The sequence below is a fragment of the Neoarius graeffei genome, chromosome 16 (assembly GCF_027579695.1).
Source record: "Neoarius graeffei isolate fNeoGra1 chromosome 16, fNeoGra1.pri, whole genome shotgun sequence".
Taxonomy (NCBI): domain Eukaryota; kingdom Metazoa; phylum Chordata; class Actinopteri; order Siluriformes; family Ariidae; genus Neoarius; species Neoarius graeffei.
This window is the reverse complement of record NC_083584.1, coordinates 47,508,510-47,652,688: the sequence shown is the minus strand read 5'-3', so window position 1 is coordinate 47,652,688 and position 144,179 is coordinate 47,508,510. Positions and strand designations below refer to the sequence as shown.

The following is a 144,179-nucleotide window of genomic DNA, read 5'->3' as shown; positions in this document are numbered from 1 at the left end:
AGTGCATAAACAAGCTCTAGTTAGTTCAAAATGCAGCAGCAAGAGTCCTTACTAGAACTAGAAAATATGACCACATCACGCCTGTCTTATCCACACTGCATTGGCTCCCAGTCAAATTTCGTATTGATTATAAAATACTACTATTGACCTTTAAAGCACTGAATGGTCTCACGCCACAGTACCTGAGTGAACTTCTGCTCCTCTATGACCCGCCACGCCTACTTAGATCAAAAGGTGCAGGCTATCTGCTGGTACCTCGTATAGGGAAGGCTATGGTACAACAGGGGGCAGAGCCTTTTCTTACAAAGCCCCACAGTTATGGAACAGCCTTCCAAGTAGTGTTAGGGAATCAGACACAGTCTCAGTGTTTAAGTCTAGGCTGAAAACATATCTGTTTAGTCAAGCCTTGTGTTAATGGTGTTTATGAGGTAAAGGTGTAGATCTGGAGGGTCCTCAGACAGAGTGTTTTGGTAAACTGGGATGTATGGATGCTGTCAGTCCCCACTCACTTGCTCACTCGAGTTTGTTGACGGTGTAGTGGCTGGCTGCTTTATGTCCCGGGGCTCCCTCATGCCTGCGTTACCTTCTGGCTCTTCCCTTTTAGTTATGCTGTCATAGTTAGTTGCCGGAGTCCCTGCTTGTACTCAGTGCAATATGTATACTGTTCCTACTTATTCAGGTGACATTGAGCATACCTAACAACCTGTGTTTTCTCTCCCTCTCTCTCTCTCTCTCTCTCCCCCCCCCAAAAAAAATCTGTCCCTCTGAGTTACATGTTGGTCCTGGGATTGAGATGCTGGCCTCTTCTGCTCCTCGGACCTGCCTGATCCATGCTGGTGCCCTGTGTCTGGTTGGAGTCTCATTGCATCGCTCCTGTGGAGGACGGCCCCATGTGGACAGTTGAAAGTCACACCTGGAGGACGCTCTGGACTCTTACAGTAATGCTTTTATGGCTGAGGACTACAGTTGACTTGCTAACTTTAGGACTGCAGTTGTCATCAGTTTTGCACTCAAGTTTCCATCAATGAAGAGTTTATAACATCGACAAAACAGACTTCTTATTAAAACTGTTAATATTATAGTCATGCTGTCTGTTGTTGCCCAAATGAGGATGGGTTCCCTTTTGAGTCTGGTTCCTCTCAAGGTTTCTTCCTCGTGTCGTCTGAGGGAGTTTTTCCTTGCCACCGTCACCACAGGCTCGCTCATTGGGGATACATTAGGGGTAAAATTAGCTCATGTTTTAAGTCGTTCAAGTTGTATAAAGCTGCTTTGCAGCAATGTTTATTGTTAAAAGCGCTATACAAATAAATTTGACTTGACTTGACTGCATTCCAGCATAAGAACCTTATCCCATCTGTGAAACATGGTGGTGGTAGTATCACGGTTTGGGCTTATTTTGCTGCATCTGGGCCAGGATGGCTTGCCATCATTGATGGAACAATGAATTCTGAATTATACCAGCGAATTCTAAAGGAAAATGTCAGGACATCTGTCCATGAACTGAATCTCAAGAGAAGGTGGGTCATGCAGCAAGACAACGACCCTAAGCACACAAGTCGTTCTACCAAAGAATGGTTAAAAAAGAATAAAGTTAATGTTTTGGAATGGCCAAGTCAAAGTCCTGACCTTAATCCAATCGAAATGTTGTGGAAGGACCTGAAGCGAGCAGTTCATGTGAGGAAACCCACCAACATCCCAGAGCTGAAGCTGTTCTGTACGGAGGAATGGGCTAAAATTCCTCCAAGCCGGTGTGCAGGACTGATCAACAGTTACCGCAAACGTTTAGTTGCAGTTATTGCTGCACAAGGGGGTCACACCAGATACTGAAAGCAAAGGTTCACATACTTTTGCCACTCACAGATATGTAATATTGGCTCATTTTCCTCAATAAATAAATGACCAAGTATAACATTTTTGTCTCATTTGTTTTACTGGGTTCTCTTTATCTACTTTTAGGACTTGTGTGAAAATCTGATGATGTTTTAGGTCATATTTATGCAGAAATATAGAAAATTCTGAAGTTTTCACAAACTTTCAAGCACCACTGTATACAGTACCAGTCAAAAGTTTGGACATGCCTTCTAATTCAATTTTTTTTTTAGATGAATTAAGTCACTTCATGTCTTAAAGTAATGATGGATGTTGTTTCTCTTTACAAGCAGTTCTTGACATAATATGGATGACTATAGTTGTGGAATAGGGCTATTTACTGTATGTTTATTATTTACTATTTACTGTTTGATCCCAAACACATTAAGAAGGCAAGAAACTTGTCCACTAATTAACTTTTGACAAGGCACCTGTTAATTGAAAAGCATTCCAGGTGACGACCCCATGAAGCTGGTTAAGATATTGCCAATAGTGTGTAATGCATCATCAAGGGAAACGCTGAATACACTGAAGGATCTAAATATGAAATATATGTTTCATTTTTAACACTTTTTTATTTTCCACATAATTTCATCTATGGTCCATATGTTATTTCATCGTTTTGATATCTTCAGTATTGTTCTACAATGTAGAAAATAGTCAAGGAAAAGTCATGAAAGACTGTGAATACATATTAGAGTCACCTAAACTAAATAAGTGCCTGTAATTATTTTCTGGAAGACGTTAAATAGTTTTGTAGTCAACACCAAGGCACAGCATGAAAGACGAAGGAGGGAAAAAAGGATCACAAGCACGTTTACAAATGTAATCTTCACAGAGCACCTCTGTCAGAGAGGGCAGTCATTTTTCAACTGTCTCCATTGTGTTCGATTCGAGCATGTGGCAGCTTGTAGATATCCTGTGTCTCTCCAGCCAGTGAAACAGGATAGCTGACTGAGGTGCGGCCTTTGGTGAGATCATCATTCGTTTCCCCATCAGATAAGACACTTAACATTTGCTTTTTATTCACTCTGAATGTTTTACCCAAAACAAATCGTATTTTTCTACCTATCCAGCCAGGGGAGACATGATCATATTCACAATCACAATCATGATCATGATTAATACTGCAGCTTTGAATTTCAGTGTAATACATTTTGAATTACAGTGTAAATCCTCAGTATTGGTATACTTTACTCTGATGTCCATTTTAATTTGGTTTTAAAATAATAATAATAATAATAATAATAATAATAATAATAATAATAATAATAATCAGAGATAGACAGTAATAAAGTACATTTACTTGAGTACTGTACTTAAGTACACTTTTTGAGTATCTGTACTTTACTTGAGTATTTTTTTTTTGGAAACTTATGACTTTAACTTCACTACATTTGAAAGGCAAATATCGTACTTTTTACTCCACTACATTTCTATCAAGGTCCTCATTACTCGTTACTATGAAGCAGCTTTGAAAGTGGATGTTTTTTTCTTTTCTAAAACATGATTGTTTTTTCCGCAGGTGACACTTGCCCCTTTTCCACCAAAGCAGTTCTAGGGCTGGTTCGGGGCCAGTGCTTAGTTTGGAACCTGATTTTCTGTTTCAACTGAAAAAGAACTGGCTCTGGGGCCATAAAAACCGGTTCCAGGCTAGCACCAACTCTCTGCTGGGCCGGGGAAAGAACCGCTTACGTCGGGGGGGGGGGGGGGGGGGGGGTGTTGTTAAGATCAACAACAATAACAAGGCCACGAAAGATCGCCATTTTTAAGCGACGAGAAGCAGCAGCTGTACAAACGCGAAGTCATCCATTATTATTATTGTTGTTGTTGCTGCTGCTGCTGCTGCTTCCGTGTTGTTTTTGCTTCGATATTTGTGCCGAGGTTTATGCAAACGTAGCGACGTAACTGACGTATAGAGCGACGTAACGACGTATACAGCGACATAACTGACGTATACAGCGACATAATGACGTAGCTCCGCGAGCTATGGAAAAGCAAACTGGTTCTCAGCTGGCTCGCAAGTTGAACGAGTTGTGAACCAGCACCAGCACCGGCCCCGAACCAGCCCTGGAACTGATTTGGTGGAAAAGGCGTAACTGAGACAGTCTATCACTAATCACTGGGGTCACGTCATGTCCATAGACTGTATAAAATCAAGTTAAATGATTTCTCAGCAACGTTATTTGAACACGATCAGTTGATGGCAGAATGGAAGCAGGCGGTTCTTCTGGGGAATAATGCAAACACCCATGGCCCATGAACCCATGTTTCAGTTTTCTGAAAGGATTAAAGATTCGTTTAGTTTTAAATGTTTGCTTTGCTTGCCTAAAACGAACCACATCACAGCCTACAAAAACTCGCCATCTGACCTGCAGAAGCGTATTGAGGTATATAAACGTTTTATTCCAAGAGAAAGCTTGCAGTGAAGTTGTCTGTGCTTTTAGAGCTAGCGATAACATTGCATTAGCTATGCAGTCTGGTTAGTCAAATGACTTTCTATGGATTTGCCCGCCAAGTTGCCGTAGCCTTGTCCACGGCTAACGTTTACACATAGCTAGTTAACTTGGACACTGTTAGTTAGCATGTAAAAACGGAGTTACGCTAACATGAATAGCATTAAGTTATCTGAAGTCCTTTCAGAAATGAGCAAGCTGCATTTACAGTTATTCCACTGTCTTCATGATTAACATACACATGCATGTGTGTACACACTGCCAGAGCTGGGTCAAAGCATTACCATGCTGCTTTGTGGGGGTGGGTAGGAGTGTTTAAAATAAAAAAAAAAAAAAAAGTGACAGCCACTCTTTGTCAAGTCAGTTGTGTTTCATTTTGTAACGTTCTACCAGGTGTTTATTCTGCAGGTTCTACAAGCTGGTCAGGAAATCCATTCGGTTGCTTCAGAGGCGTTAGGTTTTGTAAGCGTTGTGGAAATAATACAACAATGCTTTGACAGAAAATTTACTTTTAACACTTAAGTATTTTTAAAAGCAAGTACTTCAGTACTTTAACTTAAGTAAAATTTGACTGGACAACTTTCACTTGTATCGGAGTAACATTTGACCAGCGGAATCTGTACTTTGACTTAAGTAATGAAGTTGGGTACTTTGTCCACCTCTGATAATAATAATAATAATAATCATCATCGTCATGGGCGGCACGGTGGTGTAGTGGTTAGCGCTGTCGCCTCACAGCAAGAAGGTCCTGGGTTTGAGCCCCGGGGCCGGCGAGGGCCTTTCTGTGCGGAGTTTGCATGTTCTCCCCGTGTCCACGTGGGGTTCCTCCGGGTGCCCCGGTTTCCCCCACAGTCCAAAGACATGCAGGTTAGGTTAACTGGTGACTCTAAATTGAGCGTAGGTGTGAATGTGAGTGTGAATGGTTGTCTGTGTCTATGTGTCAGCCCTGTGATGACCTGGCGACTTGTCCAGGGTGTACCCCGCCTTTCGCCCATAGTCAGCTGGGATAGGCTCCAGCTTGCCTGCGACCCTGTAGAACAGGATAAAGCGGCTAGAGATAATGAGATGAGATGAGATCATCGTCATGCTCGGAAAAATATAACGATCACCTCTCAAGGAATGAAATTTGAAATTAATATGATTACATCACAGTTTCAGATTAATACCTGAGTGATCTTTTTTTTGTACACATTTTTTTTTGGTTAAAGATTTTTATTTAATGATTTCTACATTATCAAGTCAGGACAAAAACATTTCTGATTCCAAACATTAGTTTTCCAGCAAAAAATGAAATGTTGCAGAAAAAAATTAATTTTTGTATGTCAGTAAAGAACGCAGCATATTACTGTACATAAGAGACACGTTTCAGCCAAAAACAAAACAAAAAGAAAACATAATGAAGGCTGCTGGGTTTTGGTGCAAAATGAAGAAGCGAGTGTGACAGTCAAAGCGTCCAGAAGAACTGTGGCTGGTTCTGTAAGATGCTCAGTAAAACCTACAGCTCATTTCCGTATCAAACTGCCCTCATTGTACCCGAGACTACTATTGATTTTTTTAACTAAAGGGTCATCATGTCAAATATTGAATTTGTTTCATTTATTTCTGTTTACTGCTCTTTGTAGTACCTTTTAAAAATGTAGAAATGTTTCATTTCATTATTTTATATCAAAGGCATCTTTTCTATATACATATATATCAGGGTAAAAAAAAAATAATGTATCGTATCATTCCCAACTTGTGTAATAATGAGGTCACAATAAATAAACTCACACCAGAGGAATTCAGATCTTCCCATATCACAGTGGACCTTCATCAGTCACTTTCGGACATGTGTGCTTTTAAGCACCACTTCCTATCGCCCTTGGCTGCAGTGCTGTGGATCTCAGCTTCATAATCCCTGGCCTTGGCCCTCAGTTTGGCAATGCTGCAGAAGCGGAGCTCCTCTGGACTGGTCTCTCGTGATCCTGCCTGCTGTCTGGCCCCATGCTGCTGTCTGTGTCCAGCGCTCTTGTCCTGTTTGCCATCCCAGCATGCCACCTGGATGATGTCTGACTCCGTAATCCTCCTGGAAGGTGTTGGTTTCCTAGCCTCGCTGTCTTTCCCAGCACACAGGTCTCCACTCTGTCCTTGAAGTTTCATCTGTCTGCGCATCTTCGCCCTGCGGTTCTGGAACCATACCTGTACCATACAGACACGTGATTGTGTGAGGTGCAGGAATCATCAGTTCATAATACTACTGATTGATATTTATTCATCCCACATGTATAAACTAGACATGACAGGATACCGTTTTTTTCTTTTCTGATACCGATACTCATCCCATATTCATTCATTGATTCTGTGTACCACTTAACCATTTTAGGTCATGGTGAGCTGGAGCCAATCCCAGCTGACTTCAGGAGAGAGGTGGGGTTCACCTTGGACAGGTTGCCAGTCTATCACAGGGCTATCACAGAGAGACAGACAGACAGACATTCACACTCACGGGCAAATTAGAGTAGCCAGTTGACCTAATCCGCATGTCTTTGGACTGCTGGAGGAAACCGGAGCGTCCGGAGGAAACCCATGCAAACACGGGGAGAACATACAAACTCCACACAGAAAGGCTCCAGTCAGCAAGCAGGTTTGAACCCAGAACCTTCTTGATGTGAGGTGACAGTGCTAATCACTGCACCATCACACCGCCTCATCCCTTACTGTTTTCTTTAAAAAATAATAAGCTTTTTTTTTTACAGAAAGGACATAAAATGATTTATTTACAAATTAATAAATTGTACTTATATAACACACACACACACACCGTCCACTTTAATAGGAACTTGTTCTTGATTCTAAGATTCCTGTTCTTGGTTGCAGGAATGGAACCCAATGTGGTCTTCTGCTGTTGCATTCTGAGATGCTTTTCTGCTTACCACGGTTGTAAAGAGTGATTATATGAGTTACTTGTTAGGACTGGGACTGTTTTGGCCTCTAGAGGCCGCTGTTATTTCCATCTTGTCATGTTTGTTTTTGGCCTCTAGAGGCCGCCACTGTGTTTTTGTGTTTGTCTTCATTGCCTGTTTCCTGCCCCGCCCTGTTCCTTAATTAGTGTGTGTATAAATACCCCTCTGTTTGTTCCCTTGTCATGGAGTCTTTTTCCTATGCTATGCCTGTTAGTGCTAGTTCCCTCTGTTCCATGGTCCTTGCCTGTGTCTTTGTGGTTTGCTTTCTTTTTGGACCTTTTTGAATTTTGTATTTACCATTTTTGAGATCTTCTGAGAGTTTGCATTTTTGCCTTTTCTTATTTTTGGACTTTGAACTTTTGGATATTTTTTATTTTCCCTGTATCTTCTGAGCTTTTGGATTACTTTTGTTTTTTGCCTTGGATTGTACATTTTGTGAATAAACTTTTTCTACTTCCGCCTCACGCCTCTGCACTTGAGTCATCCTAGTGGGGGTTTGCTGGATTATTACACCAGTGAACCAGGTTCGAATCCCAGCAAAAGCCTAACATTACTATATCCTTCCTGGCAGCTCAAACTAATCTAGTCATTTTCCTCTGACCTCTCTTATCAACAAGACGTTTCCACCCACAGAACTGTCACTCACTCAGTGTTTTTTGTTTTTCGCACCATTCTGTTGTGTGTGAAAATCCCAGGAGATCAGCACTTTCTGAAATACTCAAACCTGGCACCAACACCCATGCCACAGTGAAAGTCACACTTTGAGATCACAATTTTTCCCGGTCTAATGTTTGAAGTGAGCATTAACCGAAGCTCTTGATTTGTATCTGCGTGATTTGATGCATTATTGCTGCTGTCAAGGGATCGGCTGATTAGAGAACTGCATAAAACAGCAGGTGGATGTAGGGGTGTTTCTAATAAAGTGACCGGTGAGTGTATGTAAATATATATAGGATATAAATACCAATCCTAGCAAAAGAATAAACATAATATGATGTGATATTATATGACATATAAACATTTCCAGTTCCATAAATACAATTATTTTCCAAATCTAATTCCAATCTTTCCAATTTCCTACAGGATCTGATGTCTGATGTTTTCTTTTCTTTTATATCTGCCACCATTTTGAGCTGGCATCGTGCCACCTTTAGTATAAACAGATATCGATTCTCAGCTCTAGTCCTGAGGAGCCAGAACTGAGTGCACAGGTTTAAATCTTTTCTTCAAAAAGCTATCAGAATGATCAACTAATGAGCAAAACCCTTAATCTGCTGAACAAGAACAGGAGAAAGCACGAAACTGTGCAGGAGTATTATATACTGTAAGTGATGGTCTCCATAGTACACACTGTAGTCTGAAAAACCTGACATAAATATTTAAGAGTTAGTGATCAGCAATAACAAAGCCATTCGAAAGAGATTGTACCTGAACTCTAGCCTCGATTAAGTCCAGTCGGAGTGCCAGGGCCTCGCGCATGAACACATCAGGGTAGTGCGTGCTCTTGAAGGCCTTCTCCAGCTCTTCCAGCTGCCAGCTGCTGTAGTTGGCACGAGCGCGCCGCTGCTTGGCGGGCCGTGGCTCATCTGGAAGCATGTGGCCAATTAGGTGGACGCCAGCGACTGACGGGGGGAACTAACAGCTCTGGATTGGCTAATTAGCGCTGCATTCATTAAGCTCTCTCTGGCGGAGCCACGTAATTGATTGTTAGTTACAAGCTGTTAGCTGATCCTTTGTAAACATTCAAGTCCCATTAAATGCCAAGGATGGCTATTATCAGAGAATAGGCTATCATCCTCAAATTACCTCTCATACTGTGAAATACATGTACATTATTAAAATATATATTGCCTAAATAAGCAACACAAGACAATCTATTTTGCTGCTTCACTGGCCAAAAGACAACACATTGTCCTTTATTTAATGTATATTTTCTTACAGAAGGATGTGTTGGTTTTGTTGTTTAATTAAAAGACATTACAGTATCATCCCAATAATACTATGTAGGGATGTGGTACATATCTAATACAGTCCTGATAAACAAAACTGCAACTAAACTACAAATAGAGCATGAAACGCAGCAATTTTGACGGCTCTTACCGGTGTCACTGGAAAGTCGGACCATGGAAGATGCCTGTGATGCCAGCAGAAGAGCTTGTTTACAAGGCTCAGGCTGTAGGTAGGTGCGCAGCAACTCATAGCTGAGTAGTGGAGCAGGGATCAGGAGCTGAGGATGGCCCAGCCTGCTGGGAAAGGCAGGGAAGAACTGACTCGCTGAGGAGTGCAGAACGCCAGGGTTCAGAGAAGATAAGAGCTGCTCAGAGCTGAACATGATGATCCACTAGAGAAGATCCACACTTTGAGTGTACGGTTGTGAATCACAGTCCAGAACACACAGAAGAGCCAGAGCTGTAGATGTTTCGAGATGTGCCTCAATCGATGTGATGAGTTTACAGAATGATGGAATGAAAAAAATAACCATGAGATCTAAGTAGAAGGCTTCCAGTTGGATGGACAAAGAGATGATCTGTGCTCTTCTCCAAGGTAAGAAAAAGCACTCAAGTGAGATGTCAATTACTTTCATAGCCGTCCCACCTTCTTGCCTGGTCACATGACTCACCTGTGACCATTAAGGCATCTTAAACAGGGCTTGGTTTGAAAGAAAACATCCAGTCATGGAATTCATTGGAATTCACCCTATGCTTCATTTAAGACCAGACTCGGAGAAGATCACTCTTCATCAGTGGTTCATCATGACACCTAATTCCTTCATGTGTAATAGAGAGGGCCATCAATACTCCATTTGCAGGGAACTTGTTTTTATTATCTCGTCTTCAACAGACAAGTTCAGGCACTAGTCAGCTTCTGTGTTAGCTATTAACATGACAATCCAGAGACAAGAAGGTTAAAAAAAAGCGCAGTTCGTGCAATGTGAACTCTTAGATAGATGTGTATGAAGGTGAGTCAAATCAAAACTTTGACAATGAGACGCAAATTAGATCTGAATCAGAATTTTTTTTTTCTAGAGGACTCTGGACACTTATTAAGCACTGGAACGCTGAACAAAAACAATGAAAAAGCAACACAATTTTCATTTGATTCACCCTCGTGTAGGATTTTTGTCTGGTTCTACATATTGCGCTTTCTATTAGTCTTAAAATACACACTGCTAAAGCAACAAATTTAACCCAGAAAGAAAGGATCAGGGTTTGGCAGCTCAGAAGCTTCGGTAAGGACCCAGAGCATTAGATAAAATCTTCTGCAGAAGCACAAACAGCTTCTGTTTACACAGTAAACACATCATCCTAATTGGCCCACATAATTGACATTCATTTACTAGCCCATTTACAGCATATGGCTGTTTGCATCACACTCATTTGCTCCTCTACACAACTGGAAAAAAGGGAGACTGCCCTCGGGGAAAGTGCTGATGAGTTTCTATAATCGAATGTGACTCAAAAGATGAAATTTACAAAACGGCTCTGTCTGAAATGCAAGATTTGTCTGAGTGGCTGGGAATTCTGTCACTAAACGGAAATGATTTAAACCGACTGCTTCGATTCAGGAACTGTCTGAGATGGTGATCTTAATCAAAGAAAAGGAAAAAAGAAGAGAAAAGGATGGATGGATGGATCACCTATCCAAATTAGAGGAATGGTTCAGAGCTGGAAGAAAAGTGTCAGAGAAGAAAACAATCATTTTTACAGAAACTGTGAATTCATCACTTAGTTAACTTTATTATATGGAAATGAGTGTTTTACTGGGAAATACACCACTTGTATTTTTTTTAATACGAGCTCCATCCAGGACACGGAGATCCAAAACCGTGACATAAATCTCTATATGTCACTCATGAGGAAATCGATGAATTGTTTTGATAAATCTGTTTACTTTTTGCTTGTGAATGTGTCGATATAATAAAAAGAAAATCACATGTTGGCTTGAAGATATGAAGTTTATCTTCTCGTGTTGAAAAACTCAGATTTTTCATACGAAATGCATCGTGGATCTGAGTGACATATTTAAATAATATTGGCTGGCTTTGAGTGGTCTATCAGATATATTCCATTCAGCTAGCATGATACTGAACAAGTCGAAGACAAGTAGCTGAAAGGAATATATCTGATAGACCACAAAAAAGCCAGCCAATATTATTATTATTATTATCTCATCTCATTATCTCTAGCCGCTTTATCCTGTTCTCCAGGGTCGCAGGCAAGCTGGAGCCTACGGGCAAAAGGCGGGGTACACCCTGGACAAGTCGCCAGGTCATCACAGGGCTGACACATAGACACAGACAACCATTCACACCTACGGTCAATTTAGAGTCACCAGTTAACCTAACCTGCATGTCTTTGGACTGTGGGGGAAACCGGAGCACCTGGAGGAAACCCACGCGGACACGGGGAGAACATGCAAACTCCGCACAGAAAGGCCCTCGCCGGCCACGGGGCTCGAACCCGGACCTTCTTGCTGTGAGGCGACAGCGCTAACCACTACACCACCGTGCCGCCCATTATTATTATTATTATTATTATACATTCCTTTCAGGTGTTCAGCACCTCTTTCTCTTTCAAAATTCTCTCAAAATCTTCTGTATTTAATGAAGCAAACCTGGCGGCCATGTTTGTTTACAAATCATCACAGTGGCTCGCTAGCATAGAAGTTTTACGTCTCTGACATGTGACGTCATGTTGTCTTGACAACCATGCAATATCGTAAACCATATTCAACGCTCATTCTCCATTGGGTAGAATGACATAATACACATAAGATAAATGATATGCGAACAATATTGCATGCTATCAAACCAAATGAATGAAACCCACGAGAAGGGAATATGACATGTTTTTATTCCATCGAAAAAGTGTTCTGTATGTATAATAAATCCTGATGTTTCACTCCGATGATGTCACTCCCAGTGTTTTCCTGCTGACTAGATGCATGCTGTCAAAATGATGAACCGGTTCAAAATTAAAATTCCTTTGATTAACTTGAGTATGTTTTGTAGATGTGTCCATATAATATAAAGAACATTACATGGTGGCGCAAAGATATAAAGTTTATCTTCTTGTTTTGAAAAATGTTTTCACTCGTTCACTCATGAATAGATTCAACACTTGAAGACAAACTTCATATCTTCATGCCACCATGTAATATCCTTTATATAATTCCACATTCTTCCATTATTTCTTTTGTTATACGATTTCAATGAAATGCTTCAGAGTAAAATGGTGTAACGTTCTCTCGGAAATTATCATAATTTCTCAAATGTTGAAGGGCTTTTTAAATGAAATGCAAAATTTACCATGATCTTATTATATTATATACACACACGTCATGTCATAACTCAAGAGAAAAGCAGTTTTATTTCCCCAATGATAAAACAGCGTTTTTCGAAATGAAAATTAAAATGTGGGCTAATTTGTTTATTCGTTCTAAACCAATTCATTAGCTGTTAGCTCTTGACAGGAAGTCAGCTTTCCAGCTGCACCATCATCAATGAGATTATTAATAATAATAATAATAATAATCTGAGGGCGGCACGGTGGTGTAGTGGTTAGCGCTGTCGTCTCACAGCAAGAAGGTCTGGGTTCGAGCCCCGTGGCTGGCGAGGGCCTTTCTGTGTGGAGTTTGCATGTTCTCCCCGTGTCCGCGTGGGTTTCCTCCGGGTGCTCCGGTTTCCCCCACAGTCCAAAGACATGCAGGTTAGGTTAACTGGTGACTCTAAATTGACCGTAGGTGTGAATGTGAGTGTGAATGGTTGTCTGTGTCTATGTGTCAGCCCTGTGATGACCTGGCGACTTGTCCAGGGTGTACCCTGCCTTTCGCCCGTAGTCAGCTGGGATAGGCTCCAGCTTGCCTGCGACCCTGTAGAACAGGATAAAGCGGCTAGAGATAATGAGATGAGATGAGATAATAATCCAGTTGTACCTATGTGTTAGCTAATCAGGTAACATTCTGTATGCTTGGGTCATGTTTTAAACACTTTAAACTTAAAGTAATGCTAATATCGAGCAGCCATACCATTATGAGCACTGAGAGGTGAAGTGAATAACATTGATATCTCATTACAGTGGCACCTGTCAAGGGGTGGGATATATTAGTATTAGGCAGCAAGAGAACAGTCAGTCCTTGAAGTTGATGTGTTGGAAGCAGGAAAAATGGGCAAGCGTAAGGATCTGAGTGACTTTGACAAGGGCCAAATTGTGATGGCTAGATCAGCCTTTCTCAACCAGGGTGCCGTGGCACCCTGGGGTGCCGTCTGGCTTCGTTAGGGGTGCCGTCAAAAAATTATATATTCTAACATTGAAATAAATAAAATGAATTAAAATTCCAAAAAACGATAGTTACACTAATGCAGATCATCGCCGCAGATCATCAAAATTTGTCTCACGGCCCCCTTTCCCATGTCACAACGTCACTGCCGGGGTCAGCGTATGGTCAGCGTGACTGCGCATATTTTATATGGGGGTGCCTTGAGAATTTGCATACTTCTGAAGGGTACCGTGACTGAAAAAAGGTTGAGAAACGCTAAGCTAGATGATTGGGTCTGAGCATCTCCAAAATGGCACATCTTGTGGGGTGTTCCTGGTATGCAGTGGTTAGTACCTACCAAAAGTGGTCCAAGGAAGGACAACCGTTGAACTGGCGACAGGGTCATGGGTTTCGAAGGCTCATTGATTCGCATGAGGCACGAAGGCTAGCCCATATGGTCCAATCCTACAGAAGAGCTACTGTAGCACAAACTGCTGAAACAGAAAGGTGTCAGTTTTAACTTTTTCAGCACTGTTTTTTTTTCTTTTTTACAGTACAGTAAAACGTTAGCTTTTTTTCCCGTAGTTGAGCTATCAACCTCATATCTAGTGAGTGCTTAGCTAAGCTCAACACTAACACAGCTTTAACATTTTTAGGTTGACTTGGGTGCGTCAAAAATAAAGTGGTGAAAAATAAGTGAGTAACTTGGTGAGTAAAAGCAGGAAGTCTGTGCAGATATCTGAGGGTATACCTACTGTAGCTGTTATTCAAAAGGGGAACTGCAATCCATTGGACACAGCTGCATGGCAGGCGTTGATGGACAGCCGATGAGTGCACTGTGATAGCTTGTTGGGGAACCAAACACAGGTGTGTCAATTAATCCACTGAAAACGTATTACCTCACGCACACTTCGGCTGATCAGATCAGAGCTCGGAGAATACGAGGAGCTGTCAACGGCATCTGTGCTAACTACTAACTGCTATGGGCTTTGATCAGAGTACAGCTGGTCAGAACAAACAAAAGTCACTGGGACACAAACAGCAATGAGGGCAAGACAGCTTTCCACACCTGGCCGGGTGCAGAGTATTCTCTCCATGCTAGCATTAACAGCTGGAATTTAATAATGTTTTCAGTACTGTAGGATATCAGGATAATTCTTTGATCAGATGATTCAAGCGTACGTGGAGAATACAAATGTGAACTCTTCAGCATTTTTGAGTAATATCAGGAGGAATAAATGCTAAATGTGGCTAATACTAGTGTTGTAGTACTCGAGACCGGGCTCAAGACCACTTTTTGAAGGTCTTGGTTTCATCTCAAAATTGACCGCATTTTTACTCGGTCTCAGACATAGAGGACTCAGGATTTTATTTCAAAACCAGTCAAGACCACAGCTGCGGGGATTTTCCTAAATTGCCTGCGCATTGTCTGATCTATTTGTTAACATTGTTATTGTGATTGGATGTAAAATTTCCTGCTTCAAACACAACCAATAGCGTGAATCATTGCTAATTTGAAAATTTTCTTCTTGGTAACAACTGTCACCCCTCCCCCACCCCCACCCCCTTCACACACACACACTGTTCTGGTCCTGGTCTTGACTCGGTCTCACTCTGCCTTGGTCTTGATCTCAAGCCCTCAAAGTCTTGGTCCTGTCTTGGTCACAACTTGGTCTCAGTTTAGGTGGTCTTGACTACAATGCTAGCTAATATGTAGCATTGTGTATCAGGTTAAACTGTATCGTAGAAGCCTACTGGCTGTAAGGGAGGTTAAATAAACAGTGTGTGTGCGTGATAGAAGGATCAGTTATGTGTTCGTTCTCCATTCACAGGTGACTAGTGGGATTTCAAGACGGCTTACATCCAACGTTTGTTCTTCAGCTCTCACTCTAAACACCTACTGAAGTGTGAGTGAAAACCAAATTGACGTTTTGACCATTACTGGAAATGGAACCCATTTCCCAACAACAAAAAACAAACAAACCCCAATACCAGAAGTCCAAGTAAGGCTACATCCACACGACAACGGCAACGAGATGTTATTTAAAAAAATATCGCGTCCAAATGGGCAACGATCAGTAAAATATCAGGTCCATATGGCAACGCAACGCTTGCTGAAAACGATGCAATACACATGCCACACCTCTAGGGGCACTGTAAGACGGTCCCTTCGGAGACACCAGAACAATAGAAGAAGTAAGGACGCATGCACATAAACTATTATGCGCGAGACTTCATATTAGCCACAAAGTCAGAAAAATCTGTTCGTAAAATTACATTATAATGACCAAATACAATGAAAAGTATTTTTCCAGTCTCACCTGTGAAAGGTAATCCCATGTGATCTCGTTTGGACGGTAAACCTGTTGGTACAGTTAAACGCAGCACATGAATGAGGCATCTTTATTCTCCACTTTGACCCATCCAATATGGCGGCGAGGATGACGTATGATTCTACGCGGAAGGCGGCATCTTTAATGGTCCGGAATAAATTGAATGCTACACGTTGATGGATTAATTTGTTCTTCTACGCCCTTTTTGAGGAATGTATTGTAGGACTTAAACCAACATCTGAAGAGGTGAGATCGCTCCTTTTTTTCCCTATTTTTGCTGGCGGGATTGACTCTGCCCTAAGGGCTATTCTCTCTCTCTCTCTCTCTCTCTCTCACTTTGCACCATTGCACAATAAATATTCACAGTGAAAATATTTTGTAAGCGCGTTTCATGAACCAAGTTATAGGATTTGTTGACAACTCGCATCAAGTTCGTTACACTTCTACCCGGCGTGAAGCACTCACAGTCATGTGGTTGTGACGTCATCGTAAACAAATCCGTTCTACTCATCCAGACGACTTCGCAACGGCAACGTTGCCAGATCTTTCCACTCTGGAACCCGTTCTCAAAAGATTGCGTTTTGGGGCACCCAAAACGTCGGTGCCATGTGGACGCCAGGCCGAAACGATAAACAATTGTATCGGATTCACCTGAATCCGTTGCCGTGTGGACAGGGCCTAAAACTCTGAAGGTCTTCCTTAAACACACAGAGTAGTTTTGAGACAATTAGAATCGAGTGAAGCTTAAGAGCGATTTGTGTATCAAAGGCATGTTAAAACACACTGAGTAGCACCTTGTAGTGTTCTACAAGAACTTTAAGCTACTGTATGTGACGACTTGACCTCCTGAACCCTGCTTTGAAACCGAGAACAAGCACACACGTTTCATCTATATAAATTCCGCTCACTTGTTTGAATACAAAATTACAATTAAAGCAAATCGTGAAACTATAAGACGGTAAATAGTCTTCATAAATGGTTCAGCAACAGCAAACCACGCCACGCTATTTGTTATGCTCTTCCATTCATGGCACCATTAACTTAACTCGAATGAGCTCTCGCCTGCATCGTAGTGTGGCAAGGATTCTCTTGATTGATCCATTTGTGAAGCCGGATCGTAATTTCGAAGAGCTAATTGCTTTCTGCAGCACTAGGAAATGATTCATGCATTATCTCCTGACTGTTTCGTGCAGGCTCACACAGCGGGATGAAGATGCACTATGGAAGGAGCGAGTCCTCTCTGAAAGCCAGAAGAAGTGAGGAAATCTGCTGCTACTATGAAGCAAACAGAACACGGCTGCTTTTATTTCCATTGTTCACAAACTCTTCTGCTGAATCTGATCAAATTAAGTGCTTCATCATGATCTCCATGTTCTTCCAGGCTATGGAGCTATCAGATTCCAGACTAGATGTGCCAGCACAGGATAGAGATGACACAGGGTTTTAGCAATGCATAATGCCATTAATACTCATCTACGGTACATGAGTGACATCTAAGCAAACAGTAGGCCTACGCCTGTACAGGCAGAAGATGACATGACCCTTACTTTGAGTCATGGGAAAGCGTGTTTTAAATTGTTGCAAGCAAAAGTGAAAGCTTAGATAAAATCTAAGTTCAATGTGCGTGAGAAAGTATGATTTATCATTTCAAACCTTGATAAGATTTATAAATTTTACCACAGGTCACATGACTAATTTGGATTTAGCTAACCCTGGTGAAAAATAAATGTACTTTACTGTATTTAAAGTATATTCATATTTTCAATAGTATATTGAAAATGTACTGACACAAATTGTACTTTTTGTAAATATATAAAAAGTATACTAACCACGCTTTCACGCTAACACTTTTAACACACTTTAAAATAATTATACTATATTACACTTTATAGAAATATATTATAATGTGAGTGTGAATGGTTGTCTGTGTCTATGTGTCAGCCCTGTGATGACCTGGCGACTTGTCCAGGGTGAACCCCGCCTTTCGCCCGTAGTCAGCTGGGATAGGCTCCAGCTCGCCTGCAACCCTGTAGAACAGGATAAAGCGGCTAGAGATAATGAGATGAGATGAGAAATATATTATGGGCGGCACGGTGGTGTAGTGGTTAGCACTGTCGCCTCACAGCAAGAAGGTCCGGGTTCGAGCCCTGTGGCCGGCGAGGGCCTTTCTGTGTGGAGTTTGCATGTTCTCCCCGTGTCCGCGTGGGTTTCCTCCGGGTGCTCCGGTTTCCCCCACAGTCCAAAGACATGCAGGTTAGGTTAACTGGTGACTCTAATTTGACCGTAGGTGTGAATGTGAGTGTGAATGGTTGTCTGTGTCTATGTGTCAGCCCTGTGATGACCTGGCGACTTGTCCAGGGTGTACCCCGCCTTTCGCCCGTAGTCAGCTGGGATAGGCTCCAGCTTGCCTGCAACCCTGTAGAACAGGATAAAGCGGCTAGAGATAATGAGATGAGAAATATATTATACTAAAATATAAGTGAAAGTGATGTGTAATTTAGCACATAAAAGTACACTAAATACACTTCAAGTTGCACTTTTCTACAATTTAATTACAATTAAAATATATTTAGTGCAAAATTAGTTGTTCCAAAATAGCACGCCTCAAGTTAACTAATCATAAACACACTTGAAGTATATTGATGATTAGTGTGGCTTCAAGTACACAACAGTATGCTAAATTTTAGTACACTTAGCACATTTATTTTTCACCAGGGAAACTCTTGTTTACAAAGCTGTTTAACGTACACCCAATTGTTTTTCAATTACCATCGAGATAAAAACAGACTACAAAAAAACGAAAGCCGTAACACAACATTTAGCATCGAAACAATTGTGTTTAGCAGATTCCCAATGTCTTCACTCTCTCCCTGTGGTAATTGTATCTCCTTATAGTCAGCAGGGCTGATTGCTTTAGTCCCGGATCATTGGCGCTGGGCTAAACCAGAAAGCCCAGGCTGCTTTTTCATGTCAAAACCTTCAAGGAAAGCATTTGCAATCCAACGGCAATCACACTTTATACTTCAAAGCACCAGAGGAAAAGGGAAGAGGCAGTCGGCGTTCTCCTTTTTCCATGCTATAGCCAGGTACCAGTCATGCGTAAAGGAAGAGGAGATGATCTAAGGTGAAGGTGCTATTGAGAAGAAGACAGAGCCGACAGGTGTGCACCGGGCAGGTAGCAGCACATCATGGACTGTCCCAAAAAAGGTGAAGAAGATACAAGCACTTCAGACCTTTCATCCATTAAAATGAATGGTTTTGCAGTGGGAAACTTGTTTATGCACATTTTCTGTTTTCAACTAATGCAGAATTTTTTTAGTTTTAGACAGACACTTTGGTTTCAAATTTCATTACTTTGCCATTTTTTTAATTTATTGATAACAGACAGTCATTTACTGACTCGAAACGGGATGGAAAAGGGGTAATGCTGGTCAAATTGAGCCCTGGGTTTGGGAGAGAATTTCCTGTTAGAGCGGCTATGCTAGTCTTGTTAGTACAGTGCAAAAAAAAAAAAAAACTAACTACATAAATATAGAAATAAAAATAAAATAGCAGAATTTGGCCATTAAGTCCTGGTTGATTCATTGCGTGAAAAATATAAAAGAAGCAAAATATTCAAATATTTCCTCCAAACCCTGCTTTTTAATGATGGGACACACATTCCTAATCCCAGCAATCAGTGATACTCTGCATATTACAGACACGACATCCAGATATAAAGACAAAACAAACAAACAAACAAATGTAAGGCTTAGTTATCATTATGCTCTAAATCTCTTTGTGGCACTCCAAAGTCTGAGCAGCTGCTTTTACTGAGTAACCACAGATCTGTCAGGGGGAAAGCAATGTGTCAGTGAATCATCACAGACTCCTCAGTAACACCTCCCCGCTCCAACAGAACTGTCACTCAGCTCCGTTCCGCCCCAGTGCCAACCAGCCTGTGGAGAAAATGGCCCGGGCAAGAAAAGCCTTCTGGGCCAAGCTGCTGAAACCCAGCTACTAAAAGCTGTCATGGAAAGAGAGAGAGGAAAAAAAGACAGACTTTCTACACAACACCTTACAGGTGCAATTAATGAAGATCAAGCATTTCATCTGCTAGAAGCATGATTTAGAAGTATGAAAGCCATTATCTCTGAAGGAATTAGTCATTGGAGTGATTGAAAAGAGCCATTCAGATGGTCTGGAACAAATTATAATTAAAATTTCTGTGCAAATAAAGACGCACAAAATCTCACATGAGTGAACTGACAAGAGCAGCTCCAGGGCCCGCAGTTCAATCCTGAGCTCGGGTTACTGTTTGTCTGGAGTTTTGCCTGTTCTATCTGTGTATGTGTGGGTTTCCCTCCATGTTCTCCAGTTTCCTCCCACCTTCAAAAACATGCCGGTGCATGGACTGGCTATTCCAAATTGCCCCAGATGTGAATGTGTGTGGTGCCTTGTGTTGGACTGGTGTCCCATCCTGATTTCTTTCCCACCTCACTGTTTGTAGGTTCCTGGATCCAGGATTTATATCTGCCCAGCTTTCAGATGATCCCCATCCACATTAAACCAATCCCATTACTGACAAGTGCTCTCATGATGAACTTACAAAACCAAAAACAAGCTACAACAAAAGTGATCTAATTTGATGTACACAAGCAGCAATAAATTCATGATATCTCTAATGGCCCTTTTCCACTACCCTTTTTCAGCTCACTTCAGCTCGCTTCAGCTCACTTCAGCCCGACACGGCTCGCGTTTCGACTACCAAAAACCAGCACGACTCCGCTCGTTTCAGCCCTGCTTAGCCCCTAAAACTCGCACCGTTTTGGAGTGGGGCTGAAGCGAGCCAAACCGTGCCGAGTGAGGCTGGGGGCGTGAGCAGACACTCCCCTGTGCACTGATTGGTGAGGAGGAGTGTCCTCACATGCCCACACACGCCCCGCGAGCGCGCTGGGATCTGTAAACACCGCAAACCCGGAAGGAGAATAATTACGAATTACGAGAATTTCTGAAGCCTTATGCGCCTCGCCTCATCTATACACTCTTGCCAGTATCTGTCCGCGTTGTCGGTGACAACAAGCCACAGCACCAAGACCAGCAACACTAACGACTCCATGTCCTCCATGTTTATTGTTTACTATTCGGGTCGTGAGACTACCGCTTAAAAGATCACTGAATCAGTGACATACAGAGCATCGTGGACGAGTTCGCGGAGCACAAGGCTCGTCGTATGCCCTTCAAATAATGCGCGCAGTAGGCTATTGATGTTTTATTATGAGCCATGTACAGTATGTCGCCTAATGTTTTTTTGTTTCTGAGTTACATGTTTGTTTGAAGGACTTAATGTACAAAATAACATAGTTGCACCCCGTAGTGTTGAAATTGGTAAACACAGTGCATTCAGTGAGGTTTGCACCGCCCTCCTTTTATTTCTGACTCTTCCTGTCACCGTTGCAACCTCTGAGCGCTCATTCGTATGCCCTTCAAATAATGTGCGCAGTATAGGCTATTGATGTTTTATTATGAGCCATGTACAGTATCCTAATGTTTTTTGTTTCTGAGTTACATGTTCGTTTGAAGGACTTGATGTACTAAATAACATAGTTGCACCCGGTAGTGTTGAAATTGGTAAACACCGCAGTTGCGGACATTTTGTAGCCTAAAATGATGTTATGATAAGCTTTAATAAAGGGCCCGGTCATTTGCCCCGCCCCCGGCCCGGCTCTGACTTGTTCCGCCACTGTCACTGATGTCACTGTTTGCGCTGCTTAACGACATCACGTGACGTCCACCCACTTTCGCTAACTCCACCCAATGTGTCCACCCACTTCCAGCCAGCACGGTTCAGCGCGGTTGTAGTCGAAATGCAACTCCAACAGCCCCGCTCAGCCCGACTCAGCTCGACTCAGCACGGCACGGCTCAGCCGCGTTTGTAGTGGAAAAGCGGCATAAATGTTTATGGACATTTGACCATCACAGCCATATTTGGTTCTTCTCCAAACTACTGTCACAAACAATTCTTTATTTGCAATCACATGACTTTTTGCGGGCGGCACGGTGGTGTAGTGGTTAACGCTGTCGCCTCACAGCAAGAAGGTCCTGGGTTCGAGCCCCGGGGCCGGCGAGGGCCTTTCTGTGTGGAGTTTGCATGTTCTCCCCGTGTCCGCGTGGGTTTCCTCCGGGTGCTCCGGTTTCCCCCACAGTCCAAAGACATGCAGGTTAGGTTAACTGGTGACTCTAAATTGACCATAGGTGTGAATGGTTGTCTGTGTCTATGTGTCAGCCCTGTGATGACCTGGCGACTTGTCCAGGGTGTACCCCGCCTTTCGCCCGTAGTCAGCTGGGATAGGCTCCAGCTTGCCTGTGACCCTGTAGAACAGGATAAAGCGGCTAGAGGAGATGAGATGAGATGACTTTTTGCCTCCTGGTTCACTTCTGGTTTCCAAGTGACGAGCAACAATCAAAGATGGCGTCCAAGCCAAGTACACATCCACCATCATCTTGTGGAAAACATTCTACATCTAACTATGTTTGCTAACGGGCTAGAACCAAAAGCAAAATCAAGATATCAAGAAAATATATATTGATGCAATGGATTGGACCCTTAGAACTTAAAAAAAGATGGACTTTTCAAGTGATTTCAACAACTTTCCAAACATACAGTTTCCGGACATTTCCAGTTATCAGGTAGTCCAAACATCATTGTACATGAAGAATCAAATGAAAGCTTTCAATAGTCAGGAAGCCTATAATTTGTTCATTTTTGGCTGGGTTCATGACGTTGGAATAAGACTTCGAAAGGACAATAATCGACTTATTTTTGCGAGAGTAAGTAACGTAAGCCGAAGTATAGTATGTGATTCAGGTCAGAGCTGCTGTCGGCATTTTTGCAACAATAACTTTTGATTTTAGATACACAAATTTTGATTTTAGATACATAAAGTTGATGTATGTTCTTTTAACAAAATGATCGCTGCAAACACGAGCATGTGGACTCTCGATTCCTTTCGAACACAGTGAAAGGTTCGCAAGCCATTTTTCACGGTGTCTTTCTGAGATATTTTTTTCTTCTTTCACCCTTGTGCACGACTTCTTTTAGCATCCTGTAATACCTTTTGTCTTTTTCTTGGTTTGATCAGTTTGAACATCCGAATACAGAGCAACAATCTGGCATATTTGGAGGCGAAACACAAGAAACTACTGCAAAGTGACTGTAAACATATATGATGCCTGCCCATCAGCTGGAAACCTGAATACATAATGAGGCGGATCACTACCGGAAGTGACATCTACTGCAAACAAACAATTGTATCGAACATCTTTGTGTGCTGGAGCATTACAATTTCCCTTCACTGGAACTTCTGAAACTGTTCCAGCATGACAATGCTCCTGTGCACAAAGCAAGCTCCATGAAGATGTTAAGGTTGGAGTAGAAGAACTCGAGTGTCCTGCACCGAGCCCTGACTGACCTCAACCCCACTGAACATCTCCGGGATGAACTGGAACACCAACTATACCTCAGACCTCCTCACCCAACACCAGTGCCTGATCTCACTAATGCTCTTGATCATAAGAATGATCACAAATCCTTACAACTACGCACCAAAATCTAGTGGAAAGTCTTCCCAGATGAGTGGATGTTCTTATAACAGCAAAAAGTGGCGTAAATCTGGAATGGGACGTTCAACTAGGACGTATGGGTGTGACGGTCAGGTGTCCACATATTTTTTCTATTAAAAGAGTTTTATAAGTTTATCTATTACATTTCTAGCTTATCCATGTTCACTATTGACGTTCATCTGGGGGAATATTGTTGTGATTCCTGGTAATCACTATAGATGTGTCAGACGGAGATTTGGTTAATAATGAACAATACTCCACGAGAAGTTAACTCATATCTAAATGCGTTATTTGGCAAATATCACAGTTGGTTCACATTTTGTAAACAGGAATACAGAAAACACGATAAGTATCTTACTATCTAGCTAAAGATCTAGTGACTGATCTGGCTAATGATCGGATCCAGTAGCTGTTCCTGAAATCATAGAATTTTTATAATAATAATAATAATAATAAATGTATCTATGACCTAGTGCGAGATCTACTCAGGGTTGGATCATACCAAAGACCATCATAAAAATGGTGCCTACTGCCATCTGGCAAGGCACACTGCAATACAGATGTGAATAAGAAGTCAAGCTCTTGTGGTTCCCAGAGGACCAGCCCCCCACTGTAATAGGTGAGAGGCCGAGGGTTATAGAAACAGAGATTGGCAACACCCAATATGCCTCAAAAGACTGGTTAGTACTGGGATGAGAGACTGTCTGGGAAGACCAGGTCCTGGCACAGGAGGCACTTTGACTTGATGGCATAGTAGTCATCAAATAGTAGATTAGTAAGTATCTAGACATTGGACACTATTGAAATAATTCTACTTTCTAATTATTTTACTGCTCTCCTTTTACTTTTTCTTTTGGCTGTTCCTGTTAGGGGTCGCCACAGTGGATAATGTCCCTCCATCTCCTCCCATCCTCCATATCTTTTTCTGTCACACCAACCGTCCACAGGTCTGGCATGCATACATAGTCAGGGCAGCCATGGCCTGATGGTTAGAGAAGCAGCTTTGGGACCAAAAGGTCACCAGTTCGATTCCCTGGACCAGCAAGACCAGCTGAAGTACCCTTGAGCAAGGCACCTCACCCCCAACTGTTCCCCAGGCTGCTCTGGGCATGTTGTACATCGCTCTGGATACAGTATCTTACAAAAGTATTCATCCCCCTTGGTGTTTTGTCACATTACAGGCTGGAATTAAAATGGATTTGTGGAGGGTTAGCACCATTTGATTTACACAACATACCTACCACTTTAAAGGTGAAAATTGGTGTTCTATTGTGACACAAACAATAATTAAGATGAAAAAAACAGAAAGCTGTGTGCATAGGTATTCACCCCCTTTTGTATGAAACCCCTAAATAAGAGCTGGTCCAAACAATTCACTTCATAAGTTACATAATTAGTTGATTTAAGATCCAACTGTGTGCAATCAAAGTGTCACATGATCTGTTACATGATGTCTGTATAAATCAGACTGTTCTGGAAGGACCCTGACTCTGCTACACTACTAAGCAAGCAACATGAAAACCAAGGAGCCTCCAAACAGGTCAGAGACAAAGTTGTGAAGAAGCATAGATCAAGGTTGGATTATATATAAAAAAAAAAATCCCAGCGCACCATGAAATCCATTATAGCAAAATGGAAAGATGATGTCACCACTACAAACCTGACAAGAGAAGGCCGTCCACCAAAACTCACAGGCTGGGCAAAGAGGGCATTAATCAGAGATGCAACAAAGACACCAAAGATAACACTGAAGGAGCTGCAAAGATCCACAGTGGAGTATCTGTCCATAGGACCACTTTAAGACATGCATTCTACAGAACGGGGCTTTATGGAAGAGTGGCCAGAAAAAAGCCATTGCTTAAAAACAAAAATAAGAAAACATGTTTGGAGTTTGCCCAACAGCATGTGGCAGACTCCCCAAACACATGGAAGAAGAAGGTCATATGAGACTAAAGTTGATATTTTTGGCCACCATGGGAAATGCCATGTGTGGCGCAAACCCAACTCCCTGAGAACACCATTCGTACAGTGAAGCATGGTGGTGGCAGCATCATGCTGTGGGGATATTTTTCATCTGCAGGGACAGGAAAGCTGGTCAGGACTGAAGGAAATATGGATGGCACTAAATACAGGGCAATTCTGGAGGAAAACCTGTTTGAGTCGGCTAGAGGTTTGAAACTGGGACGAAGGTTCACGTTCCAGCAGGACAATGACCCTAAACATACTGCTAAAGCTACACTGGAGTGGTTTAAAGGGAAACATTTAAAGGTCTTGGAATGGCCTAATCAAAGCCCAGACCTCAATCCAGTTGAGAATCTGTGGCATAACTTGAAGATTGCTGTACACCAAAGCAACCCATCTAACTTGAAGGAGTTGGAGCAGTTTTACCTTGAGGAATGGGCAAAAATCCCAGTGGCTAGATGTGCTAAGCTGAAAGAGACATACCCCAAGAGACTTGCAGCTGTAATTGCAGCAAAAGGTGGCTCTAAAAAGTGTGAATACCTATGCACACTCCAGATTTCTGTTTTTTCATCTTGTGTCACAATAAAACAATTTTCACCTTTAAAATGGTAGACATGTTGTGTAAATCAAATGGTGCTAACTCCCCCCAAAAAATCCATTTTAATTTCAGCTTGTAATGCAACAAAAGAGGATAAACACAAAGGGGGATGAATACTTTTGCAAGACACTGTAAGAGCATCTGCTATGCCATTAATGTGACATAACGTAATATCCTCCTTCACCACATCCATAAATCTCATCTTTGGTCTTGCTCTTTTCCTTCTACCTGGCAACTCCATCTCCAGCATTCTTTCCCCAATATAGAGGTTTTCGACCTGACGTCATAGGGTCACGTGATACTGTTTACGCCGCCATTTTGGAGGTCAAACAAAGCCATGCTTATCAGCAAACAACGCTTGTAATATCCATCTTCTTCATCGCTTACTTTTATCGTAGAATGCCTGATACGTGTTGTGCAGTTAGCTGCCACAACAGAAGAGGGGATAAACCTGGATTAACATTCCATAGGTTCCCGGCCGATCGACAGCGTAGCGAAAAGTGGATCGCGGCGATCAGGCGAGAGAATTGGCAGCCCACCGAACACACGCGTTTGTGTGGCGAACATTTTGTCTCAGGTAACTTTTCCAAAAGTTTAAAGATATCGTATGCGAGATAAATGACAAATCATACATGTAGCCTAGCACCTAGCCTACACGTAAGCCCTGTTAGGCGGTGTTCAGGCTACCTGGCACCTAGCCCCACTAGTCAGGCTACGATGGTTTTATATACGTGAGACGGGGACCGCTCGGCCTCATCACTGGGGCTACCTGGCACCGGGCTTCTTACTAGTGTTTGGGCGGCTTACGTGTAGTCTAGGTTTAACATACACGGTGCCCTCAGGCGAGGCAGAGCCATGTTGTTGGGTGGGTTGTACTTTTTAGATGTGAATATGCAATGGACAAAACTAGAATTCGATACTAGACATATTAATTATTATGCGTTTTTCTATATGATTAATGTAACTCTCAACCTGGAGACTATTTTTCTAACTGCGATGAATTTACTTTTATTTGGTATCACGTTGAAGTAGACTGTTATGGAATTTTTTTGCCACAAAATGTTGTTGGAAGTCTTTGCATATGTTGTCATGGCAACCATTCAAACAATGCATGCTGTGAAAAGGGAAAAATATATATTTTTTGACAAATCTTTAAAGTAGGTTTTCCTATTTAAATATTAAAAGTAGTAGCCTACTTCTTAAAGTTATTCAATTTAGGTTTATTGACAGTGTAATGTCGCTCGATAACCCACATGTTGAGCTAACGGGAGTCGCCATTGTTGTGACCGCCAAAATGGCGCCATCTACTTGTCAACATGGCAATGGTCACGTGGGTCGAAAACCTCTATACCCTGGATCTCTCCTCTGTATGTGACCAAACCATCTCGCCTCTCTCACTTTGTCTCCAAGCCGTGCTACATGTCCTGTCCCTCTAAGGCCCTGTTTACATTATTTCGAATCAGCGGATCATCAGATTAACGTTTTTAAAACGATTCGCATACACACACAAATAGCAGGAAGTGAAGTCCGCGCCGTTTTTCAGCAGTCGCGTCACATGACCAACGTGGCATGACCAACGCCAGCGAATCAGGAAGGTGGATGTCACACCAGCGAATCAGGAAGGTGGATGTCACACCAGCGAATCAGGAAGGTGGATGTCACAGTGACGTTGTCCAATGACAACGTCAGCTAGAGCTCAGCACTGCGTATCCTCGTTCCTCAATGTTTACACAGCACCGGATCAGATACGTACTGGGTTGAATACGTGGGCCCTGGCGGATTCAAATTGTTGCGCCTGTGGAGTCGTTTCCCGGCGTTTTAATGTGCACGGACAGTGCATCCGCAACGAAAACGATACGGATACGGTCTAATGTAAACACCACCTAGTTAGGTTGACATGGGGCGGCCTTGGGCTGAGGTGCCCTTGAGCAAGGTACCTGACCCCTGACTGCTCCCCGGGCGCTTTGGTGTGGCTGCCCACTGCTCTGAGTGTGTGTGTGTGTTCACTGCTTCAGATGGGTTAAATGCAGAGGATGAATTTCACTGTGCTTGAAGTGTGCATGTGACGAATAAAGGTTTCTTCTTCTTCTTATATTCTCATTTCTAATCCTTTCCAATTTGGTCAATCCCAGTGAAAATCTCATGCTCAAATCTGTTACCTCCAGGTCAGCCTCCTGTCCTACTAATTATTCTACTGCAGATATTCTTCAGTGAATAATGCAGTGACATGGTAAGCAGATTGAGTTTCTTGCTCGTGAAAATACAGTATTTTGGTGTGCTGTAATAAAATAACTGAACGTGATACGATAAATGATGATTCGGATTAAAATCTGAAAAAGATCAAAAGAGACAACTAGGTGTAATGTTATATGCCTGAAATGTTTCATATTCCCCTACCAGGTAATCCAGGGTGCGTTCTGCTATTGAGAAAAAATACGTGATTCATTTCAGACATGATGTTTTCCTCAATTTCCTTACGACAAGCTAAAAGAATCTGTGCAAGATTTTAGGCGGCCAGTGAGGGAGAAGGCTCAGCTTTCATCAGTATCCGCAGTTGCTGGTATGGTACGGGCTTGCTGCACTTTATCATCCCATTCATGCTGCATTGCACATTAGAGTGCCCCATTGTAAACAAACACCACCTCAGCCACTCAGGCTTCCTCCTAAAAAGCCCCTATACGTTCCTCTCATTTGGTGAAGAGAGCATATGGAGTGTATAATCAATTACAAACATGGTTCACATATAGCTGCGGAGATCCTGAGTTCACCAGCATGATTTCATCCAGCTCCCTTCAAACAGACAAAGAGGGTTTTCAGATGAAGTGACACCAGTCGAAAACAACTCACACTTTCATGGCAAATTGGCTTCCATTAGAGCAGTGTAGCATAGCAGAAATTTCGTCAGGGATGCAAATATGGGGGGAAGCCAGGAAAATTTAGCGTGACTCATTTGTAAGCATTCAGTAGGAGTTCAATGCCCTGCTCTGCTGTTCCACAAACAATAGACTGAAATAAACTGTGATCCCATAAATGAGAAGCTGAAAATATGATCTCGAAAACCAAATGGCATGTCTGCAAACAAACAGAACACAAACTTTTTCAGACATCTTTTTTCATTTATTATTCAAATCTACAAATAAATGATGACAGCAAAAAAAAAAAAAAACACTTAATAATCATTGATAATATATAATAAGATGAAAATTTCAAATGTACTGATGTTAACCTGGCTTAAAAAAAAACAAAAACTGAGCATGACCTCCACATTTAAGGCAGCTAAAAAAAAAAAAAAAAAAAAAAAATCACACAAATCTCGAACCAGAACGCATTTAGAATAACAACGCAAATCTGGAGGCCTATGTTGTAGCCTCCATGTGCAGGACTTTCATGGACTCTGCGATCACAGAGCTGGTGTCTATCTGGCCATAGATCCCCACTACGAAGGCCTTATGGAGCAGAATATCAGCATGCTCTACAGAAAAAACACATCAGAACACCAAAAGGTTTAAATATCATATGTTATTGAAGGAACATGGAGAATTTTTTCATATAAACTCCAGCCAAGAAATCAAGAGGCATGCATATATACAGTTGTGCTCAAAATAATAGCAGTGTCTTTAAAAAGGCGAGTAAATGTCAAAATTCTTCAAATAAATTGTACTTTAATGAACACAAATGCATTGGGCATACTGCACATTCTATTTCAAAGCAAGAAAATTGGAAAAAGTAATTACATTTCATAATATTTCACAGAAAGTCAAGAAATGTAATGTTCAAAAAAATAGCAGTGTTGACATCTTTCTTTGGAAACTCAAAAATGTACCATACAAACTAAGAAATTCTTGAAAATTCAACTTTGCTGAGTATCCTAAACTAATATTTTGTTGCATAACCATGGTTTCTGATAACTGCTTCGCATCTGTGGTGCATGGAGTCGACCAACTTCTGGCAACGGTCAACAGGTATTGCAGCCCAGGTCAATTGTACTACCGTACGTTCCACAATTCCTCTGCATTTCTTGCTTTTGCCTCATGAACAGCATTTTTTATGTCAGCCCACAAGTTTTCTATGGGATTGAGGTCCGGGGATTGTGCTGGCCCCTCCATTAGTTGGATGCTGTTTGTCTGGAACCATGATTTTGCTCGCTTGCTGGTGTGTTTGGGGTCATTGTCTTGTTGAAACACCCACTTCAAAGGCATTTCCTCTTCAGCATATGGCAACATGACTTCTTCCAGTATCCTGATGTACTCAAACTGATCCATGATCCCTGGTATGCGGTAAATAGGACCAACACCGTAGTATGAAAAACATCCCCATATCATGATGCTTGCACCACCATGCTTAACAGTCTTCACTGTGTACTGTGGCTTGAATTCTGTGTTTGCAGGACGTCTGACAAACTGTCTGTGACCCTTAGACCCAAAAAGAACAATCTTACTTTCATCTGTCCACAAAATATTACGCCATTTCTTTTCAGGCCAGTCAATGTATTCTTTGGCAAATTGTAGCCGCTTCAGCACGTCTTTTCTTTAACAATGGGACTTTGCGGGGGCTTCTCGCTGGTAGATTGGCTCCACATAGACGTCGTCTGATTGTACCAGTACTCACAGGCAAGTTTAGATCTTCTTTGATCCTCCTGGAGCTGATCATTGGCTGAGCCTTTGCCAGTTTGGTTATTCTCCGATCCATTCGAGAAGTTGTTTTTCTTTTTCTTCCTCGTCTTTCTGGTTTTGGCTGCCATTTTAAAGCGTTTGATATCATTTTAGCTGAACAGCCTATACGTTTCTGCACTTCTTTGTAGGTTTTCCCCTCTTTTATCCATTTCTTGATTAAAAGCCGCTCTTCATCAGAACAGTGTCTTGAACGACCCATTTTACTTGGTTTTTCAGGACCAACGCAGGACAGCCAGCATATGCAATGTCAGTTGCCTTGATCCTTAAATAAGGACTACCTGTTAACACCTTTTTTTCACAAAATCAATGCCCTCCCTAATTGAACTCACCACTGCTATTTTTTTGAACACACCCCTTTCAGCTAATCATTCAATTTCACAGAATCAGTAGCATGCACGGCAGGCCTGTTGGGTCTGTTGGTTTTCTATACCTTTACTATACCCTCCAGAAACTTGCTTGCGGTGTAAAGGTCGAAATTTTAACAAAAACAGTGATTTATCTTGCTACTGTTGAGGGACTGCTATTATTTTGAACATAACTGTATATATATATATGCACACACAGGCCACTTTATTAGGAACACCCATCTGCCTGCTGTTTTATTGTGATCTCAAAGTGTGACTTTCTTTCACTGTGGCATGGGTGTTGGTCTGAGCCAGATGGACTGGTTTGAGTATTTCAGAAACTGCTGATCTCCTGGGGTTTTCACACACAACAGTCTCGAGAGTTTACACAGAATGGTGCGAAAAACAATAAAACACTAACTGAGCGACAGTTCTGTGGGTGGAAACAAACGCCTTGTTGATAAGAGAGGTCAGAGGAAAATGGCCAGATTGGTTCGAGCTGCCAGGAAGGATATAGTAACTCATATAATCACTCTTTACAACCGTGGTGAGCAGAAAAGCATCTCAGCATTAAACAGCAGAACAACACATTGGGTTCCACTCCTGCAGCCAAGAACAGGAATCTTAGAATCAAGAACAAGTTCCTATTAAAGTGGCCAGTGAGTGTGTTTTATTCTATTATACACACAGTGTCTTGTCAGTGTTTGTCCTGTTTTGTTGCATTACAAGCTGGAATTAAAATGGATTTTGGGGAGTTAGTACCATTTGATTTACACAACATGCCTACCACTTTAAAGGTGAAAATTGTTGTTTTATTGTGACACAAACAATAATTAAGATGAAAAACAAATCTGGAGTGTGCATAGGTATTCACCCCTCCCCCAAAGTCAATACTTTGTAGAGCCACCTTTTGCTGCAATTACAGCGGCAAGTCTCTTGGGGTATGTCTCTGTTAGCTTAGCACATCTAGCCACTGGTATTTTTGCCCATTCCTCAAGGTAAAACTGCTCCGACTCCTTCAAGTTAGATGGGTTGTATTGGTGTACAGCAATCTTCAAGTTATGCCACAGATTCTCAACTGGATTGAGGTCCGGCCTTTGACTAGGCCATTCCAAGACATTTAAATGTTTCCCTTTAAACCACTCCAATGTAGCTTTAGCAGTATGTTTAGGGTCATTGTCCTGCTGGAACGTGAACCTTCGTCCCAGTTTCAAACCTCTGGACGACTCAAACAGGTTTTCCTCCAGAATTGCCCTGTATTTAGTGCCATCCATCTGTCCTTCAGTCCTGACCAGCTTTCCTGGTGCCATATTCTTTCCATTTTGCTATAACAGATTTAATGGTGCTCCCTGGAATATTCAAAGTTTGGGATATTTTTTATAACCCAACCCTGATCTATACTTCTCCACAACTTTGTCTCTGACCTGTTTGGAGGGAAACGAGTCAGGGTCCTTCCAGAACAGGTTGATTTATACAGACATCATGTGACAGATCATGTGACACTTTGATTGCACACAGTTGGATCTTAAATCAAATAATTATGTGACTTATGAAGTGAATTGGTTGGACCAGCTCTTATTTAGGGGTTTCATATGAAAGGGGGCGAATACTTATGCACACTCCAGATTTCTGTTTTTTCATCTTAATTATTGTTTGTATCACGATAAAACAACAATTTTCACCTTTAAAGTTGTAAATCAAATGGTGCTAACCCCTCAAAAATCCATTTTAATTCCAGCTTGTAATGCGACAAAACAGGACAAACACCAAGGGGGATGAATATATATATATATAGTGTCTGGCAAATGTAATGTCCATAACTCTAAAGGACACGCACACAAAACTGTTCATTTCTCAAAGGTTTTTGAGAGAAAAATGTTGTATTACCTTGGCAGAGGAGCACATATTCTGGAAGGTTCCTCAGGGCGGTTTGGATAACGTCGAAGTTCCCACTGCCCATGCAGTACATGAAAGTGGGCAGGAAGTCTGACGCCAGACTACACGAAAACAAGGAACAAAACGCAGAGGATTATTATTTTTAGAGATTAGGTGTTGAGTTGTAACATAGTCACAGAGAGTCATGTTAATGTTGGCTTTTTAAAACTACTGATTTCCTGCATTCTGCTGCTCAGCGTGCGTCTTTTCCTCACAGCCTCTCTCTCTTTCAGCTTATAATGCCAATATGATCAACAAGGCCCACTGTCATTATTTATCAAACTGGATACGATTAGATTTATGTGTAAATCGCTATGAGCACTCGCACAAAGAATTTGGTCTTCATAAAAATCCAGGACATTTGGGAAAATGTTCATCTCTATTCCTGCTCCTGAGCGTGTGTACATTTACCCATCAGAAGACAAACTAATCTAAACCTCGCCTTGATCGACTTCAAATCATATCCAATCTGAATCATGGATTACTGCACTTTTATACCTGGAAGATACAAAAGTGGGTGGCATGGTGGTGTAGTGGTTAGCGCTGTCGCCTCACAGCAAGAAGGTCCGGGTTCGAGCCCCGGGGCCGGCGAGGGCCTTTCTGTGTGGAGTTTGCATGTTCTCCCCGTGTCCGCGTGGGTTTCCTCCGGGTGCTCCGGTTTCCCCCACAGTCCAAAGACATGCAGGTTAGGTTAACTGGCGACTCTAAATTGACCGTAGGTGTGAATGTGAGTGTGAATGGTTGTCTGTGTCTATGTGTCAGCCCTGTGATGACCTGGCGACTTGTCCAGGGTGTACCCCGCCTCTCGCCCGTAGTCAGCTGGGATAGGCTCCAGCTTGCCTGCTACCCTGTAGAACAGGATAAAGCGGCTACAGATAATGAGATGAGATGAGATACAAAAGTCTAAATTTTCTCGACTGAAAACAGCTCATTTGTTTTAAGTTTACAGCATTTAGCAGACGCCCTTATCCAGAGTAACTTATAGAAGAGCTTTGGAGTCTCTATACAAAACATATCCTCATGCTAGTTCATTAGGTCAGGGACTAAAAGTACCATCGAGAACATTTAGGAAACGAGTCATTTTATATTATCAGCATTAATGAAAGAAAATCAAACAATAAAGAAATCCAGCCAAAACAAACAAAAATTAAGACAAATAAAACAAATCTTTGAATTATGACAAATGAAACTATATTCTATAAGTGGCGGACGGGCCGGTCTGTATGTATGTATATATAACATTTTCAACAATATCTCAATGAACACAAACAATTTCCAAAATGCTGACAAGACAAAGTTTAATATAACATCTGTTTAACTTATAACGGGAAAGTAAGGTTAATAATATAACTTAGATTACACATTTTTTCAGTTTTACTCAAATTAGGGTGGTGCAAAAATGAGTACACCCCACAACAAAAACTACTACATCTAGTACTTTGTATGGCCTCCATGATTTTTAATGACAGCACCAAGTCTTCTAGGCATGGAATGAACAAGTTGGCGACATTTTGCAATGTCAATCTTTTTCCATTCTTCAGCAATGACCTCTTTTAGTGACTGGATGCTGGATGGGGAGTGATGGTCAACTTGTCTCTTCAGAATTCCCCAAAGAAAATAATTTCTTTACACCACAAAGGTGAAGGCTACAAGAAGATCAGCAAAGCTTTATTTATCAGTCAGAATACTGTAGCAAAAGTGGTACAAAAATTTAAGAAAGATGGAACTGCAACCATCTCACAGAGACGTCCAGGTCATCCACGGAAGTTAACACCTCTCATCTTCTGATGAGAAGGGTTGAAGAAAATCGGCATGCAAGTTCACTGCAGTTATCTAAAGAAGTAGAAAGCCAAACTGGGGTGACTATTTCCCGTGACACAATACGGCGTACACTGCAGAGGAATGGCATGCATGGATGCCGTCCACGAAAGAAGCCTCTCCTAAAGCCCAGGCACAAAAAAGCCCGCCTAGAGTTTGCCAGGGCCCATGCTAACAGAGATGAAGACTACTGGGACTCGATACTCTGGAGTGATGAGACCAAGATAAATGTTTTTGGAACTGATGGCTTCAAAACTGTATGGCGTCGCAAAGGTGAGGAATACAAAGAAAAATGCCTGGTGCCTACAGTGAAACATGGTGGTGGCAGTGTCCTTATGTGGGGCTGCATGAGTGCTGCTGGTGTCGGGGAGCTGAATTTCACTGATGGCATCATGAATTCACAGATGTATTGCTCTATACTGAAAGAGAAGATGCTACCATCACTCCGTGCCCTTGGTTGTCGTGCACTTTTCCATCATGACTAAACACACATCTAAGGCCACTGTTGGATTTCTGAAGAAGAACAGGGTGAAAGTGATTCAGTGGCCAAGTATGTCTCCTGATCTGAACCCAATCGAACACCTATGGGGAATTCTGAAGAGGCAAGTTGAGCATCACTCTCCATCCAGCATCCAGTCACTAAAAGAGGTCATTGTTGAAGAATGGAAAAAGATTGATGTTGCAAAATGTCGCCAACTTGTTCATTCCATGCCTAGAAGACTTGGTGCTGTCATTAAAAATCATGGAGGCCATACAAAGTACTAGATGTAGTAGTTTTTGTTGTGGGGTGTACTCATTTTTGCACCACCCTAATTTGAGTAAAACTGAAAAATGTGTAATCTAAGTTATATTATTAACCTTACTTTCCTGTTATAAGTTAAACAGATGTTATGTTATATTAAACTTTGTCTTGTCAACATTTTGGAAATTGTTTGTGTTCATTGAGATATTGTTTAAAATGTTACTTTTCAAAAGGGGTGTACTCATTTACGCTGACCACTGTGTGTGTGTGTATATATATATATATATATATTTTTTACTGGCATAGATGCGAGTCAAAATAACTTCCACTTCTGCCTTTCAAGCCTTTACCCTGATCACTCATTTCGTGCTCCATGCTATTTGTGCACTTGGCCTTTTATAGAGTTTTGTGGGCGTCACTGCATGCAAATGAGCTGTTTCAGGAAGACTCTTTATGGGAGATCAACATACACAAGTGATTATGAAGAAAATCAGCCTTTCACTTTGTCTTACACAAACATTTATACATAATTTTACTAAAAGGCCCAAATTAAGACAGTGTTTATGGAAAAAGTCACTCTTAAAAAATATCCTTCTGAAGTCCTTTTCATGATTTTACATGCAGAGGCGGGGTAATGTAAGTATGACAGAAATACTGTATCTGGGAGTTTAGTCCCATGCAAATCAATCATCATGTCAGTATGTGTTTTACGGACTGCAGGTGTACCCCAGGTAATATATATATCCTGTCTGAACTGTTTGAGAGTCCATTATATCCTTGTGGGAAAAGAGGTTTGCATGTTTCCTTCAGTATAAAAGACATTCCATGAATTCTTCTTTTCTATCATCTCCTGCATCCATCACCTATCATCAAGTTTAAAAAGCAGAACAATAAAATATAAGGTTTAGAAAGACTTGCCAAATGAGCAGAGATTCTCTGGGTTTTAGGTAAAATTGTATCCCACAGAACGAACAACATTTCAGGGATTTGATCTTTTTGCTTCCTTTCGGTTTTTGTTATATACACAAGGATGTGCAAAGAGACTTTCATGCAATGATTTTGTGTACAGCATTTCATTCAAGTTTCACCACCAGCTTGTCTCTGTGGTTTTTTTTTCAATGGTCAATTAATCATAACCTTGTCAAAGAAATATTACAGTTTTCATATCATGGACATTTTAAACCATAACACTGCAAGCAGAACTTGGACATGGGTCCTTTCGTGGTGAATTAAAGTGACAGGTCAGGGCAACGATTCACCCAATTCACGATTCGATTCACAATTAAATTTTCACATAATATAAAAATTTTTTTAATCCCCCTTCCCCCCCCAAAAATGCAACATTTATTTTCCTATTCTTTATCAACTTAAATATTCCTTTTGTCAAATGAAAAACCTTTTGTTTCATTTTCTTAATAACCAACAATAATTATTATTTACCCACATTTGTAAAGCTTGGGGTAAAATATAATAACCGATTCACGAAAATATTCCTTTTATGACGAATGAAAAAATAGAGCTTTTCTTAATTAACTTTTATGAACATTTTTACTGCCTCTACTTGCTTAGCATTTCTTTCGCTTTCAGAGAGCTCTGATTTCTTGTTAAATCTATTTGTATGGCCAATAGAGATCTTGCAGTCACGTGACCGGAAAGTACACAACCGCCATCTTGTCGGTCAAAAACACCGCTGAATACTGCTGCACTCGTGTACAGAATGGATCAATTTCAACCGACGGACTACACGGCTCATTTTTCTAATGAACAGATAACTAGATATATGTCTAAAATAAACGATTTACAGATTTGTGACCCTTATGGCTTTCCGGACGGAGTTTTCACGACCGGATTTTGAATTGCCAGCGGAATACCCGGACGCGTATAATTACCTCATTAACTTTCCCTCGCTGCTCAGTGGTGAAGCACTGTGTGCTTATAAATCTCTGGACAGTTATCTTTACAGAAATTCAGGATTTGTCAGCGACTCAGATGTGGCATCTTGTAAACAAGAATCCTCATTGGATGGGTAAGTCACTTAAGTATTGAGTATAGCACTGACCAGCCGATTATAGAATAGAATAAGGTAATTCCAAATCGTCCGTGTTGTTTACATGGATCTGGCGTTGGAGAAGTAGAGGCTTGGCAGTGGAGATTTGAGTGGCTGTTTTCTGAGCTTAGTCAACAGGCCGGCTCTGCAGCCTCGCTTTTGCTTCCACTCCCGGCGCCGCCTCCTTCGCTTTGCTTCCGATAACAATCCACGGAGACCCCGCTGGTCTCGCTATCTCGTCCGGAATGTTTTTTTTTTTTTCTCGTCCGGAATGTTGTGCATGCGATGGAAATCGCTACAAACCGTCATTTTCTGCTGGAAACCAATGTCCAGTAAGTCCATACGGTTGTAGTGGATATTGAAGTCCGGTACAGACGAACAACACGCAAAAATACACACAAAAAACATAAAAAACGTGCACAGGTAGGGAGAGCTTGTAGCCGCAGCCGTTGTAGTAGAATTGTATATAGTAGGGTTTTCCAGAAGAAAAGGTAGAAGTAAAAGCAGAAGTAGAACCAGAAGTAGAAGTAGAAGGCGGAATATGGCGTTTGACCAACAAGATGGCGTCTGTCACAATCTGGATCGGCTGTGACGTCACATGCAAGTGCTCCATTACACAGCAGCTCATTCCCATTTTAGATTTGTTTTTGCAGCATTAGAGCTGTGTTACTGCCGCCTAGGGTGAAGTAACGTGTATTCCCACTATAGATGACTTGCAACCACGTGATCAAAATGTGCTATGTCATGAGCGTCCGCCATGATGGTGGATATACAAAGCAACTAGGATGGCAGCCGCTGAAAGTGTGTCTGTAAACAATGCTGAACTTTCTCAGTATTACCACGATTTGAACGATCGAGTAAAGATAGATGTGTGGTTTTGACCCATATTATTTAAAAAAGTCAGACATTTCTGAAGATAAGACGCTTCCACAGACCATCGAGTATGAATACAGGTCATTTTGTCCAAAGCCTTTTTCATACGCACCATCAATTATTTTATATTTCAGGTATTTGTTTGTTCGAAAAAAGGAGGAATTCTCAGTGGAATTTGAACGAAGCAAAACACGTTTTTGTAAAGCAAATGAGTGCCATAGTACATGTGCTTTGACACTAAAGAGCATACTAAGGGGGGGTAACCACGTAGGCCTGTGCATGTCTATGTTTCCGGCTGGATCATATTAAATCTTCAGGCGCGGAGCAGCACTCTCATGGGGGCTTCGTTTCCGAATCCCGGGCCGAGACGCGGTCCTACCGACCCGAGACCGTGCTCTTTCGAAGGGGGAGGCTTAGAGGGAGGTGCCTGTAAAATCTGGCTCCGCTGCGAGCTCCACTGGCCGAGTTATTAATTTTTAAAGCCGGCGGGATCAAATTAAATCTTTAGGCACTGAGCACTGCTGTTGCAGGGGCTTCGGTTGCAAATCCTGGGCTGAGGTGCAGTCCTAGTGACCCGAGACTGTGCTCTTTCGAAGGGGGAGGCTCAGAGGGAGGTGCCTGTAAAATTTGGCTTCGCTGAGAGCTTCCCTGACCATTATTAATTTTTAAAGCCAGCTGGATCATGTTAAATCTCTTTCATTCACGAACACCGGAATACCTAAAATATAAAATAACTGATAGCGCGTATGAAAAAGGCTTTGGACGGAACGTCTTAATTATTGGACAAAATGGTCATTGGACGAAGTGTCCTGATCCCCTCGTCTGCTCTCCATACTAAGCCTCCGTGTTTCCTTGCCCTCTTTCTGAATCACAGACGGAATTCTAAAAAATCGGAACGTGCCACGGTCACAAGTACTGTTGTGACCACAACCATATACAGCACAAAGATATGGCGTAACTAAAAGAACGCTTAAAGCAGTGGAAAAACAAAGAGAGTTGTGCACGCGTGACTATGTTTTGTATGGAATGTCACTCGACCCCGCATTTGTATCTCCACCAACATGGCCGACATCCGGGTTTCTGTTTTGCTTTGACGTCACTTGCAAGTCAAGGACTGTGTGATACTGTGCCCTCTGCTGTTGAAACAACGCAATTACAGCTAGGAAAAACTAGCTTACGCAGCCTGATAATATCCAGCCATCCATCATCTCTAGCCGCTTTATCCTGTTCTACAGGGTCGCAGGCGAGCTGGAGCCTATCCCAGCTGACTACGGGCGAAAGGCGGGGTACACCCTGGACAAGTCGCCAGGTCATCACAGGGCTGACACATAGACACAGACAACCATTCACACCCACATTCACACCTACGCTCAATTTAGAGTCACCAGTTAACCTAACCTGCATGTCTTTGGACTGTGGGGGAAACCGGAGCACCCGGAGGAAACCCACGCGGACACGGGGAGAACATGCAAACTCCACACAGAAAGGCCCTCGCCGGCCCCGGGGCTCGAACCCAGACCTTCTTGCTGTGAGGCGACAGCGCTAACCACTACACCACCGTGCCGCCCCAGCCTGATAATAATCACGATCAATTTTTTTATTTAACTGATTCGAATCGTCATAAATTTGTATCTTGATTTATCATCACACAATGCCTACATCTCATCTCATTATCTCTAGCCGCTTTATCCTGTTCTACAGGGTCGCAGGCAAGCTGGAGCCTATCCCAGCTGACTACGGGTGAAAGGCAGGGTACACCCTGGACAAGTCGCCAGGTCATCACAGGGCACAATGCCTACATAGGTCAGAAAAAAAAAAAAAATATATATATATATATATATATAATATATATATATATATATAAATAATATTTATCACTTCTAGGACATGGTGGCTAAATTTTGCTTCTTTAGATTTGAACTGCAGCTACGAGGCTAATTTCACTAACCAAATCGTGCCGTATCGTGTACATGCACACTGAAATCATACTACACTCGGCCCAGATTGTGTTGAGTTGTTGGTAATCTCAGATAGACTTGTTTCATCTGGTTACCTTCAGAAACAGACAAGTATAGATAGATAGATAGATAGATAGATAGATAGATAGATAGATAGATAGATAGACAGATAGATAAACATATACAAGTATGCTGAACAACTGAAAACAGTTGCAGCAACCAGAAGCACTGTCTTCCAAACTGATTTGTTTATTTACGCCTTATTTAGCTATTTTATGAAATATTTTCACCATATTTGGTTTCAGGGCGGCACGGTGGTGTAGTGGTTAGCGCTGTCGCCTCACAGCAAGAAGGTCCGGGTTCGAGCCCCGTGGCCGGCGAGGGCCTTTCTGTGCGGAGTTTGCATGTTCTCCCCGTGTCTGCGTGGGTTTCCTCCGGGTGCTCCGGTTTCCCCCACAGTCCAAAGACATGCAGGTTAGGTTAACTGGTGACTCTAAATTGACCGTAGGTGTGAATGTGAGTGTGAATGGTTGTCTGTGTCTATGTGTCAGCCCTGTGATGACCTGGCGACTTGTCCAGGGTGTACCCCGCCTTTCACCCGTAGTCAGCTGGGATAGGCTCCAGCTTGCCTGCGACCCTGTAGAACAGGATAAAGCGGCTACAGATAATGAGATGAGATATTTGGTTTCAGTGAGCCAATTAATGTCTTGAGGCAAACGATTTAGACATGTAGTTTGTACGATGCGTGACTGGCAGCTATAAGCTTCCCTTCACCCAAACGTAAATTGATCATGAGAGACGGCAAAACTTTTGCGTGATTGTATTGATTAAGGTCCAGAAGAGAAAGGCGTCATAACGTTAAGAATCATGGTTTTGTCCAGTCCCTTAATGGTTACAGCACTGGGATGTAGTTTCCCAGCTCAGTTATAGAACTAGATGGGGGTGTGATCAAGTTACCAGCTTTATTTCTGACAAGACGACTGGATCATAAAAACGTGCTACAAATTCTGCGAACGTTTTATATCTTGGTTTTGTAATTCATACAGAATCCACAACAAAATGCGAAGGAAGATATGTTTAAGATTTAAAAAAAATGAGACCGGTGCAAACCACGAACACCAATCATTACTTTAATGACCTGAAGTCTGCCGGCTCACCTGGGAGTGTTCTGAATGCAGCGCAGCGCCAGACTGAAGGCCATGTTGCGACACAGTTCCTCAGGCGAGCTCATCAACCTCTGCAGATCATTCTGAAAGAACGCATGGTACATTAAGCCACAGAAAATTTCGCACTACACACATTCTTTCGTGATGGACTTCGTTAAACAGGCTTACCACAAAATACTGGATTATTTCCGGATTCCTCTTCGACTTCTCGTCCACCTCGGTCAAGACGTCCAACACATCTAACAAAAAAGTGACCATTTTCACATTCTTCGGAGTAATAAACCCAAGTTGAAATATGACACTGACTCTTTTTTTTTATATTTTTCCCCCCTCTCTTTAAAATAAAGGGTCTCACCTTCAATGGCTTCCCCTTCAGAAATCTTTTTCAGGTACTTGGTCATATCTGCTGAGCTGAGTGTTGTGGACGCTGAGATACTGACCAGAGGCAAGGAGCCGGAGGAGGAGTCCTCAGCTAGGAGCAGCCAGAGAGGACATTTTCAACATAAGCTAGAAATGGGTCATTTGGTTTTCATCAGGCTTTGAAATGACAGATGCGTTACCATCTCGGTCCTCCGCAGTGACGTCTGAGGAGCCTGTCTTTACAGGCAGAGTGAGTCCTGCGAGCAGGGATTTCAGCTGCACCAGGTCGGGATTCTCTGAGGCAAGACCCCTATAAAAGAGAGCGAGAGAGACGGGAATTTTCACACACATTCTTCTAAACACACACACACACATATATATAGATATACATATAAACAAATGCATATCTTACTGTAGAATATCAGAGTGCTTTTGAAGATAAGGCACAGCAGCTGCTGCGTCATGAGTAATGTATTTCTGAATGAACTGCACAAACTTGTTAATGACCGGCATACGGGATAATCTTCTGAAGTTCTGAAAAGAATAAAGGTTTGATGTAAAATTGTGAATAAGCTCATCTGAAAGGGAAAAAAAAATCTTAGCAAGTGAAAAAGTCATGAATATCTCCTCATTCAGCTTGTATTTCTTGTTAGTATAAATACGCAGGTGATTATAGAAAATCGCAAGCGTTGATTGGTTGAGAAATTCGGACCATTTCTTGATAATCACCCCGAGTGACTCGGCAAAATGGCGGCCAATCGCTTCGTCACTGTAAGTGAGGAAGAATGACAAATGATGAAAGAACATGCTGTTCCTAAAAGCACGAAAGATACTACAAGGTTTGGTCTAAAACTATTCAAAGGTCAGGTGGAATTGTGATTTATTTTATTGATTTCAAAACAAAGCATTTTAGGGTGTATTCAGACCAGGATAGTTCGATAGTTCACTTGCTTTGGTCCGAACCAAATGTTTTTTTTTTCATTTTGGTGCGGTTCGCTTTCACACTGTACATTTTAGTAAGCGGACCAAAATCTGTCAACAAAGCCACGCGCCCTGAGGTCGTTCAGCTATTGGTCAGAGACGACACACGCACAAAGCGCTGTTCTGGGGAGCGCGTGAATCCCTTCTCCTTCATTTTCTCACTGAATACAGCAAACACGTCGGCATTTTTGTGTGTTCTCTCCAGAAGCTCAGATATGTGGACATCTGCCCATATATCCACAAGGGTACGCGTTTCTTCCTCGGCCCACGTTTGCCCCCTACTCATTTTTTGTACTCTGTAGTCTAGCCTACCACTGGTCTGAATGACTGAACGACTGTTGTAAGGTTCCCTTGACAACCGAAACAGTGTTTGCACTTTGCGGTGGAGTGTCAAGACTCTGTTTCCCATAATGCTCGACAAACGACGGAAGCTCCCGAGGTACAAAAAAGCAAAACTGTCGGATTAGGTCCGGTCTGCTTTCACACCTCCAAAAGGTCCGCACCAGGGTTCCTTTGGTCCGGACCAAGTCCGACCTTGCAGCTCGGTCTCGGTCTGCTAGTTTGGTCCGGACCAGAGTTCGGTGGTTTGTATTCAGACCAACCCAAAAGGTCCGGACCAAGGGAAATTTGGGTCGTTTGGTCCGGACCAAACAACGTAGGTGTGAATACACCCTTAGGCGATTCGGTGTAAATAAGTGACAAGTCTGCGCTGTGCCTTTATTACATTTGCATGCTGCTTTTGAAGTTTGAAATAAAGACTCGGTGAATATCGACCTCGACTTCATCTCAGTTAATATCCACGTCACCTTTGGCGAATCGTTCTTAAATACAAATTTATACTAAACCAAATACGAGATTATTAATCCTAGACATTTTTAAACTCGTTTCCAGCTTTAAATTTTCTTATTCTATTTCTAATTTTACTTTTTTTTTCTAGAACTAAATACTTCAAATTAGCAGAATTATCTTACAAACTATTTCCAAGCTTGAAAAGTCTTGAAAAAAGTTTAATAATCTTATACTTGGTTGAGTGTAATCGCCTAATAGGAAATACTAGATAAATATGACTATATTCAAGATATTTTGACTTAATGTCACCTTTAATGATGCATAAATAAAACCTGATAAATACTTATATGTTTAAAAAAAAGGGCTTTTTTTTTTTTAAGAAAAACTCGTTTTTGTGGTATTCATTCACAATCAGACCAAAACGGAAGCTCTTCAGTGTTTTACACGTCTACATTAGTCACGAATAACTACATACAGTTTTCTCCGAGTAACAATAAACCCGTCTCTTAACAAAACGAATATTCTATATTTGAGGCTTAATTTTACAAAACCCTTTAAAAACACCACCACCAAGCATCTGTAGTGTACAGGAGTTTCACCATCGAGAAACATTTTGACCCTGGAATGAGAAAAGTCAGAGAAAACCTGTTCATGCTTTATATTCTTTTGGATCCTCTGAATCAGTCGTCCCATTTTTTATAAGACAACTATTACAGATATAGAGCTGAATTTTCAAATAATTTCTGACTAAAAATTTAATGCGTGTATTCTGTAAAAAGTGTTTTGCATGAATGCATCATGCAGTAGACTAAGATCGAGTCGAAAAATTCCAGCGTATTCCTTTAACGTCTATGAAAAAGCACTCATGTATTTACCTGAAACCTTTATAACTGTATTAATACAATGGTTTAAATCTAAGAACCAGCACCAGTGCTTGCTATAAACTCAGGTTTGGCTGTCCATGTTAATCAGAAACTTGGTATTGTGGTTTACATGCAGTAGTCATTTCCAGTTCCTTCAGTAGTCAAATATTTTTCAGAACATGGAGGTCTATAACCACAAAACTCTGTGATCCTTCGAACATCTGAGAATAACTGATCGTTGGCCCTTCCCTTCTACCAAACGGACATGAAGAAAATCACTGCACAGTACCTGTAGGACTTTAATAAAGGACAGCAAGCAGTCCTGCAGCGCCCTCTGGTGGTCTGGATGAAAGACTCGTGGCTGCAGCAACTCCAGGATCGCCAGTACATCACTGAAGAAGGTCAGATGGTGCTGCTGCCTGAACTCCTGCAGGTTCAGATGGATCCGGCCATGCAAGAGAGCAGCAACCATAGGCAGGTGTCTGGAGGTGGGAGGGGGGCAGGTGGGGGGGGGGACATGACAACACACAGAAGGGGGGAGGGGAAGAGACACAGAAGGGGGGAGAGAGAGAGAGAGAGAGAGAGAGAGAGAAGGGGAAGAGACAGAAGGGGAGAGACAGAAGGAGAGGGGGAGAGACACAGAAGGGGAGAGAGAGAGGGGGGACAGACACAGAAGGGGGGAGAGAGAGAGAGAGAGAGAGAGAGAGAGAGAGAGGCGGGACAGACACAGAAGGGGCGGGAAGACACACAGAAGGGGAGAGAGAGAAGGGGGGTTGGAAAGACACAGAAAGAGAGGGGACAGACACACAGAAGGGGAGAGAGAGAGAGAGGGAGACAGAAGGAGAGAGAGGGGCAGACACACAAAGGGGGGCACACACACACACAGAGAGAGAGAGAGAGACAGAAATAGACAGACACACAGAAGGAGAGAGAGCGAGAGAGGGGGGAGAGAGAGACACAGAAGGAAAGAGTCCATTAATACAAATAACTATATACTAGAGCCCGACTGACATAGAATAATTATTATTATTATCAGAAGACTTAAAAATCTGATAACGATATATCAGTCAATATTCTTTTTTTTCTTCTGCCCAGAAACACATAACATAAACAAAAAATTTTTCCTAACATTTGCTATGTGTAGTTTTTTTTAAGAGGCCTCAACAAGATAACACGACATAATGCAGTTCAAAAATTAAATATAATATAAATACAGTAAATTAGAGTCAAACAAAAATCAGATCCATTACAAATTATAAAGTATTATAACTAACGAACATGAAAGTGTGTGTGTGTGTGTGTGTGTGTGTGTGTGTGTGTGTGTGTGTGTGTGGTGTCAGCCTGCCATATGAACGTCAAAGAGAAACTATAAATAAAAAAAAAATGTAAAAATCAAGCACAATTGTCATCCTTGAAAAAATGTTTTCTGCTTGGGTCAGCTGATTGTTGTGATTTGTGCTGTTCCAAACTCATGTGTTGCCAACAGCAGAGTTGCAGTAGTGTGCCCTCTGGTGGACAAACTACACAATAAAAACCACTCATAACATGGTTAAAGGATCCATCTTTCATCTCACCATTTCTTTTTAACTGTCATTATAAACGCGTGACTGATTTATGTGCATTTGACTCATATCGTCCGGTAATATCGGCACCCCAAATTTAGAGGTTAGAGTCTCCTAAATACTGCTTTTCAAGCCAGTCACTTGTAGGGGATTGAAACGCAGACAAAAGCAAATCCTGTTATTACTCTATGACATGTGGAACAGTAATAGCACCTGAGCAGAAGTACAGGGTGGGACACCGCCAGCCTCCTGCAGGCCAGGGTAGCATCAGACACGCGACTCTCTGCCGATTTAGAATCGCCGGTGTCTGCCATAAGTGTGATGAGACGATGCACCAGGATGTCCAGCTGCATAGGAAAACAAACATTTATGAAGAAATACATTTATCAGAAAAACTTTGACCCAGTGAGAACATACTGATTAAAAGTCAGTTCCTTCTACACCAAATTTAAACGCTTTTCGGTTTATGGTTGAAACGCGATCCCAGCAGACGTGCCAGTACCTTGCAGGTGCTTCCATCAGCAGCGGCCTCTCCGCTCAGCGTAGCGTCAGGCAGACGCACGTGCTGGATGACCTCAGGGAACTGGAGGTATATCTGCAGCAGCAGGTTCTCACACCTCCTGCTCATCACACTGCAAAAGATGTGAAAATGCTTCACTTTCTCACAATCAGTCTAACAACGCTGGAACTTCCAGTTCCAGTCACAGGACTCGTGAACAGGAACGCACCTTCTTCTGTATACTTATTATTATTCAGAAATCAGTTCGAGTTCATGAACAAGTATTCGACTGACCCCTGGGAAGGGGATGAAGCGCGTTTTTAATATGGCATAATCAAGTAGCATTTCCTACTGTAATTAAATTTTGTTCATGTTGCTGACTGGCGTTGGGTAAAATTCAAATTTCATATATATATATATATATATATATATAAAAAGTTAAGCATTTTAATATTTAGGGCAGAGTGTTTGAAAATCTCACTGAAGTAACAAACATTATATGACAATGTAAACAGTAATGCATGTTTCTGTGTTTATAAGGTAATGCAGGTTTATAATAATCTAAAAGCCACTACATGCCTCAGCAGTTTCTTATTATGTGGAGAAAATCTTAAAGTGCTGATGACACGTTTTTGACATCTTTGGCGATGTTTTATAACATAAAAAGTAATTCCCGATGATCCATATATTAATTCACGAAGGCGCCTATTTTACAAGTCATGATAAAAAAACGCGGCTATTTGGGCAAATTTGACAGGGCTGCAGCACCCAGGAGACGGAGGAGGAGCTATATGACGTCAGCGAAAGAACCTTCCTCCTAACTTACCAGTTTGTTGTTGATGCGACAGGTGTTCAGTTTGTCATTATTAGTATTACTATTATACATTATTTTATATATATATATATATATATATATATATATATATATATATATATATATTACACATACACTGCTGAAGTTTTCCAGCCCAAAATATGTTCAAAACCCACCAAAATGCACTTGAAACCGCTCAACTGTGCGGGATTCCTCCCAATCTGGCAACACTGCCAGTATTCCGGAGGGGGTCTACTAGTAGCTATGCCGGATCCAAAGACAGTCCTCCTGTCAGAACATGTGTTGTGAAATGACATAAGATAAAGGTACGTAGAGATATAGATTCTACATGATAATCATAAATGTAATCATAAAGTCGGCGTGATCTCAGTCATGTAGTTGCTTGTGAAAGCTTGTGGCTTTCATGTAACTGCCGCCTAGCAACGAGAGGCAAAGGGTAAAGAGGGTAGACTATCATAGATTCTATTCGGAAGAGATCAACACAATTCTAGACTCCCAGAAGAGGAAGAGCTAGCACTAGAGAGTTCACCGGCGTTTTCATGCGCCATTTCCATTGAGTAGAACCAGAGTAGAACAGCCAGTGAACCGCAGCGTGTTCTTCCGCTGACGTCACAACATGGCCGCGAGCCACGGACCCAGTTTCTTGCGCTGTGCAATTAAAAGTTGGATATTTGCGTAACAACAGCTTCTTTTCACGTAATTATAACAGAAATCTAACATGTTTGCCATGTTGTATAGTTTATTTAAGAAATTGCATAGAGTCATGTTCGTGTCATCAGCACTTTAAACGGTATTGATGTCTCATCTCATCATCTCTAGCCGCTTTATCCTGTTCTACAGGGTCGCAGGCAAGCTGGAGCCTATCCCAGCTGACTACGGGCGAAAGGCGGGGTACACCCTGGACAAGTCGCCAGGTCATCACAGGGCTGACACATAGACACAGACAACCATTCACACTCACATTCACACCTACGCTCAATTTAGAGTCACCAGTTAACCTAACCTGCATGTCTTTGGACTGTGGGGGAAACCGGAGCACCCGGAGGAAACCCACGCGGACATGCGGAGAACATGCAAACTCTGCACAGAAAGGCCCTCGCCGGCCACGGGGCTCGAACCCGGACCTTCTTGCTGTGAGGCAACAGCGCTAACCACTACACCACCATGCCGCCCACGGTATTGATGTGTTAGATTAAAATCTAAAATCATCATAACGTTCATTAATCCCATGATTCCTTTATTACAAACCTAAAATTACATCCAAAAATATTATCTTCTGTGCCATGAAGGCAAGCCAGAATCAGCGGACTGGATCTAAAAATAATAATTTACATGTAATGTTAGATTACTCACAAAAAATCTGAATACAAGTGTTGCCAGGCAAAACAAACCTCGTCCGGCAGCACTTATTTTATACCTATATGTTGATAATGATAATATTTCTCAATCATCAGCTGTCAGGTTATAGTCCTATGAAAATCCATGACCTTGAGTTTGACATTCCAAAGTCATTCAAGGTCAAGGTGCCAAATGAAAGCCCATATGGCACTTCCTATAAGTTGATAGTGGTAAATATCTGTCTACCATCAACCGTTTTCAAGTTACAGCCCTCTGAAAATCCGTGACCTTGACCTTTCATATCCATGGTGCCAAATGAAAGGCCATATAGGAGTTCCTATACGCTCATAATAGTAAACATCTGTCTATCGGCAACCGTTTTTGAGTTATAATGGAAAATACGTTATTTTGACCGAAAGGTTGACCTTTCTGGTGACCTTGACCTTCACCTTGACCCGATTACCCCCGAAATTTAATCAGGTAATCTACGGACCATTGCCCACCTGCTCTGAAAACCTGAAGTCAATCAGTGCAACCGTCTGGACTAGACCCTGAAGCCGCCGCCAGGCGCCATTTAGAATTTGAGCCGCCGCCAGCCAATAATTTTGTAAGCCAATTTGAGCCGCTATCTAATAAAATTTGGCTGAGCCACTAAGAATTGTGTACATCAAATAATGGGTTTATCCACATCATGAGCTACAAGAAAAGTGACACAAACATGATCAACTGTACACACTAGTAGTAACACAATAGAGACGTATAGGCATACACTGTAGAGATTTAGAACTGATATCACAGCACAGAGAGCCACCACAAGCTTGCCGTTGTGACTACCTGTCTGGCTTCCCGCCCCTCATACCGTTACCACGATACACTGGGGAACCCGGGAACCCACCCAGAGCATCAATCGACTCCGATATCGACGAGATGGCTGCATTCTTTGCCGCTGCTGAGGGAAAGTGTAAAGGTATTTTTTGTTTGTTTCACATACTTCGAGATTGATAAAAAAACAAGTACTCCACCACTCTACTTTCATCATAGTAAGATAGCTGCCAGTCCTTCACTGGTCATTGCTAGTGAGAGTAGATAGCTAGATGCCTTCCTCGAACAATCCAGATTAGCTTATTATTAGCACTGAACTACAATCTTGCTAGATTTATATTTACAATGAAGTGAGAGACCAGGGGACCTGTGGTAATTTGCTATTTATTCCCCCCATTTGTTTGATCCGTTCGCCCGGATATATGCCACACAGTGACGTCCAGTATCAGCCATTTGTAGCCATAAACATTTTGGTGGCTGCAGCAGCCATTAAGGTTTTGGCTGAGTCAGCTAGCCAGCCAATAATTTCATCAGCCAGCCATTATCCTGAAAACAAACGGCTTCGGGGTCTAGTCTGGACGCTAAATTGTTAACAGACAGACACACAAACAAACCGCACTGATTACAATTCCTCGCCCCGCTTACTCCATCACAGGTGAGGTAATAGTAAAATACATATCTGTTTAAATGATTTTTAATGAACACAATAACGTTAGGCTACATATATCCATTCATCCATCTATCTTTTTTATTTGTACATAAGTTTGTAAAGTATCTTGACCCATCTTGTGTATTATGGATCATTTTGTGTCGATTCACAACTTATAATCCCAGTTTACTGCATTTCCAAAGTCCAAATATAGAAAAGTTGCAGACCACAACTGCACTGCTCTCTGTACGTCACAATATTGCCAGATACGGCTATTCTTTTTCATATTTCTCACTAACTCAGACTTGTTTACCCCAAATTTGCCCTGTCAGTAGTCTTGCAGTATCTTGTCAGTAGTTTTGGTAAGCTCATCTCATTATCTCTAGCCGCTTTATCCTTCTACAGGGTCACAGGCAAGCTGGAGCCTATCCCAGCTGACTACGGGCGAAAGGCGGGGTACACCCTGGACAAGTCGCCAGGTCATCACAGGGCTGACACATAGACACAGACAACCATTCACACTCACATTCACACCTACGGTCAATTTAGAGTCACCAGTTAACCTAACCTGCATGTCTTTGGACTGTGGGGGAAACCGGAGCACCCGGAGGAAACCCACGCGGACACGGGGAGAACATGCAAACTCCGCACAGAAAGGCCCTCGCCGGCCCCGGGGCTCGAACCCAGGACCTTCTTGCTGTGAGGCGACAGCGCTAACCACTACACCACCATGCCGCCCCCAGAGCAGGAAAATAAACATCGCAATTTTTTGGGAATGAAATTTTCATTTAATTTTTTAAAAAAGTATCATGGGAAAATCAAATTGTGAACCCAATATCATGAACCAAATTGTATCGTGAATTGTTTCATGCCTACTGTACTCTTGCATGCACTTAAAAGAAGAAGCAATAAATACTGACTAGACATTGTCCACCCAACAATTCCTGTGTGTTATGACTTGACAGAAAAAAGCATAGGATAATAACTGGTCACAGGTCTGACCGCTGTTCTCTTCCATTCTTTGGAGAGTAATTGAGGCCTACCAGGGCAATAATCGAGCTCTCAGGCAGCAAAACACAGAGAGAATGCCAAACCAAGAAAACTGGTAATCCTACACAAAGCTAAAGATGGCAAACATGGTTTTATATCCTCCCTCATTCTTACCGCGACCTCCGTGACCAACACGATCGCATGATTCCCAATTTGTAATAAATTCATGACTCATGAAAATGCATCGGGTTAGCAGTTTTAGCAGCTTCACTTGATGAAATCCAACATGGATTTATTTAATTCTAATTGCGACTTTTATGTCAGATCAATGTGATTAAAAAAAAAAAAAAAACATGATTCTCGTTGTTAACTTCTCTCGCCTGACCTTGACCAAACCCTCACCCTCGTTATGGAGTTTTAATAACTAAAGGCAGGATGATAAGAGGTGCTGGCCTTTGGCAAAAGGAACTGCCCTGTAATCTCTGACAGTCGCAGCATAAGGAAAAAGTAGTCAGGAGAATTAATCCTCTCTGCCTTCATCAGTCTGTGGTGAGCAAATGCCTTGATATCAAAGCACGAGCGATTCCTATTCTTACTTCGCTACAAGAACTAATTACGCTGTGTGCGCTGCTTCTAAACTACAGTTCATGACAGACAGGGTATTCATGGCACAGAACATCAGCTCCACGCATGAAGAAACATGAATCGCTTTAAAAGTACTGAACGCAAAACTTGGGGAATAATGAACTCCGTATGCTTCTGGGGACATTTCTGTTTGAATCTCATCTCATCTCATTATCTCTAGCCGCTTTATCCTGTTCTACAGGGTCGCAGGCAAGCTGGAGCCTATCCCAGCTGACTACGGGCGAAAGGTGGGGTACACCCTGGACAAGTCGCCAGGTCATCACAGGGCTGACACATAGACACAGACAACCATTCACACTCACATTCACACCTACGCTCAATTTAGAGTCACCAGTTAACCTAACCTGCATGTCTTTGGACTGTGGGGGAAACCGGAGCACCCGGAGGAAACCCACGCGGACACGGGGAGAACATGCAAACTCCGCACAGAAAGGCCCTCGCCGGCCACGGGGCTCGAACCCGGACCTTCTTGCTGTGAGGCGACAGCGCTAACCACTACACCACCGTGCCGCCCATTTAAATCTATTTCAAGTATTTTAGTGGTGTCTATAACGTTGACATTATTTAAAATAATGAGCAGTTTCTTTTATACGATCGTTTGGATTTTTTTTTTTTTGGGGGGGGAAGGGCGCCAATATTTCCAGAGTTGACGCTACGTTTGGAACACCACTGCAGGAGTGAAGTCTCCAATTCCTGCAGCACTAAACAGTGAAGGAAAGTCGTCGCTGGTCATGTTCTGCTGGTTATGTTAGCAGACGGGAATGTAGAAATCATACCTGTCCCCCCACTTCTTGATGCAGTTGACGAGGTACTCGCAGACGGTGTGGACATTCTGGGGGTCGCTGTAGCAGCAGCTGTGCAGCAGGGGCAGGCGGGACTGGATGAGAGAACAGGAGGCCTGGTCCAGCGTTTCATCAGCTTTGCCTGTATCTCGCCAGCTCAGCTCGGACTCCCACAGGATCAGATCCACCAGACTGATCAACTCATCGCTGGTCAGCTTCAAGACAGACTTCTCAGTGCGTTTCTGGAAGAGGAGCAGTGTGATTATTGTTCGTTTAAAGGCAGAGTCGGTGATTTTAGAGAAATCTGCAAGTGTACGCTAGGGTTTGAAAGCATCCAGGAGAAAAATCCCACCCCCTCCCTTCAAAACACATGAACGCGCACTGCCTGACTACTGTTGGTGGACAAGTCCACGAGACAGGGCGTGGAGGGGAGGAGCCTAGTGCATCGTTGTCATATCCAACCACCTCATGCCTCGCTCACATGTAAGAAAACACCTAACAATCATAATGGAAGTAAACAACGAACATGGCTATTGTTCATACTTAGCGCTGTCGACTAGCTTTAGCAATATGTCTGTCTAGCCTTGTGGAAGTTTCCGGTCATGTGCAATGAGTGCACGGACAGTGTGTGTGCAGGTCGACAGGCAGGTAGACCATCCAATTATTTCACTCAGATCAAATGGATGGGCTTTTTACAGCCCTACGACAGCCACAGATTCCAGATTTTATTTCCTTTTTTTGTCAGAACATGTGATTTATTCATTGCTATCGGGATGTAAAGAAAATTCAATACATACAACAAAAATGCTCTAAAAAAATTGCATCCCCTTCCTTTAAATTGAAATTCATTTGTTTTTATCCCACGAGGACCATGTTAGATCCAGAGCTGCAAAGCTTGCCAGTTCATCTCATCTCGTCTCATTATCTCTAGCCGCTTTATCCTGTTCTACAGGGTCGCAGGCAAGCTGGAGCCTATCCCAGCTGACTACGGGCGAAAGGCGGGGTACACCCTGGACAAGTCGCCAGGTCATCACAGGGCTGACACATAGACACAGACAACCATTCACACTGACATTCACACCTACGCTCAATTTAGAGTCACCAGTTAACCTAACCTGCATGTCTTTGGACTGTGGGGGAAACCGGAGCACCCGGAGGAAACCCACGCGGACACGGGGAGAACATGCGAACTCCACACAGAAAGGCCCTCGCCGGCCCCGGGGCTCGAACCCAGGACCTTCTTGCTGTGAGGCGACAGCGCTAACCACTACACCACCGTGCCGCCCCCTCGCCAGTTCAATGGGCGCAATTAAAAATAAAACGAAAGCAAGAGCTGATATGGAAGATAAACAGTTCATGTTTTCATGAACCCAGATGCATCCAGAAACAAAAACCTCTCATAAACTAAAATGTAAACAGATATTTTACTGGTGATGATCAGATTAGATTAGATGAGATGTGTGCTAACACTATTCAGTCTGTGCCAAACTTGTCGGACAGAATGGAGAACGAAATACACAGATTCCAAAATAAACAGAGCAAATATGAACTATGAAGAAAAAAAAAAATTTAAGTGCTAAATTTAGCTGCATCTATCTGCCCCAGAGAGACACGGAAACTGGGGGAAACCCGTGTCCTGGTCTCAAGCAGCTTTGTGTGTGACTGCAGTGGTGTAACCCTTCCCTTGCATCATCAGAGGGAGGTGATATGATGCAAGAAGAGGAAGCACAATTAAATCCATTAGAATCACACATTCAAATAATTTTTATTGAACGTGCAATTTGCTGCACAGTCAGCAGAGGGCTCCACAACTGCTCTTTTCAATACATAAATATTACTAATATCGTAGATTATGTTCCTCCTGGCATGGCTTTCATGAACTTCCACTTCCATTGCTGGTTGAAAACGTCTGTATTGTATAAAACCAGCTGCTGATTCACATGTCGCTGATCAGAATATTATTTTAATTTTTGTGGCCTGCGTCCTACCTGTGGAGTTTTCTGATCTCTGCCTTGCCAGATGCGCGGGATGTGACTGCAGGCCCACAGGAAGTCCAGAGCTGAAGAAGGGTCCACACTGGAGGAAATTAACCCATCAGATGACTCGACTCGTGGCTTGTATGAAGCATGTGTGTGCAGCTGGGAAAGAGTGTGTGCTCACCTGTGTTCTTTAGGCTTGTTGAGCAGCGTGGTGATGCACTGGTGTAAAGTGCTCCAGTTGGACTGGTGAGTGAGCAGAGCCAGCAGATAGGGCCTGTAGGAAGGGACTGCACACACTCCAGAGCCTTTACCCTGTTTAAACACACACACACACACACACACACACACACACACTGACTAAAATATTTAAATGAGGAAATGCAGAGGGATTTGCCCACACAGACTGGATATATACAGATGGGCAGATATGGGTACCTTGTTCACTGAGAAGAGTAATTTCTGCTGGAGGTCCGAGCACACAGAGGTCACCTCCGGGTCAAGCAACTCCAACCAATCAACCAATAGCCCTGAGCTAGAGCTGGTTCTCTTCCTCTCAGAAATGCTGAAACACACACACACACGTTATTAAAATTCTTTATTAACACTGACCACCACACTGGCTCTTATAAAAGCTCTATCTAACCACTGGAGTAGAAAAAGAACAGCACTAAAATAAAGAGCTAAGGTATGCAGTTCTATGCTACTCTACACAGAGTACTAGAATAAAATGTTCGCTTAAAGGAACAGTCCACCGTACTTCCATAATGAAATATGCTCTTATCTGAATTGAGACGAGCTGCTCCGTACCTCTCCGAGCTTTGCGCGACTTCCCAGTCAGTCAGACGCAGTCAGACGCGCTGTCACTCCTGTTAGCAATGTAGCTAGGCTCAGCATGGCCAATGGTATTTTTTGGGGCTGTAGTTAGATGCGACCAAACTCTTCCGCGTTTTTCCTGTTTACATAGGTTTATATGACCAGTGACATGAAACAAGTTCAGTTACACAAATTGAAACGTAGCGATTTTCTATGCTATGGAAAGTCCGCACTATAATGACAGGTGTACTAACACCTTCTGCGCGCTTCGGCAGCGCATTGATACGGAGCTCAGATATCACTGGTCATATAAACCTATGTAAACAGGAAAAACGTGGAAGAGTTTGGTCGCATCTAACTACAGCCCCAAAAAATACCATTGGCCATGCTGAGCCTAGCTACATTGCTAACAGGAGTGACAGCGCGTCTGACTGACTGGGAGGTCGCGCAAAGCTCGGAGAGGTACGGAGCAGCTCGTCTCAATTCAGATAAGAGCATCTTTCATTATGGAAATACGGTGGACTGTTCCTTTAAGAATAAACAAACAGCCATGGCAAAATTCCTGAGGTATGAGGGCTTACAAAAAGAAAAATAAAACAAAAAGACATGAACGTTAACTGATACAACAACATTTTCAGATTTTAGATTATATTAATACCATAAAACAGTATGGGATCGAGTGAGCTTGTCTTAGGCATCGACGTTGCTTACGTTTTAGATTCTGCCTCCAGCTTCACTCCTCTCTCCTCGGTCTCCTGGAGCAGCAACAAGATCACCATGGCAACAGGGCCAGCTGTGTTACCAGGGGCGCCTGTCTCCATGCCAACAGTCATGAGTAGGGACAGCAGTTCTTCCAGGTATGGTGACTTCACCTCCATTAATCCCTGTAGAACTAGAACACACACACACACACACACACACGCACGCAAAATAGCATATATAATACAATGCGGTTTCTATTCTGACGATTGCGAAATGCTCCCAGGCTGCTCAGAAAAACAACCCAGCAAAGCCCAAGGCCAATCCCACACAGCTAAACCCGAGATCCTCTGTAATTGCTTTCTCCAGTAAACCTCCAACCCTCCCCCCCCCCCTCACAGTCTTACCAAAAACCTTTATAGCTTTCATACAATACCACTGATGGCCAGCAAAGCTCTCCCTGGACATAAACAAGTCTGAAGAGGCCTTGTGGGATTTTTCTTCCCCCTGTGTGTGGCTGTTTTAATCTTTGTGCTGGTTTGAATTTAGATGTCGAGGCCAAAGTCATAAAGAGAAATAAACACAAAGCCACAGCTCAGAACACAGAGGTTTTTGGAGAAAGTGAGTAACGCTGCGATCGGGCTCCAACAACAGCACAAGAATTTACAACAGCTATGAAGATGCTGAAGCAGGGGTTCGAATTCAAGCAGGTTCATGGCCATCTTAAGTGAAATGTACAAATCAGACCAAGTAGCCATGACAGAGCTGAGAAACAGCATTTGTTTTGTCACGTTATGATTCTGAATGAATGGATTTGTTGAACAGCGTGTGGGCGGATGAAACTAGGCCTTTCGGATGAAGTACCTTTCCTGATGAGTTCAGGCTCGGCATTGCATTTCTCTCCAGCTCTTAGCAAGGCGATGATGCCCCTCACAGCCACCTCGGAGTCTCTCCTGTATGCGAGTGTGTCCGCCAGGTGCAGGAAACCTGTACGTACTGACACCAAGATCGTTCACGCAAGCATTACTAATGTGGCTACATGTGAATCAAAGTGCTGCTCATCAGCAAAACTAAACCCAATCCTGCCTCAAACTGTTAAACTTAATAATAATAATAACTAATTTTATTTAAAAGCGCCTTTCAAGACACCCAAGGTCACTTCACAAAAAAAAAAAAAAAAACAGGCAATGCAATTAATAAAAGTATTAATAAACAAAACTTACTTACTTGGTATATTACTTACTATATATTATATTATTCACATATATAGTACTATACTTATAATATACAGTGGTGCTTGAAAGTTTGTGAACCCTATAGAATTTTCTATATTTCTGCATAAATATGACCTAAAACAACATCAGATTTTCACACAAGTCCTAAAAGTAGATAAAGAGAACCCAGTTAAACAAATGAGAGAAAAATATTATACTTGGTCATTTATTTATTGAGGAAAATGATCCAATATTACATATCTGTGAGTGGCAAAAGTATGCGAACCTTTGCTTTCAGTATCTGGTGTGACCCCCTTGTGCAGCAATAACTGCAACTAAACATTTCCGGTAACTGTTGATCAGTCCTGCACACCGGCTTGGAGGAATTTTAGCCCATTCCTCCGTACAGAACAGCTTCAACTCTGGGATGTTGGTGGGTTTCCTCACATGAACTGCTCGCTTCAGGTCCTTCCACAACATTTCGATTGGATTAAGGTCAGGCCTTTGACTTGGCCATTCCAAAACATTAACTTTATTCTTCTTTAACCATTCTTTGGTAGAACGACTTGTGTGCTTAGGGTCATTGTCTTGCTGCATGACCCACCTTCTCTTGAGATTCAGTTCATGGACAGATGTCCTGACATTTTCCTTTAGAATTTGCTGGTATAATTCAGAATTCATTGCTCCATCAATGATGGCAAGCCATCCTGGCCCAGAAGCAGCAAAACAGACCCAAACCATGATACTACCACCACCATGTTTCACAGATGGGATAAGGTTCTTATGCTAGAATGCAGCGTTTTCCTTTCTCCAAACATAACGCTTCTCATTTAAACCAAAAAGTTCTACTTTGGTCTCATCCGTCCACAAAATATTTTTCCAATAGCCTTCTGGCTTGTCCACATGATCTTTAGCAAACTGCAGATGAGCAGCAATGTTCTTTTTGGAGAGCGGTGGCTTTCTCCTTGCAACTCTGCCATCCACACCATTGTTGTTCAGTGTTCTCCTGATGGTGGACTCATGAACATTAACCAATGTGAGAGAGGCCTTCAGTTGCTTTGAAGTTACCCTGGGGTCCTTTGTGACCTCGCCGACTATTACACACCTTGCTCTTTGAGTGATCTTTGTTGGTCGACCACTCCTGGGGAGGGTAACAATGGTCTTGAATTTCTTCCATTTGTACACAATCTGTCTGACTGTGGATTGGTGGAGTCCAAACTCTTTAGAGATGGTTTTGTAACCTTTTCCGGCCTGATGAGCATCAACAACGCTTTTTCTGAGGTCCTCAGAAATCTTCTTTATTCGTGCCATGATACACTTCCACAAACATGTGTTGTGAAGATCAGACTTTGATAGATCCCTGTTCTTTAAATAAAACAGGCCGCCCACTCACAACTGATTGTCATCCCATTGATTGAAAACACCTGACTCTAATTTCACCTTCAAATTAACTGCTAATCCTAGAGGTTCACATACTTTTGCCACTCACAGATATGTAATATTGGATCATTTTCTTCAATAAATAAATGACCAAGTATAATATTTTTGTCTCATTTGTTTAACTGGGTTCTCTTTATCTACTTTTAGGACTTGTGTGAAAATCTGATGTTTTAGATCATATTTATGCAGAAATATAGAAAATTCTGAAGGGTTCACAAACTATCAAGCAACACTGTATAATACTTACTTGGTATATTAACCATATAACAAGATACATAACACAATGCTCATGCGAGTTATAGTACTGCTAACTACTCATCCACTGAACGTGAACCATCTTGTTGAGGTCTGCTCACCATCGGTGATGCGGTGCTTGTGAGAATATCGTGCAACCAGAGACTTCAGCAGGTTGCTCAGCAAGCCTGCCTCCAATGCAGAGCTCTCCAACCAGGTCAACATCTGCATGACCACCTTAAAGAAGAGCGAACTGAAAGCCACATCCTGGGATGCAGTCTGCTGACAGAGAGATGGACGTGTCAGTCCAAGCAATGATCAGTGCTGAGAAAGGGTAGGTGTTCTGTAATCATACGATCAGCACAAAGAGATGCCTTTTGGTTGTAGGACATCATTTTCCGGGATGATTTCCAGGACTTGCTATGAAATGCCTGCTATTGTTCATCTTAGAATGATATTGTTGTACCACTACCAGAACGTACTCCTTGGTAAAACACTACTCGAAATTCCCTTAACTGGAAAGCTAGTCAATAAATTAATAAATACTGAAAGATTTTCCTACCTGGTAGAGGTGAAGCTGGCGCAGTAAAGGGCACGAGAAGGCATGGTTATGGTGCATCGTTACGACCAGTGGTCCAGCGTGGGCCGACCCAAGCAAGGCTGCTAGGGCCTGCAAGACACGTGCAGCTGTGCCACCCTGCTGGCCCCGTCCCTGTCGTGCCCGCAACACTTCCTGAGCGAGAACTTGCTGCAGGGCCAAAGCCAGAGGACGGGATGGGGGTGTGGGCCAGCGTGGGTCTATCTTCACAGGAAATAGCTAGATACAAAAACAAACAAAAAAATAAAATAATAATAATTAAAAAAAAACCCAGTCTGATACATTGTTCGAGTACAGTAAACAGCTTCCAAATCCAAGTTTGGTCACAGTTATCTCACCTTCACAGTCAAGCCTGGTAACAATTCAGTACCATTCAACATTTAATACAAAATTCACTAAGAATAAGAAACAAGTCAAGGTCTGCATCAAAAAAGCTCAAGTCCAAGTCATGGATGAACAAATTCAAGTCAACTTTCCAGTAGGGTTGGACGATATGATGATATAATATGGATATTGTGATAAATTATGTCACAGTTTGATTACCTGAGATTCAATGGATATTGTTTAAAATAAGCTGAATTATAGATTGACTGAAAGCAGCTTATTTGGTGTTAAAGTTTGCATTTCAAAGTATCAAATATTTTTCTTTCTGCCTTTTCAGCAATAAATGTTTGTTTTTATAGACAAGATTTTTTTTAATACAAAAAATAAAATTATTAAAATGTTGAAAACAATCCATTTGTTTTAAATTCACAAAGCAATCTGTGAGCAAATACTATATATTTGCTTCCAGATTGCTTTGTGAATTTAAAAAAAACTTGATTAATGTCTTCAAAATTTTAATAATGAAATCAAGATGTGAAATTTATCTTCTCGTGTTGAAAAATATATCACTCGTCCACTGCAATATGTTTACCACTTGGAAGATTAACTTCGTATCTTCATGCAACCATATTTTGTGTCTATATATATAATATATAAAAATATAACAGTTGTATGAAGATATGAAATTTATCTTCAAGTGGTAAACATATTGCAGTGAACGATATATAAAAGTGAAAAATATATAAAAATATAGAGTTTTCAACACAAGAAGATAAATTTCATATCTTGGCACCACTGTGTAATGTTCTTTATTCTTTAGTCAGCAGGAAAACACTGGGAGTGATGTCATTGGAGTGAAATGTCGGGAATCATTATACATACAGGACACTTTTTTGATGGAATAAAAACGTGTTCTATTCCCTTCTCGCGGGTTTCATTCATTTGGTTTGATAGCATGTAATATTGTTTGCATATCGCCTTATCCTAGGTGCATTACATCACTGTACGCAGTGGAGAATGAGCGTTGAATATGAGTTACGATATTGCATGGTTGTCAAGACAACATGACGTCACATGTCGGAGACATAAAACTTCTGTGCTAGCGAGCCACGGTGACAATTTGTAAACAAACATGGCCCCGGGTTCGCTTCGTTAAATACGGAAGATTTGAAGAGAATTTTGAAAAAGATGCGCTGAACACCTGAAAGGAATGTGTATGTATCTAATCTCATCATCTCTAGCCGCTTTATCCTGTTCTACAGGGTCGCAGGCAAGCTGGAGCCTATCCCAGCTGACTACGGGCGAAAGGTGGGGTACACCCTGGACAAGTCGCCAGGTCATCACAGGGCTGACACATAGACACAGACAACCATTCACACTCACATTCACACCTACGGTCAATTTAGAGTCGCCAGTTAACCTAACCCCTGGCGACTTGTCCAGGGTGTACCCCGCCTTTCGCCCATAGTCAGCTGGGATAGGCTCCAGCTTGCCTGCGACCCTGTAGAACAGGATAAAGCGGTTAGAGATAATGAGATGAGTTAACCTAACCTGCATGTCTTTGGACTGTGGGGGAAACCGGAGCACCCGGAGGAAACCCATGCGGACACGGGGAGAACATGCAAACTCCGCACAGAAAGGCCCTCGTCGGCCCCGGGGCTCGAACCCGGACCTTCTTGCTGTGAGGCGACAGCGCTAACCACTACACCACCGTGCCGCCTGTGTATGTATAGTAATAATAATAATAAGAAGAATATTGGCTGGCTTTTTTTCATGGTATATCAGACATATTCCATTCAGATAGCATGATACTCAACGAGTCGAAGACGACAACACCAGCCAATATTATTTAAAATATGTCGCTCAGATCCGCGATGTATTTTGTATGAAATATGCGAGTTTTTCAACATGAGATGATAAACTTCATAGCTTCAAGCCAACATATGTTCTTTTTTATTGTATTGACACAGTCACAAACAAAAAGTACCCAAATTTATCAAAACAATTCATCGATTTCCTCACAAGTGACATACAGAGATCTAGGTCATGGTTTTGGTTCTCTATGTCCCAGATGTAGCTCGTATAAAAAATCCGAGTGGTGTATTTCCCAGTAAAACATTCATGCGTGTGTGCGCGCGTCTGTCTGCCTGTCGATAGATAGATAGATAGATAATATAAATTGTAGAAATGCTTTTGAGAATTGTGATATAATAACTGCTACTCATGAAAACTATAAGGACTAAACCATTACATCACTTCATTGTTAATATAAGCAATGCCAGTAACATTTACAGTGGCATGCAAAAGTTTGGGCACCCTTGCTGAAAATGTCTGTTACTGTGAATAGTTAAGTGAGCAAAAGATGAACTGATCACCAAAAGGCATAAAGGTAAAGACGAGACATTTCTTTTCAGCGTTTTCTGCAAGATTTGTGTATTATTTTTGTTTTGTACAACTGGAGAGTGAAAAAAGAAAAGGAACACCATGTGAAAGTTTGGGCACCCCAATACATTTGAGTTCTCAGGTAACTTTTACCAAGGTTCCAGACCTTAATTAGCTTATTGAGCTGTGGCTTGTTCAAATTCTTCGTTAGGAAAGGTCAGATGATGCAGATTTCAAAGCTGTATAAATTCTCTGACTCCCCAAACTTGTCCCTAAAATCAATAGCCATGGGCTCCTCTAAGCAACTCCCTCGCATTCTGAATAATAAAATAATTGATGCTCACAAAGCAGGAGAAGGCTACAAGAATGTAGCAAAGTGTTTTCAGGTAGCTGTTTCCTCAGATTGTAATGTTATTAAGAAATGGCAGTTAACAGAAACAGTGGAGATCAAGGTGAGGTCTGGAAGATGAAGAAAACTTTCTGAAAGAACTGCCCGTTGGATTGCTAGAAAGGCAAATAAAAACCCTGTTTGACTGCAAAAGACCTTCAGAAAGATTTAGCAGACCCTGGAGTGGTAGTGCACTGTTCTACTATGCAGCAACACCTGAACAAATATGACCTTCATGGGAGAGTCATCAGAAGAAAACCTTTCCTGCATCCTAGCCACAAAATTCAGTGTCTGAAGTTTGCAAATGAAGATCTAAATAAGCCTGATGCATTTTGGAAACAAGTCCTGTGGACTGATGAAATAAAAATAGAACTTTTTGGCCACAATGTGCAAAGGTATGTTTGGAGAAAAAAGGGTGCCAAATTCCAGGAAAAGAACACCTCTCCGACTCTGAAGCATGGGTGTGGATCGATCATGCTTTGGGGGGTTGTGTTGCAGCCAGTGGTACAGGGCACATTTCATTGGTCGAGGGAAGCATGGATTTGAATAAATACCAGCAAATTCTGGAAGCAAACAAACATCACACCATCTGTAAAAAAGTTGAAGTTAAAAAGAGGATGGGTCCTACAATAAGACGATGATCCAAAACACACCTCAAAATCTACAATGGAATACCTCAAGAGGCACAAGCTGAAGGTTTTGCTGTGGCCCTCACAGTCCCCTGACCTAAACATCATTGAAAATCTGTGGCTAGATCTCAAAAGAGCAGTGCATGCAAGACAGCCCAAGAAACTTGTAGAACTGGAAGCCTTTTGCAAGGACCAATGTGTGAAAATCCCCCAGGTAAGAACTGAAAGATTATTAGCTGGCTACAAAAAGTGTTTACAAACTGTGATACTTGCCAAAGGGAGTGTGTGGCAGTGGGGGCGTGGCCAAGCGGCAGTCTGTGAATGGAGGGCGGAGTCAGGGAAGGTGAGTGGTCATGTCACTACACCTGTTGTCAATTAACGTGTTTTTGTGTGTCTCCTCCAGTGACCGTGCCCTACAAGAGGAGAGTGAGAAGGGGAGGTCGCTGCCAAGGGCTCGATACTAGCCTGTGTGTGTGTGTGTGTGTGTGTGTGTGTGAGAGAGAGAGGGTTTGAGTCCTATGCTGAAAAGCAGCAATAAAGAAAATACTTCAAACGCAAACAACCGCCTGCCGTGCTTCTATGCTCCACCCACATCAGGGTCTCGCTACAGTGGTGCCGAAACCCTGGACGCCTGCCGGCGGTGGCTGAGGGCAGACGACCGCGACGCTGAGGGAGTGATCGACCTGGTGACACTGGAGCAATTCATCGTGCGACTTCCGGAATGAACGGCGGAGTGGGTCCAGTGTCACTGCCTGGTGTCGCTGGACCAGGCGATCGAGCTGGCAGAGGACCACATGGCGGCAGTTCCGACAGCAGGAAGGCGTGTCTCCTCTTCTCCTCTCTCTTCCTCTCCCTCTGCTTCCTGTCCTCGCCCCATTCCCCCACCGCGGAGGCGGGGGCTGGCTCCCCCCCAGCTGGCCCGGCGCACCTGTGGTGTCCTCCCATTTTCCCCTTCCTTGTCTGTGTCCCCTCCCCCCAGGTGAGTGATGTCCATAACACTGGTGCAGAGGGACAGCCTGGGCCAGTGCGCTGGTGCTGCGGGGAGCCGGGACATCTCCAACATTAGTGCTCTGCGATGGAGGTGGGCGCAGTGGTCTGGGTCCCCAATGCTCCAGAAACTGCCCTCGATCGGGCCGGAGCGTATCGTATACCGGTAAGTGTCCAAGGGGATACGTATCAGGCTTTGGTGGATTCCGGCTGTAACCAGACCTCAATGCACCAAAGCCTGGTGCAAGGTGAAGCATTGGAGAGAGCATGAGTGGTGAAGGTGTTGTGTGTGCACAGGGATGTTCACAACTACCCTTTGGTGTCCATCCACATTCTATTTTGAGGGGAAAAGCATAGTGTAAAGGTGGCGGTTAGCCCTCGTCTCACCCACTCGCTGATTTTGGGGACTGATTGGCCGGGTTTTAAGGAGTTAATGATGCACATAGTGAGCAGTGGGTCCTGCAGTAATCCATCTGGGGAAAGCCCCGGAATAGCATCGGTGGGAGAAGCTGTCACGGAGCCATCTACGTCAGTGACGCGTCAGGGTGATACGCGGAGTGAGGAGCGCCCTGCCCCTCCTCCCTCTCTCGGGGATTCCCTTGGGGATTTCCCATTAGAGCAGTCACGAGACGAGACTCTGCGGCATGCATTTGACCAAGTGAGAGTAATCGATGGTCAAATTCTCCAGCCAAATGCGACGCCGGCCTTCCCCCACTTTGTTATTATTAAGGATAGGTTATACCGAGTGATGCAGGACACTCAAACTGGCAAAAAGACAACACAGTTATTAATTCCAAAGAGCCGCCGGGAACTCATATTCCAGGTGGCTCACTTTAATCCCATGGCCGGACACTTAGGGCAGGATAAAACACTAGCCCGAATAATGGCCTGGTTCTATTGACCAGGGATTCACGGGGATGTCCGTCGGTGGTGTGCGGCGTGCCGCGAATGCCAATTAGTAAATCCCGCGGCCACTCCAAAAGCGCCTTTGCACCCTCTCCCTTTAATCGAGACCCCTTTTGAAAGAATTGGGATGGATCTTGTCAGGCCATTAGATCGGTCAGCACAGGGATATCGCTTTATTTTAGTTCTGGTGGACTATGCAATGCAATATCCGGAAGCAGTGCCTCTTTGTAATATCTCAGCACGCAGTATAGCAGAGGCGCTCTTCTGCTTTATCTCCCAGGTCGGGATTCCGAAAGAAATCCTGACAGACCAAGGCACTACACATTCACGTCATGTACACTGCGCGAGCTGTATGGGCTACTGGGGATTAAACCTATCCGCACCAGCGTCTATCACCCACAAACTGACAGCTTAGTGGAATGTTTTAATAGGACTCTCAAAAATATAATTCACAAGTTCGTAAGCGAAGATGCACGTAATTGGGATAAGTGGCTCGAGCCCCTGTTATTTGCAGTACGAGAAGTCCCGCAAGCCTTCACAGGTTTTTCACCGTTTGAATTATTATATGGGCATAAGCCACGTGGCATTTTGGACATGCTACGTGAAAATTGGGAGGAGGGACCTTCACCTAGTAAGAACGAAATTCAATACGTTCTCGACCTGCACGCCAAACTCCACACACTCACGCACTTAACCTAGGAGAATTTGCGGCAGGCGCAAGAACGTCAAGTCCGACTGTACAACAGGGGCACGCGCCTTAGGGAGTTCACACCAGGAGACAAAGTACTCGTGTTACTGCCCACGTTGAGCTCCAAATTGGTCACCAAGTGGCAAGGGCCCTTCGAGGTCATACGGCGAGTCGGGGACGTCGACTATGAGGTGAGGCGAATAGACAGGGGTGGGGCATTGCAAATTTACCACCTCAATCTATTAAAAACTTGGAATGAGGAGGTCCCCGTGGCATTGGTATCAGTAATCCCAGAGAAGGCGGAGCTGGGGCTGGAGGTTCGAAAAAGAAAACTGGCATCGGCCACCACTCCGGTCCCCTGTGGAGACCACCTCTCCCCGGCCCAACTCACGGAGGTAGCCCAGTTGCAGAAAGAGTTTTCTGATGTGTTTTCGCCCCTGCCCGGCCGCACCCACCTCATAGAACACCACACTGAGACACCCCCAGGGGTGGTAGTGCGCAGCCACCCTTACCACCTGCCCGAACACAAAAAAAAAGGTGGTCCGGGATGAACTCAAGGCCATGCTCGAAATGGGCATAATTGAGGAGTCCCACAGTGACTGGAGCAGCCCAGTGGTCCTGGTCCCCAAGATCGATGGGTCGGTCCGGTTCTGTGTGGACTATAGGAAAGTCAATGCAGTGTCTAAATTCGATGCGTACCCAATGCCTCGCATTGACGAGCTGCTCGATCGATTAGCCACTGCTCATTTTTATTCGACACTGGATTTAACGAAGGGATATTGGCAGATCCCCTTGACTCCTCTGTCCCGAGAGAAAACGGCCTTTTCCACACAGTTTGGCTTACACCAGTTCGTCACACTGCCTTTTGGGTTGTTTGGGGCGCCAGCTATGTTCCAGCGGCTTATGGACAGGGTCCTCCGCCCCCACACCACCTACACAGCCGCGTACCTCGACAATAATTATCGTATACAGCAATGATTGGCCACGGCACCTCCAACACCTTAGGGCCATCCTAAAGTCGCTGAGGCGGGTGGGTCTCATGGCTAACCCAAAGTAGTGTGCAATTGGGCGGATGTAAGTACGGTATCTGGGTTTCCACTTAGGCCATGGGCAGGTGCGTCCCCAAATTAATAAGACAGCAGCAATTGCGGCCTGCCCGAGGCCCAAGACCAAAAAGGGGGCGAGACAGTTCCTGGGGCTGGCTGGCTACTATCGTAGGTTCATACCTAATTATTCAGACGTCACCAGCCCGCTGACTGATCTCACTAAAAAGGGAGCTCTAGATCCGGTCCAGTGGATGAAGCAATGCCAACAGGCTTTCTCTAAGGTAAAGTCTGCACTGTGTGGGGGGCCACTGTTACACTCCCCTGACTTTTCTCTCCCCTTTATTTTACAGACAGACACACTGGACAGAGGGCTGGGGCCATTCTGTCCCAGAAGGTGGAGGGGGAGGAACGTCCTGTGCTGTACCTTAGCCGGAAGCTGTCGATGCGAGAAGGCAGGTACAGCACGATAGAGAAAGAGTGCTTAGCCATCAAGTGGGCGGTCCTTGCCCTCCAGTACTACCTACTGGGACACCCTTTCACCCTCTGTTCGGACTACGCACCCCTCCAGTGGCTCCACCGCATGAAGGATGCCAATGTGCGGATCACCCATTGGTATCTTGCCCTCCAGCCATTTAAATTCCAGGTGGTCCACAGGCCGGGGGCACAGATGGTGGTGGCGGACTTTCTCTCATGTCAAGGGGAGTGGGGGGAGTCAGCTTAAGGCCGGACGGCTCCCCGGCCTGAGCCGGGCGGTGGGGGTATGTGGCAGCGGGGGCGTGGCCGAGCGGCAGTCTGAGAATGGAGGGCGGAGTCAGGGAAGGTGAGTGGTCATGTCACTACACCTGTTGTCAATTAATGTGTGTTTGTGTGTCTCCTCCAGTGACCGCACCCTATAAGAGGAGAGTGAGAAGGGGAAGTTGGTGCCGAGGGCTCGATACTAGCCTGTGTGTGTGTGTGTGTATGTGTGTGAGAGAGAGTGAGAGTTTTTGAGTCCTATGCTGAAAAGCAGCAATAAAGAAAATACTTCAAATGCAAACAACCACCTGCCGTGCTTCTGTGCTCCACCCACATCAGGGTCTCACTACAGGGTGTTACCAGGTACTGACCATGTCAGGTGCCCAAACTTTTGCTTCAGGTCCTTTTCATTTTTTGGTATTTTATGCCTGTAAATGATGGAAATAAAAATGTAATATTGCAGAAAATATTAAAGAAATGTGTCGTCTTTACCCTTATGCCTTTTGGTGATCAGTTCATCTTCTGCTCACTTAACTATTCACAGTAACAAACATTTTCAGCAAGGGTGCCCAAACTTTTGCATGCCATTGTACATGCTATACATTCATTAAATAAAGACTTGGGCATCGAGCGCACCTGCAAGAGGATAGTAGTGAGATCATCTTCAGGGCCGATGACAGGCACCTGACTCATGGCTCTCATCTTCACCGAGCTGTGTGGAGTTTCCACTGTCACTTTCACCCTGCTCGCCTCTGCACTGTCTGAAACATGAGAACCAGCACAGCCATGTCAGTACATCACAGGTCCATGCAGCCACAGAGATAAATGACTCACAACCAAACACATAGTGGTGAAGAACTGAGTAAACATCTTTGACTCAAAAGCTGACCTCTGCGTGGCGGAAGTGATGCACTGAGTAAACTGTGAAACGTGTGTCCGCCTGTTGCTCCTCTCTCATGCTGCACCTCCACCAACTGAGCCATGTAATCTGTCACGGTAGGAAAACATTCAGTTAGACCTACAGTGGTGCTTGAAAGTTTGTGAAACCTTTAGAATTTTCTATATTTCTGCATAAATATGACCTAAAACAACATCAGATTTTCACACAAGTCCTAAAAGTAGATAAAGAGAACCCAGTTAAACAAATGAGACAAAAATATTATACTTGGTCATTTATTTGTTGAGGAAAATGATCCAATATTACATATCTGTGAGTGGCAAAAGTATGTGACCCTCTAGGATTAGCAGTTAATTTGATGGTGAAATTAGAGTCAGGTGTTTTCAATCAGTGGGATGACAATCAGGTGAGAGTGGGCACCCTGTTTTATTTAAAGAACAGGGATCTATCAAAGTCTGATCTTCACAACACATGTTTGTGGAAGTGTATCATGGCACAAACAAAAGAGGTTTCTGAGGACCTCAGAAAAAGCATTGTTGATGCTCATCAGGCTGGAAAAGGTTACAAAACCATCTCTAAAGAGTTTGGACTCCACCAATCCACAGTCAGACAGATTGTGTACAAATGGAAGAAATTCAAGACCATTGTTACCCTCCCCAGGAGAGGTCGACCAACAAAGATCACTCCAAGAGCAAGGCGTGTAATAGTCGGCAAGGTCACAAAGGACCACAGGGTAACTTCTAAGCAACTGAAGGCCTCTCTCACATTGGCTAATGTTAATGTTCATGAGTCCACCATCAGGAGAACACTGAACAACAATGGTGTGGATGGCAGGGTTGCAAGGAGAAAGCCACTGCTCTCCAAAAAGAACATTGCTGCTCATCTGGAGTTTGCTAAAGATCATGTGGACAAGCCAGAAGGCTATTGGAAAAATGTTTTGTGGACAGATGAGACCAAAATAGAACTTTTTGGTTGAAATGAGAAGCGTTATGTTTGGAGAAAGGAAAAACACCGCATTCCAGCATAAGAACCTTATCCCATCTGTGAAACATGGTGGTGGCAGTATCATGGTTTGGGCCTGTTTTGCTGCATCTGGGCCAGGATGGCTTGCCATCATTGATGGAACAATGAATTCTGAATTATACCAGCGAATTCTAAAGGAAAATGTCAGGACATCTGTCCATGAACTGAATCTCAAGAGAAGGTGGGTCATGCAGCAAGACAACGATCCCAAGTACACAAGTCATTCTAAGAATTCAAAGAATGGTTAAAGAAGAATAAAGTTAATGTTTTGGAATGGCCAAGTCAAAGTCCTGACCTTAATCCAATGGAAATGTTGTGGAAGGACCTGAAGCGAGCAGTTCATGTGAGGAAACCCACCAACATCCCAGAGTTGAAGCTGTTCTGTACGGAGGAATGGGTTAAAATTCCTCCAGGCCGGTGTGCAGGACTGATCAACAGTTACCGCAAACGTTTAGTTGCAGTTATTGCTGCACAAGGGGGTCACACCAGATACTGAAAGCAAAGGTTCACATACTTTTGCCACTCACAGATATGTAATATTGGATCATTTTCCTCAACAAATAAATGACCAAGTATAATATTTTTGTCTCATTTGTTTAACTGCGTTCTCTTTATCTACTTTTAGGACTTGTGTGAAAATCTGATGTTGTTTTAGGTCATATTTATGTAGAAATATAGAAAATTCTAAAGGGTTCACAAACTTTCAAGCAACACTGTAGAGGCCTTCTGCATGAACACACCGAGTACACAGCTTTATATAGAACATTTTCAAGCACCCTCATGTATGAATATAAACACTCTTAAATTTGATTTCATCTCTATCTTGTATATTTGCACTATTTATTTTTTTGTCTTAGTGCACTGTTTATTGCTATTTCTACCAAACACAGTCAAACATATTGCTATTGTACCTGTGTACCACAGTGTAAAGGAGCTGAAGAACAGTGCACACTTTCAGCATTAATTTGAAGGTTTTTACATCCAAATCAGATGAACGGTATCAAAATTACAGCACTTTGTACTAAAAAAATAAAAAACAAATGCATTGGCAAGCTCCGGAACACCAAAAGGCCTGGAAGAGCACGGAAAACAACTGAGGTGGATGACGAGGATTCTTTCCTTTGTGAAGAGAAACCATTTCACAACAGTTGGCCAGGTCACAGGGCTGTATGTTGACTTTTTTGCACCTAGCACTGGTAGTGTAGAGGTTGATAGTTTTGTAGCAGATGGCAAAAAAAAAAAATTGTAGTAGGAGTACAAGTAAAAAAAAAAAGTCTGTTTAACCCCTTCGGATACAAGGAAAAATGCTATGGAACTTCATGTGTACAGTTGTACATATTATATCTGAAGGGGATAAAAACAAGCGGAAGTAGTACAGTTCCTCACTTAAACTGGTCTGTGACTGGTACAGGAGATGCACGTTGTATACAGGGCACACAAGAGCCAAACCAAAACATGTTTTCAGGCATAGCTGTGAATTTTCCCTTTCATTTGGCAGTGGTTCTTCTTGAGTTTCGTCCTCGTGGGCTCATCTGGGGTTTTGGTTTAGTGCTTTTAAATACCACTTCATTTTCTCGTCATCTAGTTAGCTAGCAATTTGGAAAGTGGAGCGAGGAGTTACTCTATATTCACTGAAGCTTCACTGCACCCTCGGTGTAGCTAAGCTACACCGACATGGCAAAAGTAGTTTGCTATAGGGCTGCACAATATATCGAAAAAGTATCGATATCGCGATATCATAGTTTGCGATACACATACCGCAAAAATTACTTAAATTTCGATAAAAGGCACATTTTTCTGTGCCGTCCAATCGCATTTGAAGGTCAACAAGCGCCGCGGGATAACTCCGCCCCCTATTGCAAAACAAGTAAAAGCCTCGTGGTGATGGCGGAAGGCGGGAGCAAGTGTGGGGAGACAAACTTGTGTGAGGAGGAACTGGTTTCCAAAAAAAAAAAAATGCACGTCTGCTATTTGGAAGTACTTTGGATTCAGGAGGGGTGATGTACTGCAAACTCAGGTACTTTGCAAGACATGTACCTGTAAAACAGTGGTGGGGCGGCTCACTGGGACAAACACTGCTGTACAGAAGCATAAAAACATAAAACCGTGCTCTCTCTCTCACACACACACTACCGCTCTCACTCTCTATCTCTCACACACACACACACACACACACACACCACTGCTCTCTCACCCGCATGTGTTATTAACAGATTGTGTTTGAGTTTATGGTGAATCTGTGTCGCTCACCTTCATCTCCCGGGAGCCGCTGAAATTGCCATTTTGAATGCTTTATGTTAATGTAATGTAGTTTTCAGTTTTTTGTTGACTTCAACTTAAGACATTTTCTGCTGCGCTCACAAAAATTAAGAGATTTAAAGATGATTGATGGACATCATTACAGGTGTAGCCATGTTTTTCCAATAAAAAATAATGTTGGAATGGAAGCGATGCATTGGGTGTTTTTTTTAAATGCTAGATACAGGGCAGAACGGCGAGTAGAGGCAAGAAAAACATTATATATTTAATTATCGTGATACATATCGATATCGAGATATTCAGTCATGTTATCGAATATCGCATATTTTCTGATATCGTGCAGCCCTAGTTTGCTACATCAGACGCTTTTTATTATTTCTTTCTTAATTGAAACAACTTCATGCCAAGTCAGAGCTCTCAGTAATCAATATAACGGTCAGTCAAACAGATACAGAGGTAAAAAAAAAAATGTTCATGTGTTTGCATGGTTTGTTATGCTTACTTCGCACTGTATGATGTCGACGTCATATGGAAGTGCATCTGTGGCTACGCCTCACCTTGGCCTTCGACATGTGCAGTCAACGCACACAAGTCCAAAGACATTTTAAAAAAACTTCGACCTTTAGTTTTATTTCCACAGCGGCAGAAAGATCCGCTCGGGAAAACGTAGCTTATGCAACCGCACTACTTGATCAATAAAAGAGCTTCGCTACCGAAAGGTTATTTGATTCAGAAAACAGTGACATGACCAACACATGACTGAAAAATGTAATTAAATTAGTGACACCAGCTCGACTCGACGGGGATTGTTCGCTCAGAACTGTGGGATTTGTTGTTGGATGTGTGAATCTCCATCGACATGATCTTTAATCGCATGACAGACTCCAACTCGCAAGTCGAATAGTGATGTGGCATCGATTCACCTCACACAAAGAAGCGCCTCTGTCTCACACACACACACACAACTGTATCGCACAAGTGCTGTAATTTCATTCATTGCACAGACTGATTTTTTTTTTTTTGTATCATACATGTCTCATTGTACAGCCCTGCTGATCACACACTCTCCAGGTGTTTGGTGGGGTCTCTGTGTCAAAGTCAACAATCAAGAGAAGCCTTCACCAGAGTAAACAGACAGGGTTAACCACAAGACTGGAAACCACTGGTAAGCTTCAAAAACAAGATCAGATAAGAGTCTGCATTTAAAAAAAAAAAAAAGCTTGTACATTCCTGGAACAATGTCAGAGGAACTGCTTGTGATCTGGAGAACGGATCAGCGTGTACAGCCATGGAGTGGGTGTGTACAGTTGCCAATGGAACAGTTTTCCTTCTGTTTATTGATGATGTGTGTGCTGACAAAAGCAATAGGATGCATTCTGAAGTGTATTATCTGTTCACATTCAGCCAAATGATTTAAAACTCACTGGACGGTGTTTCACAGTGCAGACTGACAAAGACCAGAAGCAAACTCTGAACGCATCCTAAGACTTTTTTTTTTTTTTAACAAAGAAGTGGAATTTTCAGCTCCAATATACTGTGGTAGACAGCTTAAATGCCAATAATTTTATCACCATTCAAATATTTATGGAGCTCATCTCATCTCATTGTCTCTAGCCGCTTTATCCTGTTCTACAGGGTCGCAGGCAAGCTGGAGCCTATCCCAGCTGACTACGGGTGAAAGGCGGGGTACACCCTGGACAAGTCGCCAGGTCATCACAGGGCTGACACATAGACACAGACAACCATTCACACTCACATTCACACCTACGCTCAATTTAGAGTCACCAGTTAACCTAACCTGCATGTCTTTGGACTGTGGGGGAAACCGGAGCACCCGGAGGAAACCCACGCGGACACGGGGAGAACATGCAAACTCCACACAGAAAGGCCCTCGCCGGCCACGGGGCTCAAACCCGGACCTTCTTGCTGTGAGGCGACAGCGCTAACCACTACACCACCGTGCCGCCCTTATGGAGCTCACTGCATCATAATTTTTATTTTATTTGATTCAGTTTATTTTTCTATTTTTCCTTCCTTTTTGCACACACAGATCAGCCATAACGTTATGAGCACTGAGAGGTGAAGTGAATTACACTGATTATCTCATTACAGTGGCACCTGTCAAGGGGTGGGATATATTAGTATTAGGCAGCAAGAGAACAGTCAGTCCTTGAAGCTGATGTGTTGGAAGCAGAAAAAATGGGCAAGTGTAAGGATCTGAGTGACTTTGACAAGGGCCAAATTGTGATGGCTAGATGACTGGGTCTGAGCATCTCCAAAATGGCACATCTTGTGGGGTGTTCCCAGTATGCAGTGGTTAGTACCTCCCAAAAGTGGTCCAAAGAAGGACAACCGGTGAACTGGCGACAGGATCATGGGTGTCGAAGGCTTATTGATTTACATGGGGCACGAAGGCTAGCCCATATGGTCCAAGAGGTACAGTAGTGCAAATTGCTGAAAAAGTTAAAACTGATACCTTTCTGTTTTATCCAGCATTAACGTTTTCAGCAGTTTGTGCTCCAGTAGCTCTTTTGTGGGATTGGACCATATGGGCTAGCCTTCATGCCCCATGCGAATCATTGAGCCTTCGACACCCATGACCCTGTCACCGGTTCACCGGTTGTCCTTCCTTGGACCACTTTTGGGAGGTACTAACCACTGCATACCGGGAATACCCCACAAGATGTGCCATTTTGGAGATGCTCAGACCCAGTCATCTCACCATCGCAATTTGGCCCTTGTCAAAGTCACTCAGATGCCCATTTTTCCTCCTTCCAACACATCAACTTCAAGAACTGACTGTTCTCTTGCTGCTTGATATATCCCACACCTTGATAGGTGCCGGTGTAATCAGATAATCAATGTACTTCACTTCACCTGTCAGTGGTTTTAAGGTGATAGCTGATCAGTGTAGGCACTATACAGGAAACAGCTAATCGACTAATATATGAAGACAGTAATTCAAACATAGCTGATTGAAAGTGAGATGCATGCCGGTTTGTCCTCACTCTTGTCCATGATGTTCTGCTCCAATGTCTGTGGATCGTGGGAGACGGCTTGGTCCAAGTACTGCAGCAGTTTGCTCATGCTCGATACGGGAATTCCGAAGGACTGCACGAACAGCAGCAGCTGCTGCGGCTCCAAATCCTGCAGTGCTGTAAGGAGCGAGAAAGACACCACGCTGCTCACAAAAGGTTAAACAGGGGACTTCATTTGCTACATCTGAAGTAACTGCTTACCTGCATCGACCAATCGGGATACCTCTGAGCGGATCATCCTCAGTTTCAGCCAATCGGGCAAGAGAAGAGCTTCCTCTGAGGTGTCCACCAGGAAAGCAGTAGGAAGGGGCTTTTTATCAGGGAACCAGATTTCTAGCAGAGTGTAGAAGTCACTTTCACCTGTTAAAGACATACATCAAGGACATGCGGTCATTCTATAATACGTCACATCCGTAACGGAATTTCGTCACATCCATAACGCTGACTTTTCCTTCCGAAACTCTGCATGAAATACAAAATATTTTAAACAAAGATTTTTTTTAATATTCACCTTGGACCCCTCTATCAAACGGATATCTCCATTTCGACATTAGGTTTACAATTTCACAGAGTTTGATAAAAATGTACAGTCACCCAAGAAAAGTGATACTTTTTCTGTCACATCCATAACGCATCTTTTATTGGCATTTTCTGGCATGCCCTAGATGTACTATGGGAATTGTTCTTGTTCTATCACTTCTCCAGTATGGTACAGCCTTAAAATATGCAACACCTGTTTAAATACTGGGAGACAATAAAACATGCACTGGGTCATTTGTTGCCATTTTGAGTTCAAGTGTCACGTCCATAACGCTGGAATTGCTCAATACTGAGTAAGACACAGTAAACGAATATAAAATATAAATACTTTAACATGTAAGTAATACTTATGTAATTCAATTATATACATGTTCTCGAATACACTGCATAAACACCCCTTTTTGTTTATTCTTTGCACAGCTTTTCTACTTTCTTAATTGTGAAAATGTTCTGCTTAACATGTTTGTTAAAATTTTGCCAGGTGTTATATTCAAACAGGTCTGGAGAGTAAGAAGGTCGATGGAGACATACACTTCGACTAGTGCGGAGAGCTTCTTACCAAGACTGAAAATATTTAAACAACTGATCGTTCATGTGGATATCTCCATTCAGGGCCCGTTTACACGAGGACGCTGTCGGGCAAAAACGACTAAATATTTTATCGGAAGTGCCTTTCGTCTACACGGGGACGGCGTTTCCGAGGCCGAAAAACGGAAAAAATTGAAAACGCCTTCCAGAGTGGATAAGTTAAAAACAGCCCCCGTTGCATATCCGTCTAAACTACCCAATACGCGAAACTCTGCTCGGATCTGCTCACGTCGGGTACGCGTTTACGTCATACATATGTCATATACTGTACATGCCAGCCCGGGAAGTAAGAAAGTAAGTAAAAAAGTAAGAGCATGTCTGATTACATCGATCCAACGGACCTTCAAGCTGCTCTGGCAGCTTTAATAAACGTCCAGGAGTCCTTCGAACATCTATACCGAATCTGCACATATACCGTTAATGAACAGAGGCGGGTATAGCATGCTCTTACTTTTTTACTTACTTTCTTACTTACCATAGCCAGAGTAGTCAAAGTTTTCGCGGCGCAGATGTGCAGATCAGACAAGACGGAAGACGTTGCGCATGCGTGCAGACATAGCGGAGGTCTTTCACAGCACCACCTAGCCACCTGGCATGCACATCCAATTGAATTCCACACATTTATGCGTCACCGTATAGACGCAGATTTCCTCCTTGAAAGCGGTTGTGTAGACGCAGAAAAAAAGTGAGAACGAAAATGGACTTTTGCGTTTTTGTTTCAGACCGTCCCCGTGTAAAGTGGGTCTTAGTGTTTTCAACGAGCAAGGGTGAATTTTCCACAAATTATATGAAAATCCACTTTTCTTTGAACACCTCCAGAACAAATATTACAAAATTGGGGGTTGGGGGGGTATGGGATTGACATGGATGAGTGGAAAATACCAAAAGAAATGAAGTAAATGACGTTTCAGACCAGCCAACGTTTACAAATTTTGCGCAATAATATGCCAAAAGAGCTGTGTTTTCTTCCCCCCAAAAAAAGAAAGATGAGCCGATCAACATAGGAATCCGAGAACGACTGACAGTTATGTCGGTGTTCCGAGCGCTTTACGGTCATTTAACACAAGCCATTTAGCACAATTTCTAAGAACATTTAATCTTTCTTATAAATACCCACCGATCACGTTTAAAGATCTCATCTCAGCTCATTATCTGTAGCCGCTTTATCCTGTTCTACAGGGTCGCAGGCAAGCTGGAGCCTATCCCAGCTGACTACGGGTGAAAGGCGGGGTTGTAGGTACAGTCCGTCTAAGAACTACAACAATCCCTTTAAGGACTACAACTCCCATCACCAGCTTCCGCGTTGACCTGCGTCACGCGGGGGCGGGATCACCAACGTCACATCCTCCATGAAAGCATAAGAAACCCGGAAACTCCTAGCTCCTCCTCTTTTGGCGCCGTGATTTCAACACGGACACAAGGAGGACTTCTCTCTCTCTTTCTGTCTGGACCAGCGGTCTGCAGGCACAAAGAGATTTGCTCCGGCAAGCAAACCAGATAAGACGTCTTTTTCTCCTTTCTTGCAAGAATCAGAGTTTCACGCTTTTCTTTGTTTACCTTTGGCCACGGTAGACTCTAAGATCGCGTGATTTTTAAACTCAGCTTGAGTTACAACCGGTTTTTATTTCTATTATCAAGTACGTACCAAACTGCCGCCAAGCAGTTAATTTAAAAGTTAGGAGCGACCGAAATTCCTCCTAATTAAAGCGCTGTGCACGTTATTCTGATCAGAGACTTTTCATCACGAGCAACCATCGGACCAAGAAATTCTCTGCGCTTTCTACAGAAGCAACTCACGTGCTTCACAACGGAAACTCCAAAGTCTCGGAACATCTCTTCATAATTTTACGTAGAGGCAAAATACTGAGTAAGACTGGCAATCTTTGGGCAAAAACCTAGTCTTAGGAATTAGCTTTTATGAAGTGTGAATTTAAACTCAGGAACGGTTTAATTGTTTACACTGTAGACACGCAGCGTGTTGAATTGATGATTGTATCATTTTGTTTTAATCTCTCAATTGTTTAATAGATAGGCTTTGCATGCTCTCTCTCTATTCCTACTAACATCCTCAATTTCCTTATTTACACATATCTGGACCTCAAGATTTCAGTGGATTTAGTACTGTTATAAGCTAGTGAAATTAGCCTATGGCTAATTCTTTTGTCCCATTAGCATCCAAAGCTAATTCTTTTGTGTTACTTAGAAACACGTGGTCACCAGGCCTCACACCTTAGCTAGCATTCCATGCTAACTCTTTGTTCAGGCCACACACAGACTAACTCTGTGTCAGGCCACGTGGCCACACACAAACACACCTTAGCTAGCATTGTCTCGTTAGCAAGCTAGGCTAACCTTTTCTTAGGCCACAGGCCTCACAAACAGTTAGCTACCAAAGCTAACTCTTTTGTTCTACTCAGAAACACGTGGTCACCCCCAACACACTCACACACATGCTCAAGTATATATCATATTTGTATATATTTCAACTGCAATTATCCATTTTTTTCTCTCATCTCTCTCTCTCTCTCATTATCTCTAGCCGCTTTATCCTTCTACAGGGTCGCAGGCAAGCTGGAGCCTATCCCAGCTGACTACGGGCGAAAGGCGGGGTACACCCTGGACAAGTCGCCAGGTCATCACAGGGCTGACACATAGACACAGACAACCATTCACACTCACATTCACACCTACGGTCAATTTAGAGTCACCAGTTAACCTAACCTGCATGCCTTTGAACTGTGGGGGAAACCGGAGCACCCGGAGGAAACCCACGCGGACACGGGGAGAACATGCAAACTCCGCACAGAAAGGCCCTCGCCGGCCATGGGGCTCGAACCCGGACCTTCTTGCTGTGAGGCGACAGCGCTAACCACTACACCACCGTGCCGCCCGGGTTTAAAGATGTTTGAGGGATTTATAGAAGTAGCTGAGATTCTGATAGAATATGAGCGATTGTATTTCGCCACTCCGCCATCTTGAAATCGCCATGTTTGATGTTGCCCGTATGTTCGTTACCAGTTCTCCTTCCAAACAATTTAACGCACTACACCAACAGTCCACTTCCAGGTTTGTAATGTATATGTGACAAATAAAGGCTTCCAATTCTAAAAATCTAGTCAGAAATTCTCTTTAACAGGCAACAAAATCCACAAATCAACAGACTTCACTTTTATGAAGTTTAAATCTCACTTGACTAGATAACGCATGCACAGTACTGACACAATCCTGGTGCCATAGTAACGCGGTTCTTGCCGTCGAAAAAGATTGTTTTTATTTGCTGAGAAAACCTAACAAAAGCATATCGCGTAAAAATCCAAGGGAAAACATAATTTTTTGAAAGAAAAAAAGAGTGGCCAGCGATGGAGTTTATAGGAAGCAAAATGCTCCCAAAGTCTGGCGGAGTGTGCTCACTGCTTACTTTTATATTTGTTTGTGCGTGTGTTCATGTTGACTGCTTCAATGATCGGGCTTTTTTTTTTTTTACACGCAAACGCCTGACACCTGGGCATCTTCAGGGTTGTTTACAACAATTGTGTGAAAACACTTGTGCGTGAAATGACCGGATACCTTTCAAGCGCTCCTCTAATGCAGCATCTTTGCTTTCTACCATTATGAATGGAATTCCCCCCCCGAGTTCATTAATATGAAATAATTTATAGTTCACATTTACTATTTATTTGGATGCCACTGAAATATTTCGGCTGAAGATAATCTTTTTTTTTGTGTGTTGGGGGGAAGCTGACATTTTCACTCGGAAAAGTTAAAAACGGGATGGGAGAACCTCGGCTGTGGGATTCGTGGGGAAAACGGGTGAATACATCTACTTTAGGCTCAAACAAGATGTTCGTTTTTTTTCCATACGTCATTTCGACCTAAACTGTTTTGTACAAGTCGTATGGGTAAAAATGCAGAAATAAAAACTGGATATTTCAATCCAACAGTTTTCAAGAAGTAGCATACCTTTGGGTGGTCCTAGTGTGAGCAGAATGACCATGGCGTGAACCACCAGTATGTGCATTGTAGCAGTTTCTCCTGTTGTCCAGCGCAGAAACACCTGATCCTGAGACTCGGACTGTTAAATCCAGCATGAAGACAAGAAGTTAACCCAAACAAAATAAAATAAAATAAAGGGCTATTTCCAGATGAGTGTATGATTATTCTGAACTTCGTTGTGCTGACCCAGCTGTAAAGATCCTCTCCTTCCTTGGTCTTCCTCATACGACAGATGTAGGTAGAGAAGATGGATATGAGGGAAATGAGTGTGGCATCTGACTCTGGCCTGTACGAGTGCTTAGAGAACAGACTGTTCATGATAGTGGAGCGCTCCACAATCAGCCGGGCTACATCCTGATACACACACACACGCACGCAATGCAAAGACACGCATTACACGTACCGTATCGTAGTCATCAACCATTAAGTCAATTCCACAGCGCTTATGGCTCAAATGAACCCTCACCAGTGCAAGATCATTGTGTAGACCCTGCTCCCCTACTGGTGCATGCTGGGACAGGTAAATCAGATAGGCGCTTATGGTCTGAGGATCAGTCTCCATGTGAATGGCCTTCGGAAAAGACATCAGCACTTAACTCGAGAAACAGAAATGCTGACCAATGCACGAGACACAATAGATTACTGGAGTTTAAAGAAAGCACTCGCTTTACTTAAGCCTAATCTGGGCTATTTCAGCAAATCTTCCTCACTTATCCTGATAATACATATATTCATGATAACTGCTCTAAACCGGATCGCAGGCTGACCTGCTGCAGGGCGTTGGCCGTCATATCCCTCACGCTGTCAAACAACGGCAGTTTAGGCAGGTCCTGAAGGAGCCACTGATACGCAGGCAGAAGCTCTGCATCCCTGGAGTCGTCCTCCATCAGCTGGTCTCGCTCCTCTCCGTCCTTAATCCCTCCCTCAGACAGCACCAACGACAGACCCTGCCAGTCCGGGAACAGAATCGCAAATTAGCTCCGATGCAATACTGTACTTAACCAACATCAGCACATTGACTGCTAAACTATAACCGTCGCCAACATTAGCGTACATATGCTTTCTTTCTGACTTATTATGCAGTTTTTCAATTTTACAAGCACTGTAGGGGCCCGATAGTTATCAGCAGGGGCTCTCACTCACCTGCCAGTGTATGATGCAAGGCACTGCTGTCTTTATTAAGGCAAAAAAAGCAAAAAAGCTTGCTACTAGTTGGAACAAGTGGAGTTAAGAGACGAAACTAAGCAGGTTCAGATGAGGATAACATTTCAATACTCAATCTTACATAACATGCAGCAGACGGGCAAAGAATTATTGGCACCCTTCATTCAAATGAGCATGAGAAGGTCCTTGTCAGTGCAATCTACAAAAAGCACTGACAGGAACTAGTTTAGTGCTGTTACTCTCTCGCCTTAAAGGTCCCATGGCATGGTGGTTTGCTGATGCTTTAAACGGGCTCGTGGAGGTTTCCGGATGTTATATCCGCAGCCTTTCTCGAAATGAACCCTCGGCACGTAAATATAGCCTCCTGGGAGAAAGCCCCATTTCAGCGCTTTTCCCAGTGCGTCGTTTTGCTAATGAGAAGCAGGAGGTGGGGAAGGGTAGAGGGTGGGGGCGGGCCATGGGGGGAGGGGGAGGGGCTTGACCAAGCTGCGCGCACACATACTCGCTGCTATCAGCGCCTGTAGCCACGCTGCTAAGACAAAACCCCGTTCTCCCTCGGACTCCTTTCGTAAACTCAACGTGACACAGAGAACAGAGAGTGAGAGTGTTCGGAGTGGTAGTTTACGAACGTATAATACCCTAGGCTTGAACACGCACTCCATAACCAAAGAGGATAGAAGCAGCAACTACAGCAACATATCGCTTATCCAACAGAAGACATGCATTGCGGAGCAATAGTCAAACATAAGCTCATAAGTTACAGTCAATTTCCAGACTAAACTCAGTTTAACAGAGCATGCTGCATGCTCTTTAGTTTTGTAGCGCAGATTACCTGGCTAACTGCAGGAAGCGGTTAGCTGCACAGCTAATGTAGCCATTGCTAGGCTAACGCACCGATTTTAAAACACGGCAAAATGACTTAACAGTTATACACTTACTTGTTCAGTGTTTGTGGCTGATGCGGCAGGGATGCTTGGTACGGACCCAGGCTTCAGTGACAGCTGATGTGCAAAACCTGCCCTGTACTGTCCCAAGTTGTGGAAACATTCATCAGGAAAATGCTTCCGACAAACATACACCGTCTTAGGTAGACTCGACGGCGTATTATTGAAGTAAATAAAATTAAGCCACTGCGTCTTCAGGGGCTCTCCCGTCGGCAGTAAAAACAGACTCTTTTCTGTATTGTCACATCCATGTACAGCGCAATTTCCATGTTTCGCTCGCTTAGGTGATGCCATGTTGTTGTGTTCTCTATGGTCTCCTCACTACAACTGGGCGGGGCAATCCATACAGTGGGTGGGAATCCAGAGGGGGGGGGGCGTGGGGATCATCTCCCTTGCTGACGTAGTAAAGGGAAGAGCTTATCAACGCGCCGTTTTGACGCGCCATTCTCAAATGTTGGGCATAGTTTGGTTTACACATAATGAAATTTCTAGCCACAATTTCTAGACTTAAGAAAGTCAGAGGAACTCATTTTAACGTTAAAAAACCTCAGAAAGTGAAAATTTCATGCCATGGGACCTTTAAATTAGAGCCAAAGAAATATTCATTGTGAAGTCCTTCCCACGCCATGTGGCACATAGGGTGGCGCTGATCTCCGTTTCCGTAGCCCTCGGCCTCTCGCCTATTACATAGCTAGGGTTACAGTGGGGGTCTGGTCCTCCGGTAACCGCGAAAATTTGACTCCTCACTTGCATTTGTATTGCAGCGTGCCTTGCCAGACGGCAGTAGGTACCATTTTTACGATGGTCTTTGGTATGACCCAACCGTGAGTAGAACTCGCGATCTCCCGACTGACAGGCGGACACGCTTACCACTAGGCCAACTCGCGGTGTATTCATTGTGAAGGTGCCATTAATTTTAAAACCAGTTTTGTTTTTTTACTTTTTAACTGTTATTCATTTGGACTCTTTTTCTAAATCTGGAGTTGGCGACTGTACATGCCTGCGCAGGCCGTTCTATACACTACCTTCATGGCGAGCACTCTGGATGCCACCTGAGAGGAGCTGAGTCTGCGCAGGAAGTAGTCCAGCACCTCGCAGGTTGTATGTTCGTCTGCTTTAGGCCCCAAAAGCAAATCCTGTAGCCGGCTTAGGAGTTGTCTCTGCTTCTGCTGCCTCTGTACGGGTAGAGCAGGATTATTTTTAAAGAACAGTCAACACGAGGAATTACACACTTTATGGGGAACACGGACACCTGGCTACATTATAACTGGGTTTCAAAGACTGGAAGAAAAATCTGCCTATAAAGTATTGTTCCGATGATTCTGCAATTAAGGGGGAGGGATCATACTGCAAAGCAGATGGATGCTCTAAAGATAAATATAGAGGTTTCTTGGTAAATGCAATGCTTCTTTGTGGGGTTTTATTTATATCCTAGGCTTGCTATACCCTAGGCGTATTTCTATATGCTGATGATGCCTCATGTGCTACCGATAAAGTTGAAGATCTCCAAGCCACCACACACTCACTGAACACTGCGTGCTCTAGCTGGGACTTGACAATCAGCAAGGAAAAAAAAACAGAAGTCCTCCACCAGAACTGTGATGACCCCCCTCCTATCATGTTGGATGATTACCAGCTTAACTCTTTACCCCTTAATGACGACATATGATGACCCCGTGTATATCCCATAATGACGACATATGACGCCTTGTCTAAAAACCTTGTCTTTAGACTTTTTTTTCTTGTAAATATGTTCTAAGGGTGAACAGTATATACATATACAAGGGTGGCTGTAGCAACTGCTTTAAGGGGTAAAAAGAGTGCATATCCTGGACCAATTTCGTTTTTTTTTTTTATATGAAAGTATGCCCCTTTACACACTCATCCAGAAGGGTAATTTTGCACAAGGCCATCTGTCTACAGCAGAAAAAAATACAATAACAAAACGCGTCTGGAAAAATCCCAAGGGAGTCTGGAGCCAGATTCGTGACGTCACCTGTGGAAGCGCCAGCAGGCTGCGAGAGCTTGCACGGTTTCAGTGCACAGCCTGTGTAGACCAAGCGCTCCCATTTCTCTCTTGTTGTCCGGTCTTTTGGAAAACGATGAGTACTAATCCCATCAAGATTGGTGTTGCTACACCCTCCTATGATACATCTGTTAACCATTTTAATAATTACGTGATAACGTTGAAGAAATTTGCAGAAAACCACCAGGTCGTTTTCTCATAAACAAACCAGCACTGACGTAGGATTCAGAGGGAGGCGTCCTGCACGCGATGTCACGAAAATCAGTGTTTGGCGGGAAATCCAAATGCCAAGTTTTTTCAGAGGCGGACCAATTCGCCTCAAATGGCTTGATTTCAACTGAATTTTTCTGGTATTGTGCAAGGTAAAAAAAAATTGCACAAAATGCAAAATGTGACAGATATTTGACCAAAGATTAATATAAAATAGGAGAATTACATTGATCTTGCTCCTGAATTTACCCGTGATATGCACTTTAAGCGGGTTCACATACCTTGGTGGTGTAATGTCTGACGATGCCTCACCGGACCATGAAATCAGTCAGAGGATATCTTGTGCTGCAGCAGCCTACAAGTCCCTTGATTCAAGGTGCTGGAAACGATCGGGACTCTCCATAACAACAAAGCTTGCAGTATACAGTGCTGTTGTCCTCCCTACTCTCTTATATGGCAGTGAAACCTGGGCCACTCTAGCTAATCACACCCACAGACTAGAAGTGTTTCACCAACAGTCCTTGCGTCGCATCATGACCATCAACTGGTGGTGACATATCACCAACCAAGAGGTACTGTCAAGAGCCAATTCAACAACTGTGGAGACAACGCTGAGAACAAATCATCTAAGGTGGTTAGGCCATGTATCAAGGATGGAAGAGGACCGCATCGCAAAACAACTTTTGTTTGGAGAACTAAAGAATGGCACCAGGGACCGTGGACGGCCAAAAAAAAGATGGAAAGATTGCGCGAAAGACGATCTGAAGCTATTTGCCATCAGTAGTACAACCTGGTATGAAGAGACACAAAACCAAGATGAGTGGCGCCAGAACCTGCGACAGGGTCGAGCCAGCTGTGAGGCTGAACTAGCAACCCGTGCCACACGCCGCCGCCAGAAGCATGATCACAAGTGACAGGGATTGGAGTGATTGAGGCTTTCTATGGAGCACTTGCATGTGATGTCACAGCCGATCCAGATTGTGACAGACGCCATCGTGTCGGTCAAACGCCATATTCCGCCTTCTACTTCTGGTTCTACTTCTGCTTTTACTTCTACCTTTTCTTCTGGAAAACCCTACTATATACAATTCTACTACAACGGCTGCGGCTACAAGCTCTCCCTACCTGTGCACGTTTTTTATGTTTTTTGTGTGTATTTTTGCGTGTTGTTCGTCTGTACCGGACTTCAATATCCACTACAACCGTATGGACTTACTGGACATTGGTTTCCAGCAGAAAATGACGGTTTGTAGCGATTTCCATCGCATGCACAACATTCCGGACGAGAAAAAAAAAAAAAAAACATCATTCCAGACGAGATGGCGAGACCAGCGGGGTCTCCGTGGATTGTTATTGGAAGCAAAGGGAAGGAGGCGGCGCCGGGAGCGGAAGCAAAAGCGAGGCTACAGGCAGAGCCGGCCTGTTGACTAAGCTCAGAAAACAGCCACTCAAATCTCCACTGCCAAGCCTCTACCTCTCCAACGCCAGATCCATGGTAAACAAGACGGACGATTTGGAATTACCTTATTCTATAATCGGCTGGTCAGTGCTGTACTCAATACTTAAGTGACTTACCCATCCAATGAGGATTATTTTCTTGTTTACAAGATGCCACATCTGAGTCGCTGACAAATCCTGAATTTCTGTAAAGATAACTGTCCAGAGATTTATAGGCACGCAGTGCTTTACCACTGAACAGCGAGGGAAAGTTAATGAGGTAATCGTACACGTCCGGGTATTCCGCTGGCAGTTCAAAATCCGGTCGTGAAAACTCCGTCCGGTAAGCCATAAGGGTCACAAATCTGTAGATCGTTTATTTTAGACATATATCTAGTTATCTGTTCATTAGAAAAATGAGCCGTGTAGTCCGTCGGTTGAAATTGATCCATTCTGTACACGAGTGCAGCAGTATTCAGCGGTGTTTTTGACCGACAAGATGGGGGTTGTGTACTTTCCGGTCACATGACTGTAAGATCTCTATAAGCTATCGTATGTTATTTACAGCTATAATTATGTAAGAAGAGCAAAGGGTATGACACCTGTCTTTTCTTTGCTTTCTGCTCTTTGCTCTCTCCTTCGTCTTCGTCGTCAGCAGACGAAGAGTCGTCAGCTGCGTCATGAAGGAGGAATTCACACAGGCACTGAACAGGCAGTACATCCAACGAGCCCTCGCTGGACTGCACCAGGTCGGCCAGCCATGGCATGGACTGTGAAGATGCCTGGAGAAACAAAGGGGAAAAACAGCAGGGATTCACACAGGCTGAACAACAGAGGCAGAGAAGTGAGGAGTACAGATTAACAAGCGTTCTTCATTTATCTTGGTGTTTTCAGACGTAAAGGACGACTGATCTTGAACTTGTTCTGCTGTTGCATGCTGAGATGCTTTTCTGCTCACCACAGTTGTAAAGAGTTACTATATCCTTCCTGGCAGCTCGAACCAATCTGGCCATTTTCCTCGGACCTCTCTTATCAACAAGGCGTTTGTTTCCAACCACAGAACTGTCGCTCACTCAATGTTACATTTTTTGTTTTCCGCACCATTCTGTGTAAACTCTAGAGACTGTTGTGTGTAAAAACCCCAGGAGATCAGCAGTTTCTGAAATACTCAAACCAGTCCATCTGGCTCAAACCAACACCCATGCCACAGTGAAAGAAAGTCACACTTTGAGATCACAATTTTTCCCGTTCTGATGTTTGAAGTGAACATTAACTGAAGCTCTTGATTTGTATCTGCATTTGATCTGATGCGTTGTGCTGCTGTCAAGGGATTGGCTGATTAGAGAACTGCATCCAACAGCAAGTGGATGGGTCTTCCTAATAAAGTGGCCAGTCAGCGTAGCTAGCTACTAATATAGCTAATGAGGCAACACGACAGGGAGAATCCGCTGCACTACTGCTTGGTGAAGAAGGGCTGTATGGAGGCAAGCGTACTAGTTCAGTCATTTGTCTTATAATTAATAAATAAACAAATTCTTAATGAAGCACAGACGCAATAACGTTGACGTAGTCAGTGCTCAAAATAGCAGCAATTATATTATTTCACTCCGATTGTTGCTCAATTGTCTAGTATTTATTCACACAGAATTACATCATACCGATCTCTTATACGGTAGATTGATCTTTTTTTTTATTCTCATCTGAATAACAAATTAATACTAATATCACTCCAACGGATAAATGTAGAAACTTAAAATTGCTCATCAGGACGTCTCACCTGTCTCTGGATGATGTTGAGTAGGAAGTCTGGGTTGCGGCTGCGGCACAGGAGATGTCCCAAGCGCAGTGACTGGTTCAGACTCTTCAGCTGTTCCTGGATGTGTGGTGGTGGTCTGCGTGGTGGACCCCTGAGATGACGTACGCACAGACAATGTTGAGTATAGAGATAGACGACGGACAATAACTCGTCTGTTACTGGAACTAAACTGTAAATGGAATGACGTCTTCCTAACTGATCACATCTATTATAAAATCCTGTACATGCTGGACACCTACTTGGGCTCCAGGCTGGTGAGCTGGGAGAGCAGCAGGCTGTTGCTCTCAGTGATGGTCTGCTTGGTGGATGCAGCTGCCAGGTGGCTCTCGAAGGCCAGGATCTCCTGACGCTCCTTCTGGGAGATCTGTAGCTCGCGGCTAATCATCTCCGTCTTTGTCTCCTCGTCAGCCACCGTGCATGGTGGATAGGAGTAGTTGCTGAACGCAGGGCGAGAGCGTTTATTCTTGAGTTTTATAGCTTGTGGTGTTTCATTAGGCTTACTGTAATGAAAATGTTTTTAAAGCATATATGCAGAGCCATGGCCTCACGTTTTGTTTATAAATGCCTTGAGACCTCAAGAATGGCACAGGAATAGTTTTAAGCGTCAACAATAAATCTAATATAGTAATTTTTACGATTAAAGTGATTTATATAGGTAGCGGTCTGCGTAAATGACCTTGACGTCCGTAACGTCACAGCAGGAAGTTTATCGGTCTCATCGCCATTTCCGCTATACTAAAACACAGAGCTGACTGCAACTCCGATCCTCCATTTTGAGCTAATTTATCGCCATGCCACGTAGATTTGTTGCTGGCGGGTGCAGCAACACGACAGAAGGTGGATTTACGTTGCATTCATGGCCCAAGAATGTTCAAACTGCAAAGATTTGGATGCGTTTTGCGAGAAGTTCACAGGCACATTGGGCGCCTATGAAGTGGTCTCTCCTCTGCTCTGCACATTTTACTGAAGACTCGTACGAGACCTCTGATCTGTTGAGGAGTGTTGGATATAAGCCCGTGTTGAAAGAGGGTGCAGTACTAACAATTAAAGAAAACTACAAGAAAAGGAAAGCATTTATTTTATTTATTTTTTAAAAGGAAAGTGAGTTCAGTTGCACCAGTTCTCCCGGAGAGTGAGCCGAGGGTTGTTGCTAAAACCTGGGATGGAACGGGACGGGACATATCACTCGGGCAGTGACCTCCCCATGGTTGTTGCTGAAACCGGTGACGTTCTATTCCGTTCCGTGTTTTAGTAATTGCCTGAGCCGAGCAGTAATGGTGGAGTACTCCGTAATGGAGAATGAGTGGAGCAGCTGTCTGATTTCTAAACTGGATATCGCTGCCATCTCGCCCTTACGTGGAAGAAGTGAATGAACGGACAACTGAATGAACAACTGAAAGTCAGATTGTTTAAAAAAAAATAAAAAAAAATCGGCCACAAGCTCGGCCTTCAAGAAGCGAGAACGCAGATGGGTAAGATGCAACTCTCATTTGGATAAAAAAAAAAAAAAACACGTTCTTTACCTGCATTTAGATTAATACATGTAACTTGTATTGTGTGTTTAAGTTACTGGTATAAGATTATTTAATTTGCTTCAGAATGTGATTGTCTCAGTTAATCTGATTATTTAATTAGCCTTTTACGTTTTATCAGTGAAAATGCATGCATGTACATGTATGCTGCATAAGTTATAACACCTATCCTGCTTTAATGAGAGTCAACCCACAATCAATGAAATCAAATCAGTCTTAGTTGAGCAAGTCAGTAACTGTATTTCTTACTTTCACCATCAATTTTTATTGATATGACTTTGGTCTATAGCTGTAAAAGGCCTCGGCCTTAAAACCGGTTACCGCTGTGATGTCACGCACTCAGGGCTGGCTGGCTCAGCGGGGCAGCTCCAATGCCAACTTTGCGGTCGATTTTAACTCTCAAAAATATATATTTTAAATTCCCATTTATGCAGCATACAAGAGTCAAGGATGGAGATACTATCAACTCAGAAACTTATTTAAAAATAAAAAGGTTCTGTGTATCTGCTTTAAGGCTACATTATATGGACCAAAAATGCTTCCTATATTTACATTGCTGAAAATGCTGATTATGATATGCTTTTAACTAGTTTAAGACAAACTGCTGAAACTGCAACGTGTCCCAGTTACAGATGGGGCTTGCATGAAAATTCTCCCGTGAATTTTTGCGGTATTGATAAGGCCAAAATTGTCTGAACGATTAACAAATAACATATTAAACTCCTCCAGACGTTACACTGACAATTCAAAACTCACTTTTTCAGTGCTTACCAACGCCATCAACTCACAAACTCTGAATAAAACAATCCAGTCAGTTTCTTTTGTGCTGCCTAGGTCAGAAAACCTGTGATTCAACAAGCTGTTCAGATCTGGCTCCCTTTCTTACGTGAAGAGGGGCGCTCATAAGAATTATACCGCCCCCTCATCTGACTATCTCCACTCACGGCTTGACAGAACTCTCTTTGCAAAGGTGTGCCATTTTTTCCTCACAAGCACCGGACCCGCTGGCATTATGTTAAAGTGAGCTAAGCATGGGAATTACTCTGCTGTCAGCCGATATTGAAAGATGGAGCTGTGACAATTCTACTGTGCCGACCGCAAGTTCGCAAACCAAAAGTAAAAAACAAAAAAAAAAAAATCAAATATTCAGGCACTTCAGGCCATTGTCAGTTGCTAGTTTGGGGAAAGCTTGACAAGGCAGCTTGCCCAGTGTTAGGGATGTGATCGGGTACACAAGCTGTGTAAATATTAGTGCTGTCAAAAATGTCGCGTTATTAACGCGTTAACTTGACTCAATTTTAACGGCGATAATTTTTTTATCGCGAGATTAACGCTCTGTGACATGATGTAGGTTTTTCATAAGCTTTTGAAACTGCCAGGAACTTGGAACAGAGACTTTGGTTAGAAAACCGATAGCAGCTAGACTGTAATGCCACGTCCCGCACAGCCAGAGTCCTCTGCCTTCCCCCCAAAGAACCAGCGCGGGCAGGGCGCGCTAGTAGAGATGGGATTTATGGCTCTTTGATGGGATCCGCATCTTTGTGATCCGTTCTTTGAAAAGAGCCGTTCAAAAGACTGGCTCATTTGGCTCTTTTTAAATATTTATTCAGTTTTAAGAAGACAGCGTCTAAAGAAGCCAGATCCCTCTGAACTGTAAACTCAATGCTATCCCAGAAATCCTTCCTGTAATATGCAAATTTGGCCGCCTCTGATTGGACAGCGCGACGCATCAACAGGCAGAAAGTGTAAAAGTACAAAATGTGTTAAGTGAGCTGAAACAGTAAAGCTCAGATTCAATGCAATATTTATCAACGAACAACTTAAAGTTAATATAATAGTGTACTTTATATTATAATCAAGCATGTCAAGCCTACCGTCCCTGTGTAACCTGTCTCTCTGATTAGAGACTAACTCAAGCAGTAGATTACTTCACTCATGGTTCTCTTGCTAGTCTCGGGACGAAGAGCCACGGTGCTCAGCTTAGGTTTCAGTTTGCAGTGGCTGTGTCAAGACGTGTTATGCTTTGCAATAAAAAAAACATTGGTACAAAACAAGCCCATTCACTTTTTTATGCTGGTAAGAGAATTACAATGGTTTTTCGTGTGACAAAAATGTGCGATTAAATTGCGATTAATCGCGAGTTAACTATGACAGTCGCGACATTAATCGCGATTAAATATTTGAATCGCTTGACAGCACTAGTAAATATTAAAATGTACAGTCCTGTGCAAAAGTCTTACGCACCCTAATTTTTTCCATACGAACTTTGTTATAGATTTCTATTTTATGCCTTTACATTATTGAGTCGGTACAAAAACATTTTCGAGTCCAAACATTCGCGTTCCAGCACGAAATTAAGTATCACAGAAAAAAAAAAAGTTTGTATCTGAGCAGCATATTCCATAAAAGAGCACTTTTCAGATTAAAAAAGAAAACATAATGAAGGCTGCTGGGTTTTGGTGCAAAATGAAGAAGCGAGCGTGACAGTCAAAGTGTCCAGAAGAACTGTGGCTGGTTCTGTAAGATGCTCAGTAAAACCTACAGATCATTTCCTTATCAAACTGCACTCACTGTACCTGAGACTACTATTTCTTTTTTCAGCAGCGGGTCGTCTCACACCAAATATTGACTTTGCTTCATTTATTATGGCTTACTGCTGTTTATAGTATTTTTTTTTTTAACGGTGAAACATTTCATTGTATTATTTTTAAGCCATTTTTGGTCGACAGCATTTCTTTAAATGTGCCTAAGACTTTTGCACAGCACTGTACATAGTTTCAGGAATATTTGTTTCATATGTCCACAAGCATCTGGATGTCATCTATAAAAACAGCACTGTGAAGACTGCAGCAAAACAATTCCATGTAGTGATGGGCAGTTCCATTCATTTACTGACCCAATTCTTTCAAACAGTTCGAGAAACTCAACCAGGTATTTTCTGAAGAGTCTACACTAGTCTACACTTTCTTGCTCTTTGTTGATTATTAACCCATTGTCGCGTGCACTGGTTAGGGGTCATCCATAATTTTCATCATTATCACGAGCGTACAAACCATACGCGGGGGGGAGGGCGTTAATGACCAAGCGTACACTTTTTAAAAATGTAAAAATGATGATCCGTCAATGTGCGAATCGGCGGCCGCCATGTCAAAAATTTCGCGCCACATCGGTGTTGCCAGCTAGCGCTACACGCTTTCTTTCTTCAATACAACAATGGCTGACCCAGATTTTGATGGCATTTACAAATTTGTGAGTAGCAGAAATACCGCTATTCACAAGACTCCTTCAAACGAGTACGAGCAGTTTTTAAACGTTTACTGTTTCCTGCATTCATCTGAGAAGCGGCAGGAGGCAGTTAGGTTAGGACAGGCTGCTTGAAAAGAATCAAAAATGAACGTTTCAAAGCAAGCTGAGCTGTGCCGGCAAACGATCGTCCGGATGGAAAAAATCAAGTCGACTTTTACAATTCGGAATTATTTATCGTGTAAAACGGTACGTAGGATATCATATGGGTATTGTACTTGTGTTAGCAGTCAGTTGAATTTTATACAGTCAATCTTCTTTTCTTCCATTTCAGAATGAAAGTCGTGCACGACCAGCCCCAGCTCCTATTGTTCATGAGGAGCCAAAAGGCAACAGCTCCCCTGAAAAAGACAGTCCCTAATTTTCAAAAATGAATCGCCTGCTTTCGATGAAAACTTCTGGACCCGTCTTGTGTCTTCTTTTCTTCTCTTGTGAATCTTTGTATTGTCCGGTCATCCGATTTTAATAAAAAGTAATACAAGACATGGTTTTATTTTGAATTCCTATTCCACGTAGATCCATCATCATTTTTTTGTCCGCTAATGTACACTTTTTTGGGGGGGGGAGGGGGGTTGCTCAAAAGTCTACTCTTTGTAGACTCATGATAATGATGAAAATTATGGATGACTAAGGTATTAGGCAGAGACCCGTCCACCCGTAAATTTGACGGGCGATTGCCGATTTCAGCGGGCAAGTATACACACAGACGGATACTGAAACGGACGATAATGCCGAAAATTTTCGCACATGAATACTCCCACGTCATCCGATAAATCCAGTTATGTTCCGCCATCATTTACAAATCGTAAGAAACACAGTTTAATACGAAAAATACTGAAAACTTGAAATGAAAAATCAGAATATTTAATCGCTTCCCTCTTCGCTCGCCGCTACTGAGGAAATCCTGGTTAGTTTCTTTTCCTCCGCTTAGTAATATGCTTAAATTCAGCGGGTCGTCTCGTCTGATCTGAGGTCGCGTTCGGATGGGGTTTTCGAAAAAAAGGGAGAGGGGGGCCCTCTCCCCTTTTGGCGGCCCTTCGCCTCTCGTCGCCTCAGCCTGAGCCTCTCGCGCCCGTGGCCGCGACCCCGTCTCGTCCTGGTCCGGGGCGCGCGCGGGAAGCCAGAGTGGAAGGATCCACCGGCAGCCACGCGCGTCCGCGGGGGGTGGGCCGAGGCGTTCGCACGGCGTGACGCGGGAGGCGCGTGTCGGGAGGTCGGGGGAGAGAGCCTTGAGAGGCGCGAGGCGCATCTGGGTTTAGGAGGACAGAGGCGCCTAGCAGGCGCCTGCGAGCCTCCAGCCACGGAGGTGCCCCCCCCCCCCCCCCCCCCCACGTGGGGGGGGGGGGGGGGGGGTCGCCGTCTGATCGATTGGGATAACGACCCTCAGACAGGCAAGAGGAGAATTTCTTGTCTTCAAGCGACTAGTATACCAGAACAGGTTCTCAACAGATGGTGATGATGAATGGCAGGAAGAGGGTCATTTTGCAAGACCAACTCAGCTCATGATGAAGATATTTGGAGGTCCAAACATGCCAAATCAGCGGCTCTATCCAAGCATGTTTCACCTCATGTCAATGGCAATATGTGTGCTTGTTGGCAATGCAGAGGCTGAGCGAGTCTTTTCTGTTCAGAACAGGATCAAAACCAAGTTGAGAACAAAATTAAGTATAGTTAGGCTGGAGCAGCTTATCAGACAAAGCTACGAAAAGTTAGATCGTCAGGAATTTGACTTTGATGCAGCAGCAGACCGATTCTTGCAGGCCCCTAGACGTCTGTAATCTTTGTGTAAACCAAAGAAACTCAGTTCCCGTTCTTTCAAAGTTAATTTTAATTTTTGAGTAGTTTGGTCAAAATATTATGGATGACAGTCAGTGACAGACATTCTGCGATTTAATTTGTGCCACGTAAAATAGAATACTGTTGGGTTTTTTTTTTTATTCAATACTGTAACTAGATCAAAAGATTATATACAATTCATTGTTGTTTATTTTCTTTTCACTTTTGTTACCAAATCAAACACCATACATACATCTGATACATTCAGGAGTGAAACTGAAAAAAATACAAAGTAAAAATATGCAATATTTCTGATTAAAAATTACACGCCATTTCACCCTGAAAATGTCCTAGAATGCAGGAAATGAAGTCTAAATTTCAAAAATTTTATGGGGGGGGCATGCCCCCAGACCCCCCTAGAGGGACTTCGCGCCTGCGGCGCTCATCAGGATTATATAAAATATTATTTTTGACTGGTAATTTTCTTTTTCTGCCTAATACCCTATGGATGACCCCTTAGTGACACCAAAGTTTTCCGACCAACTGCATGCAGTTGACTGGGAGCAACTGAATCAGGGGGGGGAAAAAAAAAAAAAAAAAAAAAACACCACCACCACCCAACAATGACTCAGGTGTGCTGGCGAACCAGTATGAACAACTTGCTAAAAAGATGTTCAAAAAGAACGACTCGTTTGCAAACTGCACAATGCTAATTCATGTGGCAAACAGAGCACTTGTTTAAAGATATTAGCCAATCAGAGCGAAGCTATTTGCATATTTGATTTTTAAAGGCACAGCTGCAAAACCAGCCCGTCTTATCCTGGACAGTTTTCAGCCCTTGCTAAAACAGCACAAGGAAAAAGAACCAAAGCATTTTTTCCATTTTTTTTTAAGTTTACAAAAGCTTCTCAGAGAATAATATAAAATAATTGAAAAGTCTATGGCACGTCCCCTTTAACCATTTTTTTTCCCAGTGGAAACTTTTTATCAATATGAAAAGACAAACTGCTCTACATCATGGAACTGAGCTTTCCCTGGACTCCTGTCTTCCATTCTCAACTCTGAATGTGAAAATTTCCAAACTCCTCGGAATACTGAAACGAAACGCCGCTTAATGTTGGATTTCGAACTAGTAAACTCAACAACCTCGGCCTGACTATCAGTGATGTGATTATGCTTACAGAAGGAAGCTTCTTTGTTGAGTTTGAAAGTGTTCATACAGCAAAAGAAGAAATACCAGCTAATCAAGCACAGCCATTTTCTCTGTTTATACAGGACTGGAGTGCTTGACTGGACTGTCAGAATATCAAGTAGGAACTCAGTAGGCTGGAATGTAGCATTTGGCCAAGTCATTTCTACTGTAGACTTGTACAGAGACAAAATGCAAGTGGAAGAAACAGAGGCTGATTTTTTTTTTTTAAAGAACAAAGACTTGGCTACAATGGCATATCAGGGTCATTATAGGTAGGTGTGTGTGTCTATATCTAGATAGATATCTAGATAGATAGATAGATAGATAGATAGATAGATAGATAGATAGATAGATAGATAGATAGATAGATAGATAGATAGATAGATAGATAGATAGATAGATAGATAGATAGATAGATAGATAGATAGACACACAGGGTGTTTCAAAAAATTTGATATATTCTGGAATATTTACATCTCAAATTATATCAAATTTTTTTAAACACCCTGAATGTAGGGGTGGCACGGTGGTGTAGTGGTTAGCGCTGTCGCCTCACAGCAAGAAGGTCCGGGTTCGAGCCCCGTGGCCGGCGAGGGCCTTTCTGTGCGGAGTTTGCATGTTCTCCCCGTGTCCGCGTGGGTTTCCTCCGGGTGCTCCGGTTTCCCCCACAGTCCAAAGACATGCAGGTTAGGTTAACTGGTGACTCTAAATTGAGCGTAGGTGTGAATGTGAGTGTGAATGGTTGTCTGTGTCTATGTGTCAGCCCTGTGATGACCTGGCGACTTGTCCAGGGTGTACCCCGCCTTTCGCCCGTCGTCAGCTGGGATAGGCTCCAGCTTGCCTGCGACCCTGTAGAACAGGATAAAGCAGCTAGAGATAATGAGATGAGACCCTGAATGTATGTATGTATGTATGTATGTATGTATGTGTGTGTGTGTGTGTGTGTGTGTGTGTGTGTGTGTGTGTGTGATATATATATTACGGCGCTTAATATATATCAGAAAATTCGGAGAACTTTCCAAGATTAAAGCAATACATTTGCAAGGGACAAATAAAAATAAAAAAAACCCTCAGAAATTCTATGGGATTAAAGTCACAAATTTATAAGCAAAAAAAAATTCACAAATGTATAAGGAAAAAAGTCACAAATTTACGAGAAACAAAACTCGATAAAATTGTTTTTTGTCAAGGAACCACATCAGCTATAAAAAGTGAATAAGAAAAAGAGAAAGGCGGGGTACACCCTGGACAAGTCGCCAGGTCATCACAGGGCCGACACATAGACACAGACAACCATTCACACTCACATTCACACCTACGGTCAATTTAGAGCCACCAGTTAACCTAACCTGCATGTCTTTGGACTGTGGGGGAAACCGGAGCACCCGGAGGAAACCCACGCGGACACGGGAAGAACATGCAAACTCCACACAGAAAGGCCCTCGCCGGCCACGGGGCTCGAACCCGGACCTTCTTGCTGTGAGGCGACAGCGCTAACCACTACACCACCGTGCCGCCCGTTTTGACTTTTTTTTTCTTGCAAATTTATGACTTTACAATCTCTGAGAATATCTGATTTTTTTTTCTTGTAAATTGTCGAATTTAATCTCGGATCTTCTGAGTTTAATTCCCGGAATATTAGCCCCCACCCTCAGCTTCATATAATACTATACTACTTTTAACCTACAATAGCCTTAATACACTTACTGGCAATGTTAATACTTAACATTGCCAGGGGGAAATAAATATTTTCTTACTTGGTCATGACCATCTCCATGAGCATTTTCAGAGTAGGGTAGCCATCCCAAGCTGCCAGACCTGCAAAGAAATAACGAAGCCGATGAAGCCATGTTTCAAGGTTATTACAAAGCACTGCAGAACTCTGAAGGCCTCACCGATTTTCTGCGGGTTGAAAGCTGCCACCACAAGCAGCAGGAGCCAGGCTTTCCAGTACAGTGTTGATATGGCCAGATTCGGGGGTTGATACCTGAAATATTTCAAATGGTCGTGAGTTCAAGCCCAGCACTGCCAAGCTGCCACTGTTGGGCTCATGAGCAAAGCTTTTAACCGTCTCTGCTCCAAGATGCTGTACCATGGCATACCATACCCTGCACTCTGACTGACTAACAAACTAGGACATGTGAAGAAAATCATTTCACTCTAATGCCGCTTTTCCACTACCAACGCGGCTGAGTCGGGCTGAGCCGTGCGGTGCTGAGTTGGGCTGAGTCGAGCTGAGTGGGGCTGTTGGGGTTGCATTTTGACTACAACTGCGCTGAACCGTGCTGGCTGGAAGTGGGTGGACACATTGGGTGGAGTTAGCGAAAGTGGGTGGACGTCACGTGACGTCGTTAGGCGGCGCAAACAGTGACATCAGTGACCTTTTAAGTGGTAGTCTCACGACCCGGATAGTAAACAATAAACATGGAGTCGTTAGTGTTGCTGGTCTTGGTGCTGTAGCTTGTTGTCACCGACAACGCCGACAGATACTGGCAAGAGCGTATAGATGAGGCGAGGCGCATAAGGCTTCAGAAATTCTCGTAATTCGTAATTCTTCTTCTTCCGGGTTTGCGGTGTTTACAGATCCCAGCGTGCTCGCGGGGCGTGTGTGGGCACTCCTCCTCACCAATCAGTGCACAGGGGAGTGTCTCCTCACGCCCCTAGCCCCACTTGGCTCGGTTTGGCTCGCTTCAGCCCCACTCCAAAACCGTGCGAGTTTTGGGTGCTAAGCAGGGCTGAAGCGAGCTGAGTCGTGCTGCTCTAAGGTAGTCGAAACGCGAGCCGTGTCGGGCTGAAGTGAGCTGAAAAAGGGTAGTGGAAAAGGGCCATAATGTACTTCTTTTCGTGATGGTGAAGGCTTTCTTTTTCTACCAGCCAACTCACAAAAGATCTCCTGCTACGCCATGATCATGATCCATAAACCAAATCAAAGTGTGAATAAAAACACAAATAATTTGCCAGATCTAAAGCGCAGTTTATCATTTTTCCCTTCTCCTTTCTAATCCGGACTCTTTTATGGGTCTGATTTGAGAAATCTACACCCATGAGGTCTGGTGTGTCCAAACATCTGAAGAAGCTGAATGATGTGAAGAAAACAACACTGAAATTATTTGTCAGGAACAAAACAGACAAACAAGCAGCGTTACATAAAATGCAACATGTGCGCACAGGGCTTTGAGCCAAAGGAAATTCCCAGACCATGTTTCTGAGTTTGAGAAAACAAACCAGTAAAATACCATGTCGAACGTAAAACAAATGAAGACATGATTTCCAATTTGTGCGACGTCTTCTTTGTCATTTTTACACCCGACCTGCTCCTATTTCATTCTTTACATATTTTACACGCCTGAAAATATTCGTCTACCCCTCACACACACCTTTTGTAGATGGCATCCCAGGTGCACCTGGATTTTGGTTATTATTCTGTATAAATAATGATCGTTACCCTGCAGGGAGCTGGATGTTCTCTGGGTGATGGTATGTACACAAGTTCAGGACCGCATCAATGAGCTGAATCCTCTCCACATGCAGTACATCCAAATCTACAAAATACACACACACACACACACACACACACACACACACGGAGCCAGCTCGAGATTACTCAAAGTCAGCAGAATGAAATGTCAGCATGAATGAAGGGATAAGCGCTACCGTCTGACTGCACCCCGGCGGCTCTCTTCACCAAGTGATCAGCCAGCTCCATGGCGTCGGCCGGGCCCAAAGGCAGGTCTCGAGACAGGCCGATCACAAGGATACGCATCAGCGTGTCCTCCAGCAAGGGGACCTCGGAACACAGCCGCAGGAAGAAACTGACCAGAGAAGAAACGGCATTAGAGATAATCCTCAAAAAACCCTGTGGAAGGGAATGATGAGAGCTTACTTTCTGTCACTTTCAGGAGGCCAGTTGTCCCACTTGTAATACGTCTCGGGTTGCTCCGTGAACAGCACTTTGTGGAGGCTGTGGATAGTAGGCACACAAAACAATCCAAATTTTTATTCAAAGCATACAGTAATTATACTGTCACTTTTAAATAATAAAACTGCTCGACTGTACTTTAATACTACGTGCTGCATTCTATGTATAAAACATGCTACGATTCCGTTTTTAAAGTGCATATCACGGGTAAATTCAGGAGCAAGATCAATGTAATTCTCCTATTTTATACACTACCGTTCAAAAGTTTGGGGTCACCCAGACAATTTTGTGCTTTCCATGAAAAGTCACACTTTTATTTCCCACCATAAGTTGTAAAATGAATAGAAAATATAGTCAAGACATTTTTCTGGCCATTTAGAGCATTTAATCGACCCCACAAATGTGATGCTCCAGAAACTCAATCTGCTCAAAGGAAGGTCAGTTTTATAGCTTCTCTAAAGAGCTCAACTGTTTTCAGCTGTGCTAACATGATTGTACAAGGGTTTTCTAATCATCCATTAGCCTTCTGAGGCAATGAGCAAACACATTGTACCATTAGAACACTGGAGTGAGAGTTGCTGGAAATGGGCCTCTATACACCTATGGAGATATTGCACCAAAAACCAGCCATTTGCAGCTAGAATAGTCATTTACCACATTAGCAATGTATAGAGTGGATTTCTGATTAGTTTAAAGTGATCTTCATTGAAAAGAACAGTGCTTTTCTTTCAAAAATAAGGACATTTCAAAGTGCCCCCAAACTTTTGAACGGTAGTGTATTAAACTTTGGTCAAATATCTGTAACATTCTGCATTCTCTGCAATTTTTTTTATTTGAGGCGAATTGGTCCGCCTATGAAAAAACTTGGCATTTGGATTTCCCGGCAAACATTGATTTTCGTGACGTCGCGTGCGGGACGCCTCCCTCTGAATCCTACGTCAGCGCTGGTTTGTTTATGAGAAAACGACCTGGTGGTTTTCTGCAAATTTCTTCAACGTTATCACGTAATTATTAAAATGATTAACAGATGTATCGTAGGAGGGTGTAGCAACACCAATCTTGATGGGATTAGCACTCATCGTTTCCCAAAAGACCGGACAATGAGAGAGAAATGGGAGCGCTTGGTCTACACAGGCTGTGCACTGAAACCGTGCAAAGCTCGCGCAGCCTGCTGGCGCTTCCACAGGTGACGTCACGAATCTGGCTCCAGACTCCCTTGGGATTTTTCCAGACGCGTTTTGTTATTTTATTTTTTCTGCTGTAGACAGATGGCCTTGCGCAAAATTACCCTTCTGGATGAGTGTGTAAAGGGACATATTTTCATATAAAAAAAAAAACAAATTGGTCCAGGATATGCACTTTAAGGTCACTGATAATGCCAATATGGTCAATAACAATGGTGAAGCTCTTTAGCCACAAAAAACAACACTATTTGAGTTATAAAACTTTACTAATACAAGTGATCATCAGTCTCCCTATACCAGTGCACGTAGTCTTTAGGTCCCAGTTTGCTGATAGAAGGAACCACAGTGTGCAGCCACCACACAGCGTCTCTCTGGATGGCAGCAATCTGGTTCTGAAAAGCTCGGAGCACTTCCAGATCTGATTTTAAAAAAAAAAAAATGCAAACAGACAAACATATGCCAATAATTATGATTCGGGCTTTATTCAGTAATCAACAAAACCTATAATAATGAACATGTAAACGCTGTGGACTCTGAGCTTCGCCATTTTGTATCTCTGTATACTTGTTGAAATGACAATAAAGATCACTTTGAACTTGGAAAGTTTGTGGACACCTGGTCAGAACACTCGTACGTCCTTGTTGAACATCTCATTCCAGATTTATTCTCCCTTTCCTGTTATAATAAGCTCCACTCTTCTGGGGAGGCTTTCCACTAGATCTTGGGGTGTGGCTGTGGGGATTTGTGTTCATTCAGCAACAATGAGAACATGAACTGATGTTGGGTGAGGAGGTCTGGGGTGCAATCAGCGTTCAAGTTCATCCTAAAGGTGACCAAGAGCTTGCTTTGTCAGAGTGGATACAAAGAGATCCGATACAGCTGTGTGCCTCAAACTTTGTGGCAACAGTTTGGGGAAAAGCCACATGTTGGTGTGATGGTCAGGTCACAAGGTGTCCACAAGCTTTTCAGCCATATAGAGTGTATTTTTAAAATACTTTGTGTTCCACGCCCTCAAGTTGCCATCCTGCTTTTGGTTCACATCGAAGATGCTGGGAGTCAGTCCCAAAGAGGGTCAATTCCCTGATTACAGACACTCAAGAATAAGACTTTGGAGTCCCTTCAGTGACTTGTTATTTCTTGAATCCTAGTTAAGTGCTCTGGAGTAGTGTTCCTGCTTATTTTATTTGAAATACCAGAAAGAAATGTCTTTATTTAGTATATTCTTTAAATAATCCATAACTAATTGAAGTGGGGGGAAAATCAACTGATCGACAATTATCAAAATAATGAATATTCTGATTTAGTATAAATATGCAGGTGATTATAGAAAATAGCGTGCACTGATTGGTTGAGAAATTCAGACTATTTCTCGATATCACTTCAAGCGACTCAGCAAAATGGCGGCCAATCGCTTCGTCACTGTAAGTGAGGAAGAATTACAAATGATGAAAGAAAATGCTGTTCCTAAAAGCACTAAAGATGCTACAAAGTTTGGTCTAAAACTATTCAAAGGTAAGGTGGGATTGTGATTTATTTTATCAATTTCAAAACAAAGTATTTTACGTGACTCGGTGTTGATAAGTGAACAGAGAGTCAGCGACGCAGTAGCTCACACGGCCGTACCATGAGAAACCAGACTCGTTTATACTTAGCCAAGTTGCGCTTCATGAGAACAATTAGATCCTCCAAACAAAACAATCAGAATTTTGTAATCAAGAATTTTGTAAACAATCAGGTAAACTGGCATTTTGAAACAGCATTTTGCTTCTTGAAACAGCGTCAAAATCCACGCTATGTGTTACATAAATACGTTCAGTCGGTAAACAGGAAGTGGATGTGTGACAGACCTGAAAAAACAGTACACATGGTATAGAACCCCAAGCTGAAGCTCGGTACCAAATATCAAGCAGGTGTGATTTGTAGTTGCTGAGAAAAGTGTTACGAAAATTTTGTAGTGTTTCGTAAATACATTCAGTCAGTAAACAGGAAGTGGATGTGCAACAGACCTGAAAATGGTAGACATGGTATAGAACCCCAAGCTGAAGCTCGGTATCAAATATCAAGCAGGTGTGATTTGTAGTTGCTGAGAAAAGTGTTACGAAAATTTTGTAAATCCACACTATACGTTTTGTAAATACACGGTCAGTAAACAGGAAGTGGATGTGTGACAGACCTGAAAACGGTACATACAGTATAGAACCCCAAGCTGAAGCTCGGTACCAAATATCAAGCAGGTGTGATTTGTAGTTGCTGAGAAAAATGTTACGAAAATTTTGTAAATCCACGCTATATGTTTTGTAAATACATTCAGTCGGTAAAAAGGAAGTGGATGTGTGACAGACCTGAAAACAGTACACATGGTATAGAACCCCAAGCTGAAGCTCGGTACCAATATATCAAGCAGGTGTGATTTGCAGTTGCTGAGAAAATTGTTACGAAAATTTTGTAAATCCACACTATATGTTTCGTAAATACATTGTCAGTAAACAGGAAGTGGATGTGCAACAGACCTGAAAATGGTAGACATGGTATAGAACCCCAAGCTGAAGCTCGGTATCAAATATCAACCAGGTGAGATTTGTAGTTGCTGAGAAAAGTGTTACGAAAATTTTGTAAATCCACACTATACGTTTCGTAAATACACAGTCAGTAAACAGGAAGTGGATGTGTGACAGACCTGAAAACGGTACATACAGTATAGAACCCCAAGCTGAAGCTCGGTACCAAATATCAAGCAGGTGTGATTTGTAGTTGCTGAGAAAAGTGTTACGAAAATTTTGTAAATCCACACTATATGTTTCGTAAATACATTGTCAGTAAACAGGAAGTGGATGTGCAACAGACCTGAAAATGGTAGACATGGTATAGAACCCCAAGCTGAAGCTCGGTATCAAATATCAACCAGGTGAGATTTGTAGTTGCTGAGAAAATTGTTACGAAAATTTTGTAAATCCACGCTATATGTTTCGTAAATACATTGTCAGTGAACAGGAAGTGGATATGCGACAGACCTGAAAACGGTACATACAGTATAGAACCCCACGCTGAAGCTCGGTACCAAGTAGCTATGATTTGTGGTTGCTGAGAAAAAGTGTTACAGATGGACAGAGGTAAACCAGTATACCCTCTCCTTCGGAGCAGGGGTATAATTAGCAACTCGTTAATGAGAAATCACAAAACCAGGGAGTAACTTTTGTGCAGACTGATTAGATCTTCCAAACAAAACAAACAATCAGAATCAAAATCCATTGAAAACTCAGAGGGAGAGGAGCGATTTTTGTGAATTGTGTACGGATGGGGGCGGCACGGTGGTGTAGTGGTTAGCACTGTCGCCTCACAGCAAGTCCGGGTTCGAGCCCCGTGGCCGGCGAGGGCCTTTCTGTGCGGAGTTTGCATGTTCTCCCCGTGTCCGCGTGGGTTTCCTCCAGGTGCTCCGGTTTCCCCCACAGTCCAAAGACATGCAGGTTAGGTTAACTGGTGACTCTAAATTGACCGTAGGTGTGAATGCGAGTGTGAGTGGTTGTCTGTGTCTATGTGTCAGCCCTGTGATGACCTGGCGACTTGTCCAGGGTGTACCCCGCCTTTCACCCGTAGTCAGCTGGGATAGGCTCCAGCTTGCCTGCGACCCTGTAGAACTGGATAAAGCGGCTACAGATAATGAGATGAGATGAGGTGTACGGATGGACGCCGCGTGACGACAAGAGCTCATCGCCCTACGGTCAGTGAGCTAATCACCCTACAGCTGGTGAGCGAACAAGTCTGCGTGGCGCCTTTATTACATTTGCATGCCACTTTTGAAGTTTGAAGTAAATTATGCTTTTTAAAATATGATTTTTTAAAAATAAAATCACCTGTGTATTTATACCAAAACAATTATCCGCCTCAGGCTCAGTGAATATCGACCTCGACTTTGTCTCCGTTATTATTCACTGATATTCCCCTTACCTTTGGTGAATGATTGTTAAATAAACAGTATTACACAAACAGCCACTTACTCTTCTTTTCTCCTTTGTCCCATGCAATGCCAGCTTCTTTGACTTGTGCTGTGATGCCCAGCATCATGGACACCGTTAACAGATCTGTCACCTGGATAACAAAACGCTCCTGTGTGCAAAGAAAAAAATTAAACTCTGGTTCACTGCAAGCATGCTGACGAAAACATGAATTAACGAAAGCCAGCAGTTTGGCGTTCGGCAGTGACACCCGTCTACTTATAAAAGGTCCCATGGCATGAAATTTTCACTTTCTGAGGTTTTTTAACATTAAAATGAGTTCCTCTGACCTTCTTAAGTCACCCCAGTGGCTAGAAATGTCATAATGTGTAAACCAAACTATGCCCAACATTTGAGAATGGCGCATCAAAACAGCGCATTGATAAACTCTTCCCTTTACTACGTCAGCAAGGGAGATGATCCCCACGCCCCCCTCTGGATTCCCACCCACTGTATGGATTGCCCGCCCAGCTCAAAAGTTGCCACCAAACATGGAAGTTGCGCTGTACATGGATGTGACAACACAGAAAAGAGTCTGTTTTTACTGCCGACGGGAGAGCCCCTGAAGACGCAGCGGCTTAATTTTATTTACTTCAATAATACGCCGTCGAGTCTACCTAAGACGGTGTATGTTTGTCAGAAGCATTTTCCTGAGGAATGTTTCCACAACTTGGGACAGTACAGGGCAGGTTTTGCACATCAACTGTCACTGAAGCCTGGGTCCGTACCAAGCATCCCTGCCGCATCAGCAACAAACACCGAACAAGTAAGTGTATAACTGTTAAGTCGTTTTGCCGTGTTTTAAAATCGGTGCCTCGTTAGCCTTGCAATGGCTACATTAGCTGTGCAGCTAACCGCTTCCTGCAGTTAGCCAGGTACTCTGCGCTACAAAACCAAAAAGCATGCAGCATGCTCTGTTATAATAGCCAATCAAAACAGTTTTTACAAAGACACCCACATTCTTTTTTTTAAGTCACTCGTTCATTTTATTTGTTTGTTTGTTCAGTAAAAACCCAAACATTTGTTGAATTTATTTTATTTCCTCGCGTCGCACCTTAATGACGTCAGCACGCGGTATTTTTCCCTTCGCGGTTTGTTCCTTCTCTCTCGCCATAGTAAGACACCCACATACGCTTGTTCTGACCCACTGGAGGTAGCGTCACAGTGCTGTTAGCCAATCAGAGGTAACACGTTTACATGTCATGAATATTAATGATAAGACCCGCCCCCACCCTCTACCCTTCCCCGCCTCCTGCTTCTCATTAGCAAAACGACGCACTGGGAAAAGCGCTGAAATGGGGCTTTCTCCCAGGAGGCTACATCTACGTGCCGAGGGTTCATTTCGAGAAAGGCTGCGTATATAACATCCGGAAACCTCCACGAGCCCGTTTAAAGCATCAACAAACCACCATGCCATGGGACCTTTAATGATAAATCCATGCTTTTTGTTTACATTTCTAGATTAAAAAAAAAAAGTTCTCTATTTAGAAATGGCCTTCCTAATCAGCACTCTATCCAAGAGTTCTACAACGTAGAAGATGCTCACTTTAAACTCCATCTCAGTATAGGAGGCCTCCTTCCTCTCCTGCATGAGGCCCAGACAGAACGACTGGAAGTTGATCTCATGCTTGGTCTGCTTGATGATCTCTCTGAGCAGGGCACGAGACGCCCGAAGATAATCGTCCTTGTTGGTCAGAAGGTCCTGGAATACCATGGCCAGGAACTAGATGGAGAAAGAGACACGTGTGCAGTTTTACACCTTAACACAAAATGATGCTCACTTGACGTTTATAAGACAGGAAGTAAGACAGTGAGAGCTCAGACGTTAAAGGTGATGAGATCGAGTCCGGATACTTAAGAGCTGAAATCCCAACGCTGCTAGTCAGCCACTCTGATGCGATTGTAAGTACAAAATATGTGGCGGTAACTCGATCAACACGATTGCATCCATTTAAGTCATCCTTTAATAGAAAACAACTCAAAAGTAATCAAAGTAGTTTCAATGAATCTGTGAAGGAGTAGAGTTAAATAAATGTATTCTTTAGACAGATCGATAGATAGATTCTTTATCGTCATTGCACATTACTATACAACGATACACTGTTTGAGGGCTCAGATCACAGCAGCATGTCAATAAAATCTCATCTCATTATCTGTAGCTGTTTTATCCTGTTCTACAGGGTCTCAGGCAAGCTGGATCCTATCCCAGCTGACTACGGGTGAGAGGCGGGGTACACCCTGGACAAGGTGCCAGGTCATCACAGGGCTGACACTTTTGCCCCTTTTCCACCAAAGCAGTTCCAGGGCTGGTTCGGGGCCAGTGCTTAGTTTGGAACCGGGTTTTCTGTTCCCACTGATAAAGAACTGGCTCTGGGGCCAGAAAAACCGGTTCCAGGCTAGCACCAACTCTCTGCTGGGCCAGAGGAAAGAACCGCTTCCGTCAGCGGGGGGGGCGGAGTTGTTAAGACCAACAACAATAACAAGACCGCGAAAGATCACCATTTTTAAGCGACGAGAAGCAGCAGCTGTACAAACGCAAAGTCAGCCATTATTATTATTGTTGTTGCTGCTGCTGCTTCCGTGTTGTTTTTGCTTCGATATTCGCACCAAGGTTTACGCAAATGTAGCGACGTAACTGACGTATACAGCGACGTAACTGACGTAGCTCCGCAAGCTATGGAAAAGCAAACTGGTTCTCAGCTGGCTTGCAAGTTGAACGAGTTGTGAACCAGCACCAGCACTGGCCCCGAACCAGCCCTGGAACTGATTTGGTGGAAAAGGGGTAATAGACACAGACAACCATTCACACTCACATTCACACCTACGGTCAATTTAGAGTCGCCAGTTAACCTAACCTGCATGTCTTTGGACTGTGGGGGAAACCGGAGCACCCGGAGGAAACCCACGCGGACACGGGGAGAACATGCAATCTCCGCACAGAAAGGCCCTCGCCGGCCACGGGGCTCAAACCCGGACCTTCTTGCTGTGAGGCGACAGCGCTAACCACTACACCACCGTGCCACCCATGTCAATAAAATAAATAATATACATAACCTTTTAAAAGCAGAATATTGGCATATAAACAGCAGTATAAATTACAGTATGTAATTATTCAATGTAGCCAAACACAGTAAGGTGCAAAGTGAGAGTCCAAGTCCGGGTCAGGCCTCCAGCAGAGCTTTTACACCCCTGGGGAAGAAGCGATTTTGGTGTCTTGCTGCTCGTGACTTTATGACCCTAAGCCTGCCAGAGGGAAGGGTGTCAAAAAGACATTGTCCGGGGTGAGTGCAGTCAGTCCTAATCTCTGTGGCACTGTTTCTCAGCCTGGCAGAGTAAATCTGTTCCAAGGATTGAAGAGGGGTACCAATGATTTTAGATGCACTCCTGATGATCTGCTGCAGATCTTTCCTCTCCTCTGAGGTGCAGCTGGAGAGCCACACTGTGCATCCATAGCTCAGAACACTTTGTATGGTGCACTGGTAGAAGTTGGTGAGGAGCTTCTGTGAGAGCCCAGCTTTCCTCAGGGATCGCAGGAAGATCTTCTTCACCACCTCACTGGTGTTCACTCCCCATGTCAGGTCCTCAGAGAGGTGAACACTGAGGTACTTGAAGCTCCCCACCTGTTCCACCTCCTCTCCAAAGATCACCAGGCGGGCGTTTGTTTTAACCGGTCGTTTTCTGAAGTCAATGACAAGCTCCTTTGTTTTGTTGGTGTTGAGGAGCAAGTCATTGTTCTGACACCAAGATGTGAGGGCCTGAACGTCCTCTCTGTAGGCTGCCTCATTGCTGTTGGTTATCAACCCCACCACAGCTGTGTCATCTGCAAACTTGTATATTTGGTTTGAGTTATGAATGAGAGAATAGTCCCGTGTGAAGAGTGAGTAAAGGAGTGGACTAAGGACACAGCCTTGGGGGGTGCCAGTGTTTAGAATGGTGTTGGATGAGATGAGGTCTCCAAGTCTCACATGCTGTGGTAAAGGAATGTGTGGCGATCTAGGAAAACCTTTCATGTGGTGAAATGTTGACTTTTTTTTTTTTAACCAAGTCTGAAAACTACAGGCTTTCCTGGACTGAAATAGACTAGATGGCCAAACGTTTGTGGACACCTGACCCTCTCACCCATATGTGGTTCTTCCTCAAACTGTTGCCACAAAGTCTGAAGTACAGAAGTATTCGGAATGTCTTAGTAGGCTGTAGGATTACAATTTCCCTTCACTGGAACTAAGAGGCCCAAACCTCTTCTAACGTGACAATGCTCCTGTGCACAAAGCACTCCATGAAGACATGGTGTGTTAAGTTTGGAGTGGAAGAACTCGAGTGTCCTGCACAGAGCCCTGACTGAACTCAACCCCACTGAACACCTTTGGGATGAACTGGAACACCGACTGCGCCCACAACACATCAGTGTCTAATCTCATTAATGCTCTTGTAGCTGAATGAACAAAATCCCCACAGCCATGCTCCAAAATCTAGTGGAAAGCCTTCCCAGAAGAGAGGAGTTTATTATAACAGCAAAGGCGGAATAAATCTGGAATGGGATGTTCAACAAGTATATATGGTCCATGTGATGGTCAGGTGTCCACAAAAATGTGGTAATAGAGTGTATATCTATCTTTATACGAGTGTCTATTCATAATCTAGACTAACTGGCTATAGACCCCTTTCACATGACGTCACCGCGCCGCGAGATTTTGTTAGGCGCCATATTGGAAGACCAAGTACATGCACTCAAAATATAAAACAAAGTACGCGCGAGAGTGAAGTGACACGATGGCTGATAATTCTGGTTATGTGAGTACATTACCAGCTGCAGAAAGGGCACGGTATGTGGAGAAACTGGCTGTGATTGATGGGTTTGACCCATATGATAAGACTCGCGGCAAGGGAGAATGGAAACATAAGGAGGACCGGACACCAATTCTGCCATCTGTTTGCTACCCAGACATTGTAAACTATTTGTTGTTTACACCCAGTGCCTACAGTGTTCGAACTATGCCGATATTTTCGGGGGGTCCCTTTTTTTCCCTTGGGGGGGTGCTTGCGCTTGTCTCGGAGCGCGGATCTCCAAACACATGAGAAGCCTTGCACTCGTCTCGGAGCGCGGATCTCCAAACACATGAGAAGCCTTGCGCTTGTCTCGGAGCGTGGATCTCCAAACACATGAGAAGCCTTGCGCTTGTCTCGGAGCGTGGATCTCCAAACACATGAGAAGCCTATCTTACGCACATATCATGCGGACTCCACACCTCCACACACGCATCGCATCTGAAGTCATAACTCATCAGGGGAAATCGTGTCCGCATTGGCATGTTCAAAAAACAACCTCGCGTCAACAATGATACCACACGCAAGAAAAAAAAACAAAACAGTCAGGCTACTCAACAACCAACCTGGCAGCAGCGAGCAAGCCCCAAACCATCCTAAATTATTATTATTATTAAATTGTAGAAGTCTGGGAGGCTTGCTCCTCATACAGTTATCAACTTGGGGCCAATTTAGCATGTTTTAAATCTGAATTTCTTGCGTTTGCTTACCTCAAAGTGTCCGCAGATCATGCACAGACTTATCCATTATATCCACAGTTTTTTGCCAAGTCTCACACAGGTTTCTTTCAAGTCTACTGTTGGGCCAATAAATCATAAATAAAACAGCTCAGATTTGTTTGTTTAAGTCGTTTGCCACTCCACTTTATTCTCGTGGGTTCACATACCGCTGCTGTTATTTCCCCCTAATCACGAGTTTGTTGGTCTTCCAAAATGGCGCAGGGTCTGTTTACTTCCGGTTTCGGGTGACGTCAGTGAAAGGGGTCTATTCAGACGTCCTGCCGTCACGTTCTGTGTTTATATTAAAAAGCACAGACCACACTAATTTCAAACTAATTAGAAATCATTATGTTTACTTACACTACAGTGTGGCTGAATGCTCAAATCTGATTGGTCAGAATGTGGGTATGATTTTCGCATAACAGTAATTGCGTGTAATAATTCCGGCTATAATATGAATGTTTATATTAATGCGTTCATTCTAATATGTTATTGTTTCTATAGTGATAGCTCATATACAGGAGAAAAAAAAAAAAGACACTGTTGTTTAAAAAACAATAACTCATAATTGTCGATGTGATGAAGTTTTTTTTTGTTAGGAGACATTTATTGAATATTTATGGAATCAGTCTCAGTTGTAAGCAGTCTCGTCTCGGTACTGCTTTCTGTTTCCTGTTTTTCACACTGTGCTCTGTGTGTGTGCGCGCGTGCGAGAGAGAGGCTGCTTATCACAGCTGTAACGTAAGTGACAACAGGAACTAACTTGTCTCTCTGACTTTCTACAACATTAAATCTAACCATAAACCATTAGGATCATCTCATCTCATTATCTCTAGCCGCTTTATCCTGTTCTACAGGGTCGCAGGCAAGCTGGAGCCTATCCCAGCTGACTACGGGCGAAAGGCGGGGTACACCCTGGACAAGTCACCAGGTCATCACAGGGCTGACACATAGACACAGACAACCATTCACACTCACATTCACACCTACGGTCAATTTAGAGTCACCAGTTAACCTAACCTGCATGTCTTTGGACTGTGGGGGAAACCGGAGCACCCGGAGGAAACCCACGCGGACACGGGGAGAACATGCAAACTCCACACAGAAAGGCCCTCGCCGGCCACGGGGCTCGAACCCGGACCTTCTTGCTGTGAGGTGACAGTGCTAACCACTACACCACCGTGCCGCCCCCATTAGGATCATTCATTAATAAATTAAACATGATAGTCGTTGGCAGATTGCAGTGGTATAAGCGGAATAACACGCTCTAGACTTGCTGTTATGCAAAAATAATGCACTTTGGGGTAGTTAGTGCAGTGTTGTGTGTTATTCCTGACACAATAAACCGTTTTAAACATTCTTAATAACTTTGCTGGCATCACAATCTGACAGTGTGACGACACATTTCTCATCTTAGCATGACAGTACGTCTGTGATCGGAAATGTGTAAACAACCTGATCAGAATCACCCGGATCGCTGTCTCTAGTCTGATCTAGGTAAATGGCACTTGTTGCATTCAGGTATGTCACTTTTCCCATAACATATCACTGTCTGCTTTTACATTGATGCCAAAATAAGTGCCCCACGTTGCTGGCCCTCTTCTCTTCGTCCTGTACACCGCGGACTTCTGCTACAACTCGGAGCTGTGTCACATTCAGAAGTTCGCCGATGACACAGCCATCGTTGGGTGTATCAGTGACGACAGAGAGGAGGAGTATAGGAGCCTGGTGAGGGACTTTGCTGTGTGGTGCAACAGGAACCATCTGCAGCTCAACACCTCGAAGACCAAGGAGCTGGTCATTGACTTTGGGAGGTCCAGACCAAGGTCACTACCAGTTCTGATCGAGGGAGTCGAGGTGGAGGCTGTGGATTCCTACAAGTACCTCGGGCTGTGGCTGGACAGCAAGCTGGACTGGATTTGCAACACCAATCACTTATACAGGAAAGGACAGAGCAGGCTATACTTCCTTAGGAGGCTGCGGTCCTTTAACATCTGCAGGAAACTCCTGTGGATGTTCTATCAGTCTGTGGTCGCCAGTGTCCTGTTTTACACCGTGGTGTGCTGGGGGGCAGCACATCCAAGAAGGACACATCCAGGCTGGACAAACTGATCAGGCGGGCCGGCTCTGTGGTCGGCGTGAAGCTGGACTCTCTGGTGAAGGTGGCAGAGAAGAGGACTATGGACAAACTACTGAACATCATGGACGATGCCAGTCACCCTCTGCACACCGTCATCAGCAACCAGAGGAGCCTGTTCGGTGACAGAATGCTCCTTCCCGAGCGCAGGACGAACAGACTTAAAAACTCCTTTGTCCCTCACGCCATCAGACTGTACAACTCCTCTCTGGGGGGGAGGAGGGGTAACAGGAGGACAGAAGACGGGAAGGGAAGGCGCAGTAGCCTAGCCTGACAATAAGCAATACCGGACAATGTGCAATATAAAGTGTAATATCTCTCCTGCTGCCCCCCCCCCTTTCCCATATTTTATTCTTTTTATATTGTATATGTAAATACATAATTTAATTTCATTTATCTAGAAGTTTTTTCTCTCTTTTCTATTCTCTAATGATGCTGCTGGAATCTTAATTTCCCTGAGGGAACCCTCCCAAAGGGATCAATAAAGTTCTATCTAATCTAATCACTCTGTTGGAAAAATTCTGATACTTTTGGAATTACTTACTGTGTAAGGAAATAACACCGACGCCTCCTTTCCACCAACGCCAACGAGGTGCTAGTTCTGGGATGGTGCTCGTGCCGGTTCAGAGTTAGGTCAACTTGCAAACCTTCTAAGAACCGCTTTGTTTTTCCATGGGCTAGAGAGCCACGTCATTATGTCACTGTATACAGCTCCGATTTCCCAGCAACACTTGCACCAAACGCAACAACAATGGCAGACTGCTGAATTAGGCAGCACTCTACTACCTCTGTCTTTTTAAAAATGGTGGTCACAAAGTTTTAGTTGGCCCTGTTAGTCATGATAATCCCGCCCTCAGCCCTCAGAACATAAGCGGTTCTTGGTTCTAAAGTGTTGGTTCTGCTCTCGGCCCTTGAGCTGCCTTGGTGGAAACAATCATACTATGAAAAGATGAAAACAAAGGAAGGCTCACCTTCGGGGCCTGCTCTGGGCTGTGCTGCAGGACCGTATGAAGCACCTGCATGTTGTTCGGATTTCTGGCATTGGACAACTCATTAAAGATCACCAGTTTGATCATGGTGCCCAGGTTATCTCTGTGTGCATTCAGGAGCTCCCTGCAATGCAGCCAAGTACCACATAAACATCAGAATACAATAAACCGTGAAATCTTGCAACAAGACGACCTAAAACCATGAACGTCCGGAAGAGCACGGCTTACCGGACACACAGCATGTAATGATTGAGGAGGACTTTTGGCTTCAGCCGGATCTTGATGAGGTTGGAGATCACGTCCATGTCGTCAGCTCCGTGAGTTCTACAGTTCATGCACAGAGACATGAGGAGGTCCTGCGCTGGTCTCGTCAGCTGTGATGAAACGACATAGCATGACATTATCTTTGTCTTTCCTAAATGGAGCTCAAAATGGTCAAAGAAAGACTTTAAAACAAGAGCCAGGCCATCCTTAAAAAAAAATCCGTTTCCTGTCCACCGGGTGAGCAAAAAAATTTTTCAGTCGGGAGGGAGGGATTTTTTTTTTATATATATGGATGGATAAGAAATCGCAATGCTGTGTTTGCTTTTTCTTTCAGTACTTTTTTATTACAAAAGCAGACACATTTAATAAAATATGACAGTTTAATCAACTGAAACTTGTACAAAAACTTTAAATTAGCATTTTAACTGCTGACTGCAACATTTGCAAAACTTTTACAAAGGTACTTAAAATGTCCGACACGCGGACTTTTTGTAGTTCTAAATCGACCGTTAGGCCTAGTTCGGATGAAATTACACTATTAAAATGATCACTGAATGATTTGTTTTTCTGAATCTTTACTATTTTGTTGTTTGCTAGAATACCAGTTTGCGATTTCACACTTAAGCAAATGTTTGAAAACTCCGGATCTCCTTCCTTCATGGTGGCTGCCATTTTTTTGTGCCGCACGGCGCATGCGCAGAGCTGATTCAGTTCAGAGTGCGCACTCACTTGGCGGAGGCAGTAGTGTGTCGGAGGGAACAGAAGCAGAGATAACGCTTATTTTGTCTCCGGTAAACCAGTCTTCTCTCGTTCAATTACGTGCTGGCATCAAAAGACACCGTTGGTTGTAAATGAAACCAAACTGAGTGGTTGGAGTGTATTTTCATACACAAATGGAGAAATGTTCGCTGAGTGTGTAATTGTGTAGCCCCCACTGCAGACCGTTGTCGTTGTTAATTCATAGCATGCTCAGCTGCGTGAATGTGTCATGAACCGAAAATAAGAGATTTACAAGCCAGGAACGCCTCATGATGCAATACGCAAGAAAAGAAAGAAGATTTACTGCCATTTTACTTTGTATTTGAGTAAAGTGAATAAATAAATGGTCTGTGCAAAATACATTTAATCCTGGGAACTGCGTGCACAGGAGTTTATTTTGTGTTTACACCCCCCCGGCTGGCTACTTATTTGTCATGGCTGGCTAGTATGAGCCTTATGGCCCTTTTCCACTACCCTTTTTCAGCTCACTTCAGCTCGCTTCAGCTCACATCAGCCCGACACGGCTCGCGTTTCGACTATCTAAGAGCAGCACGACTCAGCTCGCTTCAGCCCTGCTCAGCCCCCAAAACTCGCACGGTTTTGGAGTGGGGCTGAAGCGACCCAAACCGAGCCGAGTGGGGCTGGGGGCGTGAGGAGACACTCCCCTGTGCACTGATTGGTGAGGAGGAGTGTCCTCACATGCCCACACACGCCCCGCGAGCACGCTGGGATCTGTAAACACCGTAAACAGAAGGAGAATTACGAGAATTATGAAGCCTTATGCGCCTCGCCTCATCTATACACTCTTGCCAGTATCTGTTGGCGTTGTCGGCGACAACAAGCCACAGCACCAAGACCAGCAACACTAACGACTCCATGTCCTCCATGTTTATTGTTTACTCTCCGGGTTGTGAGACTACCGCTTAAAAGGTCACTGATGTCACTGTTTGAGCCGCCTAACGACATCACCTGACGTCCACCCACTTTTGCTAACTCCACCCAATGTGTCCACCCACTTCCAGCCAGCACGGTTCAGCGCGGTTGTAGTCGAAATGCAACTCCAACAGCCCCGCTCAGCTCGACTCAGCACGGCACGGCTCAGCCCAACTCAGCCGCATTGGTAGTGGAAAAGCGGCATTAGTGGAAAGCCCTGGGAATGCGGAAATGTCAAGTTCGATTTTAGATTTACGAACCCGAAAAAAATGTCGAAAAAACGGCATTAAAAAAAAATTTTCAACCGCACAAACGGCACTCACCCGGCCGGTGGACCGGAAACAGAACATTTTTTAATAATGGCCTCAGGGTCAGAATCTTGCCTTTGGATTCTGCAGCCACATCTCCAGCCTCTGCACAGCCATCAGTCGCACCTCCTTGTAGCCGCAGGTGGCTGTTAGCAGACGCAGCAGGTTCCGCGACACGTTATCCATGGGTTGTCTGCGGTTCAGTTGGTCCCTTAATATATCCAGCACGTAGTCCTCCACACTATCTGCCAGCTCGTCGTACCTAAGCGTGTGTGAGTCAGTCACAAAACCGTTCAAAGATGTTGGACTTCTATCTGTAATATATATCATACTGACTACAGGCAGGTGTACTGAATCATATGGAGACGGCTGACACATCTGTAATAGCTCAGTACCTGGGCATGACCTGCCCTTCCTCTTCAGGACTAAGCTTCTCCTCTGCAATTAGAAGCTCAGCCTGATTGTCATCCTCATCTGGAGTGGAAGGGTGAGGACTGTTTCCTGGAAAAACAAAGAAGAACCTTTCAACATTTAATTACATAAATACATTACATTTTATTTACTGTACCATACCACACACTGTACGTCTTCACACCTTCACTCTATAAGAACTGGTGGAGGAGAGAAATTTGACATCATGTCACTGGTCTTTTTAGTCACTGCGTAAAAGCAGAGCTCCTGATGAGCGTGTGAGCAAAAGATTTACAAGGGCGCGAAATCAACCTGAATAGAATAATAATATTAGAGCATCATGAATGAACCACTGAATTGTGTAGTGTCGTGTATTTCACGTCAGTAAATTGCTGCATTGTCTTAGGACAGTGAGACCAATAATGAGATACTCATCGCAGTTATGAATACATATTTATTCCTTTCTTTGATACCACGTCATTGTAGGTACAACAGTACCATGCCTCACACAGTGCACCAAAATTATGTCGGTGCAATTGCACTACCCATCCATCATCTGTAGCCGCTTTATCCTGTTCTACAGGGTCGCAGGCAAGCTGGAGCCTATCCCAGCTGACTACGGGCGAAAGGCGGGGTACACCCTGGACAAGTCGCCAGGTCATCACAGGGCTGACACATAGACACAGACAACCATTCACACTCACATTCACACCTACGGTCAATTTAGAGTCACCAGTTAACCTAACCTGCATGTCTTTGGACTGTAGGGGAAACCGGAGCACCTGGAGGAAACCCACGCGGACACGGGGAGAACATGCAAACTCCGCACAGAAAGGCCCTCGCCGGCCACGGGGCTCGAACCCGGACCTTCTTGCTGTGAGGCGACAGCGCTAACCACTACACCACCGTGCCGCCTGCAATTGCACTACATAATTACAATTTGCGTATTTCCAACACATAACAAAGAATCCTGCCAGGTTTTGTGAAATTCCTCCAAAAATTCTAAGAGGAGTTGATTTCAGAAGGTGACCACTAGAGTTGAGCTGGATACTCGGCTGAAACGAGTATCCGGTACGGATAAAGCACTTTTGCCAAGTACGAGTATTATACGAGTAATACGAGTCAATATCTGTGCTCGGACTGAATGAAAATCCTCACACAGCACCCCTCCCCTACACACACCGCTCTGCTCACTCACACAGAGAACAGCTCTCTGTCTCTCCGGTTCGCGGCTCTTTTCCGTTAACGTTTCAGGTTTCTTCAGCTTCAAGTTTGTTTTTATTTCAGTTTGTACTTACTTATAACCAGTAGAGTTCTGGTAAACGTGGGTTCATTCAGACGTGGTGCTTGGTAGAAAGCGACTCGCGTTGCGTCTCTGCCTGACGGAGATTTTTTTTTTCTTTTTTTAACCGTCGGTTAAAAACAGTTTTTTTGACTTCACGCATTGAGTGTCTGACACTTTCTTGCTGTAATTCATGTAAAAATAAAGGTAGTAATGGTATAAGTATTACAAATTAAGCTACACACACACTCTCTCTCTCTCTCTCTGCCGGTCGTCGGAGTTTTTTTTTTTTTTAAACCGTCAGTTGGCTCTAACCAGTTTTATTTTACTTCACGCACCGAGTGTCTGACACTTTCTAGGTAGTAGTGGTATAAATAATATTACAAATTAAGCTACACACACACACACACACCCCTGGTGTGGAAATAAAAAAAAAATAAAAAAAGAACCAAATTAAAAAAAAAAAAAATCACACTGATCATAAAAAAATTAAAAGTTAAAAAAAGAAGTTATGTTGAGTATGAAAACTCTTGTTCATTACATTTCATTTCATAATTGCAACCGCATGTGTTGTATTCATTGTTGCAAAACTTGTTCTGTAAATAGTTCGTTTGCTATCGTGATCAAAACCATTGCTCTGAAGCTCAATGCTGATGCTGTCCTGTAAATAGTTTTCTAATCAGCAATAAATATAACAATTTCTGATCAACCCATATCAATTGCATGCTTAAAATAACATGCTGGTTAAAGCCCCGCCCATTTCAAGACAACCAGACCCACTTCCGGGTTTAATCCCACCCACTTCCGGGTACAAATACAGATAATTCATATGGTTAACAGATACAGATAATACTGTACTCGCTCATCCCTAGTGACCACCCTTCCCGGAACGGATGGATGGAAATTGCCACGACATAATCCCCCTCGGGCCTTTCAGCCAGCGGGGGATTTAAAAATATATATATATATATATATATATATGGAATGAAAGTATTTGATGGTAAGAACGTCTTTTTTTTTTCCCCCAAGAATTATTATTATTTTAGCATTTTTCACAAATTGCGACTGTCATTTCACCGGTTTGTTTACATTCTAAGCAGAAATTATTTTGTCAGACGTTTTGCATAAAGTTTTTATTTATCGAATCTGCAAAAAATAAAAATAAAAACGCTCGCTTTCTCAAAATCTAGTGAATGTGGATAGAATAAAACAGTTATTCCATTCAATCTCGTCAAACATGGCTTTTAGCCAACTCGGTGCAACTGTTAATTACCTTTGGTTACTAATAAATCAGTACTGGTCCAGAAAAAAAAAAAAAAACAAAAACAATAGTGAACGGTGTACCTGCGCTCAGATCTCCTCCTGAGCGGCCCGTTTCGGTCTGCAGCAGCATGGTCTTTGGGGGCATCTTGGTGTTAAACGCAGTCTGTATGTTGTCTACGAATGTTTTACAGTGCGAGCTATCCACCCAGATTCTCTCACCAAGAGAGTCCTCAATGTACACCTGAGGAAAAAAAAAACATGACCACACAAGAATCTAGAACATTTCTTCATCAGGAATGAAGGTTGATTAAGTTCACTGGACGAGCACACGGCTAGCTTCTTACTTTGACAAAGATCTCAGGCCAGTTCTCGTCCTCTTCGTACGCTGCCATCAGCAGATTGCAGGCCAGAACGGACACCAGGCTGTTCCCCTTAGCCTTAAAGTTAATAGAGGCGTCACGCCGAAGGAGGCTGCATAAAGCCTATCCCAGGAAACACACACACGAAAAAAAATTAACAGGCTGGTTGACAGAAAATCGAAACAGTACTAATGAAAACACACGGTGCCAACCTCTATGACTCCTTCAGTTGCAAATACGTTGGGTTTGATCTTGGCGAGGAACATGAGGCTGAGGTAGAGAGTGATGTCAGGCTTGGCCCGGTTCATCTTCAGTTGTTTGACCGCGCCACACAGCAGTCCTTCGATACGCTCATCGTTACCTTCAGCCTCTGCTGCCTCAATCTCGTCCAGTAATACAGCCGGGGGAACTGCAACAACACCACAGAGCTTAGGACAGGCTTGTCGTACTCGAGTCCAGGACTCGTGCCCTAATTATAAGGACTTGTGACTCGACTTGGACTTGAGCGCTGATGCTCGGACTGGGACTTGTGTATTAACTGCATCCGGACTCGTAAATTGGAGACGAGGACTCGGATTTTTTGTAACATTGCCATGATAATTTGGCAGAAGATATTTAGATCGACATTAATTTTGTGCAAGAGTGTCACACCTGCGCGCCTTGGTGCGTGCATCAGATAGACTCTTGGGCGCGCTCTGGACAGTGCCCACGCCAAGCCATAAACAATTCGCACCTGTGCAGGATTAAGGCACAATCAGCGCGCCTATATAAAAACTGCGAAAACACACTTACTTTGTGAAGTATTGAGTTGCGTTGCTGACACATTACTGAGCCTTATTTCCTTGTTTGGTTTCCTGATTTCCTGTTTCTCGTCTTTGATTCTGCCGAGTCTACGAGAGCCTGTTTGTGCCTCGCTCGACCTATAGCCTGTTTCACTGTTTTACGACTTTGCCCGCCGTTCTGGATTGTTTACCTGTCTTCACTTGGATTAATAAACACACCTTCTGCACGACAGAATACTGCACACTCCCTGATAGAGACCTGTTCATACGTCATGTTCAGGAACAAACTAATGTTAATGGCGCTGAAACAGCCACCGTCAAATGGTACGGTTGGAGTCTTGTTCTCGGACCCGACTTGAATTTTTTTTTAATGGCTTGGACTTGACTCGGACTTGAACGCTGGAGACTCGAGACTGGACTCAGACTCGAGGTTTAGTGACACGACTACGACATTAGCTTAGGATCATCTAATCCAGATGTTCAACATGTTCAACATTAACCCCTCAATATGATTAAAAAGAAAAAAAAACAGAACATATGTAACATGTAAAGATTCTAATTCAGTTATACTACACCCCACACTGTCTCACCTTCTATAGGCACCACAGACGGCTCTTTGATCGATGGGGAAATTGCCCTTTTGTCAACAGCAGCTACTTCAGCCAGACGTGAGAGCGCACTGGGGGGATTGGAAGCGTGTTTGGGCCGTTTCGTCAGGTTAGACAGGCCTGAAGAGGAGGGTAAAGATGACGAAGGCTCTCTCTTGCGGTCTGGAGGCAAACCTGTGGATGCTGGTTTGAGCAGAGCTGGGTTTGCTTTGGTCTCGCTGCCCTGGCTTTTGGCCCCTAAAGCGATGAAGTCTCCTGGAGGAGGGTGACCTAAGAAGCAGCAAAGAAGGAGATTGTAAAACTTACACAGTACCGACTGTCTCTCTTCTCAGTACTTCTATAACTAATTGCACCACATACCTGATGTTTTGGCACCACTAGGGCGCCGAATGCTGGTCGGCTTCGGCCGATTCATGGTGCAAGACACTGATCAGTAATCGTGATCTGAGAAGAACGGAAACAGTACAGTTATGATTGTGGACTTGTTAAAAGATAAGCAGTGATGTCAGGTTGGGTGGGTTCCAGCAATCCCAACTTGGCCACTTTAATCACACTGGTCTTGGACTGGTTCATAGAACCTTTGATAAACTTTAATAATTTGTGCAGGAATTTCAGACTTGGGCGGGGGGTAAAGGCTTTGAGTGACTGATCAGAATATTGTGAGGTTAAATCCCAGCTTCGCCAGGCTAATACTGTAGGTACGACTTTTGGGTTCTTGAGCCCTTAAACCTCAACCACACAGTTGTATCCTGTCACAAATGAGCAACAGTAAATGCTCTGGAAGGGTTTGCTGCGAAATCTAAACTGCCAGATCATACACTATATAACCAAAAGTTCATGAACACATGCCGATCAAAGACATATGTACTTGATGAACATCCCTGTCCCAATGTAGTCCCCTTTTGCAGTTATAATAAGCTCCACTCTTCTGAGAAGGCTTTCCGGGACATTTCAGATTTGTGTTCAATCAGCTACAAGAGCATTAATGAGATCACACACTGGTGTCAGGTGAGAAGGTCTGGGGTGTAGTCGGTGATTCAGTTCATCCCAAAGGGGTTGAGGTCAGAGCTCTGTGCGGGACACTCAAGTTCTTCTACTCCAACCTTGACAAACCCTGTCTTCATGGAGCTCGCTTTGTGCACAGGAGTATAGTCATGCTGAAACAGGTTTGGGCCTCATAGTTCCAGTGAAGGCAAATTTTGTGGAAACAGTTTGAGGAAGAACCACACTGGGTGTGATGGTCAGGTGTCCATATACTTTTGGCCAAAGTGTGTGTGTGTATACAGTGTATTTCAGCAATTATCATCATGTTGTAAGCATGTCCACCACTAATTACTTTAGTAACTAAAGAGATGTTGTGAAAATACAATTTTGTTCAGACCAAAATAATTGTCACCAAGAAAGCTTTTAGATATTAGTGAACTTCACCCAGATGATACAGGAAGGCCAAAGTAATATCAAAACTATCTAAACTAATTGAAAAAAATCTATCTAACCAGGACTGGAAGTAAAACTACACATCACCACATGAATATACACACACACACATATATATATATATATATATATATATATATATATATATATATATATATATATATATACACACACACACACACATACATACATACATATATATTAGGGCTGTAACGATACACCCAACTCACGATTCGATTCGTATCGCGATTTTTGACCCACGATTCGATACGCCCACGATTTTTTTTTAATGTTTTTTTAAAGTAGTAAATTTGACTTATTAACATTTACTTACTTACATTAACTATTTAATAACAAATAATTCAGACCACTGCAGAGAATGAGTAATATGTATGCAAAAATGAACAAATGTATATCCAAAGATTGTTTTATTTCTCAAAATAATACTGTTGAGCCGGAAGCTCTGTTTTTTTCGGTTCTGAAAAAGTCATTTTTCCAAATCGTGTAAATCCGTTAAGATTTTTTTTTTTTTTGGGGGGGGGGGGGGGGAAGGGGGGGGGGGCTCTCTCACTGTCTCACTCTCATAGGGCCAATGATTTTCTGTGATCGCGGAAAACAGATGGAAATTACGGAATTTTTATAGTGAAACATTGCTCGCGTGTCAAAATGTAACTGCCGCAGAAGGCTTCCGCCCAAGCAGACATGTCTTTCCGGTCAAGTGATTGTGATTGGCTTGTGGCACACCTAGCCAGCCAATGAGCTGCTTGTTTACAGATTCGCTCCCCGCGTCGCAACCAGAATGGCGACCGCTTAAAAGAAATGAATGCTCTGCCAGTGGCGAGTGTGGACGTTGCGTGACTTGCAGAAGATTGTCGCAGGTCGGCGAAAAAACGACTTACTAATAGATATAAAAAAATAAAAGTAATTTAAGTAAGTTTAAAATGTAATTTAAATAAAAAGTAAAGTATTCATAAATTGAAGTTTGGAAGCGCCTCTGTTTTTGGGCTGAGGAGAAGTTTGAAAGGGTGTACCGCGATTCTGCCTTCTTGTATCGCGATACGGATCGTGGCTCTGAGTATCGCGATTTCGATACGCATATCGTTACAGCCCTTATACACACACACACACACACACACACACACACACACAGTGCTCACTCTAGGACCCAAATTGTTTTAGCAAAAAGTGCTAAAGACTCAAATTTTTCTTTAGCAATTTGCAATTTTGCTTAGCAAGAAATGCTAAAAGAACAATTTTCTTTTTAGCAAAGTAATTTTTTTAGCAAGATATGTTATACTTCTAAATGTTTCTTGCACTGACATAATATTGAAAAATGAATTGTTATTATAGTTTGTTGGTGTTTCAATAGTGTTTGCAAGCTTGTTTCCTGCCTTTGTCTTTCCATGTTCTTGATTTATGTTCATAGCATGCTTATTTATTCTTGAATCCTCTTATTTTGATCATTTCATCAACTGTATATATGTAATAAAATTGTGTGTTTAATTTAACCTGCTTAATCTGGTTTACGGAGTCCATATTTTTCATTATAATTATATCTAACATCTGGTGTGATGTGCTTTGCATTCTTTGCTATCTATGCACCTTTTAGCCCTTTGTCACCCTCTGTAGTATGCTGACTGGCCTGTGTGGGTATGTGTGTGTGTGTGTATATATATAAAATTGGGATCCGTGTGTGTGTGTGTGTGTGTGTGTGTGTATAATTGGGATCCGTGTGTGTGTGTGTGTGTATAATTGGGATCCGTGTGTGTGTGTGTGTGTATATATAATTGGGATCCGTGTGTGTGTGTGTGTGTATATATAATTGGGATCCGTGTGTGTGTGTGTGTGTGTATATATATAATTGGGATCCGTGTGTGTGTGTGTGTGTGTGTTTTTAGAGGGAGCGGGGTGTCTTTATGGGTAGGATGAAGGGAGCTCAGGGAGTTAAAATCAATGGTTGTTTCTTATAAATTAATCTCATAACCCAAATATAATGATATTCACCATTAATTTCTCAAATGAAACACTTGCAGTCAAAACTTTGAACCATGTGCGTCAAAACGCTCTGAAAACAAGGTACACTTGGTCGATATATCCTGGTTCATCTGTGAGTTCTTCCAAAGTTCTGTCAGGGTTGATATTATGTAGAAAATACGTCTTTAGAATGGTTATATCGTGTTTTTATCCCTAACTGAGAAAGCTAACAGAATATTCTAATATGTTATCTCACTTTTTAGATAAGTTTTTGTCATACCTAAAGTCGGATAATTTATTTTAAACAAACCTCGCTATAATCTTGTTCACTAATGAGCGAGAATTACCGACATTATCAGCGCAACTCGGAAATTGATCATTTTATATGTAAGGTCCAATGCTATTGGAAGACGTAATTTGCGGTCAACCAATAAGAAGCTTCGAAACTCGGGGGCGTTGGTTATAAATCAAAACATCGAAGATGGACACGAAAGGCAGGGCCTGAATTTCATTTTTCAGAATGGGGGGGAATTCCCCCCCTCAGTGACTCAAATGGGGGGGATTTATACAGTTTGTGGGGAACGCTACTTGCAGGCTTAAATAGCTTAGGTCTTACCTTCTGCCACTACTCAGATTGAAGATCTCTACAGTATGTAACCTTTTGTCGCCATTTGAGGTATCCTTTTTAGTAGGCTTTTCATTTTGATATCTCCAAATTTGGATAGCATTGTCAGACAAAGGCCGGGTGGATAAACGCAAGTATTATTCCCACCAGCCGTCTAAGATATGGACTGTTCAGTTTCGGGTGGAGGGTAGAAAACCACCACAAAATGAAAGAGATCCTTTAAAGCATGACATTGCTGACTGACTGTATTATGCCATCAAACACCAATAGCCTTTTTCTAGCAGTGCGAGTAAGGCTCTAGGAAGAGTTTGGAAGGTTGTGTGCCTTTTAGTTAAGGGCAATTCCATGGAAATGTCAACCTCACCATGCAAAAATAAAGCAACATGTAATACATCAAAACCACTCCCACAGATATCACCTAGGCCTGTATTTTACAGATGTGAATAAGTTGAACCAATTTGTAACCAACCTAATATGTCACTGTCAGTCTTTCTTTCTTATAATGTAAAACCCAAGCTAAAATCAACTTTGATCATGTACAATTCTATATTATTGCCACAAGCCACAGAAATGTATGCTAAAATCCACAAAACAGCAAAACAATAGCCATCCTAAATATTATTTAAGAACTTTGATAGTTTTAGCTGATATTTACAGAGTTTTTCAAAGGGTTATGGTGGTTAAATTGCTGATTTTCTAAACATATGCCATGTCTATTTCAGACGTGTCACATCCATAACGGAATTTCGTCACATCCATAACGCTGACTTTTCCTTCCGAAACTCTGCATGAAATACAAAATATTTTAAACAAAGATTTTTTAATATTCACCTTGGACCCCTCTATCAAACGGATATCTCTATTTCGACATTAGGTTTACAATTTCACAGAGTTTGATAAAATGTACAGTCACCCAAGAAAAGTGATACTTTTTCTGTCACATCCATAACGCATCTTTTATTGGCGTTTTCTGGCATGCCCTAGATGTACTATGGGAATTGTTCTTGTTTTATCACTTCTCCAGTATGGTACAGCCTTAAAATATGCAACACCTGTTTAAATACTGGGAGACAATAAAACATGCACTGGGTCATTTGTTGCCATTTTGAGTTCAAGTGTCACGTCCATAACGCTGGAATTGCTCATAAGCTAATTTTACAACCTCCTTAGTGTTGCTTTACACAGCTGCTTCTTCCTCATCTTCATGCACTATTCTTTAAGTGTCACTGCTTCGTTTAATTATAAAAAAAGAAAAATCAGTCTGTTCTTAATAGCACTCAATGAATTTATTGACACAACAAGTCTAACTTAAAATCTAACTTAAACCAGTCTGCTGACTTTTCAGGATTCTCTTAACTATGTTTGTGTTATTTGTCTCTTCTTTTAGTGGCCATCTCTTTAATCAGTGACCTTTGCTTTTTCCTTTTATAACATTTTTATATCATCTTTTTTTTATCAACTTTTATATCATTTTTCTATTCTTATGTCTCATCTGATCATCCCTGTCCTCTGTTTAATGTCTACAATTAAAATAAGAAAACACTATCAAACTGTTCTTAACACTGAATGAATTTACAAACTTTGTTTCAGTCCACATATAGAACAGGACAACAGTCTTTGTTGACTTTTCAGGATTCTCTTATACCATATAGCCCGGTCTCCTGTGTCATATGCCATCTTTAATTTTAAAAAAATCAAATTGTTCTCAACACTGAACAATTCATCTTTGCTGAGTGCAGGATTCTTGTACATATGTAGTCTTTCCTACTCTTTCTCCTAGTGGTCATCCCTTTTGTCAGCATCAGTGTCCTTTGCTTTTCCTTGTAAATACTTTTTTCTTATAGCCATGCTCTGATCTAATCCCCTTTGCAACGTCGACGTTAGCGGTCTCGTCCTGTGTATTCTCAGCAGTATTCTCAACGGTATCACTCACACTGCTATTACCACCATCGGATTCAGGAGTTTTCCTCTTAGCAGGGGAAACTTCTGCCACTGCACTTGTACGTTTTAGCCAGCGGTCCATGTGTTTTACAGTGAAAGTCCGAGAGAGGAAGGGTGCGCGCGCTGTATCTGTGTGTGTGTGAACTGTCTGTGTCTGCTGTTTTTTTTCTGAGTAGGCTGCGGGGGGAGATGAGAGGGGGGTCAGTCAGTAAAAGGAAGGTTCAATTCAAGTAACCTTGAGAACAGAAGGTAGTTGCGCATTCACACTGATCCATTATTAGATTGGCGTTGTCAGGCAATGCAGTAATATATGCGGGAATCTCTTGCATTAGAATCGCTAAAGGTGCGGGAATTTAAAAAAAAATATGTGTGATACCCGCAATCCTGCACCCAAATTCAGGCCCTGAAAGGTACTGTTTATCTTGAGAAATCGCAATTGTTTGATGGATTTTGCTTAAACTTTAAATGACTTTCGCATAAAATGCGAATACAGATGATTTTCTTTTCGTAAATTGGAATAAAACTTAACAATTTGCAGATGTGCGAGCGGCTAGCGTGAGCCCAGATATATATTTTATTTTTTTTAGGGCTGTCAAACGATTAAAATTTTTAATCGCGATTAATCTCATAAAATTATGTAGTTAATCGTGATTAATCGCAAAAAAAATCTTTAAACATCTGTTTAAATTGTACTCAAATACATTTCTACATCAGAGCAAACATTTGAATATATGCTCTGATGCTCCATGTCAATTATAAGGCTCATCTTCTCTATGATAGACAATATATCAGCCTAATGCACAAATATTTGGCATTCGGGTTTTGACATTAGATCTAGGCATGCAGCGTATTCTTTCCAATGTAGCCTATCAGACATCTGTTGGGCATACTGTAGGCTATGTGCAAAATACAATTTGGAGAAATAACAGACTGTATTTTTTTTCTCAACTGTAATGGCTGCAAGCTACACTTCGAAGAGCAAAGAGGAAGTAGTTTGACTCCTGCAAGTTCATTCAAGTGAAGCAGTAGGCTATCTGGAAATCGCTAGGCTACCTACAATCTACAGGTGGAGAAAAGGGAATGTGCGCATTCCCGATCGTAGCCCATCAGATATCAACACATTTCACCCGCTAAAGTGAAAATAAACGGAATTCGCACCGCATCACATATGCAGACTACAATTTAACTGACCATGTTGCGGGTTTATTTGACAAGTTGTAAATCTACGTTTTACCACAAAGTTAATGTTATAACTAGCTTTATTTTGCATGCTAGTCACCCATGAAAATCTGCATTGTTCCTTACCAAGATGAGCCTAATTCACTGTACCCTCCAATAACGCCGTCATTTTTTTTAATCACGATCAAATTAAATTGCGTTAACGCACTAATAACGCGTTAAATTCGACAGCCCTAATATATATATATATATATATATATATATATATATATATATATATAGGGTATTAGGCAGAAAAAGAAATTTACCAGTCAAAAATAATATTTTATATAATCCTGATAAGCGCCGCAGGTGCGAAGACGAGCGCCGCAGGCGCGAAGTCCCTCTAGGGGGGTCTGGGGGCATGCCCCCCCAGAAAATTTTTGAAATTTAGACTTCATTTCCTGCATTCTAGGACATTTTCAGGGTGAAATGGCGTGTAATTTTTGATCAGAAATATTGCATATTTTTACTTTGTATTTTTTTCAGTTTCACTCCTGAATGTATCAGATGTATGTATGGTGTTTGATTTGGTAACAAAAGTGAAAAGAAAATAAACAACAATGAATTGTATATAATCTTTTGATCTAGTTACAGTATTTAATAAAAAAAAAAACCAACAGTATTCTATTTTACCATACCCCAATGAAACCCCCTTGTTAATCAATGTATCACACATACCTTTTCTGTCTTTTTGTGGAAAAACGAATCAGTTTTTGTCACATTCAATTTGGGGCGTTTGTTGGGATTCATCTTGATCCAGAAGAGTGAGTCAGCAAAAAAAAATGCGGTTCTCCCGCCAAGAAAGAGGAAACTACAACGCAGGGTGTTTGGCAATTTTCGACCAATCAGAATTCGCGATTTATTCAGTCCGCATGTTACAAGATTCAGTGCGGGCCAAAATGGCGGAAACGATGAACTATTCTGATTTTTCATTTCAAGTTTTCAGTATTTTTCGTATTAAACTGTGTTTCTTACGATTTGTAAATGATGGCGGAACCACACACGGACTGGCCATCGGGAGTAGCGGGAGTTTTCCCAGTGGGCCGGTGGTTCAGTGTGGGCCAGCGGAGAAAAAAAAAAAAAAAAAAACAGTTGCGCGCTGGCCTTTAATATGATAAGCAATGTTAACAGTTTCTTTAACAAACTGTTAACATTGCTTATCATATTAAAGGCCAGCGCGCAACTGTAATAAGCAATGTTAACAGTTTGTTAAAGAAACTGTTAACATTGCTTATCATATTAAAGGCCAGCGCGCAACTGTTTTTTTTTTTTTTTTTCTCCGCCGGCCCACACTGAACCACCAGCCCACCGGGAAAACTCCCGCTACTCCCGATGGCCAGTCCGTGTGTGGGCGGAACATAACTGGATTTATCGGATGACATGTGGGAGTATTCATGTGCGAAAATTTTCGGCATTATCGTCCGTTTCAGTATCCGTCTGTGTGTATACTTGCCCGTTGAAATCGGCAATCGCCCGTCAAATTTACGGGTGGACGGGTCTCTGCCTAATACCTTTTATATATATATATATATATATATATATATATATATATATACACACACACACAGTGGTATGCATATATATATATATATATATATATATATATATATATATATATATATATATACACACACACAGTGGTATGCAAAAGTTTGGGCACCCCTGGTCAAGATTGCTGTTACTGTGAAGTTAAGCAAGATGAAATGATCTCCAAAAGGCATAAAGTTAAAGATGACTCATTCCCTTTATATTTCTCATCTCATCTCATTATCTCTAGCCGCTTTATCCTGTTCTACAGGGTCGCAGGCAAGCTGGAGCCTATCCCAGCTGACTACGGGCGAGAGGCGGGGTACACCCTGGACAAGTCGCCAGGTCATCACAGGGCTGACACATAGACACAGACAACCATTCACACTCACATTCACACCTACGGTCAATTTAGAGTCACCAGTTAACCTAACCTGCATGTCTTTGGACTGTGGGGGAAACCGGAGCACCCGGAGGAAACCCACGCGGACACGGGGAGAACATGCAAACTCCGCACAGAAAGGCCCTCGCCGGCCACGGGGCTCAAACCCGGACCTTCTTGCTGTGAGGCGACAGCGCTAACCACTACACCACCGTGCCGCCCCCAAGTCAGATATATCTCTGTTATCAAGTATTTAAAAGAAACAGAAACAGCTCAAAGAATATAGTCCCCCCCAAGCTCCTGTTCCACACTCCAGCCCAGTTGGTGGTGCCAAACGGCTAAAAACCCGAAAGAAGAAGAAGAAAATGGCAGCCCATGTTACTGAAACGAAATTAAAACTGTACTTGAAAACAAACCCAAAAAAATACAAAAAAAAGCAACAAAATATGGAATGAAAGTATTTGATGGTAAGAACGTATCTTTCTTTATTTTTCAAGAATTATTATCGCATTTTTCACAAATTGCTACTGCCATTTTGCTGGTTTGTTTACATCCTCAGCGGAAAAGATTTTGTCAGGTGTTTTGGATAAAGCTTTTATTTATCAAATTTGCAAAAAATAAAAGCACTCTGTTTCTCCAAATCCAGTGAATGCAGATAGAATAAAACAGTTATTCCACTCAATCTCATCGTACATGACTTATAGCCAACTCAGTGCTACACACCTCATCGGCTATCAGCTCCTGTAGAACTCAATTGTCTGGAATATATGAGAGAGAGAGAGAGAGAGAGAGAGAGAGAGAGAGAGAGGATATTACACGGTGGTACAAAGATATGATGTTTATCTTTGAGTGGTGAACATATTCACAAGTGAAAATATTTTCTTCAACACGAAGATAAACTTCATATCTTCATACCACCGTGTAATGTTCTTTATATCATATGGACACAGCCACAAAAAAAATAAATACACAAGTTAATCAAAAGAATTTTAATTTTCAACCAGTTCATCATTTTGACAACGCACTTCTAGTTAGTGAGAAAGCACTGGGAGTGCCATCATCAGAGTGAAATTTCGGGAATTATTATACTTACAGGACACTTTTTGCATGGAATAAAAACATGTTCTATTCCCTTCAAGCAGGTTTCATTCATTTGGTTTGATAGCGTGCAATATTGTTATCATATCGTTTATCCTAAGTCTATTATGGCACTCTACCCAATGGAGAATGAGCATACAACAGGGTTTACGATATTGCACGGTTTTCAAGACAACACACATGCCCACCGGGTTTGCTTCATTAAATACGGAAGATTTTGAGAGAATTTTGAAAGAGAAAGACGCGTTGAACACCTGAAAGGAATGTATATGTATGATGATAATAATAATAATGATGATATTGGCTGGCTTTTTTTTCGTGGTCTATCAGATATGTTACATTAAGCTGCTCGTCTTCGACTCATTCAATATCATGCTAGCTGAATGAAATATATCTGATAGACCACAAAAAAAAAGCCAGGCAAAATTATTTAAACATGTCACAGTTTTGGTTCTCCATGTCCTGGATGTAGTTCGTATGGTGTCTCCCATAACCCGGTACGGAAAGTATGAACCGGAACGGGACGGTACATTACAATAACGTTACGTTTTCTAAATATTCAGCGGTTTCATACTTAACATCTTGTACTCACACGTATCACTGTCATGTATTCTTTGATTATCCAGTATTGTTATATCCCGTCACGTTGTATTAACATTATATTCACGATATTTTCAATCAAAATTGATCTAAAAGCCGGGAACTCCAATTACGGAACATACCTCGGCGTGACGTCACAAAGAAATCCTGTGTGCTGGAACGAGCGCCAATTCGAGTAAAATGTGGTTTCACATTGACTGTGAAAACGTGGGTCATAAAACAGAAGCACAGATCAAAAAAGATAAGAACCTGAAATGTATACAAGAAGAAACAAAAAAGGTAGAGGTAGGGGAAGAGGCAAGAAATTGTAAAATAGATGAATAAATAGTAGTTAAGTTCTAATGTTTTGACAATAAAACAACTAAACAATATATTTTGTTTTTCTTCTAACTTTATCATACGTGACGGTTCATCGGGTTCATCTATAAAGGCGGGATGACTAATGTCATCCTCGTTAGTATAGTGAACAGTATCTCCACCTGTCACGCGGAAGACTGGGGTTCAATTCCCTGACGGGGAGGCTTTAAAAAAAAAAGTTAGGGCAGCACGGTGGTGTAGTGGTTAGCACTGTTGCCTCACAGGGTTTGAATCCAGCAGCCGGCGAGGGCCTTTCTGTGCGGAGTTTGCATGTTCTCCCCATGTCTGCGTGGGTTTCCTCCTGGTGCTCCGCTTTCCCCCACAGTCCAAAGACATGCAGTTAGGTTAACGTGGGGCGGCCTTGGGCTGAAGTGCCCTTGAGCAAGGTATCGAACCCCTGACTGCTCCCCGGGGGTTCTAGTATGGCTGCTCTGGGGGTGTGCGTGCGTTAGGGTGCATCAGTTGCCCTCACTTTCATAAAATCTAATGCATTTTTGTTTGGGTGTTCCTTTTCACCAATAAGGACATCCTGTACATTTTTTTTGACCATATTCAAAAGTCTAACGGTGGCACCATGAGGTTCTTTTTTTTGCCAAAAAACGCTTATTTTATGTTTTTGCGTAAGGTTTGAATCACAATGTTGGACTCCATTTATTGATTTCTTGTGAGCCAGAGATGATGTTAAGAACCTTTGCAAGGGATTGAGAAGCATTAATGTGATCCATAATACATTTGTATTGTTCAAAAGTAGTTGAACAATGATTCAATGAACAGCTAAAACTCAAACTGTGCTTGATAATATATTTAGAATATGTACTAAAAATGTGTATCTAAGATATTTGGTATACTCTATAAGGTGCAATAATGTTTCAGGAAAAGTGATCGAAATTTTGTCATAAAAGTCATAAAATAGCAGCTTTTTCCAAAACTTTGAGCTCCTGGTGCCACCATTAAACTTTTCAATTTTGTCAAAATATTTCACCCAGTGTGTTTTCTTACCAAAAGGAACATAAAAACAAAAACGCATCATGATCGGAGGAACTTTTCATTTTTAGGGGGCAACTGATGCACCCTAGTGTGCGTGTGTTCACTGCTTCAAATGGGTTAAATGCAGAGGATGAATTTCACTGTGCTTGAAGTGTGCATGTGACAAATAAAGGATGATTCTTCTTATGTAAGAACCGATTAATAAAATGGACAGTTCTCTGTGAAACTGGAACAAAAAAGGTAAGATTATACATTATGCAAATAACTGCCACAAAAATGGTATTGCGGGACGGAACAGCATATAAAAACCCGGAAGGCAAATATAAGAAAATACGTGACGGTACCGTTCCGTCCCGTTCTGTTCCGTACCAGGTTATGGGAGATGCAAGTTCGTATGAAAAACACACATGCTTTATTTCTCAGTAAAACATACTGTATTTCAAAAAAAAAATAATTATGAACATAATTATATATAAAATTGTAATTATACAGGCGGCACGGTGGTGTAGTGGTTAGCGCTGTCACCTCACAGCAAGAAGGTCCTGGGTTCGAGCCCCGGGGCCGGCGAGGGCCTTTCTGTGCGGAGTTTGCATGTTCTCCCCGTATCCGCGTGGGTTTCCTCCGGGTGCTCCGGTTTCCCCCACAGTCCAAAGACATGCAGGTTAGGTTAACTGGTGACTCTAAATTGACCGTAGGTGTGAATGTGAGTGTGAATGGTTGTCTGTGTCTATGTGTCAGCCCTGTGATGACCTGGCGACTTGTCCAGGGTGTACCCCGCCTTTCGCCCGTAGTCAGCTGGGATAGGCTCCAGCTTGCCTGCGACCCTGTAGAAGGATAAAGCGGCTAGAGATAATGAATGAATGAATGAATGAATTGTAATTATACAGACGAGTGTTTTACTGGGAAACACAGATACATATTTATACACATATACAGTACCAGTCAAAAGTTTGTACACCCCTACTCATTTAAAGGTGTTTCTGTATTGTGACTATTTTCTACACTGCAGAACAATACTGCAGACATCAAAACTATGAAATAACATCTGGAACATAGTTAAAATCACCTGGAATGCTTTTCGGTTAACAGGTACACTACCGTTCAAAAGTTTGGGGTCACTTTGAAATGTCCTTATTTTTGAAAGAAAAGCACTGTTCTTTTCAATGACGATCACTTTAAACTAATCAGAAATCCACTCTATACATTGCTAATGTGGTAAATGACTATTCTAGCTGCAAATGTCTGGTTTTTGGTGCAATATCTCCATAGGTGTATAGAGGCCCATTTCCAGCAACTCTCACTCCAGTGTTCTAATGGTACAATGTGTTTGCTCATTGCCTCAGAAGGCTAATGGATGATTAGAAAACCCTTGTACAATCATGTTAGCACAGCTGAAAACAGTTGAGCTCTTTAGAGAAGCTATAAAACTGACCTTCCTTTGAGCAGATTGAGTTTCTGGAGCATCACATTTGTGGGGTCGATTAAATGCTCAAAAAAAATGTCTTGACTAGATTTTCTATTCATTTTATAACTTATGGTGGGAAATAAAAGTGTGACTTTTCATGGAAAGCACAAAATTGTCTGGGTGACCCCAAACTTTTGAACGGTAGTGTGTGCCACGTCAAAAGTGAATTAGTGCAACGTCTTTGGTTTCTTAATGTGTTTGAGATCAAACAGTAAATAAAACTACAGTAAATATCCCTATTCTACAACTGTAGTAATGCATGTCAAGAAGCGCTCAACTAAGTAAAGAGAAACGACTTCCATCATTACTTTAAGGCATGAAGTGACTTTTAATGAATAGAAATAAAGACAAAACATTTAATTAGAAGGTGTGTCCAGACTTTTGGCTGGTACTGTATCTACAGTGAAAATAAAGAACTGCTGTATCTTAGGAACAAACAATGCTAAGTAGCATTAGCATGTCAGCTAAGCTATTTTAGTCTTAATTAACAGCAGAATTTCCGTAAATGTGTCGGTAAATTAATGATTTATTATCTTCACACTGAAGGCTGTATTTGAAATTAATTTTTATAATGGTTACAAAGACTTACTTTTGTTTATCACTGTCCCTGCTCCATGACAGCAGGATGCTATTCTGCCTCTTCCCTTCTTCTTCTTCTGCTTCTCGGTAAGAGACTCGTGAGCTGAGCAGCGCCACCTCGTGCACCGGAAGCAAAATGGCGCTAACGGAAGCTCACCACAGACCAACGTTTTACTGTTCATGTTTACAGTTTTTAATGTAGTTTATGAACTTAGAGTCCCTCTGGAGCAAAGGTGGACAAAGTACCCAACTTCATTACTTAAGTCAAAGTACAGATCCCACTGGTCAAATGTTACTCCGATACAAGTGAAAGTTGTCCAGTCAAATTTTACTGAAGTACTTGATTTTAAAAATACAGTATTAAAGTGCTGTGATGACACGAACATGACTCTATGCAATTTCTTAAATAAACTATACAACATGGCAAACATGTTAGATTTCTGTTATAATTACGTGAAAAGAAGCTGTTGTTACGCAAATATCCAACTTTTAATTGCACAGCGCAAGAAAACTGGGTCCGTGGCTCGCGGCCGTGCTGTGACGTCAGCAGAAGAACACGCTGCGGTTCACTGGCTGTTCTACTCATAGACATCCTATGGTTCTACTCTGGTTCTACTCAATGGAAATGGCGCATGAAAACGCCGGTGAACTCTCTAGTGCTAGCTCTTCCTCTTCTGGGAGTCTAGAATTGTGTTGATCTCTTCCGAATAGAATCTATGATAGCCTACCCTCTTTACCCTTTGCCTCTCGTTGCTAGGCGGCAGTTACATGAAAGCCGCAAGCTTTCACAAGCAAATACATGACTGATATCACGCCGACTTTATGATTACATTTATGATTATCATGTAGACTCTATAGCTCTATGTACCTTTATCTTATGTCGTTTCACAACACATGTTCTGACAGGAGGACTGTCTTTGGATCCGGCATAGCTACTAGTAGACCCCCTCCGGAATACTGTAGGCACTGCTGATGGTAGTAACACACGTTTGTGCTGAACTGAACACCCAAGAGATTCCTTTAAGCTGGGAAGGGTGTCAAAACAATCCATATCGAAGTGTTCAGAGCACAGGATGGATGTTGGTGAGGGCTCCCACTTGTCACGAGTGCGCCTGACTTGCTTCACCCACTTCGCGTGCAGCTCGGGATCTCTGGGAAATTGGAATAAACTTACCCCATCCTTGTGGGTTTTGGAGCAAAAGCCGGCAACACAACGCGAAGACATAATAACTATAACTATAAATATATATATATATATATATATGTGTGTATAATAATGTATAATAAAAATACTAATAACGACAAACTGAACACCTGCCACATCAACAACAAACTGGTAAGTTAGGAGGAAGATTCTTTCGCTGACGTCATATAGTTCCTCCTCCTCCTCCGTCTCCTGGGTGCTGCAGTCCCGTCAAATTTGCCCAAATAGCCGCGTTTTTTATCATAACTTGTAAAATAGGCGCCTTCGTGAATTAATATATGGATCATCGGGAATTACTTTTTATGTTATAAAACATCATCAAAGATGTCAAAAACGTGTCATCAGCACTTTAAAAGTACATTTTCTGTCAACACGTTGTATTATTGCCACAACGCTTACAAAACCTAATGCCTCTGAAGCAACCGACTGGATTCACAAAATGAACGCATGCTGTGCCATCATGGTGGTTTAACGTTAAGCTAGCTAGTCAGTGAAACTCCACCTGACATGCTAGCAAACTCTTTTTAAACTCAAAATCATATTGGGTAGCTAAGATTACCAGAAAAGAGAGATTTCTACATTTTTTATTTGGCAACATTATGCTAAAACATATTTCTGAAAGGTGGTGGCACGGTGGTGTAGTGGTTAGCGCTGTCGCCTCACAGCAAGAAGGTCCTGGGTTCGAGCCCTGTGGCCGGCAAGGGCCTTTCTGTGCGGAGTTTGCATGTTCTCCCCGTGTCCGCGTGGGTTTCCTCCGGGTGCTCCGGTTTCCCCCACAGTCCAAACACATGCAGGTTAGGTTAACTGGTGACTCTAAATTGACCGTAGGTGTGAATGTGAGTGTGAATGGTTGTCTGTGTCTATGTGTCAGCCCTGTGATGACCTGGCGACTTGTCCAGGGTGTACCCCGCCTTTCGCCCGTAGTCAGCTGGGATAGGCTCCAGCTTGCCTGCGACCCTGTTGAACAGGATAAAGCGGCTAGAGATAATGAGAGAGATGAGATATTTCTGAAAGGACTTCAGATAAGTTAACGTTATTCATGTTAGCATAACTCCAGTTTTACATGCTAACTTAACGTGACCAGACGTCCCAGTTTGACCGGGACAGTCCCGATTTTGAGTTGCGTGTCCCCAGTCCCAACAAAGGTCCATCGGGACCCTGAAATGTCCCGGTTTACACCAAACACTAACAAACTGTCCCGGTTACAGCGATCATATATAGCCAATGAGATGTCAATAAAGCTTCTAGCAATTCAGCATCAATGTGCGTGTGCGTGCAGTCAACCTTACAATGTATCTATTTGTACAATGTTGCAATATAGAGGCGTGTTATAATGTATTTTTTGCTAGCGGCTGTCAACTACTACGTGGCAATGCCGAACGGATGAGCGCTGGGCGGAGATGTTCGCGCACTTCAAGAGCACGGAGATTCCTTACAGCAATGTCAGCCAGCTTTGCCAGTTTGCCATGTGCCTACCTGGCACCAATGCTCCAGTTGAGCGAATATTTTCACTCATGAGCAACACCTGGACTGACGAGAGGAATCGCATGACTGTGCCTACTCTCAAAGCCTTGCTCATTACCCGGGCCAATTTCGCCGATACTTGCTCGCAGTTTCACAGCAGGCTCTCGGGCAATAAAGTGCTACTGGAGCAAATTCACTCATCATGTAAATATATGCAATAAAATGGCATCTTCTTTAGGGTGGGTGGCTGTGTTTCTGAAACATTTTTTGTTGTCTTTCATCTGTTTCATTTGTCTTTAATCTGTATCACAGATTGTCTTGACTTGTTTGATGCTGTTGTCAACTCAGGGTTCACGTTTTCAAAATAGTTAATAGCCGACACTGGTTAAGATTAAACAGAGGCATTTTGGGTAAAGGTTCGGAGGTGACAACGATTAGGCTCATGCGCTCGTTCCTGTTACAATGCATAGCCTGTTGTTTAAAAAAAAAGTTAATTGCATAAAATGTTGATGTTAATATGCAAGCAATGCATTTTCTTGGCGTTTTCACAAAGGTGAAATAAATCAGCTGAAATTTAGGCTATTGGCCTATTCCCTATCATCACATCTGTTGTCTGATTTTCTTACTTTAACTGAATTGTGATAGAAGTACAGTACATGTAGATAACAAGAAAATACTTGATTATTCTCTGAAATGTTGATAAAAGTGAGCTTCTACAAAATGATAAAAGCACCTGTTTGAGCCGGCGCATGTTTATATCAAAACGCGTGTGCGTGCACAAGTATCACGGTCACGCGCAAAGTGTTCCAGTTTTAGACTCAGGAAATCTGGTCACCCTATGCTAACTAACAGTGTCCAAGTTAACTAGCTGTGTGGTAACGTTAGCCGTGGACAAGGCTACGGCAACTTGGTGGGAAAATCCATAGAAAGTCATTTGACTAACCAGCCTGCATAGCTATTGCAACGTTATCGCTAGCTCTAAAAGCACAGACAACTTCGTTGCAAGCTTTCTCTTGGAATAAAACATTTACATACCTCAATGTGCTTCCGCATATTGGAGTTATGTAAACTCCAATATGCGGAAGTATATTGGAGTGCTCGTTTATACCATGCCTCCTTCACTGTATCCATTTTTTAAAAAAGCTTATAGGGATTTGAAAACCTTTTGAGAGATATAGGATGCTGGCATTTTACATTTGGAGTTACGCTAACGTGAATAACGTTGGACGGCGAGTTTTTGTAGGCCGTGATGTGGTTTGTTTTAGGCAAACATTTTAAACGAAACAGATCTTTAATCCTTTCAGAAAACTGAAACATGGGTTCATGGGCCATGGGTGTTTGCATTATTCCCCAGAAGAACCGCCTGCTTCCATTCTGCCATCAACTGATCGTGTTCAAACAACGCTGCTGAGAAATCATTTAACTTGATTTTATCCAGTCTATGGATGTGACGTGACCCTAGTGATTACTGATCGGCTGTCTCAGCGTCCCGTGCGAAAAAACCAATCACATTTTAGAAAAGAAAAGAAAAAACATCCACTTTCAAAGCTGCTTCATAGTAACGAGGACCTTGATAGAAATGTAATGGAGTCAAAAGTACGATAGTTGTCGTTCAAATGTAGTGAAGTTAGTCATAAGTTTCCAAAACAAATAATACTACTCAATTAAAGTACAGATACTCAAAAAGTGTACTTAAGTACAGTACTCAAATAAATGTACTTCGTTACTGTCCACCTCTGCTCTGGATGACATACGTGAAGATGCTTTTTCAGCAGGCACTACTAGAAATAAATGACTTTATATATTTTTCTGAATAAATTGTGTGTAAAAGGCTAACTATGATACAGCAAAATGGGAACTGAGTAAACTGATTCTAGGTTTGTTGAAGGTTTCAGATACATGACTTTTACGTTAGGCTGCACGGTGGTGTAGTGGTTAGCGCTGTCGCCTCACAGCAAGAAGGTCCTGGGTTCGAGCCCCGGGGCCGGCGAGGGCCTTTCTGTGTGGGGTTTGCATGTTCTCCCCGTGTCCGCGTGGGTTTGCTCCGGGTGCTCCGGTTTCCCCCACAGTCCAAAGACATGCAGGTTAGGTTAACTGGTGACTCTAAATTGACCGTAGGTGTGAGTGTGAATGGTTGTCTGTGTCTCTGTGTCAGCCCTGTGATGACCTGGCGACTTGTCCAGGGTGTACCCCGCCTTTCGCCCATAGTCAGCTGGGATAGGCTCCAGCTTGCCTGCGACCCTGTAGAAGGATAAAGCAGCTACAGATAATGAGATGAGATGAGACTTCTACATTACTGAGTCACAAAAACATTTTAGATTTCCAAATTTTAATTTTCCACCACAAAATTAAATGTTACAGAAAAATGTTTGTATGAAGAAATCAGAATATTACATCGAAGAAGAAATCTTTATCACATGCACACTTCAAGCACAGTGAAATTCATCCTCTGCATTTAACCCATCTGAAGCAGTGAACACACGCGCGCACACACACACACACACCCAGAGCAGTGGGCAGCCACACTACAGCGCCCGGGGAGCAGTCAGGGGTTCAGTACCTTGCTCAAGGGCACCTCAGCCCAAGGTCGCCCTACGTCAACCTAACTGCATGTCTTTGGATTGTGGGGGGGACCAGAGCACCCGGAGGAAACCCACGCAGACATGGGGAGAACATGCAAACTCCACACAGAAAGGCCTTCACCGACCGCTGGGTTCGAACCCGGAACCTTCTTGCTGTGAGGCGACCATGCTCCACTACACTACCGTACCACCCATAGCATAGGTCCCAAGTTTCCAACTTCCAAAAGCTGGTCTGTTTCTGAAGTGATGCTGGAGACTGAGGCAAGGTGTGGGAGGGAGGTCTGCTCCAGAAAAACGTTTTTAAATGGCATTGAAATGTGTAATTTCCAAGCATTTCAGCTTATTTTATGACATTTATATTGGTATCAAAACTTGTAAGTGGATGGTGTATCTGCTGACAGTTTATAACAGCACATGTGTAGTGTTTGACAGCACCAAGCAGTGTTTATTTTGACGGAGCAACGACCTTGACATTTGATAAATCACAAATTAGTTTTAGATCATTACAGACATTGGGCTGTTATAGGCCTACACTGGAGTCTATCAGATGCAGATCTAGATTTTAGAGACATTAAAACACTGGGATATTTCCACATATGGGTCAGTAATATAAAGGGAAATGTAAGCATTTGGCCTAGATCTTGTAAATAAGTTTTAAAAAATAATAAAAATATCCTCACTGTGCAGAAAGATTTGCCTGGCTGATCTTTCACAGGCTGTACACACGGAAATGCAAAAGACCACTCTTTATTGAACTTTGTTTGAGAATACACACACTTTCTTTTCTTTGGTGTACTTGTACTTGATCCATCATAATCTCCATCCATCCATTATCTGTAGCCGCTTTATCCTGTTCTACAGGGTCGTAGGCAAGCTGAGTATCAGCTATCCTAGCTGACTATGGGCGAGAGGCGGGGTACACCCTGGACAAGTCGCCAGGTCATCACACTGTGAAGATACAGTGCAGTATTTCAGCAGTGCATTGGTTTGCGTTAATTAAGTTTGCCTGGTCTTTTATAGAGCAGGACTACAGTGTGGGGGAAGAAAGTGTCTCGATGTCTTATGATCTGGTATCTCACCCCTCAAGGAAGTGTTTGAAATTGTGAGAGGGGTCAGAGACTGTCTCAACTGTCTTAACTGCTCACTTCTCAGCTCTGCTGTCATAAAGTTGTAGACCGAATGACGCATTGGAATTTGGCTTTCTCTCATGGAGCTGTAGAGCCAAACCAGACCATGATAGAGGATGTGAGTATGGTCTCTATGATGGCAGTGTATAACTGTAACATTGGTGCCTGTGGTAGGTTGAATTTCTACAATTGTCACAGGAAAATTAACTCTTCCTGAATTACCAGAATACATACGTATATTTATTGGTATGTTAATAAGGTATATCTACCACATGAATTCTGGTAGACCTTATTAACATTAATATTCTGGTGTAGAATTACTGACTGTAACTTATCTGTAGAACGCAGGACTGCTGTGGACTGGATATTTTTTGAATGGTATTGATGTTGAGGTATTTAAAAACATGCAGTTAGGTTAACATGGGGCGGCCTTAGGCTGAGGTGCCCTTGAGCGAGGCACCTAACCCCTAACTGCTCCCCAGGCGCTGTTAGCATGGCTGCCCACTGCTCTGGGTATGTGTGTATGCTCATTGCTCACACGTGTGTGCATGTGTGTGTTTACTGCTTCAGATGAGTTAAATGCAGAGAGGAATTTCACAAGTGTACATGTGATCAATAAAGTTTTCTTCTTCTTTAAAAACATCAATACCAATCAAAAACTCTTGGAACACTTCTTCTATATCTGATATACATAGACTAATTCAATACGCACTACCATGCCAGGGTCGCAGGCAAGCTGGAGCCTATCCCAGCTGACTACGGGCGAAAGGCGGGGTACACCCTGGACAAGTCGCCAGGTCATCACAGGGCTGACACATAGACACAGACAACCATTCACACTCACATTCACACCTACGCTCAATTTAGAGTCACCAGTTAACCTAACCTGCATGTCTTTGGACTGTGGGGGAAACCGGAGCACCCAGAGAAAACCCACGGGGAGAACATGCAAACTCCGCACAGAAAGGCCCTCGCCGGCCACGGGGCTCGAACCCGGATCTTCTTGCTGTGAGGTGACAGCGCTAACCACTACACCACCGTGCCGCCCTGGACAAATATCAATTTTAAAAATATAAATTTATCCACAACAAGTAAGCCTGAGGCAATGGTAGCAAGGAAAAACTCCCTGAGAGGACATGAGGAAGAAACCTTGAGAGGAACCAGGCTCAAAAGGGAACCCATCCTCATCTGGGTGATAACAGATAGTCTCATCTCATCTCATTATCTCTAGCCGCTTTATCCTTCTACAGGGTCGCAGGCAAGCTGGAGCCTATCCCAGCTGACTACGGGCGAAAGGCGGGGTACACCCTGGACAAGTCGCCAGGTCATCACAGGGCTGACACATAGACACAGACAACCATTCACACTCACACCTACAGTCAATTTAGAGTCACCAGTTAACCTAACCTGCATGTCTTTGGACTGTGGGGGAAACCGGAGCACCCAGAGGAAACCCACAGGGAGAACATGCAAACTCCGCACAGAAAGGCCCTCGTCGGCCACGGGGCTCGAACCCGGACCTTCTTGCTGTGAGGTGACAGCACTAACCACTACACCACCGTGCCGCCCTGGACAAATATCAATTTTAAAAATATAAATTTATCCACAACAAGTAAGCCTGAGGCAATGGTAGCAAGGAAAAACTCCCTGAGAGGACATGAGGAAGAAACCTTGAGAGGAACCAGGCTCAAAAGGGAACCCATCCTCATCTGGGTGATAACAGATAGCGTGATTATAAATAACTTACATCTAAAACTGTGTCCTATAGAGTCAAAACAAAAAGTGTGATTGTGTAACCAGGAAATTCATTATAGTTTCAACATGAAGTCTATTTTGTTGACATTATCAACTGTTCATTGCTGGAGACTTGAGTGTAAGACTGTTCATGACAACTGTAGTCCTAAAGTTATCGTGGCAATTGTAGTCCTAAGCCATCATAACAAAGATGCTTGTATTAATTGTGCAAAAGTTATATTCTAAGAGTATCTTTAGACTATCCATATGGGGCCGTCCTCCACAGGAGCAAAGTGATGAGACTCCAGCCAGACGTCGGGCATCAGTATGGATCAGGCAGGTCCAGAGAGCAGGAGAGGTCAGCATCACTAGTGTCTCAGGAGTGGTATGTGTAACTTTAGAGAGAGAGAGAGAGATAGGTATGCCCATTGTCACCTAATGGTTAATATGGTACATTGTGTGCTACGTGCAAGCAGGGACTCCAGCAAAATTAAGTATGACAGCATAACTACAAGGGAGAGCCAGAAGGTAATACAGACATGAGGGAGCCCTGGGACATAAAGCAGCCAGCCACTACACCGTCACCAAACCCGAGTGAACTTTAGAGAGAGAGACAGAGAGAGAGAGATGGGTATACCCACTGTCACCTAATGGTTAATATGGTACATTGTGTGTTACGTGCAAGCAGGGACTCCAGCAAAATTAAGTATGACAGCATAACTACAAGGGAGAGCCAGAAGGTAACACAGACATGAGGGAGCCCTGGGACATAAAGCAGCCAGCCACTACACCGTCACCAAACCTGAGTGAATGTGTGAGAGTGTGGGGTGTGTGTGTGTGTGTGTGTGTGTGCAATATCCATACATCCCAGTCTACCACAACACGCTATGCCTGAGGACCCTCTAGAATAGATCTACTGCTTTACCTAATAAAAAGCTATTAACAAAAGGCTTGACTAAACAAATGTGTTTTTAGCCTAAACTTAAACACTTGAGATTGTGTCTGAATCCCGAACACTACTTGGAAGGCTGTTCCATAACTGTGGGGCTTTGAGGTACCAACAAATAACCTGCACCTTTTGATCTAAGCATGTGTGACAGGTCATAAAAGACCAGAGGTTCACTCATATACTGTGGCACGAGACAATTCAGTGCTTTAAAGGTCAATAGTCTCATCTCATCATCTCTAGCTGCTTTATCCTGTTCTACAGGGTCGCAGGCAAGCTGGAGCCTATCCCAGCTGACTACGGGCGAAAGGCGGGGTACACCCTGGACAAGTCGCCAGGTCATCACAGGGCTGACACATAGACACAGACAACCATTCACACTCACATTCACACCTACGGTCAATTTAGAGTCACCAGTTAACCTAACCTGCATGTCTTTGGACTGTGGAGGAAACCGGAGCACCTGGAGGAAACCCACGCGGACACGGGGAGAACATGCAAACTCCGCACAGAAAGGCCCTCGCTGGCCACGGGGCTCGAACCTGGACCTTCTTGCTGTGAGGCGGCAGCGCTAACCACTACACCACCGTGCCGCCAAGTTCAATAGTAGGATTTTATAATCAGTGCGAAATTTGATTGGGAGCCAATGCAGTGTGGATTAGAGGGCTGATGTGGTCATATCTTTTTGTTCTAGTTCAGACTTT

General features: G+C 42.9%; 2 protein-coding genes across 4 annotated transcripts; both read right to left on the bottom strand.

Moving 5' to 3' along the window:
- Positions 1-6,137: 6,137 nt before the first annotated feature.
- On the bottom strand, positions 6,138-9,897 carry si:dkey-43p13.5 (paired mesoderm homeobox protein 2). Its single transcript, XM_060942257.1, has 4 exons — positions 9,871-9,897; positions 9,368-9,608; positions 8,696-8,853; positions 6,138-6,503 (listed from the first exon to the last, which is right to left on the bottom strand). Exons 1-4 carry the CDS (start codon positions 9,895-9,897, stop codon positions 6,138-6,140), a joined length of 792 nt encoding a protein of 263 aa, XP_060798240.1.
- Positions 9,898-29,115: 19,218 nt separating this feature from the next.
- Positions 29,116-134,502, bottom strand: ints1 (integrator complex subunit 1). 3 transcript variants are annotated; one of them, XM_060943090.1, is made up of 49 exons: positions 134,429-134,466; positions 130,056-130,090; positions 120,586-120,669; positions 120,208-120,495; positions 119,048-119,244; positions 118,821-118,958; positions 118,558-118,717; positions 115,916-116,021; positions 115,596-115,782; positions 113,485-113,630; positions 113,239-113,380; positions 106,134-106,310; positions 104,591-104,699; positions 100,893-101,013; positions 99,376-99,453; positions 99,147-99,304; positions 98,938-99,034; positions 97,388-97,479; positions 97,250-97,310; positions 87,929-88,126; positions 87,651-87,780; positions 86,476-86,655; positions 83,226-83,375; positions 80,860-81,039; positions 80,559-80,663; positions 80,279-80,446; positions 80,060-80,171; positions 75,173-75,331; positions 74,942-75,088; positions 68,643-68,741; positions 68,390-68,514; positions 59,633-59,887; positions 59,193-59,352; positions 57,047-57,178; positions 56,195-56,375; positions 55,106-55,232; positions 54,852-54,982; positions 54,680-54,767; positions 52,686-52,933; positions 46,634-46,763; positions 46,345-46,478; positions 44,859-45,051; positions 42,349-42,470; positions 42,137-42,246; positions 41,932-42,048; positions 41,745-41,815; positions 41,568-41,659; positions 32,925-33,034; positions 29,116-29,492 (listed from the first exon to the last, which is right to left on the bottom strand). In XM_060943090.1, the coding sequence occupies exons 3-49, from the start codon at positions 120,638-120,640 to the stop codon at positions 29,377-29,379; spliced, it is 6,582 nt and encodes a 2,193-aa protein (XP_060799073.1). In that variant the 5' UTR covers positions 120,641-120,669; positions 130,056-130,090; positions 134,429-134,466; the 3' UTR covers positions 29,116-29,376. The 3 variants fall into 3 exon arrangements, with proteins under 3 accessions (XP_060799073.1, XP_060799075.1, XP_060799074.1); XM_060943092.1 differs by having other exon boundaries at positions 59,193-59,349; XM_060943091.1 differs by lacking the exon at positions 130,056-130,090 and having other exon boundaries at positions 134,429-134,502.
- Positions 134,503-144,179: the final 9,677 nt, after the last annotated feature.

Excerpts from the sequence above, each read along its gene's own strand:
- si:dkey-43p13.5 (XM_060942257.1), bottom strand. The coding sequence starts at position 9,897 with ATGGTCACAGGTGAGTCATGTGACCAG. Across the intron at positions 8,854-9,367 it reads CCGACTTTCCAGTGACACCG|ATGAGCCACGGCCCGCCAAG; the intron begins GTAAGAGCCGTC and ends ACATGCTTCCAG. Across the intron at positions 6,504-8,695 it reads TAATCGAGGCTAGAGTTCAG|GTATGGTTCCAGAACCGCAG; the intron begins GTACAATCTCTT and ends TGTATGGTACAG.
- ints1 (XM_060943091.1), bottom strand. The coding sequence starts at position 120,640 with ATGAATCGGCCGAAGCCGACCAGCATTCGGCGCCCTAGTGGTGCCAAA. Across the intron at positions 68,515-68,642 it reads ATCACTTCCGCCACGCAGAG|ACAGTGCAGAGGCGAGCAGG; the intron begins GTCAGCTTTTGA and ends CTCATGTTTCAG. Across the intron at positions 59,888-68,389 it reads TCACTACTATCCTCTTGCAG|CTATTTCCTGTGAAGATAGA; the intron begins GTGCGCTCGATG and ends TTTTGTATCTAG.